The sequence below is a fragment of the Perna viridis genome, chromosome 6 (assembly GCF_037379345.1).
Source record: "Perna viridis isolate PV_CMFRI_1.1 ecotype Kerala chromosome 6, ASM3737934v1, whole genome shotgun sequence".
NCBI classification, from domain to species: Eukaryota; Metazoa; Mollusca; class Bivalvia; order Mytilida; family Mytilidae; genus Perna; species Perna viridis.
In genome coordinates this window covers 28294280-28402368 of record NC_142450.1, presented here as the reverse complement: position 1 = coordinate 28402368, position 108089 = coordinate 28294280, and the positions used below count along the sequence as shown (strand labels likewise).

The window sequence follows — 108089 nt, the reverse complement described above, 5'->3', positions numbered from 1 at the left end:
AGTTAAGTTCACTTTTTGTACAAACAGTGAATCTTGGTAAACAAGGAAACAAATATCAACAATCTAAAAGTACTTTAACTGGGCGCAATATATATCTTAAGAAGAATTTTGATATTGTTAACCTTAATCGAATTGCCCCGTGCAGGTCCGGGTGTTAAAAGAATAGGCCTGCAGCAGCGCTAAGCTTGTCGTATAAGGCGACTAAATGGTGCTCAGAAACCTAGCCGGGGGTTAGGCGCTCTGCCCACAGAGCAACTGGGATGTGTGCCCCAGGTGGTGGAATGGGGTAACCCTGGCGTGTTACATGCTGAGGTTGTCAGGCTATAATACGGAAAACCTGACCGCAAACCATAGTGGTGCACCGTGTTGGGAAAGATGCCAAGTTCCTCGCACGTTAAAGAACCCTGCTGTGGTATTCGATAGGAGTAGGAACCTTTGCGTTCCGCCACAGGAGGCTAAATTGCCCGACCTTACCCATCCCCCCTTTTTTCAGTGGCAATCAAAATTTGTCGACCCTATTATCCTTGTGTCCCATCCTTTTTTTTCATTTCATGTTCATTTTATCATCCATTTCATGTTCATCGTCTGAATATAGCTGACATATTGCTGTTCGGACGTTAAACCCCAACAAACAAACAAACCTTAATCTAATTAAAGTCATATATATAGAAACTAGTATTGCAAATTGGTATATTTTGGTGGTAGTTTTATGTTGGTTTATTTGGCGTCTCTCTGAAAAGTGTAAAAATTAAACACACAAAAAATATACAATTGGCAAAAAAATTACAGCCAATATAAATATGAATAAGTGTACTAGACGGTGCGGATGAAATTAAGCTATGTGTAAACCTGACAGTTTTAAGGATTTATCATACCGACAAAATTATACTGACAACAAAAGTGTAAGGTAATCAGTAGCTTGCTTTTTTATATATGAGCATATGCTACATATTTTTAACTGTTTTACAATTTTTTTTTTTTTTTTTACTATTTACATGTACTTTGTATCTTTGTGGTCAGATTAGCATACATTCTGTTAAGGACAGGATAAGGGATCGTTTATTTTCACTGGGAGAAATAATAACCATTTTCTATTCTTAATATGCATCAATATCAAAGGAGACGTGACACAAAAATATCATTTTTTAAACTTTTATATATCGATAAAAACTAAAGTATGTTTAGATACGAGTGTAACAAACGTTTTCTCATCAGATTAGCGCTAAATAAAGTTAGAATGATTTATTTGTGTTATCACGATGGCCTAATTAATATGCATAAATGAAAACCGAAAATAACACCCACTTACCATATATATATATATATATATATATATATATATGGAAGTGCTACGTCATTGGTTCTCAATCTCCATTTGGGTGCATTAAAAAGGTATACACATGCCCGAAAAAATAAATAAATCTTCGAAAATAGCCTGTATAGGTTACAGACCACCAATTTAACCAATGAGCATTTGGAACGTACTACGCAGAAATTACCCCCTGTTCCTCATAGTGCTGTTAAAAAAGTCCTCATTTTATTTACAAAATTTAAACAGTTTCTGAAAGGCAAAACATTTCTGAATATTTTATAGGTGCATTTTGCTTCTTGTGATGTGAAGCCTAATCTCCATAATGATTCCTAAATATACCTCTATCTTGTAAAAATACTGGGATTTCCCATTCTATTTATAGACCCTTCACTTCCGGTGACCAGTACTGCACTGCAAGTCCGTTAACCCCACATGCCATTCTGAGGATTGTGAGCTGACATATGTAGAATCATGCTGATATATAGTCCTCTGCAGGTTTAAGTTCAGGCAAAATCCAGGAGCCATTGAATATTGTGAAATTAGCATAGAAGCCTATGGGAAGTGGAATTAGTGGTTTCTAGCCTTAATATATGTGATGTAGAGTGGCCCAATGATCCGCGTATGGGTGCGATAATCGTGTTCAGAAATTAAGAAGGTTAAACGTCTTCTCGTTTTCTGTCTGCTTTTCATTTTTATTGTTCGTTATGCATACAACCCCGCGTAGAGAAAACACAACTTCTTTGCACACTATTTTTAGGACTTGAACAGGCATCTAAAACTATTTGTATTTGTTTTTGTGTTGTCCTCTTGTACACCTACTGTGTCTGAGGCTATCAATAAAATGTTGCTGAAAATCTAAAAATACTCAGTGTATCGTTCTTTTTTTTTTTTTTTTTTTTTTTTTTTGCTACTGGGTTATATCAATTACCAAGCGCTGTAGACTTAATTAAGGCCATGGTTCGGCGCCTCGTGACACAGGTGTATGACGATAATTAAAATATGTTTACATTTCTTTTGTCTTACGAATTATGAAAAAAACAATTTACATGGAAAATTTGACACAATACACAATTTATAATAGGTGACCCTAGATGAGTTTAAGAGAGCTTTTTCAGGTACGAACAATATTTTTTTAAGTCAGGTGAAATATTTAATTTTAGCAAAAAAAAAAAAAAAAGATTTAAAACACGAGGAACTTTAGCACGAAACCCATTTATGGGTTCTCAAATAAAATTATCAAAAACAAATAGACATGTTCGTATCATCCTATAGCTGTACCTGCAAGGAACTGGTACACTTGTCAGGAGTAACGTTATATAAAAAGGGGTGAAATCAATATTTTCAATGAAGATCGAGATCGGTTTAAATTGATACAATTGCAGGTATGTATTCGCTGGCAAAACTTTCAATATTTTCACTCTCAGTTGTAGAAATCGTGTAAAAAGTGCATAATCCCCACGCATTTCAACCACTCGGTCCATGAATTAAGAACCAATGACTAGCACGGTCACGTGACCACATGGCTAATTAAAATTCGTATGGCTTGGGTGATTGTCGATTTTGAATCAATTTATTTTCAATTAAACGACGGAAGTGACTACAAGGGGCGTTTTTATGATATATATTTTGTGTAATAAATCAAATAAACCAAAACTGAAAACATTTTTTTGTGTCATCTCTACTTTAAACATGCGTATTTTGACAGAAAACCCCCAAAATATTCCAATTTACTGTTAGTGAATTTACGAATACAAAAGGGAACTTAGGAAGTATCTGTAAGTCTATGTTGAATGCTGAGCACATGTTAAACACTGTTAAGTTATCGATGATCAACTTGAAACTGTATCATTTAGGAAAAATCAACCAATATAAATGCATAACAACTACATGTAACTAGATAAACAGACAAATGTACAGCACATTGATGAATAAATGTTTAGAAATAATTACACCCAATAGTAATCAAGGGAACCAAGATTCTAGCGGAATGTGATAAAAATTATAACACAATATTTACTGATTCGTCTTACTCAACCACATTTGTGTTTTTTTCCGTAATGTTTTATATTTTTGAGATGTATTTCCCCCAGATAATGATCCATCAGAATGCAGGTCATTATCAATACACTCTTAAAGATATGAAAAGTAAGAAGTTAGAACAATGCTATGTGATTGTATTTAACTTCTCTCTTCATATATCATTTTATAAAAAAATCGGCTTGTGTGAGTCGCACAAATCCTTCATATTTTGGAATAAGCTTGACATATATATATACCTGCAAGAAAATTAATTGTTTATGAACAATCTACAATAATCAAATAGTTGTCCAAATAGAATCAATGATAAAAAAAATAAAATATAAAATAATTATATAAGTAATTTGAATTAGTTTCATAGGAGCATCCAGAGCCAGATAAACCAATACTTCCTACTTATGGTGTAGTGGTGTCTGGGGAGGCTTCTGAGTCTGATGATGATGATGATGAAAACACTGCTAAAGACTTACCTCCCTTGAATAGTAAATAACTAGCTCATTATAAATTTATTTGAACCCGTTTATGTGCTCTGTGTTGCAAATGTAAATTTGCAATGTATCCATACATCACCTCAGACGGTCTATAATACATTTGTGTGATTAACATTATCTTAATGATGCATAAAGTATTTGACAACATTTATTTATTGGGTTAACAGAAATACATGTAGCTTATATAACTGCTAGTTTTTTTTTTCTACTTTTTTCTTTTTTTTTTAGTAACAGGGGTGTCCGTCCGTCCTTCTGTCTGTTCTTCCGTCCGTCTGTCTGTTACACAGGACAGACCTATCTCTCAATCATTACTCCTCATACACCTCATGCACAATTGAAATGAATGAAACTTTCACAAAATCTTTATTAATGTACCAATTGTGCACTTCCTATTTTAGAATTAGATCCGAATCAGTGTTGGGTTTTCACATAGCAAAACATGGACTTTGTCATTAATTAACATGGACAAATGGGTGACCTATCTCTTATTTTATTATTATAACATAACATCTGTATAGCGCATTATATAATTATACTACTCTAAGCGCTATACATGTTAAATGCATATAAAATACATTCAAAATAGATCAATATATGAAAATGAATAGCATATATAAAACTTTTGAGCTCCATTGCATAGATAAAATTATAAAGCTAATGCACATTAAAAATAATAAAATGAAAAATAACAATGAATAGAACATCTATACTGGAGTCCAAAAATAAATTAAATGAAAATATAAAAATGAATGGAATATTACCCACATGTCAATGAACGTTACATTAACTTAAAATGTAGAGATATTTAAATGGAATTTGAATAGACTGAAAAACATTGAAATTAGAATTAATTCCTTGAATGCCAACATTTTATATGTTACCTATTCCTTGAATGCCAACAAAAATATTACAATAGATGTTTATATTATAACAATAGGTGTTTTTATAAAAATTAAAATGTTTTTATGTGTTTAACTGTTGAGATTAATTAGTGAAGTTGATAAATGGAACATTTTATACCTTTTTTATATGGAAAACAGCAGATTTTTAAAAATAGGTAAGAATATAATAAAATTGAATTATTAAAAATTTGCAAAAATGTAATAAAATTTTAACACTTTTTAACTTTTATTTTAGGAAATAAACATTATTTCAAATTCTGAAATTTATATTAATGATTTATTTCATTCTTCATCATTCTAACGTTTTAACTAATTAATATGAATACACTTATTAATTATAAAATTGAATAGTTATCAAATTATAGTAATAAGAGTATAGTCCTTACAAAACAACCAAGACCGAACACAATATTTAAGTACTATGAAACATTTGTCAAAAACAAATAGTGTGATATTATTACATATACCAAAAACAAAAAATATTCTGAACTACTGAACAAAATAAAAAAAAAATAGAAACCACTTACAGCTAAAACGGATCTTCTACATTGTGTAGCAATTACAATTATTTTATTGAACTGAACAAAAACCTCATATTTAGTAACTATTCTAGTACTAGTATTCCTACATAAAGTAGAATGATAGATTGAAATATCTTCAAGTTATATATCGGAATATAAAAATAATTCAAAAGTCTATTGTGCTATACATGTACATGTATGATTTCGCGAAGAAATGCTTATGTAGAAACAGCCAAAAAAAAAAGAGATTTTAACAACTGGAATAACTAACTGAAATATGAACCGAAATAAATGGTTTAATCCTGGTTTGCCCACTTTTAATTTCCCCAATAATAAATCAGTTGTACAAACAAAAAAGACAAAGGGTTCACTGAACATGAATTTGTATAGTCCGTTTCAAAATAGGTGTCATACATGTACATGTATGTTTCTATGAATATTTGAAGCAAAAGTTGTTTTTTTAATGTGCAAAAATGTAGAAAAAAAGGAAAAGAAGTTCATATCTTAATTTAATATTTATTTTTTTAAATTTTACAAAATACTTCCTGACAGTCTATACTAAAGAATATGTTTTTATTTCATCTTTTTACATATCGTCCAAATGTTCTGGTAGATGTGGCCACTTTATATGTACAAATAATAAGTAAGAAACTAAATGGCTTATATGACAATTGAAAAAAAATGATATTAAGAAAACATTTCTTTAGTTGAAAATTAAACTTTTAGCTTTTCAGACATTAATATGCAAACGCAATATAAAAATATTTAATTTCAATATTAAATGATATAAAAGGTATGATGAAGTACAAATTTTTAAAAGTTTCAATTGATATTTTCATTGAAAACTCCGCTACATGTAAACCGTGAGTTTATTTCTCGTGACTTTTTTTCTGTAACATTTTATATAATAATACGTCACTTTTTTGTGTTACTTTTTGTATGACTTGTTCCTTAACATGTGTACAACTGTTGCTGATATATGAAAATGGATTACCTGCTCTGAACTTCGATCTTAGTTTTTGAATGCTAAAATAATGATGCATGCGTCCTGTGATTGCCGTTTCACAACTGCTCAAGGAGACATTTTATTTGACCTTATTGTATAAATCTGTATGTTTAACAAAGTTATTTTGACTCAAAGTTGCTATATTTGATTCTTCCTGCGAGGAGAATTTTTATGAGTGTTGATGATCTTGACCTACACTTAGAAATCGATGGTAAAGGAAAACTATTGACCAAACATTACGACAAACGTGATGACTTTTCATTCAGAATTGTCAACTTTCCTTTCATCTGTGGCAACATCCCTTCGGCTCCTGCGTATGGAGTGTTCATATCACAACTCATACGTTATGCCAGAGCTTGCCGAAACTACGCAGACTTTTTGTATCGCGCTAGAATTCTAACAAATAGGCTTCTGGAACAGGGTTATGTTGCTACAAGATTGAAGTCATCACTACAGAAATAGTTTCTAGAAAAGCAGGGGACGCTTACCCTACCGATGCACCTGGTCCATGATCCCAGTTTTTAGTGGAGTCCGAGTTGCTCATTTACTTTTGTTACTTTGTATGTATGATTTTAGTTACTTTATGTTCTTTGTTGTGTATGTCTGTTTTCCATGTCTAGTCTTTGTCCCTGGATTACATTCTTTTGATTACCGCTATAATCTTGGTTCCCTTGATTACTCTTTGATTTAACCTTGTGTTATACGCATGCCATACGTGCTGTAGCCGAATAAAATTTAATGCTGAGAAACGTTTAGGTTACATCGACTGCTTGCTTTAAATGTTGTCAGCTAAACATGGTACCATACATTTTATTTTTTCTCTTGATGCTTAGTACTGTATAGTAACATAGTGCATATGTAATGCATATTTCTATTATCATATTTTCCTATTATTTATTTATTCATTCATATTTGTATTATTTACACATAATGCATTTCGTTTTCTATTTGTACATGGGCTTGTAACCTCTATCTAGGGAAATGCATATTCCTATTAATTAAGTAGTTGAAAATAATATTCTTTATCAGATTTTACAGGTAAAATACAGGTAAAAATTAAACCTACATTTCAGAAACAAACTGTAATTGTTAAAACAACGCAACCAACTATGTTTATTTAAACCATTAATTAAATGTGGGCAAACCAGGATGACACCAAATACATCACCTGTAATTTACCTATCTTTTAATTAGTATGAATGTTTTGATGGTTCATTCCACCTATTCCAACATTTTGAAATTCAAGTTAAAAAAACAAAAATTTCATGTTGGAATAGGTGGAATTATTGTGTAAACATTGGACAAACAATCGGATTAGCTTGTAAAAACATTATTTAATTGGTGATGTTAATTACAGGTAAAAAGGTGATTTTTTGTAAGAATGTTGGAATTAATATGTTTTGTAAATGTATCCTTTGCTTACTTCAGTACAGTTACTTTTGATTTTTTTAATGTTTATTGGGAAACTGTGCTATAAAAACTGATTTTGTCTGATATTGTATTGTTGTATTCTGTTATATTTGTGATGACTTTGTCTGAATCATGCCTCCTGGTATCTTCATGGAATAAATGATTTGAACATGAGAAAAAGAAATTAAAACTAAATAAATTCATTTTTTTATTTTGTACATTTGATTATATATAAACAACATATTGAACAACTAAATTATTTAGCACTAAGAAAATTCTTTGATCAGAAAGAAGCACAAATATAAACAAATTACTAAAATCATACTGCAATATTGCAAAAGTTAATTCAAGACAAAAAGCACAAATATACTGTTGAAACACAAATAAAACATAGTAAATTTCAGTCAATGTGTAAAAAGTAAGATGCGGCATCAGCATACTGGACTGGTGTGAGTTCCTGGTTTTGAAGTCTGTTTTTTAGGTTGGCGAGTCTGTTGTCTATCTCTCTGTATTTTCTTTTCTTTGGTACTCGTTTACCACCAGCTGAATACTGTATTAGAGTCAATGCGTGTATTGCTTCTTCTTGTTTGAGTAGTCGAATCATGTTGAAAATGTTCGGGTGTGGTGATTTTACAAGTTTCTTCAACTTCCCATGCCAACCTTCAAGGTGATTTGTAGTTCTGGGTCCCTCTGTGGCGTAGGCGGCATTGTGTACTGCTGTTTCGTAGTCTACAAACATGGTTGTCGGGTGAAGAGGAGTGTTGTTGGTGTTACATAGATCTTTGAGTATACTGAGTAGTCGAATATACATTGGTTGTTCTTTACCGGGTAGTAAACTGTACACCAGTGGAAACATAGTTCCATTAACCATAGCGTGAAGAGTATATAACTGGTAAAAGTAGGTAGGGCATGAGTAAAATGTACCATCAGCATAAATAGTAGTAGCTGCAGCTAAGTGAGTAAGGTTGGTTGGTGTACTAAATATCAACATGCGGCCATGTGTGTTGTCATCTGCTGTTGTCGAACAGTTGTTTCATCCCATTCACCCTCAATATTAATATCAGCTGCTGAGTTTGGTAGTGCGGGTAGTAGTTTGTGTCTCTCGTTGTATAGGCTGCCTTTACAGGACTGGAAAGTTGGTATGTGTGAAACGAGGTTATGTGTGTCATCATTCCACTCTTGGTTGCGTAGTTTGACGAGTTCCTCTTGGTATATGCTAGGAATGGGTGTAAGTTCCTCTTTGCAACGTCTTTTCATCTTTCGTAAGATGTCATCTACTCTAAGTTGCATTGTGTCAGGTTGGTGGTTGGGGTTTGCCATTACTTTGGTTGGTAAGTCATTCTTAGTATTTATAGTTGCAGGACAGTTGCGGGTGGAACACTGCCAGTAACATCTCTCTCCACGTCTAGTTTAAACTTGGAATTTAAAGTCATTGTGGATCAGGTTCTGATTGCCTAGTCTGTTGGTGGTGAATCTAATGTCTAACTGTGCATTTGCCATGTTTTACTATGAATGACTACAGACTGGCTGACCCTCACTATTTAAGCTCATTTTAAAGCTTGGGATGTTCAGCTTTGAACTGACATTTGGCATCAAGATAAAAGTGAATACTATTCATAAATCATTAAAATAAATTAAAAAGTAATAAGCTTGGCTTCATCAACCAAAACCAGCTTGGTATTGTCAATTATTGGCATGTTAAATGGTAGAAAGTTAAAATGGTTTTAAAAAGTTTAATATAATTTTTATTTTTATTTTAATAAATCATATTCCTCATTTTCTTATATTATTAGAATTTAATTCATTTTCACTCAAAATTTATTTTGTAGGAAAATTTATAAACAGTAATTTTTCATATTTAATTCTCAGGTAAATTTTATCTGTAAAACTAATTAATTACTAATTATTGTAACAACATATTAGGCTATAACAACATCTATTGTTCTCTGCATGTTGGAATAGGTGGAATATGTAATTTCAAAATGTTGGAATAGCTAGAAGACACCGTTTTGATAAGCATGCACCTTTGTTGTGATAACCACCGACACCTATTCCTTGAACGTCAACAAAATTTTACAGGTAAATTGTCGGAAGATCAAAGGATGTTGGCATACGAGGAATAAACCGATTTAAATTTTACAAAAGGTAAAAAGGTATGAAAATAAATAAATTAATCAATAAAAAGTAAGGCACAAGAAAAGCTTAAATTAAATACATATATATTGATATACAATTTATACAATAAAAAATATTCAAATTATCACTTAAATATGATAAAATAATCTTTAGATTAAGAAAGTCAATTCAAGCGAGAGAAATAAAAAAATAAAAATTAAATGTCTAAGAAGATGGTTCGAAAGGGCTGTTGCTGATTTATCAAGTCGCCTCTTACCGTAAGTGTGTGTTTGCAATTTTGGGACTTGCAGAAGGTTGTCATGATCTGAACGTAAAGATCTAAAGGGTCTATAGAAAGAAATCAGATTTTGGAGGTATGCTGCTGCTGCCCTATGGAATGCCTCGAAAATTTTGTACTGACAGCAACACCGTATTGGTAACCAATGAAGAGTTATTGGAACATATGTGATATGATCATGCTTCTTTGTTCTTGTATCAAGTCTCACAGCCGTATTTTAACAGTTGTAGTTTTTCTATAAATTTTTTGTTGACGCCATATAATAATGCATTTCTGTAGTCAGGTCTAGAAGTAACTATTGAATACACCAAAATTTTGCGAGCATGTTCAGTTATATATGGTCGAATAAGTCCTATGTTTCAAATTTTATAGAAACAGGCTTTATTGATAGCACTTGCTTTGTTTTAAAAGTTTTGTTGAAGAATTCGAAGACGCTAAGTTTTTTTTTTACACACGTAACGTCAGTAAGTACAGTCGATGATTCGAAGCGAACACAATAAGATCCGCCTTATCTTGATTGAGTTTAAGTAGGTTGGAACTCATCCATGCACTGATATCTTATAAGTAATGCTCTAACCGAGTTGATAACTCCGATCATTCGTCCAGTAGTTTCATGAGATTACCAATGATATAATATGTTGCGACGTCTGCAGATTTCTCCAACGGGTTTTGAGAATATTCAGTAAAGTTAAAGTCCTAAAGCATGCCATTATTTAAGTTGCATATCACTTGAAAGAACATCACCAATGGCCACATTTTGACTTCTGTTTGACAAGTAAGGTTGAATCCATGATAGCGTTGTGCCAGATATTCCAAATGAAAATTCCAGCCTTTTAAAAAGTATGTTGTGATCAATAACATCAAAAGCAGCTGATAAATCAACCTTCAAAAGAACAGTACTGCAGTTGTAATACAGAGCAGAAGTTATATCTTGATGGACGCGTAAAAGAAAAAGACCTGTCTCCGTTGAGTGATATGTTCGATAGACTCTTATCCATTACTCCTACTATACTACTAAATGGAATTGAATGAAACTTTCAGATTATCTTTTTTAAATGTTCCGTTGTGCACCTCTTTTTTATGATTTGTTCAATTAGGGGGTTACACATGGACTTTTTTTCCTTTATGCATGGGGAACAATAGGGGAACGATCTCTTATCCGTTACTCCTCCTTTACCACTGAATGAATTGAAAGAAACTTTCACGGAATCTTTATTACTTGTTCTCATTGTGCACCTCCTATTGATCCAAATCAATGTGGAGGTCGGAAGGTGCATGTTATCAAATAGGGGAGTAAATGTATCGAGTTAGTGAGCATTGCGCACATTTTTTCTAGTTTTTTATTTTGTTTACTACTTGATTACTACTCATAAAGTCTTTCAGAGAAGCAAGGAGCTTTTACCTTTCATAAACTGTTTTTGAAGTCTCTCTTAATCAATAAATTTGTTTATCTTGACCTTTAATTTTAGATATTAAATAAAGATGGAAAAGGTGATGAAGACATTTTGTCAACACATCCTCTGTACCAGGGGTAGAGAGAGTGCATATGACTGGCCATGGCATGTCTAAATATGAAAGCTTACTGCATAAAAAGTTTAGTATGTATTTGTGTATTTGGTGTTACTATGAATAGAGATGTTGAAAGGGGGACTACAGTGAAACCTGTCAACCAAACCCAAAAATCAGAAAATTTGTTTAAACCGGACACTATAAATAGTTCTGTTTTATCAGTTTAAATGTAAGTTGAACCTTGAAAAAAAACAAACATCTGACAGAAACAGAAGTCCAAAATGGTTTGGTTTAGACAGGTTTTACTGTATAAGTTATGCAACAGAACAGTAAGTTTGTAGTTTGTTTGCTGTGGTAACATACATGTACTTTAAGATGGGTTATAACTGACTCATACTGTGCGTACATGTAAGCTTCAAGTTTCATATTTGCACTGGAATAGGGAACCATTAAAATTGCTGAAATACATGTAATCATTAATATACCTTTATTACATCCAAATTTTAAAGAAAGGGCAGTAACTGCAAGGATATGTTTTTATATTTTCTTTTTTGGTTAAATTAATTTCATATAATACCACCACTTACTAAAATTATTACAGTTTCATAAAACACAAGGTTGTCAACAGGTTTGTTTTGTTTTTTCAACTAACTGTGATTTTGAATACCAGCTGTGTTTTCACTTTTTTTTTTCGATAGGTACTTATTTTCATGACTTTCGTGGGTGGAGTTGAGCCATTGAGTTTAGTCTCTGTATCGGTCAAGTAACAAGAGGACGAATCCATAACAAGCGGTCGATATCCTATCACATTTAACGCATCTACCCAAAAGAACTTGAGATAAAAGATACTACAGACGCTGTGAAGTCAGCCTCATATCTTGACCTACACTTAGAAATCGATGGTAAAGGAAAACTATTGACCAAACTCTACGACAAACGTGATGACTTTTCATTCAGAATTGTCAACTTTCCTTTCATCTGTGGCAACATCCCTTCGGCTCCTGCGTATGGAGTGTTCATATCACAACTCATACGTTATGCCAGAGCTTGCCGAAAATACGCAGACTTTTTGTATCGCGCTAGAACTCTAACAAATATGCTTCTGGAACAGGGTTATGTTGCTACAAGATTGAAGTCATCACTACAGAAGTTTTATGGTCGTCATCATGAACTCGTGGATCGTTATGGTGTATCCATCAGCATAATGAAAACTGATTTATTCAACGAGTCATAGTTTTCCTTTCCTCGTTTGTCTACCCCAGACTTGACTTTTTATGAGCAACTCGGCGGGTGTTTCTAGAAAAGCAGAGGACGCTCACCCTACCGATGCACCCGGTCCATGCTCCCAGTTTTTAGTGGAGTCCGAGTTGCTCATTTACTTTTGTTACTTTGTATGTATGATTTTAGTTACTTTATGTTCTTTGTTGTGTATGTCTGTTTTCCATGTGTGGTCTTTGTCCCTGGATTACATTCTTTTGATTACCGCTATAACCTTGGTTCCCTTGATTACTCTTTAATTATTTAATTTAACGGAATATCAATTATGTCATGTCAGTTAACCAAAAATAAACGGTAAATGTGACGTTCTGTATTCTGATAGTGGTTGTCGTAAAAATAATGCTTGGTAAACTCAGGGTTTCACTACTTACAGTATAGCATACAACCACCAGTAGCGCCTCCCTCGAGTTTTTATTCGCAAGAATGTAAATGTACAGATACTTCTACTCGTAATCTGGAAACAGAAGTCTAGATTCCTGACAGATGTATCATACTTATTTCATTCGTAATTAAAACAATTTATGCATCAAGGCACTTATGCATTTCAATGGCAGTGTGGGAAAACACTTGTCTTCAAATCAACTGTCATTAGTAAAAATGCTTTCAATGCTTACATAATTTTCTTTCATAATTTTGAGCAAAAGTAGCATTGCTTCAGTGATAATTTACCGGAAAAGCAGAGAAATACGTTGATTTTTAGCTCATCTGGCCGAAGGCCATGTGAGCTATTGCCATCTATTGTCGTCCGTCGTCGTCGTCGTTAACAACTTTTCAAAACTCTTGTCCTCTGATACTTCTTGACCAATTAGAACCAAACTTGGTATGATTTTTCCTATAGGTATCATGCATTGAACTGATGTGGTGATTTTTGATCCGTCGAAAAACATGTCCACTGTTACTAAAAATAGAACATAGGTATAAGAAAGTAGTTTTTTGCATAAACCTTTAAAACCGTAAGGTTTAGCCAAATTCTGACAATAAGTAAAAGTTTTTAGCATGATGACTGAGATCAATCAGTGGTCAAATTGTCATTTCAAGCCATGTTGGAGTTATTGCCCCTTTTCAACGTTTTTTTGTTTTTGTTTTTTGTTTGCTGCTTTTTTAATGTTATTTCTTTAAACAAAATTTTCCCCTCTGAAACTACTTGCTCAATAAAAACCAAACTTGGTATGAATGTCCTTAGGGGTATCCTGCATAGAGCTAATGTTGGGATTTTTTATCCGTCGGAAAACATTACCGCCGTTACTTAAAATAGAACATAGGGGACAGACATTAGTTTTCAGCATATATCTCCAAAACCGTCAGGTGAATACACAATGTTTCAATTGCTGACATAATCCTTATTATAAGGCCTACAAAAGTTTCCAGGGATCAAATTTGTCAGACGACTCCTTGTAAGAGTTATTGCTCTTGAAAGATGAAAAATGACTTTTTTTTTATAGTTTTCAGCCAATATCTTGAAAACTATAATAAATGGAAAGAAACTTTCAATTGCTGAAATGATCCCTATGATAAGTCCGACCAAAGTCTTCTGAGTCAAAATTGTTGGACAACTTCTTCGTTTTATTACCCTTGAAAGACAATATTTAACCAGGTGAGCGATTCAGGCTCATGGGAGCCTATTGTGTTTTTATCAAATTGACCGACAAACCAAGAATTCAAGTATCCAACGAAATTTCCTTTTTCCTCTGACCACTAAAAATGATACCCAAGAACTTAAATGAAAGCACAGTTGAAATTATCCCTGTTTGTAAATGACCGAAATAAGTTTGTGTTTATATAATGGTATAGCGCTGATGTCGTTGTGGTCATCAATATCGTGGTTGTCCATAGACACTTGGTTTTTAGCGTAAACCTTATGTATTTGTTGTACTAAGTTTAGCTTAATAACATTGTATCATTGCTGCAAATAAAATTAAGATCTAGACTTAAAAACAAATGAAGATTTGAGGGACTTCATTTTCTAGTTTAAGGAAAATTCAGATTGATAAAAAGCATCTTTCTAGGAAAATGTATTCTTAAGCAAGGTTTTTGAATGTACATGTAAATGCTCAAAGACAACTTCCGTATGGCCGCGCTTTGTTGTAACGTCACACCAGTGTGAGGTCTTGCCTTTAGAGATGCAATTAAAATAGATATAATTCAGTCCCCTTTTTCTTTAAGCCATATAGAATCCGATTCTACTATTTACCGATATTGGTGCCGTATGACCAGGATACGAGCATGAGTTCCATGAAACTGAGGTCAGCGAGAGCAGGCCACAGACTGAGGCGATAATTCCAGACTTACCTAGAAATTCGACGAAATCCAAAACGGTGAACAGGAAGACATTGGCAATGAGGAACTTTCAAATGTGTTGGACACATTAGGAAGAAAATAGGAATTTTTGCGTTAATTGTACAAGAATATTATTCAGGGATTGGATGGCTAGGACAAGGAAACAGAGACTATCGAGTCAAATGAGTATGCATTTAATTTAGAGACCAAAATACGCCATATCAGTTAATATTTGTCAGTCCATACATACACGTTTAGCATCAACGCTGAAAGTTTCACAACTTGACAAATAAATATCCCGCTAGTTATCAAGTGATAACGCAAACACACATCAATATTGCATAAAAGAAGACCCAAGAGCAAACAACTTCTCTAACTTCCATTCCTCTTCAAGCGTCACAAGTGAATACCATTAAGTTCTCAAGCTCAATTTACCAAATTTTGGATGTGGCATTATAGAATGGCAGTCGTTCTGGGACTCATATGAATCCGCGGTGCATTCGAAATACTACATTGAACAATGTCCAGAGATTTAACTATCTGAAATAGTTATCGTATGATGAGGCACGAAAGACAATTACATTAATAAAACTAACAAATTCAAATTACAAGAGATCGGCGTCCTTACTACAAGAAAGATATGGTCAAGATCATAAGATCGTACAGAAACACATGAAAAAATTGATTCATAGTCCGTCTCCTAAAACGTGCTTACAAGTTTACTGAATTTCTACGACTATGTTTGAAACTTATGTCAGATTTCTAGAGTCTTTAGGACACACAAACGCTTCATATGGTTCAATATTGGTCTCTATCATACTTGAGAAACTACACGGAGATGTACGTCGCAACCTTACATGAGAACATCGATCTAATTGTACACTAGAAAGTGCACATTTCATGAGTTGGACAACATGAAAAATACTTTGTCAGATAACGGAGATAGACTGCTTGCTATCGTACTGCCGCATTTCGTACGAAAGCAAAATCACAGAAGTCACCCAGGAGAATGTACAGAAGAAAACCTGATACAAATGCAAGTAAATTGTCTACCTTATGTGCATTTTGTCATGACAAGCATCCGTCCGTTAAATGTAGAAAAATCACTGATCCAAAAGAGAGAATGGAAATCGTAAAAAAGATCGTCTTTGCTGCAAATGTCTAGGCAGTAATATAATTTTTAGATTCAAATCAAATCAAACATGAAGAAAATGTCAAAAATGCCACCATAATAGCCTGCTCATATCCATAGAGAATAGCCACCACAGCGAGGAGAAAGTGTGAACGTTAGCACCATTAAACACAACGCAAGTAAGCATGAATCGGACACCATTCTTCATTTACAGACGCATTCGAATGTTTTACTTAAAAATGCCGAAATACACACCATATGGAAGCTAATATTCTATTCGACGAAGGCGTGCAGAGACCCTTTATTGCCGATAAGTTAGCATATGACGTTAACTTAAAAACAAGTGGAACCGAGATCGTGAACTTGTCCGGATTTGGTAATACTGAACAAAGCAAGAAGGTCCGACATCTGAAAATCGGCACCATAACTTAATAACAGATTAAGGTAAATTTCAACTGAATGTATTGATCGCCCTGGAAACTGCAGCGCCGATGAAGACGCACAACACAATGCAGCAAATCTAAGACATTTAAGGATTGAAGTTAACGCATCCAATTACCTACAAAAATATGTTTGGTGTTAATTTGTTTATTGGACCTGATTATTACTGCTCCGTAGTCCAAAATAAAGTAATCAGAGGCGATGCTCCTACAGCGGTAAAATCAAACGTCGGCTTCCTATTGTCCGGTCCGTTAGTAGAGAAGTTCGTGAACAGAGCACAAACTACGTCTATGATGAAAGTTCTAGTCATACACAAAGCAGAAGCTTTGGAAAATAGAATCAGCAGGAGTAGAAAGTAAAGTCAATACATCTTCAGACAGCAAATACCAAAAGCAGTATGAAGAATCGTACACAAGTTACCATGATAACTGTTACTTTGCAAAGTTACCCTGGAGAGAAGATCACCTGCCACTACCGGAAAATATACTGATTGTCCAGGGTAAAACCGAGAACATAGTCAGAAGGATCAATCGATATGAAACTATTCTACAGAAATCATTGCCGATCAAAGAACGAGACTTTATTGAGAACGTTGAGGAGCACACACAAAACAACACAAAAGTTCACTATATACCGCACTATAAATTGAAGAAAGATTCTCGGACTACACCAATCTGAATCGTCTTTGACGGTAGTTACAAATCTTCCGCTTCCGCCGATTTCAAAAGCACTCATTTGCCGTTTCAACAGATAAAGAGAAAGCGTTCCTTAACGTTGGTTTAGAAGAGGAGGATCGTGACGTAACAATATTTTATTGGTTGAGTGATCCGAAGGTCCCTTCAAATGAGCTGACTACATACAGATTTAAATCCATCCTATTTAGAGCAACGTGCTCACCATATATACTCAATACCGCCATATACAAACATGTGAAAGAGAATTCAAACAAGTGGACTGATACTATACACAAGGACTTACATGTTGATAACATAATTTTGAGTTTTCAGAACAAGGAAGATTTGATCGAGTTCTTTGACACTTTTTCCAGAAGCAGGTTTTAACTTACGCTCGTGGGCATCGAACTATCAACATATTAGAGAACATGCCACACGGGCAAACGTACTGGAAAAGGACAAATAAATAAACGTTCTAGGTTTGAGAAGGGACTCTAAACGTGATGCATTGACATTTGCGCTAAATTACAGTGAGTAGCAAGATCCTAATGCAGAGAATATGAGCGAAGTAAATTTGGACGAATCGTTACCGTCAGAGATCGTAAAAGAATGGACAAAAATAGAACAAGACACAAATGAATGTACACAACTTGAATTTCCGCGTTGTTATTTCAACAAGTATTCAGAAAACAAAGGAACAAACCTGCATATCGTCACGATCGCAAGTACATAGAAATCATAGAAATCTCCGCTGGATATGAATGGAATTACAGAATCGAGTTCCGCCGATCTGCTTAACCGTGAAATGTCCGCCGACAAATTTTTACAGACTAAATTATGGATGCGAGGTCCCGAATGGATTCTGGATGAATAAAAAAAATTGTGAATTGACAATCCAAGAGAATTCCGCAGAAACCGCGCAAGAAAAACAATCCGTGAAAACTCAATACAGACAAGCAGAACATGCGTCAACGGAATAGATTCGCGATACACAACATAGAAATTGCGACGACGTATTTACAAGTCTTCAAACGAAAGCAACAACAAGCAACTTAGTCAACCACTTGAAATTGTACGTCGATCGTGAAGGACTTATTCGTTACGGAGGAGGACTGATTGACAGTACTTGGACTACAATGTCAGCGAAGTTTCCAGTATTAATTCTGCTGAAAGACAAAATCACACAGTGTCGTTTACCGCAAAGTGAGGGTAGACCGTATCCAACCCCAAATCCACCACTCCTTCCAACCGATAGACTTCGTCAGGAACCGGTGTTTTCATAACAGGAGTAGAGTTTACGGATGCTCTTAACATTAGATCCAAGGACATTCCTGAAGGCATACATTTGCCTATTTACCTGCAGAAGCACCCGGGCAATTCACTTGGAAGCTGTGACAGACCTATCACAAAGTCGTTTATACTAGTATTTATAGCATTTATCAGTCGCTAATACTTTCCGAAAGTGAAGATCTCCGATCATGTTACCACTTATGTTGTGTAAGTTCAACCCGAAAAGATCCTCTTGCTTTGGCGACTGGTAGGAGCGCTTGATCTGCTTAACCAAGAATTGTATCCGAAAAGTCCTAGGCAGATCACTAGTCAGTTACGAAGATTTACGAACAATCGTCACCGAAATCGAGGCAATGATGACCTCTTAGCTATGTGTCGTCCGATCCGCTTGATGAGCAGCCGCTTACACCGTCACTTACTTTATGGGAGGATGATCAGGACTTTACCATACCCGAACTGTACACGATAATAGTACCCCCGACGTTACACACGCAGGAATCAATAAACTTTTGAAATGTCAAGTTGAAATAATAGAACATTTAAAGATCTAGAGATATCGTGGGAGAAACACACAGAACATTCTTTGTCGTTTTTGTCTTTTGAAAAAAATAACAAATTTTCCAACAAAAGAGGAAGGACCATCCACTAGATCCTTCCGATATGCCACTGAATCCACCTTTTTTTTGTGTTTTTTTTTTTTGTTTTGTTTCGTTTTTTTGTCATGTGCTTATTGTTAACCCATAGCTTGATTTGAAATATGAGTCAAATTGTAAAGGATGAGGGAACTACAATTTGATTTTCAGAAGCGGAGGCTAGGAATAAATTTGAAATGAAAAGGCAGGATTGAAATTTTCTAGAAATGAAAAGCCATACGGAAAAATGGAAATGTAGTATCTAGTGTTGCCCCAATATTTTTTGTTTGTATTAAAATATAAAAAAAATGGGCACTTATCGCCGAAGAAAAAAAGCAGGACCTAAATTTACTCAAAATAAAAAAAAGCAGGATTGAAAATTTGATCCTACCCCCTCCCCCTTAAAATCAAATGGTTTGCTTCCTAAGTGTGAACTGTGAATTCTTGAATGCTAATACATGTATATTGCAAAAAGTGAGACATCACCCTATTTTAATATTTTAATAACATATTTTTATTAAAAGCAGAATAATTGAAAACAAAAATTACATTGAGTTTCATAATTTCACATGAAATGTATGTGAATGTAATAATTTTTTGTTTGTTAGTACATACATGGTGTATCAGGACTATCCATTTTTTCCTCTGGTCTCTATGCAATTCTGCTGCTTTAAAACATGGACTTACTTTTCTAATATACACTACACAAATTTGTTCATAGAGTTCAGTTTCATCTAAGAATCATGCAGATGGTGTTTAGCCCATATTTTTGTACACAAACCAAGGATTACCAAATCATCCCTAAAATTCAAAAAGAACAATAAACAGGGATTGTATGAAACGTTTAGCCAAGATCTCAAATATAATGAATTGGACTTAAGCTTCAAATGGCATTGTAAAGCATTTCCACGATTTTTCAGTAAAAATTACAAATGACTCAATAGTTAGAAACCAGGAACGAGATGTGCAGCCTAACCAAACATTTTACAAATTGTACAACCTTAGATGTAGATCTACAATCAGCTTCACGCCAGGTTTTAAGTCATTTCCATGAAAGGGTTGCTGAGATTTTTCCACGAAATAAATATATAAAATCGGCATCGGGAAAAGTAGTTAGTGGTTTCGACAAGCGATGTGTGACCGAGTCAAAAAGCTTATAAACGCTTCTTCCTACACATGTACCGAGATGAAGCAGCATACAAAATTATAAGTCATTCTCATGAAGTGTTGGTGAGATTATATTGAAAAGTCATACACTACTACATTATCTGGAAGCTTTCATCATAGTGAGAAATACCAGAAGCAAATATGTATCAACATGTAACTATAGTTGTAGATAAAATTTGTAAGATAAACAGCCATATTAATTAAGTATTTTTTAATTCTAAATGATACAAAACCTCGCACTAATATATAGATATATTGACATGTTAAGTATGGCAAAATGTTATTATATTTACCAGTATTTGACATTTAAGATATGTATTACATCAGATATCTTATATGCAATATAAAGGGGGTACCTAACATCTTCTCTAAAATTCATATGGCTCGTTTTTAAATTTCTGTATTTTACTTTGATAAAAGAAGCAAAATATGTAAATTTCAATGAACATATTGGAGCTTCTTCAACAAAAAATTTGATCGATTAGATGCTTTGAGTTTGATATCAGAATGTCACAAAAACATCTTGCTGATTTTTACAGAGTTAAATCACTTTGATGTTGTGTATTCTCTGAATTAACATAACAATATATATCATATACATAGTAAGATATCTCATATAAAGGTTTATATAAATATAAAACATATATATATATGAATAAATTTTGAAAATAGAGAAAAATATATGTATATTTAATAAACAAGATAAACCTTATAATTAGGTAATAAAATACAAAATTTTGAATAAAATATATAAAAACAAATCAAAATATACAACATCAAATTCTCTATGAAATTACCTAATACATAAGTACAAAACTGTAAAACAATTTATGAGTATTCAAGGTAGATAATTCCCTAAACTCCTATCTTGTCTACAAATTTCGTCATTTTTTCTTAAGTGATGATCTCTGATAGAAATGCTTTAGAATTTTGATTTCAAAAAATAAGATTGGATCCTGGAATTGAATTTGAGTAAATTTGTCTCATGTTTGCAAATATTACTAGGTATTATATAAATGATATCGGGAAGTTTCGTATAGCTTTTTATATCAGTATGGCGCTGTCGTCGTCGTCCGTGTCGTCGGCGTTGTCGTCGGGAGCACTTGGTTTTCAAGTATTGGTGGTTATAGCCCCAACCGTTTTACAATTAGGGACCAAAAAGTGACATAAAACAAGCATTTCATAGAATTCAACTGTACAACTCCAGTAAAAGCTTAGTAATGTATACCACTATGGTTAGACGTGGATTGATTTTGGGGGTAAAGATTTGAACATTAAGGTCTCAGTATCGTATTAATTTTCCCACAGACTTCCATAGTGAAGTGCATATTTTTAGGATTTTTTAAAAAATATGTAAATTGATTCAATAAAACTTTCACTTATGTAGCATTTCTAAGGACATGTGAGAAAATAATTTCCCGCAAAGAAAATAGGGTGAGTCCACGAAGATCGGACAGAAAAGTAGTCTCGAACTATAAATAGCCATTTTCCCTACTTTCACTTTCGTTTTGCACTCACCAAACCAACCTTTTCAGTGGAACATTTTTATGATATTATGTTAGATTTTCTTTTAAAAAAGTTCTTCATCTTACAGTGTGATGTTTGCTCTATTTTATAAGTCATTGTTCATATCTTTTGACAAAATATTAGTTTGTAGAGAGGCAAAAAGAAAATGCACTATATTTTTATAGCATCCATGTTTTGACGTACACCTGCTCAGGGATATGCAATACGATACTGGTACCTTAATAAATGTGGGGCCAGAAACATGCACTTTCCTTATGTTCAGGCGATAGCTTGACTAGTATTTATTTTGGGTCCTATATCAGGAATTTTAACTTTATTGGAAGCCTTATGAAAATTTGTGGCCTCGTTTTTAAATCTGATTTCATATACCTCTTACTGTTTTTGAGTTACAAGGGGTCAAAGGGATTTCATCCCAAGAGATCAGCTTTTCAGTTTTTGGTCTAATTTTGAAAATGTTTAATTGAATTTCACGTTTTGTGCTATAGCACGTCTAAACCAGTTATTGTTTCCATAATGATTTGTAAGTCCCTATGCTTAGGTGTGTCAAAAACTAATATTGTGTCCACATTTGCCCTAACTGTTCATGGTTCAACCAATTGCGTTGTTATCATGCTGTGCTCCATGAAGCTATTTTTTATCTATTTTCATATGAGAATAAATATCTGAAGTTTTACATAATATCACACAATATACATATAATTCGATATAAATTTGTAAGTTTCCCGTTAGAAGTACCCCGTAAAATACATTTATAACCCAGGGACGGATTTAAGCGTGGGCATGGCGGGCGTGTGAACCCCCCACCAAAGTTTGCAACGCATTTGTCAGGGGTATATTTAGGCGATTTTGAGTTGAAACTATTATTTCTCGCTAATTTTATCTAACAAATATCAACATTGCACCGACTCTAGAATAATATTTAAAAAATATAACCTAAAAATATTTAACTGCGCGCCCCCAATCTATAATCCTGGAGCCACCCCGGTAACCTACATTAATTTTACACAAGACTGTAAATTCTTTATAATGTTTAAATATGTATATTGTCTTCCTACAAATCCTGAATGAATATAAGATAAAAGTATATAGAAGGAAATTAACCTTACATAACGTAGAGAAAACTGGATTACTAGTTACAAGAACAAACAAGAACAACGCAAAGCACGGCATCCTTAGCCGTATTATTATTTGAAAATACTAAATGGTGATATGCATGTTGCTTTGAGTGTTTTCTACATGTAATGAAATATTGTGATTAAAAATATGAATAAAATAATAATAACACAATTCTAACGTTAGTAAAAGCTTTACTTAAACGGTTTTTGATTCGTGTAAGGTCTAGCGCAGTATTTAAATCCTATATCAGGCAAATGACTAAATGACAAAAGTTGTTGTATATCATTAAAAATGCATTAAAATTGAAAAGAACATGACAAATAAAAAAAAATATGCAACACACAGAACTGTTTTAACTACTGTTTTCGTAATTCATTTGAAAGAAACCACTGGCATACACGTATAAACATAGTGACTAAGGTTTTTTGTTTAAAAATAAGTCCGTTCAACATGTTGAACAATCATGTTGGCACATTGCAGAGCTTCTACAGCAGTGTGTTTTGAGTAATTGTCTGATGGGATGTCTCTGAAACGGGGATATCTAAGAGAATTAATATCACCAATTACTCTCTGCAGCCCCATGGCTAATTCCCGAAGAGTAGTGTCATTTTTTGGTACATTGTTGGATAAGTGATGTGTTCTCTGAACACTGTTAGCATCTACTGTGTAATGAGCACCTTTTATCGCTTTCTCTCCGGCCTACAAAAATATAAAATTGTCTCAAATATAAATCACACAGCAGCTTCAAATATTAGATTTTTGAAAAGCAATGATATCTAGAACATATACTGTTTACATTGTTGGATATTGCGATTTGTTGAAATCAATATGAAATGTCTGTTTATTTAATTAGTCACTGTACTTTTTTGTGCGTATGAAGAACATTATGCTTTGTGATATTCATAAACGTATTTCTATTTACTCGAATTCAAATCTGGCATGTTTCATCACTACGACTGTTTAGTATATCAAGGGTGTTTATGTATCTTGATCGGTATATTAGACACTCATGAAAAAAGCCTTTAGTATATGAAGGCTTTTTAATTTCGATTCACCATTTTTCCTCTGTGCAATAATAATTTTATTTCCACTTCTGAAATCAAGTTTGAGAAACAACTTACCTGTTGGGCTAGAAAACACACCCAATTGTAGCTATGTATTTGGGTTCTATTGAGACTATCTTGTAAAGTGTAAGCAGTCTGTAAATCGATATTTGCTTGCTGCAGCCATACTCGCCCTTCTCCCTTTTGTGGGTTTGGAAGTCGGAGAAAATATGTTGTAGGTGAAGTTTGACTGAATGTCCTACCATCAACACTGTCTGTTGAGTCCCTTCTAATGAAGCTAGGTTCTACATATGTCTCTTCATTTTCGAAATATCCACTTTCGTTTGCCCGTGATTGAACTTCTAGAAGGTGATCCTTCTCAACTTTAAGTTCGCCCTCTTCACCAACATTGAGCTTGTAAGAGATAATTTCACCAAGTGAATCCGTAACAATTTCTGTTATTATACCGTAAACTAGGGTTATATCTTGATTTAAAATTGTTTCAACGTCGATGCTAATTCTACTTAACGTTTCATTAGCCACAATAACAACATAAGACCTAATCTTGAGAGGGTGTACAGCTTTTCGCAAGAACGGTTTCAAATACAGAGGAACAAGTGAGCCTGCCCGTGGAAACCATATATTATCTGCTGTATCCCCTTCTAAAGATGGTATTCCATATTCGTTGAGTGTTTCTTGGATGGAATCATATTTTGCACTAAAGCTCGGAAGAACACATAAAAGTGTATGTCTGTGGTACTGACCTTGGGCAATAATCCGTAAGCATCTTTCTAGTTCGATAGAGTATATCTGAAGCCATCTATGAATATCAATATTGTTACCATCAACATACAAAACTTCTTCTTCATCATTGTAAAAACATATTTTGTTAGTTTCTGTACCTACTGTCTCTCCATTTAGTTGGAGTTTAGTGGCTAAGTCACATACACTATGCACTCTAAGTCTCTGTAGTTTAAATGCAATATTCTGCATATCTTTAGTAGTGAGATCTCTTTTTAGGTTGCTTTGATCATACTTGCAAATTCTTAGCAAAACATTAGTGAATCTGTTGCTGGTCAAAATTTCCTTTAGTCGCTCAACGGTTTCACACTCGCATGGTTTCATTGATGAAATTCTTTCTCTAATAACAGTTTGAATAGACCTTGGTCTATATCTTTCTGGCAGTAGCGCAAACATTTGATGTAGTTGTGAAACATTTATTCCAATGCATTCAAAATCGGCCAAAAAGTTAATATCACTGTTTGGTATCCGGGAATGTGAAACGTCGAGAGAATAAAAAAAGAGCGTATCTGACTGCAACAAGGTATTTTTTTCAGATAATAAGTACAAAGTTTCTACGCCTAAATCTTCTATGGGTTCTTTGGCATATCTAAGTGATTTCATGAATCCATATAACGCCTTCCGTGAAAGTTCTAGTTCTGATGGAGACAGAATAGTTTCAGAGCAGTCTTGACGAAGATGACCTAATATTTTGCCAAACGTCGATGCTGTTGGTTCAATTTGCATTCCCATGGTATCAAATAAATCGAAGAAAGCACCATATTTGTCCGGTGCTCTCAACATGTACGGGATAATTTCGTCTTTAATGTCGAGATATCTAACAACTTGTTGTGGATAAGCAAACAGGCGATGATCAGGAATGTGAAATAATGGGATTCCGATTAGTTCTTTTAAACGCAAGTTATGATCACGGAGATATTCATATATGCGGGTCATTATCAGTTCTATCATAGACTGGTCATGGTTAATCCATGATCTTTGCAAGGCCGTACAAATATTTTTTATATGCAATTTTACTACGTCAAATTCCGGCGTTTTGCATAGATTCATTTGACTTTTGCACTCAGAAGCACATGGTGGCAGTATTTGTGCCACAGTCCACACCAAATATCTCTGCTCATAGCTAAAAGATTCACCAAGAGAAGACATTATGTTGCAGTTCACATTTGAGACACATATATCTTTAAGAGAGTCATCCAACGGATGGACGGGAATGAATTTAATAGTTGAAATGTCTTGTATAAAATCATTATTGTTTTTTCCATTGGTTCTGATATATCGATCTAGATATTCTAATAACAAGCTGCTTTGGCAAGTTTTCTCTGATCTTGATTTAACAGACGGTCTTGCTACTTTCTTTGCCAAATCGATAAAGGTGTCTTCATCAACATCATGTTTTAGTCCGGCACGAATAAGGAAACTTCTCCAACTTTTATCCCTATAGGGGGCAGGAGGAAAGTTTATATCAACTGAGAATTCTGCAAAAAGATGATGGTCTGGATTGTAAAAATATTTTGCTTCCTTCAAAGTATTACCAGAGGGCAGGAAAGAAACTTCTCGCAAGGCACATTCTACATCGAAATCTGACGTAAGATTGTCTTTAAGGTAGCGCATATGTTCCATGTGCAATTGTTCATCAACAAGTTTAAAATTTGGAAGGACATATTGCGAATATACATCAGCAATTCTAATTATTTTACAATTGATGATATCATACAAGTTGTGAATTCCGGGGAAATATTTCAATACGCTTACGCACAGTTCACCAAAGAGACGTTCTAGACTATGAATTGGAGCGTGACGTGTATCATATACTGCAAAGTAATCAGTATTTGCAATGTTGACATTTTGTCCATTAATTGAAACAAAGAGTGGAATTTCTTTTAATTTGCCTATTGTCTTTTCATTGAAGCACTTCGTTGTCATTATATACTCGAAAAACAGAACCGATTCATCTTCAGTCAGAATATTCATATTTTTAAATATATTTCTATAATAGTATATGCAGTCAATAACACCAGATACATTTTCATATTTTGCAAGTGATTTTAATAATTTTGCTGAATATACAACAGGTTCGGGTAAACACAATTTTCTCATTATTTTAGTTACACCAAGGTGTACACCTCCATCAAAACTTTCGTAATCTATGCAAAATTTCGAATTTTTGATAGGTGAGAGGTAAATTAAATCCCCAAAAGTTATTGGGAGAAGATACCACTCAGCTAATTCGTCAAAAGCATCTTCCGTATCGTCTATAAATTGCCATAGACGCTTAAGCCAAGGTACAATCAAAGCAGTATCATCTTGTCGTAATAGAATTAATCCATTTTTATTATTATGAGATTCACTGATAAGCTTTGGTAGCAATTGCTTAAACACACGTCCGGTTAGGGTTGAGAACTTTAAACTTCTTAATTCACATAGATCTGTCAAATCTGAGTGCACAAAGTGGTCAGCACATGTCGGTAGTAAGTCGGAAAACTCCGAAAGTATCAATGTATTTTGTTGTTTAAAGTCGATAAACGTGCCGTCATTTCTTAAAAGCAAGGGTAACCCTTCAACTTTTCTAACGTCCTCTACCTTAAAACAATATGTCACGCACAACTTAATGTCTTCGGTCCTGCCTTTCAATTTCTGGAGGCACCTACGGTTAAGTGACACGAAAAAGTCGATAGCAGAGGTTGGATCAATACTTCGTATACAAATACAGTTAGATGAAGTCTGTTCATGGGTATTGAATGTACGGCATGCACGATTGATACTCTTCTGGATGTTAAGTGGAAGATGTACAAGGTGCATGCCCATTGTCAGGAATATCCTTCGATATTCGGTATGGCGAATTGGTTCCTGTGCTAAGAGATCATCAATCAAGAGGGGATTTCCTCTCATACCTTCGTTGGGAATCCACGAAACCCAACTTTCCAAATTATCTTTTCCAGAAGCCAATTGAAAAACCTTTAAATTTCTCTTCTTGATTTGAAAATATATGTGAAATATCAGATACCGGATGAGAGTATTTGTTGCTTGATTAAATATTGGAAACAACTTGTTTATTCGAATTCCATTGGGACCATTCCTTAAAAGAGAAACTGCTGTTGCATATGCATATGCTATGTTTTTTTTAAGAAGTTCCATATTCCATTTGCCTTTAATATCATTTATGTTGCTATTTCTGTCGGAACCCCAAAGCTTTTGTCGAGAAGAATCAATTGCAAACAGACCGTTAATGTGACATGGAATTCCTGTCTCGATTGGTAGAGGTAGGATACAAAATGCTTTAGAATGATCAAGATCTCCATTCAATAAAACAGCAACACCACCCCTTGGAAGAAACCGTATATCTTTATTTCGAAAGGCTCTTTGAATGTCTGAATCAACAGAGGTCGGCTCTGTTAATCCGAGGCTTTGAATAACGAGCCACTCTGTCGTTTTCATATTGTCAATTTTTATTGAGAAGGTGTAAGCATATTCCTCTAGGCTTTCATTAAGAACATACGGTGTCGAGTTTCTCAGTATTTTGTTCATTTGGCATAGACGAACTTTGAAAGCTTTTTGCTTTTTGGCCGTTTCATTATTGGAGACAACCTCCGTTTCACACAATTGTATGTGTTTGTCGTGTTGATCGACGAAAGAAATCGATATTTTTTTCAGATTTAAAAGGAAAAGCAAATTTTCGTGTATATTTTCTTTCATTCTTTTCAGTAAACTGTACACGTCATCTACCTCGAATGTTTTGCTTGAAATTTTTGATTTCAAATGACATGATCGCCTCAAAGGAAAGCGAAACCATGTTCCTTTGTCTCGTTTTAGTTCTTTTGTCGACAAAAAAGTTTCAAAAACGTCCAAATGTTTATTTTCTAGCTCGTTACTTTTCATGATCATACCTGGATTACCATAATGGGCAAGGGGAGCATATCGACAATGAGGATCAAAGACACAAAAGAGACCATCCATCGCAGAATTGGGTCCTAGAGCTAATAAACAAGGTGCATCAGTAATATGGTAAACAGAATTGAAACCGATACCAAATTGCCCTGTCTTGGTCCGGTCGTCTATTTTACTGCCTTCACCAAGTTCTTTCAAACCTTCAAGATCTGTGTCAGTAAATATTCCGTCGTTATAAACGCTCAGAGCAGGACCCTGAAGAGGATGCCATGATTCGAAGAATGTTTGTTCAGTTTTGTGCGTGCGCATATCTAGTAAGAAGTGAATTTCTGAAGCTCCAGCATCATCTGCATTTTGAATCATTTCTTTTAATAAAGATTCATTAATCGGATAGTTAGAGAGAATTCCTTTCAGTCGAGTAATCAGTTTTTCGTGTTGTCCAAAAGACATGGCTGATGTCCCTTCTGGAAGCCATATATTTTGCCCAAGACCTACACATTGCTGAATTTTTTGCCGCATTTCTTGATTATTCTCACAAAACTTCTTGATATTATCTAAAGCGGGAAGTGACACATATTTCAGAATGATACTATAGGTTGTAATGATCTCATTACAGTTTAAAACGGTAACGCCATAAGCGCGAAGAATGTCGAGAACCTTTTCTGGCAATTTTGGAATTTTGAATACTTCGCAACTCGATAAAATATTTCGTCCCTTTAAAACATAAAACGTGTCTATTTTGTCGTTACCATGCCTGTATTGTGGGATCAGGGGCAGTTCATCAAAAATAGTATAATCATCTTCATAGTTTTGGTGAATATATTTCCACAACAGCTTCATCCATGTAATGTTCAATGGAGAGTTGGGACGTTGAATGTATCTTCCTACTTCTTTATCGTTGTATAAGTAGGTGTCAACAACCGCTTTCAACAAAAGTGGCACATCATTACGTTGTAGGTGTCTCAGTTGATATTTTCCTATTTAAAACAAAAAGAAAAGACCGCTTTTTGTGTAATTTGAAAAAACCCTTTTTTATAATGGGTAAACATAGGTTTAGTTATTGTTTGCTAGTTTGTAATGCTACAAGTATAAGGCACATGAGCATTGAGTATTCATAAGTTCTACGTTTTACTTGAAAATAATTAAAAATCACCTTTTGTGAATACTATATGTCGAATAAAATCATACACAATATTATGAATACTAAAATGGCTGTTTATATGACGCGTATTATTAGGCTGTAAATTGTAAATTACTAATTTAATATCATTATTCAATACATTTTTAAACAATCATGATTGTGTCTCTTTAAAGACTTTAAAGGTTATCAATTGGATAACTATCTGTTTCATAATTGGTATTTAAATTCAAGTTTACCAAACCTTTATACATAAGTAGTAGTTACGCAGATTATCTTGTATTAACAATCGTTGTTCTTAAATATATTTACGACCAGCATGAAAAAGTTCAAAAAATTCTAAAGCTTACCATTTCTACCCATAGAATTTAATCCTTGGATGACATCATATGGTAAATCAAATTCTGCAAAACAGTGCTCTTTGCCTGGAAAAAGTTTAATATCCTCGTATTTCCTCACAATATAAATAGTCTTCCTAGATTTACAAAATTTTTCGAATACACCATTTGCAAGAGGTAATAGCTGGAGATCATCATAGTTCGTGCATTCTTCTGCAATGAAATATCTTAAAATGGCTATCTTTTCTTTCTTTGATAACATAGTCAGTACAGGCGACCTTGACTGTCGTATAAATTTCGCAACATCTCCAGTATTTAGTAGCTTGATATTACTTTTGTCAGTAAGCAATTCAGTGTTTACTTTTTCTTCGAATAAATCCTGGCCTAAAGCAAGTAATAGTTTTTTTACGGTTTTTTCTACCGCGCAACCTTCATATGGACCATAGCCGAACTTTGTGAGTCTGAAAAGCATGGCACTGTCTTTCCCAACCCATTTTCCGCCGGATATTCTTATGAAAAATATGGACGACTTTATTATTTGCGAGTAGATGGATTGGACAAGAGTTGACCATAGAGGTAAATCCCTTTGTTCATTCTGGGGTAAGGAAGCATACACAGTCCTCACAAAACTTTCTAAATTGTTGTTTTTTTTACTATCTTCTATTAAATATTTGATGAGTTTAGTATATCCCTTTGTTGCCACTTCTTTGACCAATAACTCATTCCAGCGAACAAATTTGTCCGACGATTTTCCATACCCCGCTAACTTCAGCGTTCTTCTATTCTGACTCAAGGCAAAGTATCCATTTAAATGCACTGGAAGGCCTGAACAATTTGTTGTTGGTAGAGGAAGAAAGTTAAATATTCTACCCCCACTTCGGGTTTCTCCATAATCAAAAGCTATACCAACGTATGGTAAACATCCTATTTCCTTATCTTCAACAAGCCTTTCCAAGTCTTCAGTCATCTTTTCCGTACCAGCATAAAAATGGAGGATGGCTAGTTTTAATTGTCGGCTCCCGCTTTGTATTCCAAATTTTGTGTAATAGCACCTATCATGTGTAATCGTTTCATTTTCTTCACTTCCGCCAAACAAAGCGGCAATCGACGTTCTATCTTTGATTGTCATAGTACTCTCTACAACAATACTCCCCCAACTGTGGGATATTTCTATTTTAGCAAGACTTTTCAGAAAGATGAGAACCAAGGAAGCTTCTCTTTCATACGATTTTAGGATATCGTTAATTTTTATGGAATCCCAAGTAGTTTCAGAAAGCTGACTTGGTCTTGTTCGGAGGGGGAACCAAAATAACGTTCCTTGTAAGGTATTAAATATATCAACATCATGAAGATCAAACATTTCAAACATACCAGTGTTTGCCATATGGGTCATCATTTTAGAAATAGTTTTCCTCGTACACTCATTGTCCAGTTTGAACGGGTCTATCATCAGCACGTATTTGCCACTGATAATTACGGGGTAGTCTAAAAAAATTAAAATCAAAGTAAAGTTGTTTTTACTAAGCATAAACCGGAATATGGGACCTGCAAATTGCTGCTTTGACTATTCCTAATTCAGAATTTACCATATACAATTCATTACATTATTACAAACGCGGTTTAAACTGTATAAGAATAGATATATACATGTTTTACTCATTTTTTATTTTTTAATTGTTTTTCATCACTACAGAAGTTTTATAATCGTCATCATGAACTCGTGGATCGTTATGATGTATCCATCAGCACCATGAAAACTGATTTATTCAACGGGTCATAGTTTACCTTTCCTCGTTTGTCTACCCTGGACTTGACTTTTTATGAGCAAGTCGGCGGGTGTTTCTAGAAAAGCAGAGGACGCTTACCCTACCGGTGCACCTGGTTCATGCTCCCAGTATTTAGTGGAGTCCGAGTTGCTCATTTACTTTTGTTACTTTGTATGTGTGATTTTAGTTACTTTATGTTCTTTGTTGTGTATGTCTGTTTTCCATGTCTGGTCTTTGTCCCTGGATAACATTCCTTTGATTACCGATATAACCTTGGTTCCCTTGATCACTCTTATACCTTTATGAACTCTTATAGCTTAGTTGTTATTTTTAAGGTTTAAATCTAGAGCGTTTTAAATTACATCTCTACGGTTTTAAACCAATTTCATTCACCTTGAGCGAGCATAATCGTAAACCCCACATTTATTTTACATTTTAAAATACATTTTATTCAATCAAACCTAGGTTCAGTCCTATTGCAAACTTTATACATGTAACAAAATTTGCCAAAAAGTAATCATACTCTTAAAAGCGGATTTTCGTTATGTCAAGCTCCACGCAGCGTTAGACGTTCATTTCATCTTTAACTAAGGCTTCGAAAATTTGTAGCATTATTCTAATCCAACGACGTTTAAAATCATATTTCCATCCTTGACTATGCAAGATTCTTTTTCGTTTAAGGCCACCATCTTCATCGTTTAGAGTGTATTTCGAACGTCACGTGCTGTACGTAGCTTGATTTAATGTACCTAATTTTCCCTGTTATTGAATTGTATGAAGACTTTCCATAAACATACAGTAAATCTGGCTTCAACATGTTATAATTAATTTTGTGTTGACATTTGATGGATAGGTCACCGTCCTTTTAAATATCTCATGCATGTGTTTTAGAATTTAGAGTACATGTAGCTGTTTCTTGGTAGACCAGTTTTGTGAAGTTTCTAGATATGTTTTTCTTATTATTAAGTATCACAATTATCATTATTGTTTTGACGATTTTTAAATTATGCATGTTAGTTTCAGATTTTTCTTCGAAAATACTTCATAAAATTATTAGGATTACATTATAGAGTATCAGTACACGAAATAGGTAAACTGAAAAAAAAAGATATTTGACCAAAGTGTTTAAGTTGAATAATCTATCTATATTTTGATACCATTGTAATTTGAATTGCCAAATGAAATAAGAACTCAGTTTGTATTATTAGTTAGGGACATACTCGATAAAATTAAATTACAATGTTATACCTGTTAAGTGAAAAACGGATTTGAAGCCCTGTCCATATCGACCAATCTTGTTTGTTTTCTGTTCTTTGTGACTCAAACATACGCTGATTATACCTAACCAATCTTCATGGTCAAAAACACTATCGTTGTACACACATAGGGCTGGTGACTGCAGTGATAATAATACAAAAACGCATATTTAGCATAATGACACAACTACACAAATAAATATTTGTATAAGAAACATTGTTTTCACAATACTGGTTTTGCAAATGTTGATCTACATATGATTATTATTCAAAATATTACAGCATTGATATACCTGAGTATTATACTTCTAAGCCTGTTTGACACAAATGTCAGGCATAGTATGATGAAGGTAAAACCTTAAACGCTCCCGAAGAAACACCTTTAAAATGTTTGTTAACCATGATATAATATATTATTCTAATTAACTTTCAAAAGGGTAAATTTGTTATGACATGCGTTTTAATTGTGCTTATGCATTTCCTTAATTGTGTATGGGGCGAAATGTCCGGCAGCCGTATTAAGGTATGGATATGCTGATTACGTCATTTTCGTTAACATTCGAGTGCCATGCCATGATTACCATTCCAATATTTGAAAAAAAATTGTATTAAATCATCGAAGCTACTGAATGTTTTCGAGTAATGGTGTACATGTAGATCGCAGTGGCATTTATAAACAATACGACAGTGATGCTCCAATAATGCCATTTTAAGCCACTGCATTGCATGCACCAAGCTCGATGTGGATGTTTGTTCGTCCCATAAGTATACAGGACTCAGTTGATAATACAACAATTTACGCTATCTTTGGAAGCGTATTACGTTGCATGAAAAAAAGGAATTTATTTTGTTTTGAAAAATGGATTTATAATGACTCCCGACTACAACTTTCATTTGTCTACGAAAGCTAAAACCTCTTCGCGTATTAAAATATGAGAGGAAAGCAAAGTACACGAGAACAAAGAAATGAAAAACTATTTTGCTAAATTCAAATGAAACAAAAATTAAAAAGCGGTTAATAAAATATGATAATACTAAACCTAATCCTCAACGATTCGGACAGCAATGTATTTGCAATTATATGCCGTGTGTTGTAAACAAAATAAATAGGACTTTCTTTCAAAATTCGCAGGAAGATTGTGTCGGAGATTATCTAGACATCCGTTCATTCTGACAAGCAGCGAAATAATGCTGCAGACATTTACACTTATTGGAAGATATTTTACATTTTTTGAGAAATGCTATAACTAAACGTAATTAATTATCAGTCATAAACTACAAAAAAAGGATTTTTACGATTATTTGATAATCTTGTTTTATCATCTATACATTAACCACGGCTTTTATTTTCCGCGGTAAAAGTGCGAAAGTGGTAGGCATGATTTAAAGTTACCTCGAAAAACTTGCTGAATTCAGATGTTTGTGGTTTCCGTTTGCCATGATTGTATTTAATTTTCAGCACAGACGCTCCCGCATCCTCTGCATTTTGGACAAGTTCCTAATATATTTGAATAATAAACTAAATTTTAGCACAATATTAATTGATAACCTAGATGTTCATAGCATTTATATGAATATATAGGATAAATACAACCAGTATCTCATGTACGCTGAAGCGTTCATGTCCATTTTCTATGTTAAAACAGTAGCCATAATGACAGAATGTACAATTATTATGGGTGTCATCACTATTGATGTTTTGCCCTAAAACAATTACTAATCCTAGTTTTGATAGATGATATCAGATGGGCTCAAATTTGTAAATTCTCGGACATTTGTAAAAATAGGTAAAAAAAGTTGATACTGGCTCTAAAAATGTCTGCCTGTGCTATCATCCATCTCCCAATTTCATGAAAAGGAATATAACGATTTGATTGTTTTGGAGTCGACAACTAAAAGTCTTTTGCCTCGTATATTAGAAAACTTAGCTTATAATTCCAGTACAGAAAATTGCACAGAGGACTATTCTCATTCGATATATATTCTTCAAAATATTCATTTTCGGTAGGGTTTTGCATTTAGGCCAGGTAGTTCTCTTTGAACTTAAAATCAAAGTTTTATATATCACATAAATTGGGGGTACTTTTGAATTTATCAAAATAAAACATATTAAGCTTACATGAAGAATCTGAAAATCCTTTGGGTATTCCCTCAGTATGTTTTTCAACTGTTCCAGCAATGACGGGCGTCGCATACTAAATGATTCTCCCCCAAAAATGTCCGTAGTGCCACCATTTGCCATTTTGGATGACAGATTTTGGAAGCCACTAGATGAAAAGAAAGCATTTATTTTCTGTATTATCTCAGTATTGTAATGCCTATCATAATAACAGTGCATATGTTATTAGCATGTTAATCTTTCTAAAGACGAATATCAAAAAGTAATGAAGAGAACCAAGGTTCGAGTGAAAATCAAAAGAATATATTCCAAGGACAAAAAACTAAAGGGAGAAATAAATACACACCATAAAGAACACGAATAGGAAAAATAACACACACAAAAAAACTGAAGTAAATGAGCAACCCGAACTACATCGGAACTTTCACTGTTGACGACAAATAAAAAAAACAGTATACACAGTGAATTCTTTATTACTGTCATGCGAATTAATGTTGTCATTAACATTATCAACATTACCACATTGAATAAAAACTGATGAATTAGTCAAAAAGGAAAGTCCGAATGATGGTTTTTACTTTTTAGAAATTTAGTTAAGTTGAATTCTAATGAGTAATTAACAATCAACTGCTAAATCATTCAGATCGAACAACTTAACGGAAAGTATAAACGACATTACACAGTAATCATTTCTGGAAAATCAAATAGAACCCATTATTACTAAGTACACTTAGTTTTATTGTATAACAAGTGTAAGGTTTTTAACTGTATTAAATCAAAGGGTTTTATATTTTAATTTACATTATCAACATTAGAAACATTATTTACTAATAACTGAGATAATAGCATTTCTTGGGCATTTTCTCGTCGACTAATCAGAGTTCAGATGATCGCGAAGACTATCCCCATTCAATACAGATTGACCACACAACAATCAATGATCATATCATGGGTGCTCTTCTCGATAAAAAAGGGATTTAAGACATTGTTAAGCATGATAATAAATACTTTTGACTTTTCAGTAAAGGAACAGTGAATGTATAAAAGCAACCGTTGCCATCAGCGTTGACCCTCGAAAGAGAATGTATGTACCCTGGGTAATTTTACTACTCCTTCAACAAATGTATAATAAAGCAACCAGGAATAGTTGCTGAAACAAATTTGTACAATATTATATTATAGTATTGATACGCCAAAGTAAATCGGATAAAAAATCCAAAAAGCAGGTGAACAATAACATTCCATTCTAGAAAGTCTAATACAAATCTACAGAGCGAGTTTGTGTACAGCAAAGTGTGCCACATATTATAATATTGGTGCTCGATTGCTATGATAATATGGTAATCATACCATGATTAACATACGACATTCATGTCATATGACTCCAATGTTATATGTTAATTTTGGCTTGGAAACATAAAACATGTGTTGGTGAAAAACATATGACTATTACATACTAAATGCAACTTATTATTATAATATCATATTCGATCCATGTGATAATTATATGTTGCAAACCATATGATTCTTATATGTGGCATATTTTGCTGCATAGGACGTTCGGATACAAAATTAATTCCATACCAATCTACTGTAAAGGCAATGTGTAATAAAAACGAAAGGCGCAAGTGCATATCTACGCACGTATATCTATTCCCTATATCCTTACAGATAAAATGATAATAAATTAATTGCATATAAAATGGTAAAAACAAAATAAAACGCTGCCGAAGTGTTTAATCGAATATCATTTTCAAATTATCATGTTCATATTTTGTCAATTCCAAAACGGGAGTTTAGAGATATTTTAGAACATGTGAATTCACCTAACATTTATGATTAGAGTTAAACCTATAACATTTAATAACCAAGTGACAAAATGTGATATACAGCGTATTGGGGTTTGTTCACCCAGAACAATAATTATTTGGCTATGAGTACAATTGAATACATAATGATCTATACCAAACACAAAATCAATCCAAATCTGATAGATCGGAACATTGGTCACAGAATTTCGTTGTTAAAAAATAAACCCTGGTAATCGGATTTTATATTTTATTTATGCAAATATATATCAGCTGAATTGTTCCTTTTCACTAGGATGATCGGATCAGGTCAAATCAGAAGTCGCAATAGGTCTGGACTTTCATTAATAAATATGACAGCTGTTACTTTTAATTCGAACTGACAATAACACAACATGAAAAAAGTTATTTCATTATTTAAACCAAAAAAAAAAGAAGAAAATATGCATAAAATAATGTAGTTTCCTCGTAAAAAAAGAGTACAAAACAAATGAAATAGTAATTAAGGGAACTAAGGTTATAGCGGTAATCAAAAGAATGTAATCCAGGGACAAAGACCAGACATGGAAAGCAGACATACACAAGAACATAAAGTAACTAAAATCATACATACAAAGTAACAAAAGTAAATGAGCAACTCGGACTCCACTGAAAACTGGGAGCATGGACCAGGTGCACCGGTAGGGTAAGCGTCCTCTGCTTTTCCTTGTGTTCAAAGCTTATTGGTGCTCAATTGTCTCTACGAGTTTAACTGTTTCTGTCTGGTTTTGTTGAAAAATTGATCTGACTGTTGTGCTAGTGTATCGATTTCCAAAAATTAGTTCTGGATTTAAAAAAAAACAAATATATCAAAGTACATCTGTATCAAAGTGTCTTCCGAAAAATAGAGAACCTCACAACTTATACTGTAAAAATAGAGAATCTCACAACTTATTCCGTCTAGATCTTTTCATTGTCCATTTAAATTTAATAATCTGATTTTATTCATAAATTACTTACTTGCAAAAATATACCCATATGGGTGAAATAGATACAAAACAAAAACAATGCAGAGAAAATAGATGCAGCAAAGAACATAAAGTAACTAAAATCATACATACAAAGTAACAAGATGAAGGTGTTATTGCGTAAATGTTCATTCTAAGTTTATTCATTGTTGGATGACATTGTTTAATTAAAAATAATACATACTACTTTTTAAACATATGACTTGAATTCGGCAAAAATATGCATCAAAATAGGAAGAAAATCATCACTTTTGTCATCACAAAGTTTCGATTTCAGTTTTCCTGTATCATTTACGTATAGTTTTAAGATTGGATATGAAGCAGAGTTAGATATAAGTATTCAGTAGAACGAGCATTATCAGACATAACATCATCTATATAGCGGAAATTTAACGGCTATGTTTCTCTTTTTTCAGTAGCCATTGTAAACTTCTATCTTAATTCGAATGAAGAAACGGATCGGCCTAGAAGGGTATACAGGTTACAGACCACCAATTCAACCAATGAGCATTTGGAACGTACGCAAAAATAGTCCTACTCAGAAATTACCCCTGTTCCTCATAGTGCTGTGAAAAAAGTTCTCATCTCATTTAAAAAATTTAAACAGTTTCTGAAAGGAAAAACATTTCTGTACATTTTATAGGTGCATTTTGCTTCTTGTGATGTGAAGCCTAATCTCCATAATGATTTCTAAATATACCCCTATCTTGTGAAAACACTGGGATTTCCCATGCTATTTATAGACACTTCACTTCCGGTGACCAGTACTGCACTGCACGTCTGCTAACCCCACATGCCATTTTGAGGATTGTGAGCTGACATATGTAGAATCATGCTGATATATAGTCATCTGCAGGTTAAAGTTAAGGTAAAGTCCAGAGAAGCCATTGAATATTGTGAAATTAGCATAGAAGCCTATGGGAAGTGGAATTAGTGGTTTTTAGCCTTAAATTTGTCTTGTCCCAATAGATGTTCAGTGGACTCCTGGAACAGTTGTCCCCTCAACTCGATAGAGATATTGTTGACTAGAAACTGTAACATTATAAAACATTAGTCTCGGGGTACTTCCTTTTAGAATTATTGTTTTTTTTTTTTTGTCTTTGTTTTTTTACAGCAGACGTCCCTGTTTGTAAAGAAACATTGGTGAATAAGACAAAACAGTTCGAAACATTGGGAAGTACGATATACAAGGGAGATATAAGTTTGTATACAACATGTTTTACCAAAGGTAATGTTACCAGAAGAAATATACTCCTGTAGGTCTTGAATCGCAATCTGCTTCAGGGTAAATAATCCAACTTTCACTGTCGTATGTGTAAAAGTAAAGACTTATGAAAGGGGGTTTAGATGATGTATTTGGTAGACCCCTACAGTTTATCTCTGTTTTGTAAAGTTTCATTATTCGATTAAAAAAGGAGAAGCCATATATCATCACCTAAATACCAAATGACATTGGGATTGACAAATGATTTTAATTATGTCCTCTTCATGAATGGTGCTATGTGCATATGTTTGGTTGCCAAGTTTAGTGTCAAGGCCCATTTACTTAAGTGTTTTATATAAATTTTGTTTATGTACAATAAAAACTTACAATATGTTGTCAAAAAGGAAATGGCAGTTTCCTTATCACTTCAACGAAACAAGTAACATGCATTTAACACACATTGATCTTCAAAACCACTTAGGGTGAACAATGGCTGTGCTATTGATATCATTGCTAGAAAATATGGAGTTAAATTCCTTATGCATCCATTGGCACTTGACACTAACATTTATAAATAAATCGGGTTACGCTGCTTGTGTGAGTCCTTTAAATAGACTTCTTTCCGTTTTGATATCAGATAATAAGTCAATGATTCATATTAAAGAAATGAAAATAAGCTTTATAAACTTTCGTTCGAATAATTGTTTTATTAACCTAATCATGCGGTGTTTTAGTGTTAGGTGTTTTGTACAAATTTGGTCAAAAACAAAGGAAAACTTACCTTACATAATCATAGAAAATAATAGCTGCGGTGCAACAAAAACAAAACAAAGAATGTCCGATACAAACTCCCCTCTACCACTAGATGGCGCATCTAGTTCCTTAGTTACGATCATTATGATAATAGATTTTACTCCTGCATCCATGCATTACTCAGAAGAATAAAAATATATTACAGGCAAAGTACGTAAGTCAATCTCTTTCCTTTCCTTCCTAGTGTTCACAACTTATTTGGTGCTCAATTGTCTCTACGAGTTTAACTCTTTCTGTCTGGTTTTGTTGAAAAATTGATCTGACTGTTGTGCTAGTGTAATCGATTTACTTATCGGACAAGATTAAGGATGCTAAAAATAACCTTTATGACGAATATGATGCGTAATATGTGTCATGTTTTATATAAACTTCTTCTTTCGGTATCGATTTCCAAAAATTAGTTCTGGATTTAAAAAAAAGCAAATATATTAAAGTACATCTGTATCAAAGTGCCTTCCGATTTTAAGTTTACTGTAAAAATAGAGAATCTCGCAACTTATTCAATCTAGATCTTTTCATGGTCCATTCAAATTTAATAATCTGATTTTATTCATAAATTACTTATTTGCAAAAATAACCATATGGGTGGAATAGATACACAAAACAATGCAGAGAAAATAGATGCAGCAAGCAACTCTTGAAAAGTCTCCTATTTCAAACAAAAATTAATTTGTTTTATTAAGAAGTGTTTTCAGTTGATTGAATGATTGATACTTAATAACGTAATGTTAGTATTACTTATCGTTTTAAAGAATAATCAAGGAACCAGGGTTATAGCAGTAATCAAAAGAATGTAATCCAGGGACAAAGACCACACATGGAAAACAGACATACACAACAAAGAACATAAAGTAACTAAAATCATACATACAAAGTAACAAGATGAAGGTGTTATTGAGTAAATGTTCATTCTAAGTTTATTCATTGTTGGATGACATTGTTTAATTGAAAATAATATATACTACTTTTTAAACATATGACTTGAATTCGGCAAAAATATGCATCAAAATAGGAAGAAAATCATTACATTTGTCATCATAAAATTTCGATTTCAGTTTTCCTGTATCATTTACGTATAGTTCAACGAAACAAGTAACATCCATTGAACACACATTGATCATCACAGCCACTTAAGGTGAACAATGGCTGTGCTATTGGTATCATTGCTAGAAAATATGGAGTTAAATTCCTTATGCATCCAATGGATGCGCCGTTAGCAAACGAATTCTTTATAAACAAGGATGTTTAAGATAATCTATAAATAAATCGGTTTACGCTGCATGTATCAGACCTTTAAATAGACTTCTTTCCGTTTTGATATCAATAATAAGTCAATGATTCATATAAAAGAAATGAAAATAAGCTTTATAAACGTTCGTTCGAATAATTGTTTATTTTTAGTGTATCAATGTATCTATCACCTGTCCTTACATATCAAGAAAATGTAATGACCTGTGAATATCAAAACTTTCCAAGCTTTTCCATATTATTCATTACTAAAATTCAAAACCTGTAGACAACCAATTACATATTTGACATTCAGGCACATTTCCATGTTGTATTAGAAAATGTTAACCAAATTATTGGGTGTTATCATAGATGAATGTTTAAGTTGGAAGACAAATATTGATATAATTTCCAAGAAAATGTCTAAGAAAAATGGTGTACCTGTAAGACTTAGACCATTTATGTCAAATGAATCTTTACTTAAAAGATAATAATAATATCATATTTCCACATTTTAATTACTGTTGTACTGTATGGTGTAGTGAGAAAAAAAAATGAAATATTGACGTAATTTTTAAGTAACACTCGCTAACAGTGTCTGGTACCAGTCTACGGAACAACTTATCTGACTACGTCAGAAATTGAAATACTTAGCGTCTTATTTAGACGAACATTTTTTCTGCATAAAATGATAGACGTCAGTTTATATATTTATAACCAATGGTATAATTGTATTTATTGTATATGTACAGTATGATGTTTATATGTATAATAATACCGGACCACTATGTGAACTAGTATAAGGTACTAATATGTGTATTTCCTTTATAAATAAAGGCTATTATTATTATTATTATTATTATTATTATTATTATTATTATTATGCAGACATTGAAATTAACAAGATTGTTACTTATGAACTCAAGAATGCAGGGACAAATAACATAGAAAAATCGAAAATAATACGTCATCTATATAGCGGGAACTGAGATTGAAGGAATTAGCCAAACGATATTCTTTCTTTCTGATCAGATCAGCTATAAAGTCAGCCTCATAAGAGTAAAGGAATAGGTCAGCAAGTAAAGGAGCACAATTTGTTCCCATTGGAATGCCGACCGTTTGTTGAAAAACTCGTCCACCACACTGGACAAATATGTTGTCGATGTTGCAGACATAGAAATCAACAAGATTGTTACTTATGAACTCAAGAATGCAGGGACAAATACCATAGAAAAATCGAAAATAAGTTTTCATAAATGCTATTCTTCTTCTATATCATGATCGAGGAAATAGTAATTTAATTCAAACCTTGCATGTTTCAATATCATAAAACAATTTCATGTGCAAACAGGGTGAATTGTAAAATGTAATAAGTTTGACTTATTTTAAATATAATTTGTTTTTTAGTTTATAATTCGGTCTTAAAAAACCACAAACTATCTCATTTCGAATTAAGTTGCAACCATACAGTAGCACAATACAGAACAAACCACAAGTTTATTTGACACGAGTTAAATTTATTCTTCTCCTTTTCAGTTTTGTTTTTGTTACTGGTGCTCATCACTTTGCACATATTCAACCTGCAAGTCGACTTTTGGTTGATTTATAAGGTGAATATGTCGGAGCTAAAAACATATCAGGAAACTATCGAAATATCGATAACGTATTTTCTCTAAGATTATAATCGAATTGCTAACAAAATGGGTCAAATATCAGTATGTGATTTTTAAGACAAAATTGGTTTCATTACTTATCTATATCGCTATTACAAGAAATTACTATTATTTAAACACAGTTTTATACCTTATATTCCTAATAAAAAACTTTAATCTTTTTTCTTCTGCAATTCTAGCATAAAGTATGGTAAGAAAAAATGTATTTATGCCAAACATTTTTCAAATAATATTGTGAAGCTATTTCTTATATTTTATTTGTTAAAAACAAAAAAAAACTTTTTATTACTTTTATTATTCTGCTCTATAATATGGCTCAGAGGGCGATATTTGTTTGTCTGTTATCTTCTTGTGAACGGCTAAACTGATTCCGGTAAAATTAGGTACCAGTTCAATCTTAGTCAGTTTTGTGTTTGATTGGGAATCAATATGCGCAACGTCCGAATCAATAACTGATATAACATCGATTAAGAGATGAATTTATTTTGCTTTACTTATGATGCTAAATTTGCTACGAATCTGTACCTAGTAAACATTTCTAATTGTATTGTCAAATTAAAAATTGTCTGAGGTTGGAACTGGACAAGAAAGTGTTCAAAGGAGAATAGATGTCATTGTTGTCCATACACTGCATTCTTGACTTTTTTTTGTTTGTTTGCTAGTTTGTTTGTGTTATTGCTGTTGTTGTTAAATCTGCAAAAACCTGCTTTTTTCATTACCACCGAGTGCACCTGATTATTTATTTAATGCTTGCATTAGAAAATTGCTAATGAAAATGAAATTTTCTATGTTTATCACCAAAAAAGTCATTAAATGGGGTGGTCATATAAAACAAAGGCCTACTAGAAATTTGCATTATACTTCTGTATTTTGATTGCTTGAACACGAAGGCAATATTCTGCTCTATCACATGTATCAGAGGAAGATATCTATCTCGTGTAGACGTACAAGTGGTTCCGGTTACATCAAGTACCAGTTCAATTTGAGTAAGTTATGCGTTTGAAGGAATGTTATGAGAAACGTCCATTTAAATAACTGTAATAATAGTGATCCCAATAGTAGACGAACATTTACAAAAATGTTTGCCGATATCGCCTGACAACACTGTTGGTAAAAGCAGAATGTATGCTAGGCCAAATGATCCACTTATGCCAGTTTCGTCTTTCAAACTGTACTTTTTCTAGAATGCACATAGAAATAAACGACTTTAGGCATAGACTAAAAGATTCATTTTAGATGAGTGACCATGTATAGTATTACTAAGCAGCTGTATGAAAAAAAAACACTTTAGCCAATATGATGTCTGATATTTCAGTCAAAGCGGGACTTTACGAAGGTATACAAGTCATTCCTTACGGGCTATATCTATCAGTGCCTTAGATGAAGTCGGCATAGAAGCCAGGCATATAATGAATGCTTGCCAGTGGATACAAGGGAAACTTCCATAAGGAGCTATTCCACGACTAAGTGAAAAAAAAATAAAGGGGAATGTCTGACAGTTTAAAGAAAGCTATTCAATTTCGAAATGATCATGATACTGATAGTAAGACTATGAATTTACCAAACAATGTCCAAAATGAGAATAGCATTCAAAATTCAACAAAATCTACCCCATCTCCATTAATCTATCTTAGCTCTGCTGAAAGTGAAGAACTTTGATTCAATGAAAACTCTTTCGAAAAAAAAAAAAAAAACTTTGCCGAGTGCCAAAAATTAGACAAACTCCTCTGCAAGAAAGGTTGAAAAAGAAAAAAGTTTTCACTAGATGAAAAATGTATTCTATTTCTGTTATTAATTTCAATACACTTAATTATTCATTTTTCGTTAATTTTGTTTTGTAAAAATTGATTGATTAATTGTTGGGGTTTAACGCCCGAACAGCGATATTTCAGCTATATTCAGGCGATAAACATGAAAGGGATGATAAAATGAACATGAAATGAAAAAGGGATGGGACACCAGGATAACCAGGTCGATAAATTTTAATTGCCACAAGTTAAAAGGAAGGGATAAGTAGGGTCGGGCAATTTAACCTCCTGTGGCGGAGCGCAAAGGTTCCTACTCCTATCGAATACCACAGCAGGGTTCTTTAATGTGCGAGGAACGTGGCATCTTTCCCAACATGGTGCACCACTATGGTTTGCGGTCAGGTTTTCCGTGTTATAGCCTGACAACCCCAGCATGTAACACGCCAGGGGTACCCCATTCCACCACCTGGGACACACATCCCAGTTGCTCTGTGGCGCTGCTGCATGCCTATTCTTTTTGACACCCGGACCTGTAGGGGCTGTTTTGTTTAAGATCTGAACTTAAAGTTATATATAATGCCTTGATATGGAACAGAAAATAAACACCAAATACAATACAAAAACAAACAACAACAAAAAAATACCCCCAAAAATCTGAATGTCATCGATATTTGTTGACATTCTTTTGGTGTAAGTAAGGAAGCCTATCAGTCATTTAAGATTGGTAAATGTCTTTTTTTTTTACAGAAGACACTTCCATTTTCAACTACATGCAAATTTGTTAGCAAACAATAATATTATAAAGTAAATAGCATACAGTTAGGAGGGTGATAGAGAATTCCTTGGCTATACCTCGGGAGATAATGATTTTCTCGGGGTAACAAACTCCTCTATCACCCTCCTAGCTATATATTATTCACATAATGTTATATTGAGTGTTCTATTTTTTTTCAATAATAAATTCTAACAATCAGTTTTGTATGTTGTTTAATAATTTGTCTTTTGTTTATTTACTGTATTGGTATTGATTAAAAATACATTGCCACATAGTTTTCTCGATGCAGCAAACGCTCTCTTAGCTATATGAAAATAATATTAGGATTATTTGATCGTTTGCAATCTATACAACATGATCTAATGGTTCATTTTATTTGAACTCTCTTTGAAATCTGCTTTGTAATAGAAAGTTTGTTTTCTTTTTTAACAAATAAAATATTAGAAATAGCTTCACAATATTATTTGCAAAATGTTTGGCATAAATACATTTTTTCTTAAAGCACTATGTGCTAGAATAGCAGATGGAAAAAGATTAAAGTTTTTTATTAGAAATATAAGGTATAAAACTGTGTTTAAATAATAGCAATTTCTTGTAATAGCGATATATATTTGGTCAATATATATAATAACCAATTTTGTCTTAAAAATCACATACTGATATTTGACCCATTTTGTCAGCGATTCGATTATAATCTGAGGAAAATAGGTTGTCGATATTTCGATAGTTTCCTGGTATGTTTTAGCTCCGACATATTCACCTTATAAATCAACCAAAAGTCGACTTGCAGGCTGAATATGTGCAAAGTGATGAGCACCAGTAACAAAAACACAACTGAAAAGGAGAAGAATAAATTTAACTCGTGTCAAATAAACTTGTGGTTTGTTCGTGCTACTGTATGATTGCAACTTAATTCGAAATGAGATAGTTTGTGGTTTTTTAAGACCGAATTATAAACTAAAAAACAAATTATATCTAAAATAAGTCAAACTTATTACATTTGAATAATTTTACAATTCACCCTGTTTGCACATGAAATTGTTATATGATATTGAAACATGCAAGGTTTGAATTAAATTACTATATTCTCGATGATGATATAGAAGAAGAATAGCATTTATGAAAACTTATTTTCGATTTTTCTATGGTATTTGTCCCTGCATTCTTGAGTTCATAAGTAACAATCTTGTTGATTTCTATGTCTGCAACATCGACAACATATTTGTCCAGTGTGGTGGACGTGTTTTTCAACAAACGGTCGGCATTCCAATGGGAACAAATTGTGCTCCTTTACTTGCTGACCTATTCCTTCACTCTTATGAGGCTGACTTTATAGCTGATCTGATCAGAAAGAAAGAATATCGTTTGGCTAGATCCTTCAATCTCAGTTCCCGCTATATAGATGACGTATTATCTTTAAACAATCTTAATTTCGGGGATTTGATACATCGCATCTACCCAAAAGAACTTGAGATAAAGGATACTACAGATACTGTGAAGTCAGCCTCATATCTTGACCTACACTTAGAAATCGATGGTAAAGGAAAACTATTGACCAAACTTTACGATAAACGTGATGACTTTTCATTCAGAATTGTCAACTTTCCTTTCATCTGTGGCAACATCCCTTCAGCTCCTGCGTATGGAGTGTTCATATCACAACTCATACGTTAGGCCAGAACTTGCCGAAACTACGCATACTTTTTGTATCGCCCTAGAACTCTAACAAATAGGCTTCTGGAACAAGGTTATGTTGCTACAAGATTGAAGTCATCACTACAAAAGTTTTATGGTCGTTATCATGAACTCGTGGATCGTTATGGTGTATCCATCAGCACCATGAGAACTGATTTTTTCAACGGGTCATAGTTTTCCTTCCCTCGTTTGTCTACCCCGGACTTGACTTTTTATGAGCAACTCGGCAGGTGTTTCTAGAAAAGCAGAGGACGCTTACCCTACCGGTGCACCTGGTCCATGCTCCCAGTTTTTAGTGGAGTCCGAGTTGCTCATTTACTTTTGTAACTTTGTATGTATGATTTTAGTTACTTTATGTTCTTTGTTGTGTATGTCTATTTTCCATGTCTGGTCTTTGTCCCTGGATTACGTTCTTTTGATTACCGCTATAACCTTGGTTCCCTTGGTTACTCTGCATAATAATAATAATAATAATAATAATAATAGCCTTTATTTATACAAGAAGTACACATAATACATAAACAATAATTACAATTATACTATTGGTTTTCATTAAAACATATAAACTGACATCAATAATTTTATGCAGAAAAATATTCTTCTAAATGATGTTTCTAAAAGACGCTAACGTATTTCAATTTCTGACGTAGTCAGATAAGTTGTTCCATAGACTGGTACCAGACACTGTTAGCGAATGTTTTTAATATTCAGTACGAGATCTTGGAGTAAATAACAAATTATTAACACTCTGTCTAGTTCGTCTAGAGCTCATTCCATGTGCATATTTTGATATATTCATATATGTAGGTGTTAAATTGTTAAGTACTTAAAAAGTTAAAAAAAAAACTTCTGAATAAAAAATAGTCTGGTATTGGCATACATCTAAGTAACGAAAATATGTTTTGTGATGGAGTCATAATATTTCTGGCATTAGTATAATGCGAACAGCTGCCATCTGTAACTTAAAAATTACGTCAAAATTCATTTATTTTTTTCCACTACATCATACAGTACAACAGTAATTAAAATGTGGTAATATGATATCATTATAATCTTTTAAGTAAAGCTTCATTGACATAAATGGTCTAAGTCTTAGGTACATTATATTTCTTAAATCATCGCCAATTTGACATTTCTAACATTGTTGGGAATTTTTCAAACCCTTCAATAAGTTTCTATTATCTTCCCTGTATCAATTTGATCCGATGGAGCAGTGTAGCGAATAGAGTCGTCACATTCGGAGACGTATATATATATTATATGATATATTTTAGACTAGATGGATATACATTAACAAAACATATATAAAAAACAAAGGCCCAAGTAAAGAATCTTGGAATACACCAAAAAGACACTACATTAGAGATTGAAATAATGCCCCTTTCCAACCAACGCACTGTTCTATGTTGCTCTAATAAGATTTAAACCAAACATAAGTATTTTTACATATTCCAAATGACATAAGCTTATATTTTCAGACAAATACTTGTAGAAAGTATTCAAAACATATTTTCTATAATTTTGCTATAACAATTATTAAAACAAGTACGGACGATAATTATTAACAATATGATCATACCATAATTTAAAAATTGGGTTAACTCTAGCTTTCTTCCAGTCATTGTCAAAAGTATTGGTTTTAGTGGAAAATTCAATATGTAAGTTAAAATATCTGACACAGTATCGTAAAACATTTTCAATTATATTACTGAAATTCCATGAAAATGGACAAAATTATCCATGTATTCAGATATGATGTGCTAATAAGCTATTGACGTGTCACTTCTTTGGTAAAACAAATGATGAAGCAATGACTAAAGTAATAGAAAGCAGGCGGCTAAATTTGCAGGTATATACATAAACTTCATCTCGATTCAACGACGATACAGATGTTTACTTTGTAGCGAAGGCTCTGATGTTCAGTTCATTGCTTGCAAACTTTGAAAAAGTTTTATGTTGTAGACATTAAAGAATCAAAATAAGCAAAATGTAATTGCGGTGTGGAATAGTTAACATAAATTTCCCGCCTCTGGAAAACAGTGATGATCGGAAGTCTTCGTTTATTATTCTTGACATCTCTCATAATATATAAGAACAAAAACCACAAACATGGAAATGTGCCTGAATGTCAAATATGTAATTGGTTGTGTGCAGGTTTTGAATTTTAGTAATGAATAATATGGAAAAGCTTGAAAGTTTTGATATTCACAGGTCATTACATTTTCTTGATATGTAGGGACAGTTGATACAATGAAACACTAAAACACCAAATGATTAGTTTAAAAAACAATTATTCGAACAAAAGTTTATAAAGCTTCCTTTCATTTCTTTAAAATGAATCAGTGGCTTATTATCTGATATCAAAACGGAAAGAAGTCTATTTAAAGGACTGACACATGCAGTGTAACCCGATTTATCTATAGGTTGTCTTAAACATCATTGTTTGTAAAGAATTCGTTTGCTAACGGTGCATTCATTGGATGCATAAGGTATTTAACTCCATATTTGCTAGCAATGATAACAATAGTACAGCAATTATTCACCCTAAATGGTTGTGAACATCAATGTTTGTTAAATGGATGTTACTTGTTTTGTTGAAGTGATAAGGAAACACCCATTTCTATTTGACAACATAAGGTAATTGTTTTATTGTACATAAACAAAATTTATATAAAACACGTAAGTAAATGGGCCTTGACAAAACTTGGCAACCCAACATATGCACTTAGCGCCATTCATGAAGAGGACATGATTAAAATCATTTGTCAATCCCAATGTTATTTGGTATTTAGGTGATGATATATGGCTTTTCCTTTTTTAATCGAATAATGAAACTTTACAAAACAATAATTCTAAAAGCAAGTACACTGAGACTAATGTTTTTATAATGTTTAAGTTTCTAGCCAACAATATCTCTGTCGAGTTGAGGGGACAACTGTTCCAGCAGTCTACTTAACATCTATTGGGACAACACAAATTGTATACCCTTCTAGGCCGATCCGTTTCTTTATTCGTATTAAGATAGAATTTTACAATGGCTACTGAAAAAAGAAAACCGCAGCCCTTAAATTTCCGCTATACAGATGATGTTATGTCTGATAATTCTCGTTCCACAGAATACTTATATCTGATCCTCCATAACAAACTTGTAATGAAAAGAAACAAATCTTCCTCTGCTTCATATCTAATCTTAAAACTATACGTAGACGATACAGGAAAACTGAAATCGAAACTTTTTTATGGCAAACGTGATGATTTTCTTCCTATTTTAATGCATATTTTTTGCCGAATTCAGGTCTTATGTTCAAAAAGTAGTCTATATTCTTTTCAATTAGTCAATGTCATTCAACAATGAATAAACTTAAAATGAACATTTACGCAATAAAACCTTCATTTTGTTACTTTGTATGTATGATTTCAGTTACTCTATGTTCTTTGTTTCCATGTCTGGTCTTTGTCCCTGGATTACATTATTTTGATTACCGCTATAACCTTGGTTCCCTTGGTTACTCTTTCATTTCTGCAGTTGCTTCCGAAAACAGTAGGTTTTATGTATGTAATGAAGGGAAAGCAAATGCTAATGGATGTTATGTACTATTGAAATATATTGAATATTGTATATTTTTCATGTAAGGGTACATAATATATACGTTTCAACGTTTAAAGTGACATAAAACAGTGGCGAAGGACAAAAAAGAAAACAATTGTATCTACGTATATTCATATGTACGCCAACCAACTAACATTTTAAAAGCCATTATTATACTTAAAGACATAGTAAAAAACCCCAGGGAAATTCGCTTATAAAACAATACCGGCAATATTATACAGACGAAAATTATCATTATTTTTTCATTGAACAAAGTATCGTATTGAGAAATCAATTTTTTTCTAATGGGAACAACTTGTGCTTCTCTACTTGCTGACCTATTCCGTTACTCCTTTATGAGGTTGACTTTGACTGCGTATGTAGTGTTCATATTACAACTAATACGTTATGCCATAACTTGTCTAAACTACGCAGACGTTTTGTACCGCTCTAGAATTCTAACAAATAGAATTCTGGAACAGGGTAATGTTGCTACAAGATTGCAGTCATCATTACAGAAGTTTTATGGTCGTCATCATGAATTCGTGGATCGCTAAGGTGTATCCATCTGCGCCATGAAAACTGATTCATTCAACGTGTCATAGTTTTCCTTTGCTCTTTCGTCTACCACGGACTTGACTTTATATGAGCAACTCGGTTGGTGTTTCTAGCAGAGGACGCCTACCCTACCGGTGCACCTGGTCCATGCTCCCAGTTTTTAGTGGAGTCCGAGTTGCTCATATTCTTTTGTTACTTTGTATGTATGATTTTAGTGACTTTATATTCTTTGTTGTGTATGTCTGTTTTCCATGTCTGGTCTTTGTCCCTGGATTACATTCTTTTGATTACCGCTATAACCTTGGTTCCCTTGATTATTCTTTAAAATGATAAGTAATCCTGACATTACGTTATTAGTATCAATCATTCAATCAACTGAAAACACTTCTTAATAAAACAAATGAATTTATGTATAAAATAGGAGACTTTTTCAAGAGTTGTTTGCTGCATCTATTTTCGCTGCATGTTTTTGTATCTGTTTCACCCAAATTGGGTATATTTTTGCAAATAAATAATTTATGAATAAAATCAGATTATTAAATTTGAATGGACAATGAAAAGATCTAGATTGAATAAGTTGTGAGATTCTCTATTTTTCAGAAGGCACTTTGATACAGATGTACTTTGATATATTTGCTTTTTCTTAAATCCAATACTAATTTTTGGAAATCGAAACCGAAAGAAGAAATTTATATAAAACATGACACATATTATGCATCCTATTCATCATAAAGGTTATTTTTAGCATCCTTAATCTTGTCCGATAAGTAAATCGATTACACTAGCACAACAGTTAGATCAATTTTTTCAACAAAACCAGACAGAAACAGTTAAACTCGTAGAGACAATTGAGCACCAATAAGTTGTGATCACTAAAGTCCAGAGCTCAAAGGAAAGTAATTGAATAATTACACAATTAAAACAGAAAAAACCTACTATTTCGTTTTCAAATGAGCTTTAAAATCCAACAGCAAAAAAATAGAAACCCAATTTAGAAAACGTGGAAGGATGAACCAATGTTGTTCAACTAATCAACTTATCAAATACTGTGAAACACTAATTGTTCCTGGTGATCCAATTTTCGTGGATTTCGTGGGTTGCCCAAACCACGAATTTAACAACCCAACGAAAGATGTGTTTTCCAAAACCTTGAGGAAGAAGAACATGAACGACAAACAACCCGTATAGACTTGTCAGACCGTGTTCACCTATATTTCAGTGTAAACCATTACAACCATTCAAGTTAATAACACTACATGTAATTCTGATTATGGTCATACATGTAATTCTGATTATGGTCATAGGCAAATTGTGAAATGGAGCTGAAAGGTTACATCATGAAACTGAATAGAGCGACAACGCAAATCAAACCATTATTTTTAAATTTCAAAAAAATGTTTTATCAGTTTCAATTTTCTAAAAACAACTTTCAATATTCACTAGACAGGGCATATTTGAATAACCTGTAGATAAAAAAGATAACTAAATACATATAAATATACAGTGTGATATTAAATCAACACTGTTTTGGGACAGAAACGGAAAGTAGTTCTATAATAGCAATAATCATCAGTTTAGTGACAGAAATACGACATTTGAAAATTTTGAACTTTGCCTTTGTCATCTAGTTGATTGACCATCATGGCGTCTATACTCGAAGATGATTCGTGCGACGATGATGAGGACACGTTTGCAATGAGGCGTCCGTCATTATTGGATCAGTTAAAAAATATCTTAAGAGAATATCCAGAAGATGTTCAGATTCTATACGTAAGTCTTAATTCAACACAGTTTGCGGATCAAACGCTTAACATTTCATAAATGTATTAAGAACATAACATGTCTGTACATCTGTACTATTTGTTTCAAATAATGAATTTCATAATGAATTGAAACATTTAATTTTTCAGGAGGCTTTCAAATATGAAACATCCATTTACTATACTACATATTTCTTGTCTACATGTTTTTTCATGTATGTTTTGTTGTTATTGTTGTTTGATTTGGTAATCATAACAGAAATACAGAATTACATCTAAAGACACTAGTTAGACTAATTTAATTAATTAGACTCTTGCTCTCTGGATAATGGATTAAACTTGTGTATGTATATTTATCAAGTTGGTGACAATCCTTTAATCAGACTCTTGCTCTCTGGATAATGGATTAAACTTTTGTATGTATATTTATCAAGTTGGTGACAGTCCTTTAATCAGACTTGCTCTCAGGATAATGGATTAAACTTGTGTATGTATATTTATCAAGTTGGTGACGGTCCATAATCATTAGTAGTATGTAATAGATTTTTTAATCAGTTAGAAATCGCTTGGAAACTGATATTTCAAATTAGGTATATATTGCTAAAATTAAAATTGTTGAAATGTTTTATTAGAAATTAGCAGTTACTATTACAAATGATCAAACATTGGTATAATCAGTTATAAATCTCTTTGTAAACAATAACTTCATCAATAAGTTACGGGTAGTTTTAAACTTAAGAATTTTTTATGAAGGAAGGAATAAGCAAATGGATTGACCCGCATTTCTAACAAATAGGCTTCTAGAACAGGGTTATGTTGCTATAAGATTGAAGTGGTCTCCATCTGCGCCATGAAAACTGACTTGTTCAATTGTTTTCCTTTCCTCTTTCGTCTACCCTGGACTTGATTTTGATGAGCAACTCGGCAGGTGTTTCTAGAAAAGCAGAGGACGCCTACCCTACAGGTGCACCTGGTCCATGCTCCCAGTTTTAAATGGAGTCCCAGTTGTTCATTTGCTTTTGTTATTTTATATGTATGGTTTTAGTTACTTTATGTTCTTTGTTGTGTATGTCAGTTTTTCGTGTCTGGTCTTTGTCCCTGGATTACATCCTTTTGATTACCGCTATAACCTTGGTTCCCTTGATAACTCTTTAGAATGAAAAATCACAAAACATGTTTTTTTTAAGCGAGTTCTTGTCGGGAAGTATACCACTCGAATTGTCTTCCTCTCCTATCAAACAAGTTCATGCTCATATTTACTGAATGGCGATATGTGACTCACTACAATGAACAATGAAAGCAACAATAATGCTTAGGGTAATAATAAAATTACCGAACTGAAAAACTTTATGCAATGGTCAAAAGGGAAAGTTAATGAAAATCCGTTTAAAAAGGCAATATCAGGGTAACAACTCGAAATGTTGGAAACTACCGTGCTTGTAATGGATCAACAATTGGGTGTTCAACATTATTAAGATATTTCCCGTTTTAATGACATTCTTATGTTTCTTCTGATTATTATTATTCTTTTTTTTTTCTGCCGCCCAATCTACCCCTACTGATTAAATCGTATCACGACAAGATTTTGACAATATTTTCAATATGAGATAAGACTTTGGAATTCATCCTGTGAGACGTGATCATTTTCTGATCCAGATTTATCTGCCCGGGAGCGGAAAATCTAATTTAGGAAAAAAAATATCTAAAACCGTTATAGGTACACAAAAGCCGGAAGCTCCAATTTGTTCAGAAAGAGATGCCAGTACTATCTGACAATGTTTTTTCGCGACTTAGAATGAAACAATTCGGCTGATCACTACAACTTTAAAACCGTAAGTCGTACATTACTGAAAAAAACATATTGTTCCAATGTTTTTGGGCTTACTGACACAATGGAGGCAAATTACTACTCACACAGGTAAACAATATTCATACACTTTTCCAATGGATTTACAAATATGATTTAAATATAAAAAAATACCAGTTTTATATATTGTAAATTTGGATATGCTGTACACATGTTCAACGAATAACCTCTCATCAGCAGCATTAAAATCAAATATGTAGGAAGATCATAATCAAATTATTTAAACGTTCACACATTCTCAACTTTATGTTGATCCATATTGATTAATACATACACAAACTATCCACTTACAATGCATAGACCTTTGATTTTTTTATGTTTATGAAAACTATCATTTAGTCCCTTTATTAATTGATTGTTTTATGACATTTACAAATATACACTTTCTGTATTCACTAGTTAACTAATGTTTATATAAATAGAAGAACTATTTTACTGGTCTCACGATCATGGACCGCTCTAGTAACCAAGACATAGTGCCGTTTCTTTAACTGGTTAAATGTATTTAGTTAAGTACTTTGAAGCAGAGTTGATTAGAAATGGATAGGAAATACATTTCAGTTCTTTTTGTACAATTGAACTTTTAATTTTTTTCCCGATATTTCCAAAATTTATTTTGACATAGTCTCACCCATTCATCTTTCAAGATATCATTACCAAATTTGGACAATCGATAGATCTCATTTGGGACTTTCATGGGATGACCGTTTAAGGAATTTCATCATCCATTCTAAAAGTTATCTCCCCTTTATTGCCGTTTATTTCAACATGGTCCCCCGAACTCTTTTTTCAGGATATCATGATACTTGGTGAACATGTAGATGTTAACATGCTCTATTAGATAAAGACCCTGCTAAGGATTTCATTATCCTCTTTATGAGTTATGTTCCTTTAAAACAATCGCTTTCAATCCCCATATCTTCAAATTATAGATAAATAATTTTGAAAACTGTTTCATGTACACAAGCAGAAGACCTAATGAATAAACATAAATTTGTATTTTGTTATCAAATATACAGGATTTATATCCCTTAAATACCATACTTACGTTTTTAAATTTATATTTCGAGAACCGGAAGTTGTAGAGACATGGGTTCTTCATCAATGATCTTTGGTCAATGTGACCTTTCATCTGCATCTAAGGTCAAATGTCATAGATTGCTAGTAAGCCTTCTCATTGCAAACTACAGGCCTTGATATATAGAAAACGATAAGAGATAAGCGCATACATATAACGTATGAAATGATCCTCTCGATAAACCCGACATTTCGAGACTAGTTGACATCTGTCAGACCGTCTGTTCAAAAGTTATGACAATTTAAATGTTTTGCAGAATCCGATTATAATCTTGATATAATTGTATGACCTTGACCTTGTAAGTTTTTTTTAAGGTCAAGTAATCCTAAGATGTTTGGTGGTACTTTCATATGTCTCTACGACTTCCGGTTCAGGAGTTTGTTATTGCATCATATTTTAATAATCAAAATGAGCTTTATAATCGTCCAAATTGTTTTGTAATTTTGTTGCATATGTTCTATAGATTATCATATAGTATTCAAATTTGAGATATCTTGTCTTGTTTTTGATCTATTGACAATTTATTTTTTTTTTGTCAGGGCGTGGGTATATATTTTAAAATTCACAATGGACAAACAAATGATCAGTACACAGAATGAAATGTTATGTATCAAACCAAATGTCTTTACTTGTATATTACAAAGAGACAGGTTTCAAAAGAAAGACCTTTCATTTGTTTAACAAATATTTGACATACTATTTTTTTATTGTGACTTGATTTTGAACAAAGGCATTCATTTTTCTTGTCTCGGATTGTTTTTAGAAATGGATTATCAAACCCATTTAGTACTTTAATACTAAATGTGTTATCATTACACGACCATGATATTCAAATAGATGGGCCCATAGTCCTGGAAATCTACAATAACTGTCAGTCTGTCTTGTTTCGCATAGAGGAAATAATTGTTTTATTATCATTTCCTCCCAACTTACTCACTCAATCTCTTCTTAATTATTTGCACATTACCATTTTGTGCTATTTTAGTGGATAGTCTATCCTAAATGTTTGTATGTCCAATATTGAAATAATTTGTAAATCGAAAAAAGGCAAAATAATTTGGAACACACTTCTTACCCTTTTGTTATGCTTTATTTGACAATAAAATAAAATTAGTTTTAAGTGCAAATCATTGTGGAATATAATTCTATGAACCAAATTTGTGAGAATTGTTTTCTTTTCTTGATTTTCGGATTGTCTGTTTGTTTTTGTTTGCGTTTTGTTTGTTGTTTTCTTTGGTTTAAATATTCCAATGGAACATTTCAGTCTGTTGACAGTGTTTCGGGTGTGTTTAAGAAGTGTATTTGTTGTATGTCTAATATTGTTATATTGAGTTTGACAAAAAGTTATGTATTTTCAACTCTCTTTACTTGTTAATAAATAACAAAACCGTCCGTGTTCATTTAAAATAGAGGAAACAGCTACACAAACACTGCATTTAGATTTTATTTGATAACAAAAAGAATTTTTATTAATTACGTAAATGTTAAATCGTTGACTGCATGTGCATATCTTTGATTTTACAAAATGTAAGTGATTCCCATGCGATTAGTTGGTTGATGCAGTGATCCGTTATTTACATTTTAAATAAGTAATATCACTGAATATTTATCAATGAGTTAAAATAGGAGATAATTGCATTTTTAATTAATATTTTAAGATAAAATACGTTGATCTTTTTCTCTCTGAAATATACAATGAATCAGCCCAAACTCCAACAAACATTTTTGAACAATGTTATGAAGAGGAATGTCACCAAAAAATAATTTTGTCAAAGGCAATTTTATTACTGTGAAAGTACTTTAATTCGTGGAAACCAATTTTCGTGGATTCGAGGAGAAGTACAAGTTCATGGATTCTTGAATTCGTGGTTTTGAGGTTTTCAGTATACACGTGAATGGGGATCTTCTTTTCGTTGCGAACCAAATTTCGTGGTTTGTCAACCTTCGAAAACCACAAAATGTTTTACCCCATGAACAATAGTACTTTCACAGTATGTCGTATCAAATAAAGTGTAAACTTTATTATTACGGTACCAATGTTTAAGATCTTATAATAGCGGTAACGTGACTATACAATTCTAGGAACTGGTTCAAAATGCTGAAGATGCTGAAGCATCAGAGATGAAAATAAAATATTGCAATGTACAGAGAGAACTTTGCTGCAATTATGGACAATATTTTCAGGTAAAATATTTAAACTACATTATCGTTGTTTCAAAATACGAATTATCAAAATTGGGGGTCAGACTGCAGTACATCATAGCACAAACACAATTTTATGTACTCTCTTATCTTTGGCTATGTAAACTGGGATCTTAACTCAACTGTATTCACATTGCAGTTAAGGAATTTTTTGATAATGAAGCAATATACGCTCGTCTCCATTTGTCAAATTAACTGTTCCTTAACTGAAAATTAAGCAAATGGAACCTTACTGAAAACATACATTGTTCCAAAGTATTTAAATAATTATATTGATTTTGAGTTATGGGACAGACGGGCAGACAGTGTTGTGCACAATACCACTACCATCAAAAGATACAGTAAAAGAATTCCTCTACGTTATCTGCACTGTGTTCTTTAACTTCATACTAGCATATACATTCTAGTCACCAGCTTTGTGTGTGTACAACGACAGTACATTTGACAAAGATGACTGGAAGGGGATAATCAGTGTATGTTTGAGTCACAAAGAACAGAAAACCAACAAGATTGGTCGATATGGACAAGTCTGTTTTCCACTTGACAGGTAACATGTCTGAATCATTCCATTTATGGAAACTGAACCTTTTGTACCATCAAAATATTTCAAGTTTATACAGAATATTGATTTCAGATTTTTGTATGTGTATAGTTTTATCTGTGTTAATTTATAAAAAGAGTAATCAAGGAAACCAAGGTTATAGCGGTAATCAAAAGAATGTAATTCAAGGACAAAATGTCTGCGTAGTTTCAAAAAGGAAAATATTGTTTGTTCTGCGTCTTTCTTTATGACATTTAAGATAGTTAACTTCAGAATGTAAAAAACAATATTTTGTCTTGGAAATCACATTAATACATTGTGCTTTACAGATTATCCAGTGATTATCAGTGGAAAACACGTTCTGATGATTGACCCATTTAAACTTGACCGAGAATGTACTAAAAAGAAGTTAGACGAAATGTCAACGATTATAAAAAACTCAAAAATATTCAATATGTTTGGCCTTACCACCAACTCAATCGAGAGGGGCTTTTTTAAAGGGACGTTACTCTGGTTACCTCTTCGAACAAAAGCTAACCATCTATCCAGTACCGTATGGAATTCGTCAAAAATGAAAGCTATCATTGACTTGTACACCAAGGAGGCATCGATGGTGATCATGTTTCTTAAAAGTATTTCACGAATAGAAATCTTTCACTTAGACGGAAACAATGTTGTAGAACTTAAGATGGACGAAAATGACAGAGAAGCAAACAAAAAGTTGTTTCAAAACGAACCAGATATGCAAGATAACTACGTATACAGTAAAACTGAAATTCGAAACGGTAGATACAGAATGAAACTGGCAATGGTAAATTTCTATGCAGGAAAAGAGACAATTTCTACCAATTTAGCAAGTCTTGTAGACGATAAGGAAATAGGATGCCTTCCGTATGTAAGTTTAGCTTTACAGTACGGTACCACTCGTACACCAGGAAGAATATTCAACTGTTTACCACTGCCTTCTACAAACATCTCAAACCTTCCAATACACGTAAATGGACAATTTGCCTTGAGTCAAAATCGGCGGACTTTGAAGCTATCAGGATATGGAGAATCGTCAGATAAATTTGTACGATGGAATGAATTATTGGTAATAGAAGTCGTTACAAGAGCATACATCAAGCTTCTCGAACATTTAGTTAAAGATAGCAAAAGTAACTCAAACTCAGGCGATTCCGTGAAAATGGTGTATGATTGCTTGCCGCGTGAACAGAAGCGTTTGTATATTTGGTCTAGGCTCGTGGATTCTCTGTACTCTAAAATCGCTGTTTTACCACTCTTTTTCACTCCAAAAGCTGGTGGGCAATGGGTAAATAAGAACGAAGCAATGCTTGTCCGTTTAACCAACTTAAAGGTTGACTATCCAAAACGTCTGGACATTCAAAAAACTATAAAGAAAGTGTTATTGATTCTTGGAAAACCAGTAATAGAAGATAAGGAAAATATGCAAACACTAATTAACAAAAGTATTATCGAAGAAGTAAAAGGTAGAAATTTCACATGTTTTCTAATGGAGTCTCCGTGCGTCCTGAATGATTTAACGTGGAAAGAAAAGATAGGCATCCTATGGTACATTATTGAAGACGACTCTACTAATCTAAAGGGTCTCCCGCTCATACCCCTTGCAAACGGTGAGTTCCAAACGTTTGGAAGCATTAAAACTACAGTACCAATTTACATGGCGTCGACTGCTTACATCAAATTGTTCCCTGGAAAAGAGGATCGCTTTATTTCACCAGAAATCCCTGTTGATCTTACTGAAGAATTACGTGTCATGATAAACAAAAGTAAGTTTAGTGTTTGATTTTAGTTTAAAACAATTACAGTAGAATGACTTAAAATACATCTACTGGACTTCAGACCCTCGGTTCTAAGTTCGTATTTGTACCGGCAGACAATAATGTGGCAGTGTTGTGATATAAATACTTTATTAATGTACTGATGTAATGAAAGTTTGAATTCTTCTATATTTAAAACCATGTGTTCAACATAGACTCAAGGACTAAAGAATAACATAACTGACAAAGATAAGCGAAAGGGCCCCGCTGACATTTGTCAATACCCTACCATGTATTGGTTAATAAATTAAACAAAAATTCCCGTGAATTCCGTTTTATCTCAGCGTCCAATAACTGTACTGCAACTAAAATTTCTGTACTTTAAACCTGTGCTCTAACTTAAAAAAAAGAAGTAATTATGAATTTTTGGAATACATCATATGATCATTATGGTGTAAACTATTTTTAAGTGTGACAAACTATATACATGCTTTAGATAAATCTATAAAAATTGTGGTCATTTATGTTTTTACCACACTTTACATAAAATTTCCACATTACCTTATTTAACAGAAATTTTCCCCATTTGATTAAAAAAATCTTATCAAATCGTGTTTCGATAAAACAGATAAAAATATATTTGCTGTAACAAAAAAAGGGTATTTTTTATCAGACGAAACAGACAAATATAAAAATTATAATTACTGGATCTCTGAGGACATGATTACTTCGGTCAATTTCTTTTTGTCAACATTTCTATCCGGTAAAATTTATCGGCAGGTTGTGCTCCTTTATTAAAGAAGACATAACACAAAAATTTCATTTTTTAAACATTTATATTTAAAAACAGTAGAGTATGTTTCGATAAGAGTATGACAAACGTTTTCTCATCAGATTAGCGCTAAATAAAGTTAGAATGATTTATTTGTGTTATCACGACCACATAACTGATATGCATAAATGAAAACCGGATGTAACACCCACTTACGATATATAGAACTGCTACGTCATTGGTTCTCAATCTCCATTTGGCTACAATGAAAATGTATACACGTGACCGGAAAATTATTTAAATCTTCAAAAATAGCTTGTATATATAATGCAGAGTGGTCCAATGATATGTGTATGACTCCGATAATCGTGTTTAGAAAGTAAGAAGACTACAGTTCTTCTTGTTGTCTGTCAACTTTTCATTTCCGTTAGGCATAGATCCCCGCGTTGCTAAAATACAACTACTTTGTACACTATTTTTAGGACTCGTACAGGAGGGTGGAAATATAATAGTGATACTCTGTGTATCTGGGGTACTGGTGCAGGAGTAACGTTCCGTAAAAAGGGATGAAATCAATATTTTCATTGAAGATCGAAATCGGAACGGTTGGAATCTTAGAATATGAATTTAATTTACTTTATGTAAAAAGTCCAATCGAACATGACAGAACATAATGAATTCTATTTAATCTTCGAAAAGAAGTTGTGTCGTCTCTCTGTGGAGTTTAGTCTTCACACATGTAAAAATTAAATATTTCTGTCATTGTTAATCATTTTCTTCTTGAAGTTGTTTAAATTTATGCAACTGTAAGTATATATTCGCTGGCAAACCAAAGCTTTCAATATTTTCACTCCTATTTGTATAAATCATGTAAAAAGTGTAGAAGCCCCACGCATTTCAACCACTCGATCTATGAATTGAGAACCAATGACTTAGCACGGCACGGTTACTTTTTGTCTGCAAAACGTATTACATCCAATGTTTATCATCAGAGGTAGACGTAAAAATAATAGTAGTAATAAGACCTATACTGCTACCACACTTTCCATAGAAAAAATAGTGGAAAACCATAAATCTGCACTATCCCCTTTTGATCTCTCTACCAAAAACGACGATTGTGATCTACCGTCTGTATACTGGATTTCTAAACTCCAAAAAAACCCACAACAAACAACGTTAGATAGCTAGATCTACAAATTGTACCACAAAACCTCTTTCAACATTTATAATCACAGCTGTCAATGAGTGTCTCCAGTCCTACCACGACATTTGTTACTCCCGTAGTTGTATTAATTCGATGTGAATCCTGAAAATTTCGAAAAATCTTCTGGAAACCTTCAATTCAAGATTATTTTCTGAGTACAATAGCATGAAAACCTATGATTTTTCAACTCTATACTTATATTCCACATACTCAGTTAAAATCTCGACTCAAAAACATTATACACCGGTGTTACTCCAGAAAGGACGGTACACTAGAATACAAATATGCAGTTCTTGGTAGAGATTCCCCATACTTTGTAAAAAACATATAGCGAAGATGTGTGGTGGATGCGTTTTTGCCGTTTTGAAGTACGTTTCAAAAAGTCTCTTACCAAAATTTTTTTCAGATATCAGTCATTATTTTTCTAAAACAATGAGTAATGGTTGCTTTTTGTAAATTATTCGTTGTGCTGATGTGACCACTGATGTATCGATTATGACACTATAGCATGCAAATGATATTTAATCAGGCAGAAACCTACCGCGACGAGCATACTCGCGCTCTCGTTTACTTGAGGCGGAAAATTGAATCCTGTTGTTTAATGCCGTTGCCAATGACCTTAAAAGTTACTATTTGACAACAGTTATTATTTTCAATTTAAGTTAGGAATTAGTAAACATTTAATTTTCAACAAAAAAAGCATCAAATAAAACTAAGATAAAGCCTCGATCTTTAATTAAAATGGTGTTGAATGGGGTACGTTTAATCCAAATTGGATCACGCTTTGTATTTGATTGCAAAAAATCAGAGGGAAACGTTAAACGTGTATCTACCAACATACCAAATTTGGGATTTCTTCTAACTGTATAAATTATAGAAAAGAATAAGTGAGTTGGCACATCGAAAGCTTGCCGATGTATGCATGACATACACTTATCTTAGTTTAGCTGTATAATCACGTCAATAAGCTTGTCAACAATTATGTTCAATGTTACATGTGCGTGTATATCGGAAAGGTGGCATGGTTTAATACCACAAGTGATTTGATACAATTACACATCTAACAGTGATATTTATTCAGATATGATTTTAGTACACTTTTCACTCTATTTTCTAGGAGTTTTATTCGCAAAAATCAGAAAATTTGATTATTTTTGCTTTTGAAGTGTTTGTGGTAGTGTTTAACGTGGCTTTTATTTAAAATGTTTCCGTTCGCAGATTTTTTTCTCTCCGTCAACATATGCAAACTACGTAAAATCTGTTTTATCGTGATTCTGTTGTAATCTGTTGAATTGTCAGTTCAACAGCTCTTAGTCTGTGAGTTTATGATTAGTTATTGTATCGCGTCGTTAGAATTGTTGTTTAAAGTTGTTTAAGGTTATTCTTTACATTTTGTCTTTTGAATTAAGTTTTACGTTTTACTCTTAGTTCCTTTCTCACGATTTCAGTCCCGAATTTCTTATGTTTGTTTAATAATCACACTGTCTCTAACTGTACTAATTTAAAATTATGCCGATTTTTTTCTATAGAAAAGGCAATTACATTACACATGTGCACAAAGTGTACAGGATGCGGCACCGAGAAACATCCCGACGGTGACATAATTGTGGTTGGTCAGAAGACTACGCGACATTCCTCCAAATCAATACAAACCTTTCTTTACCCTTTTATAAAATGTTATTAAGATTAACCTAATCTGGTGTAGACATGAATCTTTCCGTAACGCTGAAAATATTCATCTCGCACCTCTTTCTCATCAAAATTATTGAATTATTTACTATCTATGTACAAGTATAAATACTATAATGCCCACAATCACAATTTCTTCATGTGATGCATATAATACGATGCAACCTAATATTAACCAATTCTAATTCAACAAGGAATGTAAAGCTTCCCAAGTTGCAGTTTGATACGACCGTAAAAAGGTAGAATCATCAACAATGTAGATGAGTATTAACACAACATTCAAGTTTGATACAAGTCTGAATTTTATGTTTGGTTATTAGTAACTTAACCAGGATCATAGCGGGAATCAGAGTAGTAACAGCGTGATAAATAAATATTGAATTTATTTTCTTCATCTAGGTATAAACACATGTTGATCCAATCTGACATACGCTGTTATAACACACTTATCTGTACTTTCCCTTTAAAATAACAACTGCATTTTATAATACTGACTTTATTTATGACAATAGTATACACATGTATGTATATTAAGTTAAAATAGTTAGCAGTTACTATAAATATATATGTGTATATGTCAGGAATACATACATGTACAAGTATAGCTACATATAAATGGTACCATGATAATAGACGCAAAAATCCTATTACGGAAGGCAAGAAAAATATGAAATAAATGTAACATTAAGGAAATAGAGGAATTCACTACTTGTGAACCTGAAAAGAATGCTTGTCAGTTGTTGCAGTGTCATGTACTATGTGTAATATTTAAGAAGTACTAGGGAACTGGAAATAAATATTTTCAATTGCCTATCATATTTGTTAAATAATGAAAAAATTATAGGTACGCGTCGCATGCACTATCCATACGTACATTTGTACATGTACCCTAGAAAAAAATCTTCACAGGGAATATAGGGATAATACAGCCAAATCATTGTTAGAAAGAAGTGGCTGTGTAATGTGGATGCACTTAAAGAAAAAAATGCTAGTTAAAATTAAACTTTTAAATAATATATTTAGTATACTTATAAAGACACCGACCACTTTTATCCGGCGAAAGGGGGTGTGTGCTTGGATTTGATGTCAGATTAGAATTTTTTTTCAATGAATGGATGAGTTAAAAATAACAGAATTTGGAACTCTTTTCTTTTAAAAAGACCATATGATCTGGCCTTTCTTCCCTTATATACATGGTACTTATAACAAAACCTTGCAACGAATGTTAACTAGCTTTCTGACCGTCATGTGCTCGGGATATAACATATATAGCGTCTTAGCATACACTTTGCATACAACCTATTCCAAAAATTGCAAAATCTTGTGAGTGTGGAAGAATCTTTCATTGGGTATTATCATATTCTACTCTAATTTTGAATTATTTTAAGATACGATTGCCGTACGACGATTGAAATCAAGAATAAAGCTATAGGACAGTACATGTACGTTCTACATTACAACCTTTGACCTTTTGTGTTGACTTAATAATGCACGTGTGTTTTGTCTTTAAGTAAAATTTTAAGCTTAAGGGGATCATTTCTATATGCGACTTCGGAGGAAAATAAATTTTACTCTCTTGGAAACTTGAAACACTTACCATAAAATTAAAACGCATGATCCAATTTTACACCACGAAGTATCATCAGGGCACCACAGTTTACACCCAATATAAGAATTTTTATCAACTTATCCATCCAAAGAAATCATCGTTTTCACTAAATCCTGTTGGATATATTTGTTTGATACTTTTGTCTGAGAAAACTAGGTGTGCTGATCAGTTCTTTTGGATTTTTTACTAGCTTACAGACCAAATCAGAAATCAACAGATCTTTATAATTTGTTTTATTGTTTATATTTTCATCTATAACCCGGGTTAGAAGGAGAGTTGAGCTTAAGTCCAATGATTGCCGTTGTTTTTATGTTCATTGTTATTCGTTTTACGTTTTTTTTTTTCATAAAGATGTTCGTCTTGAATGAATTGTTTCACATTATTTATTAATTGGCGTTTTACAGCTTGTCTTATTGTATGGGTTTTGCCCTTCACTGAAGGCCGTGTGGTGACCTAAAGAAGTTAAATTGTTCGTTGCTTGGCAATTTGTGAATGACCTTTCCATAGGCAATCATACAACATATCCTATTTATGTATGTTCTAATACGATTTAAAACTAAAACTAAATGGTTTATTTTACCAAATCCAAGCGTAAAGTTCTCACCAACCCACACTCGTTCCGATATAGCTTTGTGCAAAATTCACTTACATCCTTAATAAATCTAATAAGTTAAATCTAATATTTTACAGACCAGTTTCAATTGACCTATCTGCAAGATAAGGATATCCCTAGATTACTGGAGGATGTTTTCAAACTGCACTTGACAACGGAAGAGCCATTCCAAAAATACGTTCCAAAATGTTCAACCACACCTCTGACAATAGAATGGTTGAAATCATTGTGGAATTTAATCAAGAAGATGAATGCAAATGGAGAATACAAATTATTTGAACACCTTCCACTTCTTCCTCAATATGATCAGAGAAACACAGGGATTGACTTTTTGTACGTTTTAAAGGGTGAATATGTCCTATCTAGCTGTGAAAAATTTCATTTCCAAAAACTGCCAGAGAATGTATTACATATTCTACTCAACCATGGCGCAACAGTTGTGGATTGCAATGAGATTATTCTCAGCAGCAATATCATTGGTAAATATGTAAAACTTCCATCATTTGAATGCATCATGGAGTTATGTAAAAGTAACCCGGAAATGCGTAACAAAATCCAAAGATGTGTTGGCCTTGGGAGAAATTTACGGCTCACAGAGGGTACGTCAGCTACGTCTTTTGGGCAGCGTGAGGAACTTGTTACTCGATTGAAAGGAATTCTAGCCAGCTATCCCCAAGATGATTCTGTGCTCAAAGAAATGATTCAGAATGCAGACGACGCCGGGGCAACTGAAATTCACTTTTTACTAGACATGCGCACGCACAAAACAAAGAGAACGTTCGATGAACGATGGAATCAGCTTCATGGACCTGCTTTGTGTGTTTACAACGATGGAATTTTCACTGACTCAGATCTTGATGGTTTAAAACATCTTGGCACAGGTAGCAAGATAGATGATCGAAGCAAAACAGGACAGTTCGGCATCGGTTTTAACTCTGTCTACCATCTTACTGATGCACCTTGCATATTAGCTCTTGGGCCACACGCTGCGAGAGGTGGTGTCTTTTGCGTCTTTGATCCCCATTGCCGATATGCTCCACTTTCACACTACGGCGATCCAGGAATGGTTATGGAAAGCAATGAATTACATGCTAACTATCCAGACGTTTTTGAAATTTTTCTGTCAACGGGTGAGTTAAAACAGCGACATGGAACATGGTTCCGTATTCCACTGAGACGATTACAACACGAAACGTCTCAAATATCAAACAAAACATATGAGGCTGAAGATGTACTCGAGATACTAAATACACTAAAAGAGAACGTACAAGAAAATTTGATATTCCTCTTGACTTTAAAGAAGATAACGGTTTCATACGTCGATATCTATAATAATCATAAAATCATTTGCGAGACTAAAGCTGTCTGTGATCAAAAGAACAAAAAGATTCAGAATGATTTGAAGACACATCTGCGAGATTTGAATGAAAAGATGAAAGGAATACCGATTTCCATTCTGGAAAAAAACATTTCAGAATATATGTATTCCTTTTCCATCACAGTTAACGGAGGACTAAATTCAAAATGGTTAGTCATTCAAAACATAGGCATGTATGAACCTACGAAAATAGATGATAATATTAGAAACGCCTATGAAAGTCAAGAAATAAAATTTCTACCAAAAGGTGGCGTAGCCTTTCCAATGGATTCAAATCTAGAATCTGCAAAAGCTTTTTGTCTATTACCATTACCAGTGGTGACCGGATTAGCATGCCATACTGATGGACAATTTGCTGTTGATGTATCTCGAAATACATTATGGGGATCCGACCAAGGCCATGCATCATATGACGTTCGCAGGCAGTGGAACATTGAACTTCTTAAAAGAAATATTGCGCCTGCTTATGCATCTGGGATTTTCGAACTGAGGAATAAAAATAATTACGACAAACAATTCCCTCTATTTCAACAAGCCAAAGGTTCATTTTGGGAGATTCTTTCTTTTCATGTATACTTTCAAATCAAAATTAAAGGTCTTCCTGTATATCGACTTTCCAGTCGAGGCGAACAGGGACAAATTTCCTGGGTATCTGCACACAACAATCATCTGCTAGTTGATGACCTTAGTGAACAAAAACACACTAAAGAACTTGTTGATGACCTTAGTGAACAAGAATACACTAAAGATCTTGTAGCAAATGATCTGCATAGAGTTTTTAGTAAACTTGGTATGAATTTAATAGGTCTTCCCTCTGACATTCAAGAAAGCATTTATAAAGCCTGTGAAATGATTAATGATACACACGGAGCAAAATTACAAAATTGCCTTTGTCTAAAAAGTATATCCCCAAGCTCTGTTATTGAATACCTCTCGTCAAAAGATATTTCATGGGTGGAGAGAATGTTTGACAACACGATAAAGGACATTAAGCTTTGTTTGAAATATTGTCTGAAGGAAGAAGATGTTAATGCAATTATTGGCTTACCATTGCTCTTAAAAAATGACGACCATCTTTCGCGTTTTCAAAAAGAAAATACTTTGATTTTGACGCAGTTTTTAGATTTGTTACCGATTTCTGCAGATCGATTTGTCCATTCAGATCTCATAGAACTGTCAAGCTTTAAGATGTTATCCTTCCAAAAACTTACAGGAAGCGAGTTCGAGAAAATGCTGAAGAACTTCATTAGTGAATCAGAATACAAGAAACAACAGCCTATTCAAATGAGAGAGGAGGGCACGCCTTTGTCATTAGACTGGCTACACCGTTTCTGGAAGTTTATAGATGAAAGGTGCAATGCTCACGAACAACTTGGTGACTGGAATCTTCTCCCGATTACATTCATTGAGACAAATTACCTTTTACCAATTAACCTGGCCTCGCGATGCATAGACTATGACAGTTTTTCAAAAGGTGTTCATCAGGGCGTCATTGGCATTATGAAAAAAATCGGTCTACCTTCACCGGCTGTGAAGTCAGTAAAGCTCTCAGAATTACTTGTTAAGTACGAGAAAGTCATTGATGTAGTAGACGCTATACATTTTTGGAAAGAACGGTTGTTTGAAAATATACTCTCACTGACCGAAGTAGAACTTGTTCAGTTTTGTGAATATTTAATAACGGAAAAAAGTTTCAGAGATGAAGTGATTACAAAATTGAAAGACATTCCACTTTTTGTTACTGTAAATGGAAATTTTATTAGTTTGTCACATAGTCAATACTTTGCTGTACGAGACGTCAAAACTTCGCTCACGAATAGTCTACAACGATTGTTTGATAGATTAAATTTAAAAGTTCTAAAGTACTTCCCTTGTATAGATTACATGTATCAGATTATTAGCTGTAAGATAATAAGTATGGTAAATTTATATGCTAGGTATGTCCTTCCACATTTTAAATATGTAGAAAAAGGATATCACTTTGAACATATGGATTACATCAGAGAAACTGGAATGATATGCCGGTACTACGATATTTGTATCGCTATGCAAGAAGTATCATTTTTACCACTTCGGGGTATTCTGAGAAAAGCAAATGAATTTTATAGCCCCGATCATGATCTGTTTAGTGAATTCTCTAACGATATAGACTTTCCTCCAGCACCCTATGTTGGAAAAGAATGGAAAGGCTTTCTTATTCGTGCTGGATTGAAAAATGATGTTACCGAACGCATTATTCTTGACTTAGCGACGATCATTGCAAAAAGGTATGTTGGCGGAGAAACAAGTCGGAAGTGTGAAGTACTTCTTAAACACCTAGAAAAATTCATACGAAGCAAAGACGACATATGTTGTCAATTCAAAACAAAACTTTCATCAATTAGATTTATTCCGGTCGATCAGTTAGATAGATATCTTACAGATATATGTGCATCGACAATGGAAAATGTCGGTATGTCATCTTTAGATGAATCATATTGCTATGATAAGAGGCATTTAGTTTGGACAGTTGCAACTGTGCTTCCACAATATATACCTGTTTCTATTATCAAGACACTAGAAATCAAAATTCCACATTTCAACACTGTAAAAGCGCATATCAGAAATGTATGCTCAGCCATGCAAGGGTCATTCAATGCAAATGACAAATCTATACAGAAAATCATGGAAGACATATACAAATATCTTCAACGTCACAAAATACAAATGAATGAATTGATCGGAATACCAATAATCCACATTCCTTTACATGCTATATTTGTTTACCCACATCAAATAGTTAGAAATCTTATTGACAAAGATGAAATTATCCCGTACATGATGAAAGCACCAGACGTATACGGAACTTTCTTTGAGATCTTTGGTCTGATGGGTATGCAAAACAACCCGACGACATCTACTTACTGCAAGGTACTGGATCAGCTCCACAAAGACTGTTCTTGCTCTCCGCTCTCTCCACCAGAATTAAAACTTACACAGAAGGCGCTTTATGGTTTCATGAAAACATTGAAAGGTGCAGAGCAATCAATTCAAGACCTAGATGTGAAGAAATTGTATCTTCTATCCGAGACAGGAGAGCTAATGCCATCTGATACACTTTATTTTCACTGTCTTTCGATCACTCGTGATAGGTTATTAGACGACCGCCATATCAATTTCTTGGTAGATTTAGAATGCATCGGCATTAATGTTTCACAACTGCCTGACTTGTTTGCAAGTCTTCCGGAGAGATATAGACCAAAGTCTATTCAATCCGAAGTTAAGGAGACAATTGATCATTTGACTGTTACCGAAAGTGAAACAGTAGCAAGACTCAGAGAACTTCTAACGAGTTACAAGTTCACAGATGTATTACTACGCATATGCAAATATGATCAAAATAACCTCAAAAGAGAATTTACACTTAAGGACATGAGACGTATTGCTGCGAAACTACGCAGATTAAGAGTCTGTGGTGTATCTGATCTAAAAACTGTACTTCAGCGAGATGGACAAACAATAAAATCAACACGTTCTAACAAAACCTGCTTTTTCTCAGAAGACGATGAAGTATTGTATGTTAACAACCACAACGTAGATATTGACAGATGGCTTCGAGACTTCTCTGTTGACTTAGAAAGATGTTTACAAACTATTGCATTTAGAAAGTACAAATTATTCACACTGTTGGGGATATTGCAGACTTTCAATGCACATTACGACTACATTGAGGCAAAACTTACTGAAATTGGAATACCATCTCTAGAAAAAGGATTTGCGAATAAGATATGGTATCCCTCTGCAGGTTCTCTTGTTCCTATTAGTAAAAAATCTAGTTTGCAAAAACCATATCACCCCATCAGCGTTGGACAATATGCTGTTTTTCTGGTTAACCATTTAGAAGAAGCTGATATAAACCTAGACGTTATTCTGACTCAAGATGTCATTCTGGTGTATGTAATCATAACTGAACTTATTCAGGACATTAATGGTGAATTAATATCTTACAAAGTAAATATTGGAAAAGATAAAGACATCCAGGTCCAAAAATGTCTTCTTCTAGTTATTAAACCGAGACCAGTTGAAGTTTGTGATTCCGATGAAGAAGATACGCCTGTAGAATTTAAGCCATTTGAAAAGAACACAACCAGCGATGTTAATGATATTTGTTTTTCTCGAGATCCCAACCCACAGCCGAAACACGGTCGTGTGCTCCTCAAACAGGCAAAGTTTGATCTACAATCGGGTCACATTCTAATGGAGGCTCTGCGCATAAACCCAACGAAATGTTACAACTGGGTTTGTCTTCAGTGTCAACAGGTATGTCATTCAAAAGTTTATCTATTTTGACGACAGATAAATATATTTATATTATATTTATTTTTGTTTTTAATTTAAATTTCGAAACGAATTTCAAAAGTATCCTCTTTGGAAGAGTTCTTTCAAAACCACGTGCTCAGGAAAAATATACCAAACTTCTTAGGGTTTAAACATAAGCATTAATAACAATTCCGACACGAAACCGTCTTGTGCGATGAAGAAATCTAACATTCAACGTTGTAAGCTTTTTATAAAAACATTTATTTTTCCTCATTTAACATACGTTATGTGAACAAAATGTCGATTTTAAAGTTATTATAAATGGAAGCCGGTACGTTAATTGACATTTGTTCTTTTTCTCACTGACTGTGATGTTCTATTTTTCAGGCAGCCGAAAAAGCCATTAAAGGGGCTCTCTGTGCCGTTGATGAATACTCTGTCCTAAGAGAACATAACTTACTTGCCAATGTACCAGACAAAGATGACACTCTCCGATCATTAGCTTCAGAGTTGCAAGACGTAGTCATACATATCAATTCACTCCGTTATCCAGATGTGTATTCTGAAGAACTTCCGGCAGACAAATATTCAAGAAAGGAAGCTGAGCAATCTATAGTTTGGGCTGATGAGATAGTTCGCCATGTTGCCGAGAAGTATTTTGAACATGACACTAAATGAAAAACTTTTGAATGGTTCATATATATATATATATTACAGATACCAGCAAAGGCGGATACAGAAATTGATTAACGGGAAGGCGCGCTGACTTACCAAAGAACTAGCAAGCACCGTCATGCTTTAGTGAATATTTCAAACAACTTTTGAGGGTGCGCGCTTGGCGCTCTGGGTCTGAATCCGCCTTTGACTAGTATCAAAAAGTAGATTGAAAGCATGCCTTCCTTTAAATGCGTTGTTCTGATGTATGTATATTTTCATTGATTTTGTTTTTCCCAGTTGTTTAGTCGTTTGAAGTTTCACTAAATACATAGTTTTACCTCTGATTTGGAGGGTATTTTTACATTGTCGTGCTTTAGGTTCAGTCTTGCTATAAGGCTCTTTTATCATAAGGATTTGGGCAACAATGTCAGCAAAACGTTTTTCTGTGTGACTTTGTACATCAGTATATTGAATGTGCAATATAAGTACATTTGTAAGTTGTTTTAAACATGTGATTTTTTTTTAGATATACATTTCTACCTTCTAATATCATATTTTACTTTAAATCAATGCAATTTAGTTAGGTAGCCCATGAATGTAATATTTCACATTTTGTCATCCCGAAATTATATTAGATTCGTCGTAGATACACTAAATTTGTCTACAAGGTGTCTTACTGGACCCAGTTAACGTGATTAACTACATAATGGTTTTTGTTAGATTTTCTCAAAGAGATAAATCCTAAGAAATTTGCTACATACGATTACAATTGTAATTGATCATAATAATCAGCCTAATCAACATGCACTTGTTTCAGTAAAACATTTTTACCACATATCACTTTTCAGTAAAACATGCTTACCACATATCTTATTTTCTTGAGGAACAAGTGCCCATGGTCTTCTAAGTAAATAATGCATGTAATGTAGAATAAAAAAAAACAGTTTTCTTTTTATCGATTAATCCGCCCCAAACTAAAGGTTTCTGTATTTTATGCAAATTAAACAATAACGTTACCATGTATTATAGCATTTCAATGGTATAAATGTCCCACTTACACCCTGCACTGTTCACATATTCCTTTCCCTAACCTCCGTAGAAAATTGTCCATTGCATTTCCATTATCCATAATCATGTTTTAACTTCTTTTATTAAAACTTAAAGTTCATATCTAAAAATTCAAATTACTGTTTGCAACTAGTTAAATATAATTTTCAGACAAAATGTTCTTTTTAAACCGAAAATCTTATTATTGCCATTTAAAATTTCCATCTCCTTTCCACATCCCCTATTCCCCACCCCCTATTCATTTCTACAATATAATGGAAAACTTTTCTCATTCAAGGGCTGTATACATGGAAATGTGCTTGAAGCCATTCTCAAGGACTCAATCTATGATATATTCTAAACATCAGATATAACATGTTCAGTCTTCTTAAGGACCACTTTCTCTCCTTGTAGTTTCATAGGCAGTTAATTATGTGGTGTAAGATTTGTGATTTTATTTCACAGGCATATGTCTGAAACAAATAACATCCATATTCTATTTTCTTCATAAATTAGTAGAGAACTTTGTAGATAGGTGTCAGTATTTTTTACTCACCATATTTATGATTGTATTTAATGAGCAACCAAGGTAATTATACATTTTCGTCTTCATATCTACTATATAAGAGGGAGTCCATGCAAAAACCAGGTAGTTAGTTGCACATGACAAGTTCTGTTTAAAAAAAAATCATCCATTTGACAGATCTCAGATGATCCTTTCTCAACTGCAACAATTAAAGAGAAATAAATTGAAATTCATTGAAAAGAGGAGATAACTTTGTAATTTAAGCAAAATTTGTTTTACTTCGATGAAAAAAATTAAAATAATTTTCTGAGACATCCCTGGTCGATTTAAAACACACTTTTTTCTATTTGACATACATATGATATATACATAACATTGGAAAAAAAATCAGTTGGATAAAATTTACCCTGTGCCACCCATAGCATAATTGCATAAAAAGAAATTTAAAGGCGTCGTGTTATTTTAGTATTATTTGTTTTGTATTTCTATTAATTCTGTATTTTTTTTATTCTTTACTCAGTTAATTATTTTTTCCTATTTATGCCAAAAATATAAATGTAATATCATGATTGATTATTTTCACATTTCACGAACAATTTATATCCTCAGTGAAATAAATGTTTTGAATATTTTGTTTTTCTGTTTTACCGTGTTTTGTGTGCAGTTTTCATTCCGACAAATTGCCTTAATTTCAAATACACGTGATCTAACAATACATGTCAAAACTCAATATATCTAACAAGACATGCATAACTCCATATATCTAACAATATATGTCAAAACTACATGATTGATTGATTGATTGATTTGCTTTATTTCCTCCAAAAGATGAAGATTCATAAAACAAGAAAAAAAATCAAAAATATAATACAAAAATCACTTGACAAAATAGAAAACTACACACACATAATTATTTATATACACAAACTGATGCAATACCTTTTATACCATGTAAATAATACTGTATTAAAAAAAGAGTAGATAATACACAAATTTAGGTAGCATATATTGAGTGATACACTTACATGTAATCGAATGTTAAATACTAGTATTGAATTTTAACTCAAAAATAACTTTCCTGAAGTTAGTGTACAATTTATTTATGTGACCTGCAACGCATAGCATTAGCTGGTACCATATGTCAGAGTCTAGTTCATTAGTAAATTCGGTAATGCCATCAAGGAATGTTATAAGAATGTCATCATCCTCTTGGTTAAATAATTTAACTGAATCGTGTACTGGAAGTAAGTCTACAATGCCGTAAAACATTGAGTTTCTATCATTCATAAGCGATTCACAATGAAGTATGGAATGTTTGACTATGTCGTCAGTAAATCCGTCACAAAGAGAGCATTGTCCACTAATAATAGCTAGCGACCCTAGATAAGTTAATACCACAAGCTCATTGCGTTTGCAATGGTGCTTGGAACAAAGTCTAATCAATCTGTGTTCTGTTAAAGAATGGTGGATTTTGAAATATCCCCAAAGGTCAGGTCGTTGTTGTACCAATAATTTCCATTTGTTTTCTTCATAAATAGTTATTGTTTGACTTATGACTTTTGACCATAGTCTCTTGTCCGGAATGAAAGTTTCTTCAATGAAGTGGTCAAGGAATGATGACATATCATATTTCAATAAAGTTCGAACGAGATCGTAAGTCAAAGATGATTTGTCCGGTTTGCCAGAAATTACATTTGCAAGCCTTAGGTTAAATAACTGTTTATGAGTTGTCGTTACCGACGCTCTACACAACCGACCAAAGAATAACATTTTAAACTTGTCTATCAACCCCCTCTATAGACCACAGTCCTAAATTACTTAAGAAGAAGCACTTGGTGAACGTTTGTCAAAACACAATATAAAACGAGAAAAGCATCTTTGAGTCTGTTCCAACATAGATGTTTCAGTTTTGTTCAAATGACCCCAAAGTTCACACCCGTAAAGAGCTGTAGGTAGAAATGCATGTTTCCATACAACGGTATTTGCCACCGGTGACATGCCATTCGAGTTTACGCCTACGGTGTGTAGTGAGTGCAAGTTACGTTTCAGTTTTTTACACGCATTATCAGTTCTATCAAACGTTCGGGCATGACAGTCTATGAGAGTTCCAACATATGTAACTTTGTCTATCCTGTTAATAGTTTGACCACCAAATTGAAAATCTAAATTACTTTTCTGTAAATGTCTCTTAGAAGTAAACAGTAACACCTTACTTTTCAAAGCATTGTATTTCAAACGCCGTTTTTTCGCATACTTGTGGACAATGTAAAGCGAGTTTTGCAGTCCCTTTGTAGAAGAGCTTAATAATGTTGTGTCATCAGCTAACATTATACAAGGAATGTGTAAGTTTTTTTATAAGTGACCCATTTTTCGATTCTACATGAAGTTTAATTAATCCATCGATAATAACTAAAAGAGCCAGGGAGACATAACACGACCCTGTCCAACTCCCTGACAGATTTTGAATGATTTACTAGATATTGACTTGTATTGAACATTAGCACTTGAAGATTTGTACCATACATATATTAATCTCCACAATTTTCCAGATATTCCTAACTTCTAAAGTTTGTACAACAGGCCATCTTGCCAAATTCGGTCGAACGCTTTTTCGTTGTCTAAGAATGCAGAATATACTACAGAAAGAGTAATCAAGGGAACCAAGGTTATAGCGGTAAACAAAAGAATGTAATACAGGGACAAAGACCAGACATGGAAAACAGACATACACAACAAAGTAACTAAAATCATACATACAAAGTAACAAAGTAACAAAAGCTAATGAGCAACTCGGACTCCACTAAAAACTGGGAACATGGACCAAGTGCACCGCTAGGGTAAGCGTCCTCTGCTTTTGTAGAAACACCCGCCGAGTTGCTCATAAAAAGTCAAGTCCGGGGTAGACAAACGAGGAAAGGAAAACTATGACCCGTTGAATAAATCAGTTTTCATGGTGCAGATGGATACACCATAACGATCCACGAGTTCATGATGACGACCATAAAACTTCTGAAGTGATGACTTCAATCTTGTAGCAACATAACCCTGTTCCAGAAGCCTATTTGTTAGAGTTCTGGTGCAATACAAAAAGTCTGCGAAGATTCGGCAAGCTCTGGCATAACGTATGAGTTGTGATATAAACACTCCATACGCAGGTGCTGAAGGGATGTTGTCACATATGAAAGGAAAGTTGACAATTCTGAATGAAAAGTCATCACGTTTGTCGTAAAGTTTGGTCAATAGTTTTCCTTTACCATCGATTTCTAAGTGTAGGTCAAGATATGAGGCTGACTTCACAGTGTCTGTAGTATCCTTTATCTCAAATTCTTTTGGTTAGATGCGATGTATCAAATCTCCGCAATTAGGATTGTTTACAGAGTTTCGTTCCGTGTAGAAAGTTACAAATTCTTTCAACGTGTAAATTGCTGGTATAGAACCATGGTCCTTAACAAATCCAAATTGAAGAGGGTGCGGCATTGTAATGAAGTCATAATCATGTTATACAGTTTACATAAGTGTTCTAATACTCGTTTTCCGCAATAAATTACAAACGTTGTCTGGACCAGGGGCTTTCCCACACTTCGAAGTTTTTAACTGCACTTTAATTTCATCAACAGTAATTGACTTTCCTATCTCGTATATGCGTTCAGTCTTCATAGTAAAATACGACTGCACATTACTAGTTACTTCATTAAAGAAAGGTTTGTCGAAATCGTTATCATTTTCCTTTTGTTCTGAGTATAAATCCCGAAAAACATCATAAGTCACTCATAGAAATTTCGTCACAGGCTACTTTTCCATCATAGGATAGTTGACTGATTGACGACTTCGGTTTCTTAAACTGACGAACACGTTTGTAGAATTGTTCGATATCTAATTCGGCAGTATTATGTATTTCCTCGATCTTTTCTTCTCGCCTCAATTTTTCGGCTAAACGTTTACGATTTCAGAATTCCTTTTTTCTTATCTTTGTAATTAAAATAGCTTAGAGTAGTGGGTGATCGCGGTCTATCTTCGGCTATCCATGTCCACCGTGTCTGTCTTTGTCTAAAATGATAATCGTTTAATTGACATTTTTTTCCAGTACGGTTTTAAAGAACTTCGGTATTGACCTGTCGGGATACACATACTTGCAGCTTTATGTCAGGAATTAGTAAACACTGTTGTACAAATTTCAACGTCATTTGTATCAACATCTACAGTTTCAGTAGATAAATTAAGTAACTTAAAAATTTCAGACTGGTAAAGTTTCCTTTCAAAATCATCAGACTTCGATCATTTCAAAGCATGTCTATAGGATTTATACATTTCCGCTGATGTACCAAGCAGGTCTATATTGACATGTACATTAACTGGAAAGTGATCTGATACAGAATAAGGACAATTAGAACATACTTTGTTTAAAACAATATCATTTGCAATATTATCTGGAATACAAATATAATCCAACAATGTTCTAGTAATAAAATCCTTAGATCAATATGTGTATAAAGGACCTACCCTACTTTGACAAAAAGGGGCCGGGCACAAATCTCGATCTCTTAAAAAGTCAGTGAAGTTAGAGACTTTGTTGATTGTCTGTGCTTTAGTAATATCAACATTAAAATCACCTCCCACTATTACTACATTGTCATCATTATATATATCATAAATTCTACACAAGTCATCTAAATATTTCAGGTATGTTTCTTTATCATGATTTGTTGATGGAAGCAATACACATAAAACACCAATACTCATATAATGTTTTGAACTTAGTTTGACTCCACATATTCGATCGTTCATTGTATCTATTTTATGTATTTTAAAACCAAGTGATTTTCTAATAAGCAATGCTGTACCTCCAACTATTGCTATTGATACCAATACTATACACACAATCAAACCTATTATCAAACTTCTCTAAAAATGAGATATTTGATGCATTTAATCAGTGTTCAGTCAACATACAGATGTCGCTGTTATCTAAATACAGTTTGAAAATATGGCGCACCATACATCGCGCCTCTCATATTCCATGCACACAAACGTAACATAAGTGAAAAATTAAACAATAAAGCTATACGTATAAACAAAAATACCAGTACAGTGGTAATTGTGGAAGTGATCTTTATCTGTATTCTCCCCATTGTGATTCTTTTTGTGTTTTGTTGTAAGGTACATAGTCTCTATAATATACACCTTTCGGCCAGAATGACTCGTTCTCTATTTTACTATAAAAATCATCCTCATTTATATTCTCGCGTATAATGTAAGTTGCACTTTGACTACTTTAACGCGTTTTCAGTAACCTTGTATAAATGTCACGTGAGCTCCTCTCTTTTCTGCGTAATCGCAATGCTCTTTCAACTGCCGCATAAGACTTGTCTGCTCGCACATTATACAACACAATGCGCTTCGTTCGTCTTCTAACAACACCACAGAAAGCTTCTGTATCATCAATAATTCTTTGTCCGATTCTTCGTTCGTTCGCACTGGGTGTATTCAAAACATTGTCATAATCGTTCGCACGGTGGTCACTTGTTGCTTTATCGTAATCGACAAGTTCGTTTCTCTGAGTGCCAATGCTCGTATCGAAGTACTTTTCCTTTTGTGTTGGTGTATTGACGCGTTATTACATTACCACGGGAATAGATTGTGGTATTTGCTCCAATACTTTTTGACTATAAGAGGATTTAGATTCTTCGCATTTCGCTGTTTAAACCTGTTGTCAATTGATTCAAGCTTGTTGCTTAGTCTATCTGATAACTTTCTCCGCACTTTGTCACAGTCTTGTATTTCGTCGCGATCTTTCACCTCTTGTGTTTTCAGTTTTACATCGGCCTGGAGATGAGAAATCCAATCCCGATACGTTGAAAGTTGATTTTGCAGATATAGAATCTCTGCATCTTTTTGTTGAAATGATTTCTTTAAGGTTTTGATTTCTCCTTCAAAGTTCTTCACAACTGAATCAATCTTTTCGGACAGCGGTTTCAGACCATCATTTATCATCTGTTTCACTTCCATTAGCATCGAAACTACAATCGTGTTATCGTGAGACGCTTCTACACTTCTGGCTTTCTTGGATAGTTTATTGTATATATCAGCGAGAATCGAATCGTTTTCTTCGGACACGGTAGTAGGTTTCCTACATGCACTTTTGGAGATACATTGTCGTAGTTCAGAACCGTTTTTCGCGCCCTCGATGTACTGAAACATGACGTAATTGTCATCTGCAATTTTTTCACCAAAAGCTTGACCATCCTTATTAGACCGTTCTATATATTTGACTTCAGATAAAGTTGAGTCAGTTTTCCGAATGATGTCAAAAAGCGATGACCGGATCGGTTTTAGGTCACTGAGATCAGTGTGACTTAATAAGTCAGATTTAAAGGATTTTCTGTCAGACTTTATTTATACATATCATTGTCATGAAATTGACTATCAGTAATAACAGGTTGGGAGTTCTGACTCAGATCATTGATTAAATCCGTTTCTTGTACCGTTTGATTAACTAGTATTTAAATCCTCTAGATCACTCCTATACTCGGCGTCACATAAATAACATACTGTTAAAATTTGAATAAAAATATTTTCTACGACTTTATTGACACCAACCTCGTTTAAATTGTCTTAAATGACTTGCTCATTCGTTTAGCCAAACAGCTTCTCAAAAACAAGTCGCTTATTAGCTTAAATCATGCGTAACAAATCCTTACGGGAAAATCCCATACTAATATTCGCCATGTTGGTTTTTACGGGACGATTTGTTTACAAACGAAGTTCGTAAGTTCCCGTCGAACTCCGGTGACAATCGTCTGCTTGATCAACTTCTCGGTATTGTACGTTGTTCGCGTAAAATAAATCCGAGATATCCGAAATAACGCCGAAGTGCATTCTGGGTTCTTCGGTTTTTGGACAAACCATTTAAACGTAAACATCTCCTAGCAACCCGATCACTGTAAACATGGCCGACTTTTTACAATGTAAATATTGGCACCTAGAATTAAAATCTGACCGGAATTTAACGATTCAATGTTTAGGGAGAAGCCGTTTGGCTAAACGAATGAGCAAGTCATTTAAGACAATTTAAACGACGGTAGGTGTCAATAAAGTCGTAGAAAATATTTTTATTCAAATTTTAACAGTATGTTATTTATGTGACGCCGAGTATAGTTCTATTCACAAGCATTCGATTTAGAAAACAGTCAGTATAAAGAAAATCGCATTTTCTGTAATATTACGATATAAAATTACATACGTATGCGTGTAACTTTGTTTTGAAGCACCATTCCAATTGTCAGACCATAATACTTGCTATAAAAAGTACAACGGTCAAAACACTTACGGAGCCTTTTTCAAAACAACCGCCATTCAAGGGCACATAACTTTTTTCCAAAACATGCCAAAACTCATTATATTTAGAAACTATTCCGAAACACCATATACATGTATGTAAAATATATATCAAACAACAGCAGGTACCAAAACTTCATATATTAAACAACACATACAAAATCTCCGTATAAATATATAAATAACAGTACATAACAAATCTCCGTATAAATATACAAATAACAGCACATAACAAAATTCGATTTATTTTACAAAACGTCAAAACTCCATAGGTCTAATAGCACATGTCAAAACATCATATAACGAGAAATATAAGGAACTCCACTTATCTTACCACACATGCCAAAATTCCATAGCATTTACCGAGATTATATATCTAACAACAATGCATGCCAAAACCCCGGATGATTTTTTTATGTTCTCAGTTTTAATACTTTTGGGGTTCTTCAAATCCTTCCGGCTTCGTTGTGACATATAGGTGTCAAGTAATAGTTCTGTTTTCCTTAAGTTGTATTTTAACCCATTTTGTTTTGCAGTGTTCAACTAATATGCTGTCATTTCGGGCAAAGATCTCCCTGCCCTTTCGGAAATATTTTGTATGATTTAATGGCGTCCTGGGATGAATTTCCTCCTTGAAAGCAACGTTTTATATCAGGTTTATTGTAGTTTTAAGCTGGTTTATATTCTGCTACTTGACCAGTTAATTAACACTGATATTAATATGTACATGTGTATATGATCCTGTTGGGGTAAATCGTAGATGCTTTATTTCGCTTCATGATATATTTATGTTCTCATTATTATTATGATATTTGTCAACAGGCACCGATACACTGCTATTGCACAGGGTGACCCACAAGGGTAAATGCTTTGAAGGCATTCTTTAGGGCCAGGATTTGGAATAATGCACCTCCTATAAGGGAAAGTAGTGTATGGTACTTTTCTTGTTTGTTATAACGGTAGTTGCTGTCTCATTTATAGTGTTGATATATAAAAGTAATTGTTTGTGTTCCCAGGAGGAGGAGGAGGAGGGCTATTATGTTGTATCGTGCTAAAAAGCTGTTGCAATTTAAGTTTCTGTGTGTAGTTTGGTAAGTCTCATAAAAACTAGAATTTAATTACCACAAACAGTGGCATGGGCTAGCTGTCAACTTGAGTTATGACATTTTAATATTTTTTTCTTCAAATAGTTCAAAATTTCCTTTTGCTCCTTAAACTGAAAAAAAAACACTGTAATTTGTAGATAGATATTCAGTGGAATATTAAGTCGGGAAGCTAATTAACAATACAACATAAGCTCTTAAAGAGCTTTTATTGCCGACAGTAAGTGAATGATACATACAGTGAATGCCTACATATAGTATAACAGAAAATAAAATGAAACATTGACATACAATTATAAATATGACGAAGACACATGCAGCTGGTATACTTACAAAAACAGTAGTAAACGAAGTAAAAATGCTAAGCAAGCGGGTAGCAACATAAGTAAAATAACAGCGTAACCTAAAGCAAATGATGCAAGACAAAGCAAACATAAAAAGCCAACAAATAACATGGGTTTAGGCGCGCTGTTAAAGTCATGGAATAACAGTTCAGTTTTACATGCAGCAGAGGAACATGTTTTTCCATCCCAGCTCGAAATTACGGATGAAAATTGATTAAAGTTTGAATGATCACTGTTTGAATTCCTCAGGCATAGAGTTCCAGAGGAATGGAGCAGTGCATCTAAATGATTTTCCCACACCTTGTTGTTTTTACATAAGGTATCTGTAATAAGTTACTCTAATCTGAAATTATATACATGATTTTATTTACAGATTAAATAAGGAAGTACATGTGGAGCTTTGTCATGTTATATTCTAAATGTTTTTAACGCCATTACTCTAATATGGCTTATATTAATGTAGGTATTTTTGCTTTATACCCCCTTCACATATAGGAATCTTTCTTACGAATCCTTACGAATAATCAATTCGTAGTCATTTGAAAGCATTCGTATTAATTTAACACGTTCGGTCGGTGTCAATTAATAACTCTTAACAACTCGTAGACATTCACCGCAGACTCAAGTATAAATTCGTTAAAGAAAATGGATTTTTTTTCACGAATTTCCTCGAATTTTTTTTTATTACATTCGAAAAGAGCTCGCAAACTACTCTCAACAATTCGTAAGGCATCATTAACCGATCGCATTCGCTAGAAATTGTAAACAGTTTAATTAACTATTTATCTTACGGTTCGTTCTATGCATTTACTAACTATTGCCAGTAGTTTATGATAGGTTTTCCGTGGATTTACGGATCAACATGAGTTCACGAAAAACTAACTGATGAACAAACGCGGTGGCTACTCATCCTCCCAGATGTGGCAACATGCCTTCAGCATCTGCGTATGGAGTTTTCATATTAAAACTCATCTTGCCGAATCTATGTGTACTTTTTGTACCACGTTCAAGTACAATGACTACGTATTAAAGTTTTATAGTCCTTCATCGTGAACTCGTGGATCGTTATGGTGTTTGCATCTGTCCAATGAGAACCGATTTGTTCACCCTATCTATTTTCCTTGTGTAGTCGTTATTTTTTGTATTGCCATTTCGAATCTTGGTTCACTGTATGCTGGTTTCCCTATGACACGAGTACATCATGCGACCGCCTACAACGGCAAAAAGGAAGAGGTTAGATAGCTGCTGAACTCTTAATCTACCCTCGAACGAAGTTTTGGTATATATTAACTTTTTCTCGTAAGACATGTCTCGTCTCCTTGAATGTTTAAATGAAAAATGATTGAGGCTGTATGGTCTGAAATTTAGATGGATAAATGCACCCCTTTGAATAAAATCAATAGAGTTTGTAAAACACTCGTAACTAAACAATGAAAATCTATGAAAACTCGTTAGGTTACAGTAAGCTATTCGTTAATAATACCTGTATTTGTTTTAGGAAAGGATCGCTCTTTTTGTAGATCGGTGTAATATGTGTCTCCTTTAGCCTGTCTGGAAAAGAACACGTTTCAATTGAAAAAAATCATCATTTCAGTAATTGATTTACAATTAATAAATAATAATATTTAGTTAATTAATTTTGCAGAAACTTTTACAAAAATATTTTTCTCTATAAATGTTTGTCTTCAAATTTCTGTAAACTAGGATGATATTTTTTTCAAGTGTGTAATCGTTTCTAATGCACCCTTACACAGGTAAATGTGCCACACATGGGAATCATATGGTTTGCATCATATAATTATCATATTAATCGAGCACCATATGATAATCATATGTTTCGGTATACATATGATTATTGCATGATTATCATATGATAATCATATGTTTTTCACAAACATATGATTGTCATATGTTTTTAAGCCAAAATTACCATATGAGAATCGTATGATAATCATATGACTATCATATGTTCAATATCATACGATTGTTATATGATTACCATATCGAGCACCATATGATTATCATATGTGGCACATTTGGCTGTGTAGCTACATTCACAAAATGTTTGATTAAAAACCTCTGCACATCTCCATTTTTGATACAACATCATCGTATTTTGGCAAAATAATGTTTGAGACTGATTTTTTACTATTCTTTGAAAAATATGGCTGGATAGTTTTTCATAGCATCCACCAGTGCATCTTTTTTTAAAAATAAACAAATTTCCGATTTACGCTTCAGTTTGTTTACCATATTTCTTCTTATTCGATATAAAAATAAACTTGTGTAACAATTTAAAAAAATATTAGTAAATTTAGAGTTTAAACATTTAGAAATTACCACAAAAGTAAAAAAAAATACATGTATATAGGCTCAGTTATGGAAGGGACGACTTGAACCATTTGCTAAACGTATATTATTCGTAGCGTCCCCAAAACGCTTGGGGTAGATTCGTATTGCCTATAGCGTGAAAAGATACAGTTTAATCATGATTTGAATTTTCGATTTCGTCGCGTTTTTATTTTCTGTGTACTTTACAAGAAAATGGAGACACTTCTTGAACAACAGCGGCGGTATCACGAAGAAAGAGAAAGACTTCAAGATGCCATGACAAAAGAAATGCTTCAACCGGCGAAAGCCGTAAGTTTATGAATATGCAAAAGCACTCTGAGTCTGTCTTTCCACACAGTCACCCAACTTCAGATGCATGAAACATTGTCTATATCAAATAATTTAAAGTACATAAGGTTGAGCATGTATCTTTCTTGAAATTTCGGAAAATTTAGGAAAATATTTCATAACTTCAGGTAGACTATACCTAATAATTATGGAAATAGGATTTCCTTTTTTTCCTCAAAGACAAAGATGGCCTTGATGGCTTGAACCAAGAAAACTTATAATCTAAAATTTTGAGATAAAACATATAGGTCACCGAACTTAATTTTAAGAAATAGGTTATTTTTTTTACAATATTTATATAGATTTTTACAGTTTGGTGTATACAATACACATTTATGTATTGTGCACAGTGCAATTTTTGAAGTTCTAAACTTGTGTAAAAAAAAAGTGTTTTAGACCTAGATTGCTGTAAAATTTTGTAAAAAGATATTTTGTATTGATCGGTCGATTTATTTACCTTGATGTGGTATTTCCTACAAATAAGTGAAGGAAATAAACTTATATGGAGAGTAAAACATCATGTATAGATCAATAGCTACATAAATTTGATAATTTTAATTTCAAGGTTGGATAAAATTGACACAGGATGTATGAAATGGCTTATAAAACAAAATCAAAAGTCGGGAAAATTGGACACCTCTGGTTTTGGTTGTGACTCAAATTTTGCATTTTTTTTTAATTTCAAAATATACTTTTATGCTACAGTACTTTTATGTATACATTGTTATAAAATTTGCAAATTTAAAGTAATCTTGTCTTGTTTTTAATTTATCTGGAATATCTGGGAAAGATTTAGTAAAACAGCAACACATTAAATTTGATCTTCTGTTTCATGTTTGAGCTGTAGATTTTCCATTTTAGCAAAACAGTTTTAGCAATTAAAACAAGTTTGATCGACTGTTACAATGTGTCCTATAAAATCTTCAATCAGAATTTGTCAGTGATAAATTTTTGTGTGTTTTTGTAACATTCTTAATCAACTACTGTTACATGTGTATCCTTTAAGACAGAATACCTGACTCAGCCTGATTGAGAAAATGTTATGGATTGAATGAGGTCTGTGAAAAAACATACAGTAACAAATGAAAATTCCAACACAATTGTCTCTGTCTGAAGTTTTTAAGCTGTACAGTATTATTTATTTCCCCAAGATATTTCGCTACTTACACATGTAGTTTAAAGAAAAAAAAATTTCCCAGTAAGACAAAATAAAAATCTAAAGAAATACTTGCATGGTGCATGTGTACATCCAGGGGTACATGTATGTTACATGTACATATAAAAAATGTACATCATATTATGCTTAATTAAAAAAAATGCTGATGAAAGATGTGAGTATGTGTGATAAACTTCTCTTTGCTTCACCTGAACCTCTTCCCCACTTCTCCTTATTGTCTCTCTGAAAGACTAGAAGTCACTTATCATGAAGCTTAAGCAAGATTTATATATTATTCCCTTAACATGAAGATGTACATGTATATACATGAAGTTTGAAATTTTTAACTTTTAAGAAGATGCACAGCTTGACAGAATAGCTGGTATTTTGCTTGAATTAGACTATCAACAGTTTTCAATGTATATGCATCATAGTAATTATGATATTGAATTTAAAATTGTGAAATAATAATTGGTAAGAAATGATGTACACAAACATATTTACAAATTATATTTTAGGGTAAAGAACAGATAAATTCAGACCACAGATTGAGACAGTTACTGGATGTGAGTATTGGTCATGGAATTATTTAGGTGATCCATAATGGAAATTTATGTAACAGATTTATCTGGTTCTATTGGAGGGAATGTTTAAATAATTTTTATATATTGCTTTTGCATAATCACATGTACCCTGTCTCCCCTTTCCATTTATGTTGCTTTTATACTTCCTGTTTTCTATAGATGATTGATTGGTGGTATTCTTAGCATGATGTAGTGTGCAATATCTTGCTAAATTTATTATACTTGAAAAGTTGGGGTATATAGTGATAGGGTTGTCTTTCCATACTTCCTTCCTTCCTTCTGTCGCATAGATGGGAGCCCCATCTCTTATTCATTACTTCTGGTACACTCTTCAATGGAATTCAATTATTTGATGAAACTTTCTCAGAATCTTTATTACATATTCCCATTGTGCACTTCTTCTTTTTTTAGATTTTAATTCAAATTAATTCAGGGTTTCACATAGCAAAACATGGACTTAGTCATTTTAGAATTTGGGGGGCTCTTATCCACTACTCCTCCTACACCCCTGAATGGAATTTGATGAAACTTTCACATAATCTTGATTACATACTCCCATTGTCATGATTGTGCACCTGCTTTATTAGATTTCACTTTAAGTCTATCTTGGGTTTTCACGTAGCAAAACATGGACTTTTATCCTTTGTGAATATGGGAACATGGGGGATCTCTTATCCGTTACTCCTCCTTCACCTCTGAATGGAATTTAATGACACTTTCACATAATCTTTATTACATATTCCTATTGTGTACCTCTTATTTTAGATTGGAGGTCAAAAGGTGCATATTATCAAATAAGGAAGTGGGGTATCCATTTAGTGCACATTGCTCACATGTTTTCTAGTTTTTATTTGGTAAACTGACATATATTATTGTTCATTCTTTAAAACAATTTGTTTAATTTTTACAGAGATATGTAGATTGCTCAACAGAACTAAGTGATTTGTATGAAGATAAAGATGGGTAGGTTTTATTACATTCACCATTGCAGTGATGAAAACTAGCAGTTGCCCATGCCTACTAGAATTTGAGCTGGGCTAACAATCTTTTGGGTAAAATCAAGTTGAACATATAGAAAATATTTAAATAAATATATGGCCAGCTTGTGTTTCCTTTTTTAGCTCACCTGGCCGATGGCCATGTGAGCTATTGCCATCGCTTAGCGTCCGTTGTCGTCTGTCATCGTCGTCCATCATCGTTAACAATTTTTCAAAACTCTTCTCCTCTGAAACTGCGTGACCACTTTGAACCAAACTTGATATGATTGTTTCTTGGGGTATCCTGCATAGAACTGGTGTGGGGATTTTTGATCTGTCGAAAAACATGGCTGCCTTTACTAAAAATAGAACATACAGGTAAGACAGTAGTTTTTCGCATATGTCTCCAAAACCGTTAGGTTTAGTCAAATTCTGACGGGGTAAAAGTGTTCAGCTTGATGAGATCTATCTGCGGTCATATTTTCATTGTAATCTATAAAGCCATGTTGGATTTATTGCCCTTTTCAACGTTTTTTTGCTATTTTGAATGTTATTTCATTCAAAAATCTTCTCTGACACCACCTGACCAATTGGAACCAAACCTGGTATGAATGTTTCTTGGGGTTTTGTGCATAGAACTGTTGTTAGAATTTTTGATCCGTTGAAAAACATGGCTGCCGTTACTAAAAATAGAACATAGGGGTCAGACAGTAGATTTTCGCATTTATCTCCAAAAGCATTAGGTTTAGCCAAATTCTGATGGGGTAAAAGTGTTTAGCATAATGAGATCTATCTGTGGTCACAATTTGGTGAAAATTTGTTGACCCATGTTGGAGTTATTGCCCTATTTGGACGTTTTTTTCTGTTTATGATGTTATTACTTCAAAAAATCTTGTCCTCAGAAACTGCTGTACAGAATTCAATGGAAGTTGGTATTTTTGTTTCAAAGGGCATCCTTCACAAATGACCGTTTGGATTTTTGATCTGATAAAGCATGGCCGCTGTTACTAAAAATTAAACATTGTGGTCAGACAGCAGATTTTGCATATATCTCAAAAACGGTTAGGTTTAACCAAATGATGGGGTAAAATTATTCAGCATGAAGAGATCTATCTGTGGTCAAATTTTGGTGAAAATTTGTTGACCCATGTTAGATTTATTGCCCTTTTTGAACGTTTTTTTTCTGTTTATGATGTTATTACTTTAAAAGATCTTCTCAGAAACTGCTCCACAAAATTAAATGAAAGTTGGCATTTTTGTTTAATAGGGTATCCTTAATGAAATGACAGATTTTTGATCGCTGAAAAAACATAGCTGCCGTTTCTAAAAATAGAACAATGGGGTCAGACAGAAGATTTTTGCATACATCTCCAAATCTGTTAGGTTTAGCCAATAGCTTTCAATTGCTGAAGTGATCCTTATTATAAGGCTTACAAATGTGTTCAATGAATCAAATGGAGTCAAATTGTCTGACAACTCCTTGTTAGAGTTATTGCCCTTAAAGGGCAAAAATTTAACCAGGTGAGCGATTTAGGCTCCTCGGAGCCACTTGTTTAACTCCTACATTGTATATACTGCCAGTGTTTATATGTAACGTTTGGGTCATTTTAGTCAAATATAAGTTCAGAAGAATTGTTGACAAATTTTGTTTAAAAAGTTTATTTCAAAAAATTTGTTTTCGTGTAGCGATTATCTCCATAAGTACAATTAAGAGCTCTTTCTGAGAAGTATGCATAGCTTAGTGCATTCTGTGAAATATAAAATGTGTTGTTTTATGAGTTGCCTTTATTTCCATTAAATATATACAGCTGAATATGTATGGTAAAGATGACATGGTTTTTGTTTAAGCCAGTAATAAGATTAATTAGTCAGTATCAGTGTACAACCATAGCTACAAATAAATAATAAATGATTAGTTTATTATAGTGTCACATATATGATAATACAAAAAAAAATATTTACAATAAAACATGACATTTATAAAAGATCAAATATCCTTAGTAGACTTATGATATACTTATTTACAAACATAACTGAAAACATTTATATTACAAAAATAATTTCGGATATCACAACGTCGCTAAAACATTATTAGACTGATTAAAAATATTTAAAAAATATTCAAAAATATATCTACATATCATAATCTCAAATTATACCCTTCAAAACAAAAGAAGTGTCTAAAAGATCAATTAAAACTGATCACTTATATCTTTATTAAAATATATAATAAACTGTACTAAAAGTTAGTTATCAAAATTTAAAAAATAAATAAATAGATAAAAATAACTATATATTTACCATTGACATGAATAACTATATTACAGAAAATTGTCTAAATAATAAAATAACTTTCGTCTCTGAAGGAAGTTCAAAATTGCTTATGATAAAGAAGGCTGGATTTCCAGGGACTGCTCTGGCTTTCAAAATTCTGTCGCCAGAAAAATCGCCAGCTGCCATTTTATGTCGCCAATTTCCAGAAATTAGAGCCAGGGGGGGCCAAAGAAAATTATACTTTTTTAAAAAGAATGTGACAGTATTAAGTCCACTGATGAATTATTTTTGTCAATTCATCAGAATAACCTCTCCATTCATGACATACATGTACACAAGATTCACTCTTGATGCATGTATGAAGCAGGTTTTTAGCTCTAGTCTGTCTTCCTATAGACATGAATGATTTGGTTGCTTTTTTTTCAATACAGTTTATGACTGAATATGTTCTAGTTTCCCAGATACCGTAGCAATAAAATAACACCGGCTCACCATAGAGCTATTCAGTTTTGAAAACACTGAATGAGTCATACCACCAGCACTAATAAATTTACCGTACAACTCACCGAGTGCCCTGCACCCAGATTTCAAAAGTTCTCAAATGGCTTTGTCAAACGTTAAATGTTCATTTAACCACAGGCCTAGATACTTACATGGACTCGCATATTCCAGGTTTTGTCCAGAACAGATAAAGTTATAGTCACTGCAGTTAACTGATGGGTTACGAAGTGGTTTATGGTCAAAGAGAGATAATTCATTCCACTCTGAAGTTTAGGAAGCATGTACCAGTCACTTTCAAAAAGAGAGGACACAAAAAGCCAAGATATATTTGTTTAAAGAAGTAAAGATAATATCATTTTATTTCCAGGATGAGGAAAGAAGAAGTCCAGGCACTTTCTGGCCCCAATGAGTTCTCAGAATTTTACTCAAGAATGAAACAGCTGAAAGACTTTCACAAGAGACATCCAAATGAAGTAAGTTTTACATTTGTAAACATAGGCATTTAAGATTGGTAATTAATTGTATTTGTTAGTTTTGTTCTGACAAATTTTGTAATTGTTGATATATTTTAACTACCCTGCTACGTATTCTTCCATTGCTCTCAAAATATTTATATATGAGTGTTTGTGAAAACTCTTGACAAATTGAATGCCATATATATTTAGACTTAGCTTATGTTGAGTCATCTGGCAAAAAAAATGAATTCCTGTACTGCTTAATATGTTTTAATGGAACAGACTCATCAGTTAAATAGACCTATGAAATTACATATGTGCTAATAATCTTTTTTTATAGTTTCTCTTTATTATTAAATATTACTATACAAGTTATTTTTTGTGAAATACAGACAGGTTTAGTTATCCAATTATTGTATTCTTTAGTCATGGCTTACAATAATTATCTATAATTGATTTAAAAAAAGAAACTTTGATTTTCTCTTCCAGATAAGTGTTCCAATGTCAGTAGAATTTGATGAGATAGCAAAACAGAGAGAAAACCCATCAGAAGAGTTACAGAGTAAGATATTACAGTGTTTTTTGTGTTATGCTTATGGTTAAAAATTATAATTGAACCATGTACAGAGGATTGCTTGTTATAATGGATCTTATTATGATTTCTTATCAGTGGTACAGAAAAGTATTACAAAATGAAAAGTAAGGATCACTTCAGTTTCATTCATATCATGGTTTTTATTTGTGATTTTTAGTATGAACTAAAATCACTAATAAAATTGTAATATGCATGAGCATATACCATTCATTCTTGCCATAGTGATGTTAGAATCATGAGTTAATGTTGGCTGTGTAATATTTGTGGAAGTTATATGTAATAGACAACCCAAACAAGAAAACCAAACTTTAAGTACTAATCTGTGTAAGAATTAGGCTATGGTTGTTTCTGGAGGTTATTAGGTATAAATACTAGGATAATGCATTAAAATCTCTGTGTCCTTCACATGCCTCAACTCTTAATCATTAGGCCCCAAGGCTACAAAACTTTCCCTGACTTCAATGGCAACTCCAATCAAAATTTTGAAATATGATGACATCATAAACTGCTAAATATATTCTCAGAGGTATTTAAGTAATTTCTGGCCAGATTTCACAAGTGAAATATTTGGTTATTGTATGGTGAATGATGGTTGGGCAAGTGGGGAAATTTTCTGAATACTTTCTCAGCAACTACTAATCATAGCCTCATAATATTTGGTATCCAGCATCAGTTATGGGTCCCATATCGTGGGATCTTATTCCAGTTTAACAAAATTCCTCTATTTCTGTCTTAGACCCAATTTTCTAGTTTTGTGATACTGGTGGCTGGTATAGTTGTAAACATAGTTCTGTACTAGTATAACTTAAATCATTGTTTATCTTTGAACTGAAGGCTATTTGGATGTTGTATGTCGTACAAATGTAAACCACACAAACAACAGTCATCCCTAGCTTAATGTTCTGATGAGCTATTCATTGGCATCAATTTGTGTGGGTTTCCATTTTTTTACTTGTTGGGCTTTGAATCCATTGACTTCATTACTTCTTAATTTCCAATGAAAGTTTTATATTTTGTTTGGAATTTGAATTCATACAAGAATCACAGAATCGGTATTACTTTCCCTTATATTTTGTTAGGAATCTGAATTCAGTGTTTGACTTGACCATGACAACTACAACATTGGTATTGTCCTATAGTTATTAGCTCTTCTCTTTTAGTTCATTGTTCTTTATTTCCAGATATGGTAGAGTTTTCAGATGAAGAAGGATATGGCAAATATCTTGATCTCCATGAATGTTATGAGAAGTTTATCAATCTGAAGGGTATTGAGGTAAGTCTGATACGATTTTAGGCTATGCCTATGTTGAACAGAGCTTAGCTTGCAGTGCACAGCCATGTTGCTAGGGGAGAAGTCTCATTTGGTGAGGAAAATGTGTGAGACTTACTTCTTGGAAGGCTTAATACATTACTACATGTCCAGTAATTTTACAATTTTTTATTAAATGAATAAATATATTATAAAATTGCATCCATCGAAAAAGTGGTATTGTTTTAAAAAGGAAGAAAACTACAATTTGTATATGATCAGTAATTTACATTAAATACTATTCAGCAGGTTGTATTGTATAAAAAAATGCTACACATTACTAACTGCCCTAATACTGAATATATACATTTACATATGGTGACTTGATATTATCATATCTGCTGATAGCCTCAAAACTGTAGAAAAGAGTCTAAAGTCTGCTTGCAGTTGATAGGTTATTGACAGATCCTATTAATATATATCAATTATTTCTGTTTATTCAAACATAAAATGATCGTTAATATTTGTTTATTTGTTTCAGAAAGTAGATTATTTAACCTACTTGTCAACCTTTGACCAGCTGTTCGATGTCCCAAAAGACAAGAAAAATGCTGCATATAAGGAGTAAGTACAAACTTTTATAGGAGTAAATATTGATTAATTCTGGTTCTACATTTGAGTAAAATGGGATATTATAAACATCCCTGTAATAAATACTGAGTTTCATTAACTTGGGGGTGCCAATATTTAGGGTTTTTGAAGGTCGTCTGAATTCAGAAATTTAAAATCCTATTTTCCAGCTTTGGTTAAGTGAATAATGCATTATACAATAAAGTTCCACACATATTACATTTAAACATGCTGGTTTAAAGAAAGTTTAAAGAACTTGTGATCAGAATTTGAATACAGGTGATAACAATAAGGTCCTACATCATGTACATGTACGCAAGTTTTGTTGCTGTGGTTTTGAATGAATATTCAGATTGTGATTTTCAATAATATTTTCTACAAATATATCATTGAACCTATTGATTGTGAAATTTACTATATCATTGTATATATATTTACATACTAAGGTCCTAAACAAGTATTGTTTTCTCACTATTGAGCAGACCAAAATTTCAAAATTACCATCAAAGGAGGTCAAAGTTTTTATCTACTAGATTACATGAATAGTACCATAGATTTATACTCCAATCAAGTATTACATTTGAAAATGTATACACCTCTTTTTATCAATCCTGATGGACATCTTTAGATGCTTCAATAATGAAAGGGACCATGTGTGTTGCATAAAATTTGATCAGTACTGGTCTTATTTCAGACCACTAGTCATGGTCAAACTGTATCTCTACTATTTTAAAGTCCTTTAAACAATATACATTGTATAACAAAATCACACTTAATTGCCCGACATATTGCCATTTGGCCTTGTACTTGAGCGTAATATTTGTGCAACCTTTTCAATCGTATTTCATTGTTGTCGTCGATTTCACAAAAGAAGTCTCGGTCTTTACAGGCATCCCGAATGGATTTAAAGCACCATTTATATGGACATTTGATCTCCAAGACTCACGACCTACTCGTATCCGTTTTGTTGGTTATAATGCCATCTGGACTTGCTCCTAGATAGCAGCATGATTCACAGAGAAAGAGACCACATTCACACTCACATTTTCATTATGCTGTTGCTTTTTGTAGGCAACATACTTTTTCTTTGCAATATCCTCTCGTTTTCTACCCCATTCCAAAGCAGGAGTATCAACACATTTACGTTTGTTTGAAAACTGTTCTAATAGTTTGTCAACGTTTTCCTTTTTTCTGTTTAAAATTGCATAAAAATTTGAACTTGTAATTCTGAAGTGTCTAGTGAATTGCCAAAGCGGATTTGCATTTTGTCCTATTGTCCTTGTTTCAATTTCTTTTAAAGTGTCTTTTGGAATGTTTGAAAACTTTTCAATGATGCTACTTTCGTCAATATTTTCTTTTTTGGCAATAGATAACACATCAATATATTTGTACGATTTTTTAATGGTAAATTCTGAGGTTGAAACCTCTTCAAATCATGATACATTTAAATCATTTGAAATATCGACATTATTCAAAAGTGGTGGCACTAGATAGAACAGTACTGGATTTGCAATTGCAGAGCTTCCGAGTTTAGAGGTCAATGTGACAAAGAATTCATTTGATGTTTGATTGATTTCGATTTTTTTCTTATTTTGATTTACACTGAAATCCTCTCCATACTTAATTTTTTTAAACTGTAATTTAGTCACTTCTTTCTTCCTCATTCCGACCTTACCCCAATCACATTGCTTAGATGTACATGGAACTTTGGCCAATTTTTCGCATTAGCCTTAAGTGTAAATAGGAGACCTGAGATGTGTGTGCAGCCTTCACCTAACCTAGAGGAAAAAGAACTTTCACTTGTCAGACCTCGACAGACAGTTTAACGCCACTCACAGTCTAAACAAGCAATACAAATATTGACGACGAGATTATCAAAATAAATAAATGCTAATAATGAATTATTACAAAATAAATTAAATAATTGTTTAATCTTGAATACTTTATCTTATTATATTTTATTTTGGCACATACTCGCTGAGGCTCGAGGGGTGTGGGTACTTGCATGATTATTGAAATGCGGGATTTGCATCTGAGTGGTAGAAACCTTGGCATAATTTATGCAGACCGTATGAAATTTGAGTTCGAAAACTATCCAAGAAGGAACCTGAATAATTCCAAGCTACCAAACTTTATGGGTACTTTACATCATATAATGTCAAATTCCAATTTTACTTTTAAAAGATCTGTAGTTGTTTAAAATTGCTGTTTGTGAAGTACCCTCGGGAACTATCAAAATTGAACAATCCCAGAAGTCAAGAAGAAACAAGGTTAATTGTACAAGCCAAAATGTTCAGAAAAAGAGAATTTTGACGAAAAATTTCAGGAAAACGTACAGCCGAAATCTCCACTTTGAACCGAAATCCTGACCTAAAATATATCTACCCCATGGAGGGGTAACACTTGGAGCCCACGTAGCAAAATTTTGACCCATCATCTATTGTGTTAACCATAACATCGTGAATATACTTTTATTTATAAAAATTGTAACCCCGTATAAACTGGCAATAACATTGCATTTTTTCTTGGTCCTCTGTTCTATGGGAACTTTCCAATAAATATGCTTCTACACCTTTATGAGACAGTTTAGGGAGTAACTCTTCATTACTTGTCCACCCTGCGTTAAGCTCAGAAATAATAGGTATATTTGAATTTTCATTATTGGATAACTCTCCAGACTTCTTGCCATCATTATTCAAATTCTGTATTATGCCTTGTTGTTCTTGGTTTAAATTAAAACATCTTAGTGCAAGTTCAGATTTATTTCCCGAAATTTTGGCATTCAATTTTCTGAGAAAATTTGTAAGATCTACTTTTTTCAAAGTAAGAAAGTCTCCCAGTGATGTTTTTGAGTTGACATTGTCCAGCGATTTCATTTTTAGGTATTAAAGTTAATAAGATAAATAATAATGTTGTTTTTTTTAAATTTCCGCCCTTGTAACTTTAATACAGGAAATCGATATACCTACTACAAGGAACGGTAACTCGTTTTAAGAACAACAACTTGCGTTTGACGCAAGTAGGGAATATTTGTGTTTGTTTTTACATGCAGAGTTTTTTTCTTTTGAAGTTCAATTCAGGCAGTGAGGATTAAATAAGTTGGAAAAAAAGATTTAAAGCTTTGATTAATATATCATAGATATGTGATGATTTTTACAGCCAGTTTCCTTGAAGACAGATAACTAATAGAAAATGTATCATAATTTTATTTACAGTTACCTCCTAGGATTATTGGAATATCTAGAAGACTACTCCCACAGAGTGAAGCCCCTCTTAGATATAAATGATGTATGTATAAAATTAATGTTTCATAAAGTTCTTGGTACTATGAACTGTGAAATTTTAATGGGGGCAGTTTAATTTTGCTATTTTTGTGGTAAGACCTGTAAGGCGAAAAAAAAACAGTAGTGAAATATTTTCTTTGTAGAAAATTGAGGTATTACCCAATTGAGATTAATCACTGATACTGCAGAAAGAAAGGAAGGGGCTTATATTTCCCAGTTTCCAGTTGTAAAAAAGTAAGCGTACCATGATTAAGTAACTATAATAGTAACTTGACATAGGCCGCACATATCATTATTAAGTAACTATACAGTCGAACCTTGTTAAGTCAAAATCAAAGGAACCAATCAAAAATGTTCAAGTTATCTGAGGTTCGAGTAATCCGAGGTCGAGGATAAACCAGAAATACTAGTAGTTTGGTCAATGATTGTTTCTAGAAAAGCAGAGGACGCTTACCCTACCGGTGCACCTGGTCCATGCTCCCAGTTTTTAGTGGAGTCCGAGTTGCTCATTTACTTTTGTTACTTTGTATGTATGATTTTAGTTACTTTATGTTCTTTGTTGTGTATGCCTGTTTTCCGTGTCTGGTCTTTGTCCCTGGATTACATTCTTTTGATTACCCCTATAACTTTGGTTCCCTTGATTACTCTTTCTATATTTACATCATTTATTGTGCTTGTAATTCACTTTACACGGTACTTTGTAATGTCTTGCGTTTCATTTTGGAAGATATTTTTTTAGTATGTTGTATATCATGTTTCCATTTTGTTTTTTCTACATCAAAAACATCATAGTTCTTAACACGCCGCTTTGTTTGACTCACAATCAGGAATATCGTCTAACCATGCGTTCTACATTATTACGATAAAATTTCAAATCCACTACCAAAATGAATTTAGTCGTTGAAATACATTTACTGTTGTCTGTTAGATGTTTCATTAAATAGTCAGATACCATTACAACTTATCTGTATTTTTTTAAAATTTATATCAAAATATCAAAATATCTGATATCACTATTAGTGTGAATTCCAATGTGTAATTAATAAAATTTATTTTTTTTCACACCACACGCAATTTTAAATCAATTAAATACACAAATCAAGACATAAAAAGTGTCAACAAATTAATTTTAAAGGCCATTCTGATCGTTGTTAAAACACACTTCGATCATGGTTTGTAATAAAGCAATCAGTTTTCCAACTAATTAGTTGACTTAGAGACATCCAGGTTTATTAACTTCAAAGTCCTATGGAGGGGACTGATTGATTACCTCAAGTTATCCAAGGTTTCGATTCATCCGAGTTTGAGTCATCTGAGGTAAAATTGTATTGGAGTAAGGGGGAGTTTTGCTGGGACTTTGTTATTAGTTAGAGTTATCAGATATTTCGACTAATCCGAGTTCGACACATCAAGGTTCGACTGTAATAGTAACTTGACATAGGCCATTCAATGTTGATTTCTTGGTTCTCAGTCCATGTTGTATTCAACAATCATTTTTTACTTCTTTATCCCCCCTAAAGAGATTAAGATCCTTTTTACATTTTTCAGAACAGCATTATGATACAAGTGATAAATTGGGCATAGTTGAATGATAGAACAAAGACTATTTTAGTCACCTCAGATACATAGTATTTATCTAGAGTGATAACTGTTGAATATTAAACCAGGTGAAATAGAAAAGTTCTTAAGAGACTGTTGACTAAACAGATAACTTGTTTGAAGAAAAAAAAAACAAAGAAAATAAATGGACAACTAATTATTATTTATATTCATATAAGTGAATAATTTTTTTTCTCAGGAAATGGAAACAGTTAGACAGGATTTTGAATTACAGTGGACAGAAGGAAGCTTCCCAGGATGGGCTGTAAGTTACTCTCAGACACAGCTGAATCTGTGATCTAAGGAATAGAAAAATAAAGTTTTTGTAACCCTGCATGACATAAGTCAGGGGTATATGTGTTCTTTATGTTATACCTCAGCTTAATGAGTGGCAGGTATATTGGAATCACCTTGTTAGTCCATTTTGTAGGACTCAACATTTTTAAGTACATGAAATGATAGGTAAAATTTTCATCACAAAAATCTCAACTCCCAATGAATGGATTGATTTCAAATTTGGTGTGTAGCTTCATGTAGATGGGGCATACATGTATGATGGAAGTGATTTTGGGTGTTATTTCATATCAACTTCCAGTAGAGTGGGAGTAAGACAATGTATGCTACATAATGTTCATTGATATGTTAAGCTTCTTTTTGGGTAAGACAGTTCGAAGGTGCTGAATTTGTACTCTAAATGTCATTAATTTTGAAGTGGGAATTTAGATATTTTCTTTTCTGTTTCAGAAAGAGGCTACAGGTGCTCTTGCACACACTGGAGCTCATTTGGACTTGTCAGCTTTCTCATCATGGGAGGTAATTTATATAGGATATTTTGTATTTTTCATTAAAAAAGTGGTTGTTTCTTTTCTATTGTGTAAATACAATTACTTACTGATATAAGGCATGAATGTTGATATGAATTTATTATTCAAGTATAATTAACAGCGGAGTGTTTCTATATTTTGAATGCATTTAATTTCTTTTAGGAATGTTAAATTTCAAGAAAATTCCATAAAATGAATAATTTATTTTGAAAATTGCTGTTAACAATTTACTTCCAGTATCAATGTAAACAATTTATGTCAAGTATCCTTCAGTTCTGTCACATGCTCTTAAACAAATCTCATTTCTAAACCTAAAATTTACTTAATTTCTACACAAATTGTTTTTCTCTAATGTGCCATAGTGCTTTTTTTTTTTTTAAGGAATCACATGTTTGCTTTACTTTATATATATATGTAAAATTTTTGTAAGTACTTAAACTTTATTATTTGTAGGAGTTAGCCTCACTTGGTTTGGATAGATTGAAGAGTGCTTTGATGGCTCTTGGACTGAAGTGTGGAGGGTAAGAGAAAACAGTTTCATTGAAGTCAAAATTTACAACAAAAGGAGGTTGTGTCATTATTATGTTAGTTGCATTTGTATGCAGTTTAATCTATTTTATATCAGTCAAAAAGTGTGGAGGGTAAGAGAAAACAGTTTCATTGAAGTCAAAATTTACAACAAAAGGAGGTTGTGTCATTATTATGTTAGTTGTATTTGTATGCAGTTTAATCTATTTTATATCAGTCAAAAAGTGTGGAGGGTAAGAGAAAACAGTTTCATTGAAGTCAAAATTTACAACAAAAGGAGGTTGTGTCATTATTATGTTGGTTGCATTTGTACGCAGTTTAATCTATTTTATATCAGTCAACAGCTCAATAGAGCTTATGTTTATTATTTTGCATTTCATGCTGACTCTAAACATAACTTATTTGTTTATTTTATTATCTATATCTGCACAAAACTTTTGTAGTAAGTAATGTCTTATTATAGATTGTCCCTGGTCTTTAGTTATGTCCTATATTCAGCAATGATTGCAATATTAGTATATGCATTATTGATGAAAATGTTTCAGGGACTAAGTTGTAAAGAATTTGTAAAGCTTATATTTTGTAATTTTCACATTCACATCAAATTTAAGTTTCTCTCAAAATTGAAAAAAAAATGTGAAAATAGTTTTTAACGCTAACAAAAAAGAATCATTGTCATGTGTGAATTTCTAAAATCACTGTATTTTAAACTTCTTTTCTAACAGAACATTAGAAGAAAGAGCCATGAGACTTTTCAGTACCAAGGGGAAGAAGCTTGAGGATTTGGATCCTACGATGTTTACCAAATCTAAGCCAGGCAGAGCTGGTAAAAATAGGTAAGTAAATTGATAAGTGCAAAACGATATATTACTTTAATAAATTGTCCTGATATGAGTATGGTCAATTGCAAAGTGATAGGAGTATTCATACTTCTGCACTCCATTCATACTTTCACCATACTTCTGTTACACAGACAGGTACTGTTTTCTCACCCCCACTGAATGATATTTGATGTAACAATTTTGTTGATTGGTCCTAAGACATTATATCATATAAGGTACAACAGGCCTTGTCCAGTTTTGACCATTCACTTAATATTGACTACAGTCATTTGAAAGTTTAATTATGTTTTATAAAATATCCTGCTCCTTACTTTGCACCCACCAAGCTACAACAGACCATAACTATGTGGACTCTTACTTCCTTGATAAAAGATTGATCTGTATATGATGGAGCAACCAAATATGCACTGCAAAGTTGCAACCTTGCATCAGTTCTAGAGTTGGGGTGTATCTTAGACTTGATTATATATATATATATTTAAATATCTAAAAACTTGAAATTTAAGGGGAAGAAATTATGGATATTTAATTTTTTTTATTATTATTTGAGTTATAAAGTAGAAAAAATGATAAGATGTAAAAATACAAATTTTGTTTCTAAATTCATTGTTGTATATGCTTAATTATACAAAATGTAATTTATTACAGAGACACAGAGAGACAAAGAGAAATAGGAAACCTAGAAGCTCAGGTTTACAGATTTGCTGAGCTCTTGTCAGAGCAGAGGGCATCTACAAGGGAAAATGTCCAACGTAAACAGGCACGGACTGGAGAGGAGAGAGAAGATTCTGACGATGAAAATGTTGTAGGAGATGATGATGATGATGACGATGATGACATCCCATACAATCCTAAAAATCTACCTTTAGGATGGGATGGCAAGGTATGGTATGTTGTAGGAAAAGTAGTAATCAGGAAATGAAACAAGAAACGTTTGATAATGTTTCATGACAAAATTTCTTGTGCAGTAATGTTTTTCAACACTATAAAATGTGATTTGCTTTATTTTAACTGCCATTTAATGTCTTTTATCTATATTATCATGTCTCTGTGACCTTATAAATTTCTTATCAATTCCCAGAAATTTGGGAAAGTATAACTGCTACATTTATATTTTTATATATGATTGTTTAAACTTTTTATTTGATGATGTTCCATGATTTTAAGCCTATCCCCTACTGGTTGTACAAACTCCATGGCCTGAACATCAGCTATACTTGTGAGATCTGTGGCAACTTTACATACAAAGGTCCAAAGGCATTCCAGAGACATTTTGCAGTAAGTACAAGTTGAGTTTGTGGTAAGTTGGAATCATTACATTGCAGTCTGTGTCCCTGCTTGGATTGTTTAGGTTAGTTTGAATGCTTCCCATAACACTGAATAGAAAGATAGTGAAACATTGTGCTAGCAAATACCTGCATACATTGTACATGTATGAATGATCATGCACTAAGAATGTTTTAAAAATTGTGGTCATTGAACTCATTATAAAAAGATATAGATTTAATTATTTAATTAAGGTTCTAGTATTAGTGTCATAGTTGTTGTTGGTAATGTACTATCTATAGTTTGGTGATAGATGATATAAAAAATTAATGTAAAATTTAGTTATATGTCAGAAAAAATAATGTAACAGAAAAAAAAACAGACAGAAAACTGAAGTAAATGAGCAACCCACTCACCATCAAAAACTTGGAGCATGAACTAGGTACATTTAATGTTGTCTTATAATGTGTTAACCATGAAATATATTGTTATAATGAATTTGTTCTATTTTTAGGAATGGAGACATGCCCATGGAATGAGGTGTCTACAGATCCCAAACACAGCTCATTTTGCCAATGTCACACTTATTGAAGATGCTCTTGCTTGTAAGTTATCATGGAAGATGGTCAACAATGTGTTTAGTATAAACTGGGTTTCAATCAATATGCTTATATAACCTGATACTTTTGTGCAGCTAGACAGATTCTCCATGTTTAATTGTGACGATGGATTTTAATCTGTTTCAATTATCTTTCTTTTTTAAGAACTGTCATCTCTGTCTAAAGTGACCTTATATTCTATCCATCTGCCTATACTTTAATTGTTAAGTAGCAGTCTTTATAAACAAATCAGACAGGAAGTGATTCATGCATGTCAAAAACCCTCTGAATTCACTTTTATTTCTTTATTCAGAATCAGTTACAGACCACATAATCAGTCATAGTTTTTCATTTGGGTGTTGCACTTTTGAGATAAAATTTGTATAACTTGTACATGAAATAAGCACTATGCAAGAGTTATTGTTCTTGATTTTGTTTGATTTCGTTGATTTTAGTGGGAGATAAATATATGATTTTCTCTGAATATGAGAAGGACAACTGTTATGTAAATATAGAGCATATGTAGATTGAAAAAAAGCATGGTTTGTTTGATGGGTTTTTCTTTATCATGAATCACTTTAATATGGACAGTGTCTGAATTTTATATGGAGTGGTGCTTAGAAGTACTAAAAAAATTGTGCATAGATACAGTTATATCTATATTCATGTATAAAGACCCATTCCTCTGTATGTAAGGGATTCTATTGTTTAAAACAAGCTTTACTATATCTATATCTATATCTAAAGAATTATTAACTTGTTAATAATGTCAGTTTTTTTATTTTTTGATCTTACATGCCAATAAAATATGGAATTATAATTGCAATAATTTTTAATTGAAATGCCAACAAATAAAGTCTCATTCTTTTTACAGAATTACCACTTATTGACATAACCTACAAATTTAATAACATAAATGGACAATTTTTGCAGTAAAAGAAAGACAATCCTAATGAATTTCATTTCATTAAACAAACAATGTATTTTAATGTATATAGTGAAAGATATGTAGGTTACATCAGTTGATGGTAATTCTCTAATATAACTCTGATACCATGTCATTGAAATGATTTGATGCTCTATTATTACAGTATGGTCCAAAATAAAGTCAACAAAAGAGACTGATAGATGGAGACCAGAAACTGAGGTTAGTGTTGGACCCAGACATTTAATAATTTTTCCTGTTTTACCTCTTGGTATGCAGTCATAAGTGCCCGAACGGTCACCTTAAATCAGCAGACACCTTCATTAAATGGCTACTTTCGATCCTGCCATATTGTTTTCCATATATTTTGTAACTCCATTCAGCAGCAACCTCCCTAACATGGACAGGGGCCACCCATTAATGTCCCAAGAAAGACATTTTGTTAGTTTATAACAGCTATTTTTTGTGACTACATTCAGAATTTGATTAAAATCTACAATTGTTCAAGGTTAACTCCTGAGAATGATGAAAGGTATTACAGGTGTTTAATGAGGTTGCCACGTGGTCAATGAATTATTGATTGGTTTGCCTGATTGATCGTGCTAGTGAAAACAAATACACTTGTAAAATTAAAGGAATTATCAGGAGATGTTGATATCTACTCACTGATAGGTAAAAAGTAATTGAATAAAGTTTAAATTAGATTTGAGACAAAATGGGTCAGTCAGGTTGAAAGTTATTGACTCTTGTCGTATGGCATGATGCCATAACTATCACTTCCTTTCTTTTGCTATAAATAATTCAATTTCTGATGTAACATACTTTCTGATTGGATAACAAATTTTGTCCATCATATCATAGACCAAATTTTGTAATGTGACTTTCAAGTCATCAACCCTATTTGGTGATTTACTTGTTAAATTTTGATTCTAAAATTAAATTATAAGGAATGACTGTTATACTTTTTCGGTCTATGAAGAAATAAGCTCAATCGTGTGGTGCACACTAAATAACCTTCGTAGCAGAAGCCCTTTTCACAAAAAATCGTAAGTGTAAAATTAGTCGTAAGTTATGATGTCATAATAAAGTTTAGTATTGTGACATCACAACTTTAAGTATGACTAATTTTACGCTTACGATTTTTGTGAAAAGGACTACAGGTTACACTCCTTGAGACGTTTAGGTTTCCTGCACACACGATACCTAAATGCACGCTAAATGCTTACTAAATGCACGATAAATTAACACTTCTATCGTGCGTTTAAACAAATGCTCCTATCGTGTGTTTAAATGCACAATAAACGAACGCTCCTAGCGTGTGTTTAAACGCACAATAGACGAATGCTCACAGCATGTGTTAAAACACACGATAGATGAAAGATGAAAAATTATAATATTAACAAATAATGATGAAAGGGAAAATAGAAAATTGATAATGAAAATGTATAAATTAATAACAGTACATAATAATAAAATAACAGTTGAATTGAGGAAATAATCGAAGTACAAAAATAAACGAATAATCATATCATGCGTTTAAATGAACACTTCTATCGTGCGTTTATACGAACACGAAACGATGTGTAAATGCTTGATAAACGATGCACAAATACTAAAATGGGAAACCTAAACATCTCAAGGAGTGTATTTTCAAGTGTGCACCACAGGCAATGAGATTATTTGAAATCATTCTTTAATTAAAACGAAATACATTCAAAACAGACACATGCATGCATATCTATTCAAATTCTCTTTTTTGACTTTAAAAAATTGACGAAACTTCTTATGAAAGGTCACCTCTCTTGAGAGGTCACTTTCACCATTCCCCAACAGTGACAGCTTAATAGAGGTCACACTGAAGTTTAAGTGAACTTTTTGGATCACTTTCAAGGAGGAAGTGAGACATTTATTTCTACCTTTTATTCTCCAAAAAAATTATGCATTTTATGTTGTTCATTGCCAGAGAAAATGACGAGGGAGGCTTTTTTCATTTTTTTATTATACCCCTTGCAGACAAAGTTTTGGGGGTATATAGGAATCATCCTGTCTTTCTGTCTGTCCATATTTCTTGCTAGAGCAATTCCTTCCAACCTCTAAAGGAATTTTGATGAAATTTTATAGGAAAGTTTGGGATCATTTATAGATGTGCATGAAGGAATATAGTTATTGTAGGAGGACTCTAAATGGAGATAATTCAACTTAAGGGTTTTACATGTTAAGACCTCATAATCATAACTCCTCCTAAACCGCTTAAAGGAATTATATGAACTTTATAGGATGGGTAGGTGTCATATATAAATGTGCATGAAAGAATATAGTTACTGGCAGAGGACTTAAATCTAAATTGTGGGAAATTTGCTTAATTTCATTTGTTTTGGGGGTATTCTCTTGCACAGTATTTCTAGTTTGATTTCTATCTGATTTAAATAAGTAATGGGGCACTTCCAAAAGAGGAGGGAGCCTAAGAGCCAAGACATTATTTTTAGTTTGCCAACAATATCATGATGACTAACCAGTGACGGTTCCAAATGTAACTCTAATATTTTTCTATATTACACTTTGACTTGGATTTTTAATGTGACAATGGTACTCAAATTGAGTATACAAACATCATGGAGAGAAATAAAAACCATCACTTATATTTTTCAGGAAGAGTATGAAGACAGCTCAGGAAATGTGTTCAACAAGAAGACTTATGAGTTGCTGAAAAGACAGGGGGTTTTGTGAGAAACTTTTTTATGCTGACATTGTGAATATTTGTATAGATCATGGTCTTTTATCTGTCATTAAAACATTTCATTAGTAAAATGAAAACATTAAGTGTTTTGAGTCACCTTTTACAGCTGCCTTGAATGTGGAATAATTAAACTTAGCAACATAGAGTATCACAGTTGTACTGTGTGTATTCAAACCATATTTTATTTATATGTACACAATTAATATGACAAGGACCTAGTCAGGACCACTGTAGTGGTTTCCAACTTTCTAGTTTTCCCTTGGTATTGTCATATTATACTGACTTTTTTTTTCGACTATTTCATTGAGTTTATCGGTTCAAGTAATAAGCAAGTTAAAACCTGTAAAACATGTTGTCTTGTTCAGTGTACAGTGTTGAAGTTTTATACATGTGTTAATATATGACTGAAAGGCTCTCGGAAACCAAATCTTGATGGTGTTTTTTTTTTAATAATTTGCTTGATTGGCTTAGCATATTTTCATTAGCTGGCCAATTCACAGTTCTTATATTCCATATTTAAATGATTGACAGTGCTTGCATCTAAACATACCAGTGTGCTTATATTTTCAAACATAAAATAATGCATTGGAAAAGTAAGTTAAATAACACCAAAATGAATATTTAAATAGGGTATTTTTGACTTTGACAGTTGCATTGTAGGTTGTCCAACATCATCCATTTGTTTGATATAGTTAGATTCTGTTTTGATTTCAGTGCCATTGGGGCCAAAAATGGGGTACATTCTGTTTTTATTTCAATGCCACTGGGACCATACATGGGGTATATTCTGTTTTCACTTCAATGCCACTGGGACCATACATGGATTATATTCTGTTATGATTTCAATGCCACTTTGACCATACATGGGGTATATTCTGTTTTGATTTCAATGCCACTTTGACCATACATGGGGTATATTCTGTTTTTAATTCAATGCCACTGGGGACCATACATGGGGTACATTCTGTTTTGATTTCAATGCCACTGGGACCATACATG

General features: G+C 33.1%; 2 protein-coding genes, 1 long non-coding RNA gene and 1 pseudogene across 10 annotated transcripts; 3 read left to right on the top strand and 1 right to left on the bottom strand.

The window, feature by feature from the left end:
- Positions 1 to 20688: 20688 nt before the first annotated feature.
- Positions 20689 to 40638, bottom strand: LOC148614365 (sacsin-like). Of its 7 annotated transcripts, XM_088588480.1 has the most exons (9): positions 40285 to 40638; positions 39891 to 40016; positions 37906 to 38115; positions 35485 to 35632; positions 34759 to 34863; positions 33358 to 33505; positions 30356 to 31828; positions 24257 to 29844; positions 20689 to 23834 (listed from the first exon to the last, which is right to left on the bottom strand). In XM_088588480.1, exons 4-9 carry the CDS (start codon positions 35605 to 35607, stop codon positions 23565 to 23567), a joined length of 7707 nt encoding a protein of 2568 aa, XP_088444606.1. In that variant the 5' UTR covers positions 35608 to 35632; positions 37906 to 38115; positions 39891 to 40016; positions 40285 to 40638; the 3' UTR covers positions 20689 to 23564. The 7 variants fall into 7 exon arrangements, with proteins under 7 accessions (XP_088444606.1, XP_088444605.1, XP_088444607.1 ...); XM_088588479.1 differs by lacking the exon at positions 37906 to 38115; XM_088588481.1 differs by lacking the exon at positions 39891 to 40016.
- LOC148614364 (sacsin-like) lies at positions 40395 to 75238 on the top strand (annotated as a pseudogene). The gene is made up of 7 exons (XR_015923649.1): positions 40395 to 40466; positions 53210 to 53351; positions 58369 to 58470; positions 58896 to 59035; positions 59359 to 60819; positions 66775 to 72374; positions 72762 to 75238. The product of XR_015923649.1 is annotated as a sacsin-like (transcript).
- Positions 75239 to 81558: 6320 nt separating this feature from the next.
- Positions 81559 to 83885, top strand: LOC148614363 (uncharacterized). Its single transcript, XR_015923648.1, has 3 exons — positions 81559 to 81682; positions 82956 to 83030; positions 83760 to 83885. It is a non-coding gene; the product is annotated as an uncharacterized LOC148614363 (long non-coding RNA).
- Positions 83886 to 85838: 1953 nt separating this feature from the next.
- On the top strand, positions 85839 to 107167 carry LOC148614362 (splicing factor 3A subunit 3-like). Its single transcript, XM_088588477.1, has 17 exons — positions 85839 to 86026; positions 87740 to 87787; positions 88716 to 88768; positions 91925 to 92030; positions 92502 to 92574; positions 93789 to 93880; positions 94398 to 94480; positions 97702 to 97774; positions 99569 to 99634; positions 100114 to 100182; positions 100647 to 100714; positions 101447 to 101557; positions 102212 to 102446; positions 102731 to 102841; positions 103344 to 103434; positions 104520 to 104575; positions 107003 to 107167. The coding sequence occupies exons 1-17, from the start codon at positions 85931 to 85933 to the stop codon at positions 107078 to 107080; spliced, it is 1509 nt and encodes a 502-aa protein (XP_088444603.1). The 5' UTR covers positions 85839 to 85930; the 3' UTR covers positions 107081 to 107167.
- Positions 107168 to 108089: the final 922 nt, after the last annotated feature.

What these genes read in the sequence shown, in the direction of transcription:
- LOC148614365 (XM_088588480.1), bottom strand. Translation starts at nt 35,607, where the DNA reads ATGGCAAATGGTGGCACTACGGACATTTTTGGGGGAGAATCATTTAGT. An exon ending in AGGATTTTCAGATTCTTCAT is followed by an intron (nt 34,864 to 35,484) that starts GTAAGCTTAATA and finishes CAAATATATTAG; the next exon opens with GAACTTGTCCAAAATGCAGA. An exon ending in TGTGTTTTCTAGCCCAACAG is followed by an intron (nt 23,835 to 24,256) that starts GTAAGTTGTTTC and finishes ATATTTTTGTAG; the next exon opens with GCCGGAGAGAAAGCGATAAA.
- LOC148614362 (XM_088588477.1), top strand. Translation starts at nt 85,931, where the DNA reads ATGGAGACACTTCTTGAACAACAGCGGCGGTATCACGAAGAAAGAGAA. An exon ending in TTGTATGAAGATAAAGATGG is followed by an intron (nt 88,769 to 91,924) that starts GTAGGTTTTATT and finishes TTTTATTTCCAG; the next exon opens with GATGAGGAAAGAAGAAGTCC. An exon ending in GGCAGAGCTGGTAAAAATAG is followed by an intron (nt 101,558 to 102,211) that starts GTAAGTAAATTG and finishes AATTTATTACAG; the next exon opens with AGACACAGAGAGACAAAGAG.